The 144,179-nt window shown below is 39.3% G+C and overlaps 2 protein-coding genes across 2 annotated transcripts; one reads left to right on the top strand and one right to left on the bottom strand.

The window, feature by feature from the left end:
• Positions 1-27,044: 27,044 nt before the first annotated feature.
• On the top strand, positions 27,045-94,185 carry LOC140243152 (probable methyltransferase-like protein 24). The gene is made up of 5 exons (XM_072322881.1): positions 27,045-27,563; positions 89,815-89,922; positions 92,032-92,177; positions 93,018-93,264; positions 93,871-94,185. The coding sequence occupies exons 1-5, from the start codon at positions 27,045-27,047 to the stop codon at positions 94,183-94,185; spliced, it is 1,335 nt and encodes a 444-aa protein (XP_072178982.1).
• A 14,386-nt stretch (positions 94,186-108,571) lies between these two features.
• LOC140242354 (PR domain zinc finger protein 13-like) lies at positions 108,572-141,484 on the bottom strand. The gene is made up of 3 exons (XM_072322089.1): positions 141,236-141,484; positions 126,925-127,165; positions 108,572-110,058 (listed from the first exon to the last, which is right to left on the bottom strand). Exons 1-3 carry the CDS (start codon positions 141,482-141,484, stop codon positions 108,572-108,574), a joined length of 1,977 nt encoding a protein of 658 aa, XP_072178190.1.
• Between the last annotated feature and the right edge of the window lie 2,695 nt (positions 141,485-144,179).

The raw sequence follows: 144,179 nt of genomic DNA, 5'->3' as shown, positions 1-144,179 counted from the left end.
TACCGTGACGACATTATTCCACCTCTAATTCGAATGTGTAACTGCGATCGATATTTAATGCTTTTGTAAACATGAAAGTTCCATAACTTTCTTATTATATACGTTATTCTAATCAGATTTCCATTCATCTGTTTCGTTTTTGTTTGTTTTGATCGTCCGGTCTGTACCTGTAAACATAACTACCACAGATAATGCCGAGGTGTCGCATTCTCGCTTTAAGGGAAAATTACTCCCTCTACGACAAGATCAACATGATGCTGTACAGCGCTGGCAGGTCGACGCCTTATGAAAGTGCACAGTGGCTGAATTCAGACTTTAGTTTATTACACTCTCGATGTATTCGCAACACCGCAGGAAACTAATATTCTAGTAGCAGTAATCAGTCACAATTTCCCGGAACTCATTGAATAATCAGGCAAATATGAAGCGCTAAAATGATGTCTAATCAGCCGGATTTGGAATCCTTGGGGCTCGCAAACGCGATGCAATCTTATAACTAGACCTATATATAATGATTGCGGTTACAGTTTAACGGACAAAACAAACAAACAAACAAAACAAAACAAAACAAAACGAAATACAACAAAGCAAATCAAACAACCAAAAACAAACACAGACCTAAAATATTCGCTGCTGATAAGCTGTTGTCGAGTTACGTGTACCAATAATGACTGTAATTGTTATAAGTTGCAGTAACTGCACACTAGAAAGAGATGGCACAATATACTTTGGAGCCAGGCCAGACCAGATTGTTTCACATTATACTGAGAGCTTTTGACGAGTTTGTTCTGAATAATCTCACCACGAGGACGAATAACTATGGCATTGTTTTTTGAAAACAAATTATGCCATTCCGACTGCTACCCGAGTGTAATATCAGGGGGACGGGAAATTCAGGCTAATTGTGAACCTGCCAAGAAAAAAAAAAGAGAAAAAAAGGTAAGGGTACTCATTACTATTCCATCACATCCTCTGATCCGCGGCTGTTTGTTTTTCCGAGTCGGCATGGTTTTCGGTCGATGAAGACCGCCCGCTTTGTCCGTTGGGTTGGCACCCTATTTTCTCTCTCGCCGATATCACAAAGAGGAATATGGTATCAGCATGTATAGGCCTATTACCGCCTGCAGGCAATAATTGGAGAGATGATTAATTTCGCAGTTTTAATCGTGGAAATGCGTTCTCCTTGACCTTTGAACTTGAGAGGCTCCTTTGTCAATGTATACATCAACGATACTTTGCCTTCGTTTATAGATACCGGACATAAAGATGGAGAAATATTTAACGTGGACCCAAGTGAAAAGCATGATTACTCAAATCAGTGGAAGAAAGTAAGTCCATTAGCTGCTGATGAAAAGACGATCGACTCAGAAAGTTAGTATGTGTGTTTGTGTGTGTGTGTGACTGAGGGGAAAATAATATGAAGAGAGGGATATAGAGAATAGGATAGAAGGTGGCGCTTGGTATATCAGTTACATTCAAGACATGAAAGCAGATTAACTGATAATAAAAACATCATTTCAAACAGACAGACTTCAGAAACTAAACTGACGAATAGAAGCGGGAATGACATAATGACAGGAAAGACAAACCTAGTTTAGGCAACAGATATTTGAGAAATGAGAAGTCAAGAAAACATAACCCATTAATGATGTATCAAAATCAGAGAAGACTTAATCATGAGAGCAAACATAAACGCACTTGCGCTGGGCGAACGCAACCACAGAAATTCACACCAGCAAACAAAACAAAGACTTAGGCAAAAGAAATACTACGAGCGTCAGAAGGCAGACTTGCAGGGAACATTAAATCATTTTCTTTCATTTTTTCTCATCTTAATTCAATTAAAACTTTATAGACCTCACTTCACAAAGCCATGGAAATTATTTGTCGACCTGGTAATAATGCAAACCACCTGACTCCACTGCCTTGCGGTCTCTTCGAATTAATTCATTCCAGACAGCCCCGTCTTTTAGTAAAGGCTTAAAGGGATGGTACAGTATTGGTGGAGATGAGAATTGGGCTTTTAACTTTTTGCGAGAAACCAAGAAAACACCTATGAAATAGTACAAAGCATACCATTTTAAGAAGAATTCAAAGTTATTTGATGAAAATTGGGTTTAGAATGACTGAAACATCCAAAAACAAGGTAAAACAAAGCGATCGTAATAAAATGTGGGTTCCTCACTTTATTAGAATCGCTCTGTTTTGGATATCTCAGCCATTTCAAAACCAGTTTTCATCAAATAAACGTTGAATTCTTCATGGAATTACTTGCTCTTTCATATTTCATAAGAAGTTTCTCATTATCTCACACACACACACACACACACACAAAAAAAAATGTTAGAAACCTGAAATTTGATCCCAACCAAAACTATACCATCCCTTTAACCAGTCTGTGTACCCGGAGTGAGCAGATGTGTGTTGTGTCTGACAGCATGGAACCAAGACCAAGAGTCGCTACACTTAAAACTCCGGAAGAGTGTATGAGTACACTTTCTATTTCCTGCAGACTTGTCCTTTGAAATGTATTATCCCTTCCTTTTCTTACAAATAAAGGTGTCTTTGAAACAATGCACATGGCTCTTTTCAAGAGAATAATGTTCTTGTCATATTTTAGACAACTTATATACTGCCATTTTCTAGAATCAATATACAAATTACTGTACCTAACTGATGTCATCGTCGAGCTTTAGCATTCCTATTGATGAATACCTGATTATATGAGGAAAGTCGACAATCTTACAGGCATCCCTACAGCACTTTTCTCAATTCTCCAAATTAATGTATCATGTCTTACTCAAATATACCAAAATTTAGACATTTGATCTTGTCCGATCATTGCAAGAAAAATCCAGACTTTGAATTCTAATTCGGAGATGAAATTCGCACCACAGATTATACTCCTCTTCGTACCAAATGTCATCATAATAAAACACGAACGCTGCACACACACACACACACACACACATTCACACATACAGAGAGTTTATGCGGTTACTATCTTTAATATTTATTGTAAACTAATTCTATTTGATATTGTATTTTTCGAAATATTGAAATTAAGCGTAGACCCTATGGATGGAGCCAGATGAATTTTACCAAAACGAAATGTAGAATGTTTCGATTCCCGTCTCTGTCTTTTATCATCACAAACTCATATTCCTTTTAATGAAATTAATGTTGATGTTGAATACCTTTAACGAGGAAGTAACACGTCAACTCGTCTTGAGCGGTCACATCTTGTCCTGACAATGAACGTGTGATGGCGCTCTTCAAACGGCTTGCCAAGTACTGTAACGTACGACCAAAAATGAACTTCGCGATATCACACCGCAAGACGTACTCAGTTGAATGCATCGCTCGCAGTACATAAGCACTCACTGTAGTTACCCCAGCCAGCTATTCACTGGCCTGCCCAGGGACGGAGTGGGAGGCGAACTTACAAGGGCTCCCGGTGAGGTTGAAGTGCGAGTGAACGCAAGAATTTGGCCGTTCGAGTGAGTGCAGCGGCCATTTCCGACCACCTGGATTCAAACATGGCTGATCAAACACTGGGTGCTTTTGTGATGGCACTTTCCCCCTGGAAGTATTAATGTGGAATATATTCAATATCAGTGCAGGTAGGTGACACGCCGTGAGCAGACGATTTGGTGTTGATTTTTTTTTTCTTGTACGTCGTCTCATACTGGCGCTTTTTAATATCAGTGCGTAATCACTGAAAGGTCTATCGCATTAGATCTGATTGGCTTGAATGATTCTCCATGACACTGAACGGGCATACATGAGATTGAAATGATGATGATCGCACAATATAATGCCTTTTGAGCTGATAAGATGCGTCATGAAATATATATTAGCCTTTTACTCTGCTCTGCACGCCTGAACGATGATGTTCTTCGTTCGGAGCAGTTCAGAAAATACGCGTTGAATTTGTTCCTCATATATTTATAATAATAGTAATGAACGTATCCGGGAAACTGAAACCTCTCCATCCATAAAATAAATGATCTCTCTCCCTTTATTCAAAAATACTGATATGTAATATATTTTTAGATATTCAAACATCTATGGATTTATCCTCTTCTCTCCCTTAGACATTTCCCCTCTCTTTCTATGAATGCTCATCTATTATGTTTACATACACCCATATAAAATAGTTAAGAAATCACTGTAAATCATCTCTAAAGTGAGCAAAAATATGATATGGTGTTTGCTCATAGATCGAAACAAAAAAAAAATTAAGGTTTTCTTGCAAATGGATGAAGTAGTATGGATAAATCTGAGTTGATGTTCATGTAAAGATAAAGAACAACAGGATTTTTCGAATTGGAATCACAATCAGTTGTACCAGTTGTGCTTGTTGAAATGTGGACTCCAATGCACAAAAAAAAAAAAAATCTTTGGGATGGATCCATCTTCGTAAGAGACAGTTGGGACGATTGTATCCCGGAAACATTTTCTTTTCTTTGTTTCTTTTTTTCAACATGGATGTAAGTTTCGTTCAAACAAACAAACAAAAAAAAAACAACCCAAAAACGTTGATGATGATGTTGTCGTTGTTGTTGTTGCATTTAATGAGGTTGACTTTTCAGACTCGGTTCCTTAAATGTTGACAGATCAAAGTCAACACAGTCCTCAAACACTCCGTGGTCCTTGGAATGATAAATATAGGCTGTCTGATGACGATAATTATTTCTCACCCCGAATAAGACTTTTTGTCTGTCTCCTGATAGATCCTTAACGAGTATACTTCTCTAACAAAATGAGACTTCCTGTCTTGCCCTGATTGTAGCCATGAAGATTTTGTGACATTTGCTGTGAAATGCCTTTTTTGCTTTCAAACCCGAAACTTGATTCTATGGATTCTGGAATTCCCGCGCAATTTCACTTCACTGCGGGGGAAAAATAATGATGAATTCTGTGGTTCGTTTCCTAACAGTATAACAATCGTCTGCTCGATTTCTATGCCAGTTAGGATTTGGGAAGCCGAGGGAGAGAGAGAGCTTTGACAATTTCTGAAACAGTTTACAAACCGGAAAGATAAGCCTGCGATTTCCTCAGTGTTTGTATAAATAAAGAAATAAGAATGTCCATAGACGGTAACGTGTAGTAATAGGCTGCTCAATAATCGTTGATTTCACACGAAATATCCCCATGCAGCTCCCGTCTGAATTGTAAACAGATAAATGTCGTGCCCGTAGGCGCTCTATTCATGCCGCATTGTTGACACTTGGCGAAGCTGCTTGCAGTGTCATGCCGTGAGCTGATTTTTAGTCGGCCAAAATGAATTCCATATTTTGTCGCAATGTTTGCTGAAGTCTTTATTGACTGAGCCATTTACAATGCGATGTGTTTGAGACGCGTGAAGGACAATAATGAATAAAGCCGATTTTTCCTTTTTTGTCTGTGCGACAGCCTGAATCTTTCTTTCTTTTTTTCCTATAACCTCCTCGTTTTGTTCCGCTTAACCTACTCAGACAAAAATGAACAAGCGAATCAACTTTTGCTCCCGTATTCGACCTCATGTCGATTGTGAAACTATTTCAGTGACGACGATTAGAACACACGGTGTATTTGTTATACGTTGTCGTATAGCAGCAGCACATTACCTTTTCACTCAAGCTTCGCATTCTTGTCAACCTAGCTCGGCCTGCATGCTAATTGAACGAATGCATGGTTTAGTTGCGTAGATTTGTGTACCTTTATTCGTGGTTCTATTTGACGCTCGTGTATGCATGGGTACCCCGTGTAGCCCATTAACCCGCAGGCACAATATCTGACTGGCATAAATGACTTTTGAAAAGAAAGAAAAATAGAAGCAACATGAGTTGCGTGAATCAAGTCTTTCCGTATTAAAATCCGACTTTTGACCGTTCTATGTACCCCGTCGAGTCAACGATCTCATGCACGTGAAATATAGGAAAAATCAAATGCCGGAGGCCCTACTAATCGCCAGTGAATTTTGATTCAATCTCCTACTATTAAAAATGGAAGTACTGATATGTAGGCCTACATCATTATGTCAGAGCTCGACAATAACTTCTTTTTCCCTTCGAAGGCCCGTTCGGGTCATTAAAATCTTTAAATCTGATATTTCGGTAGCTCAAAAATAGACAGAAACACAATATCCATGATATCAGCCCATTTTGAATCGTAAGCGCCCGATCGATCCGGCCTATAAAAAATCGCCGTTTGGAAATTTGGTGGCCCGACTTCCATTTTTAGTGGCCCCGGCCCACGGGACCACCACTAATGTCGAGCCCTGCAACATAAGTACAACAATACTGTATGTAGGCCCTATTTGTACGTGTGAAATAGTGGTAAAGTCAAACATCATAGCTTTCAATAGGACACGCTGTGATGACTTAATGCTCGATTTAGCAATGGAGTCATGTTTTACGGAAGGGCAGGAGTGTGTACTGGAAGTCCAAGTTTGCGGTCAATTAGAGATGAAAAAGGTAGAATTCTTTTTTTTTTTAATCGTACCCTAGGGGGAAAACGACGTTAAAGAGGGACTGCACTCCATTTTTCAAGTGGAATGAAACCAAACGAATATGCAAAAAGGTTAGAATTTCACTCAAGTCGTCATTACAACAGAAGTGAGTTATTCAATGAATGAGTGGCGGAAAAGGAGTTTATACGTTTTTCACAAAAAGGGTGAACAAGAATGCAATCTGAATGAAGTGATCAACCCATCATCATAGACGTATTCCATAGCACTGGCTAATACACAGTCATAATCATTTTTCTGCATTCACTCGTTTGAAACGATTTTAGCAAAGCGAAGAAATGAAAAGAAAAAAAAAACAACCAAGATTCTTCGTGAGATCTCGACTTGGCTTGTTGATTAGCGCTTATGAACTGTAGTAATTAATGTTCGAGTGTTCATTCGTTTGCTTTGTTTTTCTAAAGCAGGAAAGAAAATGGGCGACTATATTGTGGTATTTGTTGCTTTGCTCCTGGAATGTCAAGTGAATGGGAATATGAACATTTTGAAGAGAGAGCATAATCCACCGTCTGACATCAGTGACATGACTGATGTTAGTTTTGTATTTACCAATTTAAACTAATGGAGGATTAAACTTGAGACCGAAGACAGAAAATGTGCAAGCAAAATTGAGGATGGCAACGAAGTCACGAGAATGGAAACATTGGTCGCCAGTTGTAGTCCCTGGAAGAAGATGCTGTGTGCTGACTCCGCGGTGTCACGCTGTTGTACATCAATCGAATTAGAGCGTAGAGCGGCGAAACCAGATGAGATTTCGTTTTGACCCCTGTCTCTACACGAACGTTGTGTCTCGGATGGTCCCTCTGCGCACCTGTCGACCTTTAATCATGGAATAGTGCAGACAGAAGAAGAAGAAGATGATGAGTGTGGTGACGAAGACGAAAATTAAAGGAAAACAATGAAAACGAGAGATCTACAACGAAGGAGAAGATGTGAAGATAGATTGGGGTTTAGTGCGATGATTGGTGCACCGAAACTTTCTCTTTTTGTTTGCAATGTGATTTATAGCCTCAGTCTTTTTCATAAATGTGTTCCCTACGTAGTCATTACGTCTCCCTAAAGATACGTTTTCATTACGTTGCACTACGTGCTCATCACGTTGCCCTACGTGTTCATCACGTTGCCCTATACGTGTTCACCCTATACATGTTCATAACGTTGCCCTTCGTGTTCATCACGTTGCCCTATACGTGTTCATCGCGTTGCCCTATACGTGTTCATCACGTTGCCCTATACGTGTTCATCACCTTGCACTTCGTGTTCATCACGTTGCCCTTCGTGTTCATGACGTTGCCCTATACGTGTTCACCCTATACATGTTCATCACGTTGCCCTTCGTGTTCATCACGTTGCCCTACGTGTTCATTACGTTGCCCTACGTGTTCATCACGTTGCCCTATACGTGCTCATCACGTTGCCCTATACGTGTTCATCACGTTGCCCTATACGAGTTCATCACGTTGCCCTATACATGTTCATCACGTTGCCCTTCGTGTTCATCACGTTACCCTCCGTGTTCATCACGGTTGCCTTTGCATAATTTTCTTCAGCAGTTAAACAGACTTTACTTTGTGTGGCTCAGCCAGTGATAATAATTACTGATATAAGACTTAGATCTTCACAACAGGACAGTTCAAATGGAATTTTCTTGAAGTAGGGCCTATAAGTGCTGTAAAATGACTCCTGTTCATGTCAAATTTTCCTCGCCGTATGATGTTGGAATCACAATTTCCGCGTGGCATGAAATGGTTAAAAGGGCAGTCATTTCTTTTTATCATACAGATCTAATCTTTTACTGAAATTTAATCTTGATCGTGAAAACAAAGTATCTCGATATTTGAGCTTTTATTTAGAGGAAATGAGACAAAATTGATGAAATGAAATATCACGCATCACCAGACCTATACCAAGGCACCAGACATTGCGGAAAATGACCTCTCCCCCTTGCAGGGCAGCTAATGGCACTGAAGATTCTATACTCTGCATGATCTAGGTTATCATGCTCTTCACAATTGCATACCATGATTACCATTGGATGTCATTATCATAATGTCATTATTATAATTATTATCATCATTATTATCATTATATTATTATTACTGCTGCTATTGTTATTAATACAACTTTGTCTTCTAATGACTATCATAATCTCTATCTTTTTGAAAATTATAGCGCGGGATTTTGCAAAGATATGTCCTCGTTACCGTAAAAGGATTTCATGAGATCGACAAGGCAACTGTTCGTAGTGTTAGGGCAGTGAAATATGTGATCCAGTCCCTCGCACAGCTTTGCGATGGTCAGTCGGGGCTTTTGATTAAAACGAGTTTGATGTATTGGGGTCTCCGGTCTGACGGTCGGCGGACAGACAGGTGTACTTAATTAGTTTTAAAGTCCGTTCTCTCATTTTGCCGAAAACATTCCTTCGTTCGCTGCAAATTTACTCCCTTCATTTCAAAGATCATCCTTACAGAAAGCATACAGTTTAATCCACCATCAGTCTTCATCACCACTATACACTTTCTGACACACCCTGTTCGTTCCTGTCTCAGAAGGTTTAGAGTACAGGGCCTATATACATTAGTCAGTTCTATATGCATCTTTTTTTAAACTGTGCATCTATTCTACCTCGAGCAAATTATGTATGATATTTGTTCTCTGTGTTTGACAGTCATATAGGAATATAGGACTCTCTTAACTTTGTCTTTAAAGAGCAAAAGCCACTTTTGTGCAATTCCATGTTGAAATGCATATCCCATTACCAAGCGGTACGTACCTCGAGGTTTTTAAGATGACAATTCAGTGTTTGTGTTTGCAAGCTCCAATCTCTGATTTGCCTTTAAAGTCTTTTCTCGGCATTGATGGATGTTTATTAGATACACGGTGACGTGTGTTAAATAAACGAATGATTGTACATTAACTTAGATGAGATATTTCCTTGTAGTAAGTATTGCTAGCGTCCACTCTATTCACAGAAATAGCCATGGGTGTCATCAGTTGAGATAGGTAGAGGAAGTTGATAACACATGGTCTGATAGATGGAAGTTTTATGTTAAAAAATAACAAGGGCCGATATTAGCTTTTTCTTCACTTGCTCATCGGCAAGTAAAAACATTTATTTTCAGATTTTCACTTGCCCGAAAGAAAAAATATCCCACTTAATTAACCCCCTCAATGTTTTAATGAACTTGCTGAGCTTCTGATTTTCATATTGAAGTTAATTATACACATGCCGATTTAATAGGCAAGTAACTTTTAGCATGTTTGTAATAGCTGAGCATATGACTTCACTTGCCCCGCGTGCGGACAGATCGGGCAAGACTTAGTGCTGATGTCAAAATCCAGTGATATGATGCTACATGTATAGGGCCTACACATGAATGAAGACACTGACGCATACTCTATAACTGCATGCACATGCTAAGAGTTGTGTAGATGAAAGAGGTATGAATGGCTTGCGAATTCACAGATATGTTGACGCATTCAGCTCTGCAATGAGAAGAAAAAAAAAGCAAAACAAAACAGTAATGATTCAAATCATAAAATGCCACAAAACATGCAGACATTTGCCCCACGTGTTCAAAGATACAGCTTTCTTGCGCAGGAATATCTGCTGGGCCGCTTTGAGACTGTCCGATACCCCGAACTACAGCTGATGTTCCTATGTACACTCAAAACGTCAATACCAGTTATCTCCGTGCGTGTTTCATATGAGGATAATGATGATAATAGCATCACAAGGTGTACTTTGTCGAGTGATAACTTTTCCAGCGTGATTGTGCGCGAGCTTAAAAAAATATTAGCCCTGGTTTACTAATCATTGTCGGGAAGGGATGGGGATGGGGTGGGGAGGGTTCTAGATGACAGAGGCGACAAATTACGATCCTTTGCTCCTGATAATATACCAAATATTGAATTTAGTCTCAAAATACTTGTACAACAATATTGGAGAATGTGATCAGTCATTTCAAAGTGTTGAGTGCATTCGAGGCAATTAAAATCAAGTTAAGAGGGGAAAATAATTTTGATGTAAGCTTTGACAATTAGCTGTCGCTTAATTTTAGGTTTTACTTCAGTAGAGAAAGATTTGGAAAGGTATGCACAAGTTATCAGGGTTACGGTATTCTGATAGTGACTACATAGATAGCGTATAACTTTTTTCTCTCTCTTTTGAATGAAACTATTATTTTCATTATTTCTGACTTTATAAAAAACACAAGAATAAACTTAAGGTTATTCCCCGTTCATGGCTGATAAAACGCTCACAATGAACGGCTAGAAGATTCCCCTTTAGGGCCCGATGTACGTGCTATATTAGTCATGTTTTCGCGGGTGGCCGCAAGGGGTAGTGAATACTCTACCACTCCGTGTCACTTGCAAATGTAGCACGCCAGAAACTCGTTTTCATACGCCCTGTAGAAGTTCAATTCAACACCAATCGTCAATGTCTATAATGGCCTTGAGAAAGAGTTGAGTGAACTCACACCTATATAGAATGAAATTAGTTTCAGCAAACTTTCAACTACATGTAAATTAGTGAAAATATATACATATTTTGGGATTTCATATTTTTCATGTTTTCACCAAGTTGTCACCGTCAGTGACCTGACCACACTATGCAACATATTATATACAGCTGTATAGCTCACACAAGATGATTTCATCAATACACAACTCTCCTGTTGATTGTGCACAAAAGATCATAAAAAACTGTTTCAGTCGAGAATTTGCCAACTACAAAGTCTTTTCCTCTTAAAGTTCACCTTTGTTATGGGTTAATTCAAGACATAAAACATTTTAATGCAAATAATTGATATACCATATTTTCTTGTGGATTTTATGCCAACCCCCTTCCGGAAAATTGAAGATTGTCATGTGTAAATGTAGGCCATTTTAACATCATCGCTTTGTCTATGATTGATTTTTCAGTACATAGTTATAAGTAATGTCATCGTTTCATGAAAACATGTAAACTTTAAGAGTTTCATATTTTTCTTAATTTAGAATTAGACCCAATTTTGAAAACAAAAACCAACACACTATCATTGTCGGCCTATAAGCCACCTTGAACACGATGTGGAATTGCCCCTTAGAGGATTACATAGTTTTGGTTGAGATGGGGGATCCAGATTTTAACTTTTTGGGAGATAATTGGACTCCACTTTTGAAATATTAAAGAACATACTATTCTAAGCGGAATTCAAAATTTAATTGATGAAAATCGGTTTTTAAAAATGGCTGAGCTATCTAAATACCAAGAGGGCCTAATAAAAGGTGAGACCCACCTCTTATTAAGACCACTTTGTTTTATTTTGTTTCTGGATATCTCAGCCATTTCAAAACCAGTTTTCATCAAATAAACTTTGAATTCCTCATAGAATTGTAAGCTATTTAATGTTTCATACCAAGTGGCTTCTAATTACCTCTCACAAAAAGTTCAAATTTTAATTTCCAGTCTCAATCAAAACTATACCATCCCTTTAATAAGCCTATAAGGGGAGAAAACCGTGTCTTGATCATTACCTGCAGTATGTTCTTAACATGCATGTTTTGAGTTTGTGTCATGTTATTATGTGAAGCGTGGGAATGAAATAATGAAAAAATGAAATATGAATGTGAGTAAGCAAGGTCGCGGTCTCATGACTACGGTGAATACGGAGAATCAGCATTTCAGACGATGGGGTGCAAGGGGCATTTATGGTGTTGCGTTTGCCTCGCTTTGACGTCGCAGGTGGGGGATGAAAATCACTCAATTTGTATTATACTAAATCCATATGAGGGAGGGGGTGTATGGGGAATGGGTAGAGCAAGTCTCCGCAGACAGTTTTTTTTTTCTTTTTGATTCTCAACGGGTCGAAACGTTTCATTATTATTTGGTCTTTGCACATTAGAAGTTAAAGGAGATGGTATCAAACACATCAGAAAGATTCAGGCAAAAGTGGCCGGTATATTAAGAAAAAACGCTGCGCAGATATAGAGCGCGCCAAAGAACTCGACTGGATTCGCCAAGTTTAATATTGTATGATTTTATGTATGCACAAAGATATATAAAACAAAGCAAAACAATATAAGGCACAAGTACTTCTTCAAATATGCTTCCTTTGATCACAGAATATATTCAAACCATGGATTATTCTATCACTCTTTTCATTTGTCTCATCTTGTAGAGTCTATCCCTGGAATTCAGGGGAATCCCCAAATTTTCCAGGAGAAGGAGGCTATCATCTGACGATGTACAATTCACAACAGCACGAGTAGAAATCGACTTTTTATGTCATGTAGCCATTTTGCTTATAAGTACATCCTATAGATCTATACTGCAACGTCTCTCCTATAGTGACACAAAAACATACCGTAGACGTCTCTTGCAATAATGGGGGTGGGGTATTATTGACGGCAGGACGGAAAGTTGAGGCGCCAGTCCCGTTTTCAGCTCTATACGCTCCTTACAGACTTTTTTTGTTTTGTTTTTCGCTGCTTCCTGTCTTCGTTCGTGGGTGCAATGCCCATGAATGATGGAAGCTGAAATTATGTCTTAGCACTTGTGCGTTGGACAGCGGCTCTCAGAACGAGCAGGTGTTTTTTATGCAACAATTATTGGGGAACAACATCACATTATGTTGTCGTGAGTGATATCGAGGCTTAAATACTGCACTCTGCGTTATCATGGCATAGTAAGGGAGGGGGGGGGGGGAGAAGGGGGAGGGGAACAGAGGGGGGATTGGTGGGATTATAACATAATATTATGTTAAACAGCGAGGTTGCTGTTAATTTGTATGAATGATACGCTTTTCTTCGCAAGTGTTAGTAAACACTTCCTATTTAATGATTGAATGTTATAATCATAGGTAATCAAAATACCGACAAGGCAGTCAGCTGATCCTGGTTAAAATGCACAAAACTGACTGTAAACGAAGAGCAGTTCAAGATCAGACATCCAGTCATGCTCCTTGTATGTCTACGTCTGTGTTTCAAACTTTTTTTTCTTCCTTACGAGGGATTTTTGTGCTCTGAATGTTGGAGAATGAAAATAGATTAATCAAATGTCGTTAAACGCGGTATAGATGACGTGCACTGCTTGCAACATGTAACCTTCCTTTGAAGAGTTATAGTGTAGCATTTTCTTTTGTAAGCCAGAGAAGTGGCCTAGTCTAGATTCGGATTTTAGAATCCCCCATATGCTTTTTAAAAAAATAACATGGAATCACCGCCTCTTTATTGGGGGACAACATTGCGTCCTTGACAATACCGTTAGCGGTATCAGTAGGCACCTGTATTCTGTCCTCGTATGGGCAGTGAATGGAAAACTATTCCGACGTATACAAATCAACCTTCTTACAGCATTCATAGGATGTTATGTTTGCAATATGTGGCATCCGATATTTTCATGTATGTCATGCTGTCCTATATACATACTCAAATATTCCGGTGTTAACACCACTACCCATATAAACGGAAAGGGATGTTTGAGAAAACTGTCCCTTTACTATGATTCTTGTGTTAAACAAACCAAAGCTGCAAATCCTTTCCGTATTATACTTGGCAGCATGTGACTCCAACTGTTGTTAAGGACAACCCACTGATATTCAGTCAGGCCTGAATTCCTATTTTGACACTTCTGAGACTGGCCGAACAAAAAGGATACTGGAATGATTCATCTTCCTTTCGTGAAAAAGTGTACAATCTCGTTTCTCAAAATATTATTACGCGTCCATTCAAGGCGTCAAAATATTGAATGACGAAAATATTCGCGGGCTCACGTCAGTTTCATCATAATTGATATGGCGGTAACTCCTCCCGTCTCTTCTCTTAAAGAGTGAGGGGGTAGTAACCCCGACATTGACGACCTAAATTGTCCTTTCATGGCCCCTCGACCGTGACAAAAAAACAAACCAAACTTATTTCGTTTTCCTCTCTTTGAGGCGTTCGTTTATAAATTCTCGTATAAATCTCTCGGCGCATCGCATAGAAAATGTATACATCTGAAAATGATTAATGTCGAACGTGGAATCTCTCATGTCTTCCCATGGTAGTCGGAGCGTTAATAACTTTTGACAGATTATTATCACTATAGTCTAAAGTTTCTTTTTCGTTCCTTTTCATCCGTGAGTGCCATTATCTCTTCGGACATGATATATGGCCGACAAATACGTGACCAAGCAAAAAATGAAGCGTGATGCGCAAACCACAGCTATGAAGTCACTTAAAGGCACTATTTACCATTTGCAGATGGAAGAAACAGCTTCAGTGCTTCAAAATAGTTCTAAAATGTGAGTTTAAGGGATAGAAACGACCAATGTAAACATATCAGTCAGTATAGTCAATGTTAGGTATTGTTAAATATACAAAATGTGAACGATGGTTTTATTGAAATCGTTTGTAGAATAAACCATCTATAGAGTTATATGATTTTTTGAGAAAATTAGTGACATCCCCTTATATTTGTGTCTTTGCTGCAAATATATTTGTGATACAGCTGAACTATGCATCAAATGTGATAACTTGAACACTTTTTAAATTTCTGCTCCCAATGGTAAACAGTGGCTGTAGGTTTCCATACAGGTTCGAAATGTATAAAACTGTTAATCTTTGTCTTTTTAGGGGGTATACATCGGTGGGTTGGGCGGAAGTACTACTGGAAAGAGGAAGGAATTGAATTGTAAATAATTATTCGGTGGATTTCCATCGCTGCTGGATGGCTAATGATGGGGGGAAGACAGTGATGAGGCATTAATATAGGGGCGAACAGATTTGCATATTGACTGAATTAGCCTCGGCTTAACGGCAAAAACAAACAACCATCACTAAAACTTGGCATCCCCGACCCGACATCACGTTTCGCCAGTTCGCCGATCAAGGTAAAATCGGAAGAGCTTTCGTTGGCTGGGCAAGACGGTCTGACATCCATGTGCGGTGTATTCTGATGAAAAGTAACAATATCGATTCATGGGGGATACTATACACTCACACCTGTCTATAGCGGCCACCCAAGGGACGAAAAAAGTGGTCGTTATAGACAGGTGGCCGCTATATAGACAGATTCTTTAACATGCTTTTTCTACCGGAGGGAATTGTTTTTAGTGGCCATATACGGCAGGTGGTCGCTATAGACAAGTGGTCGCTAAGACAAGTTTGACTGTATGTATTATGGATATATCCAGCGATTAGAATGATTTTACTGTTCCCAGAACATTTACAAGGGATGATTGACAATTACACCTGCAAATCTTAATAAACCGTCGTTCACTATAACAATGATCGGTTACTGTTGCGTGAGTGCATTTTCATTAATTTAACAACGTACTATTTCAATAGCAGTCTTGCACTATTCCGAAATACAATGTACATGTATAATATGCACTCCAAACGAATATCACTCAGCCCCATGCGATTCGATCCTCTTTACCCCAGCCTTCGGTCTCTGCGAAATAAAACAACACTTCGGGTAATATTGCATTCGACATGCAAATAACGGATCACAGTGTATTGGAAATCATTCACCATTTATCATACGGTAGCACATTTTATACAGTTCCCTGTTTACCACTACACTGTCCCTATACTGCTGTAGTGTTTCTATTACTGTTGTCAACAAAAATTAAACTCATAAGGAGGCTATAAGCAGTACAACAAATGGAAGCAACGATTCTATACCTGTAATAACGATGATAATAAAGAAATTTTATATTGCTTAGCTATACTATAAATACTCCACTGCGCATTACAATACACTGTATATACATATATATGTATATATATATATATATATATATATATATATATATACATATATATGTATATATATATATATATATATATATATATATATATATATATATATATATATATATATATACATATATATATATATATACAGTCATCATGACATGAATAATAGCAACCTAAGTAGCATATATAATTTAGAAGATGAGTTTTTGGCCTGGTCCTAAACCCATTAACTATCGGTGCTTGCTCGACAAACAGAGGAAGATTATTCCATAATTTCGGAGCAGCATACATTAACGCCCTGTCTTCAAGGGTAGTTTTCATTGTAGTACCTCCACTATGAATGCTACCATGTATTTGTTTATGCGTTAACTACTTAGTATACTACTACAGATGATGTGAACATGGCGACAATGATGATGATGATAATAACAACAATAATGGTAATACACGTAATGATGATTGTAATGATCAGAAATGATAATGGTGACAATATAAACGATAATCGCAAGTCATATAATGTATGTATAATCACATAAAAATATCGCACAAGAAACTGTTTGCACACAAGCATGACAAGTGCGTGCAGTGTGTGTGTGTGTAACTGATTGTGCTTTACTTTTTTTTTCTGGAGACCTATACCCTCACAAACATGTGTGCTTCCACATAGGTTGCCCCGCAAATATTCTTAAACATCTTAGATTGATTTAAATTCATTTTGTATCATGTATAATATTATTATTGTTCATATTGAATTTACAAATATGCGTTACTTGTCATTGATCTCTATGGATGTATGTTACAAATACAACACTGTAGTTACCCCATAATCTGTGCGGATATGTAATAAATGAAAATGATATATAAATAAGAGTCATGCATCGCCCAAGGCGCTTGTATTCAGTTCCTCTTTGCGCCTCACATGTTACAATATATTCTATAACAATTAGGATCATTACACTCGGTCTGCATGCGTAGACTCAATCCACATTATTAGATCACATGAGAGCCATGGAAACTGCACTCAGCGGTAATATCGAGAGAATTAATCCAACGTAGAGACAAATAGCATCTGACAATTACGAAGCGATTACGACTAATCATTCCTCATTTACCAGTGGCAACGAACGTTGCTGATTGTTTGCTCAATATTTTGTAAGCTGCATGATTGTAGAATGTGATCGTTGATAGACATTGTAAAGCACAACTGTCTATGATTAGTTTCATCCAAGGTTCCGACTAACTTGTCGTCAGTTATGATTTATGTGGCGGTAAATGTTTAAATTGTTGATGTTTTGGGGGAAAACGGTTCAAATCGTAACCATTATTGCAACCATGAAACACGTTATCTTTACAATATCTAATGATCTTAACTACGATATGTTTTAGTATTTTCTATCAACCCGATATTGCCGATAAAACGCGTTCGATCATCACATACTAGCAGAACTAAGCATGACTGGCTTACGGAATTTTGCAATCAACGTTCACTCTTTTCCCCAAGAATGTGTCCTGCACCGCTGAGTCCAGCTCTAGCTTCAATATCAAACGTGCAGCTTTTAATAATGTGCATGATTTAGTTTTCTCGACATAGTGCTTTGTACGCGTTCTATACAGAGAGATTTGGGTGCTTATTGAAACAGTTGTTCTTTTTTTCTTCTTGAGCCGTCAGCGGCGCAAGCTTTTGATTTGCAACAAGAACCCGTACCAATAATTTGTAGGTCAGTTTCAGCACGTCGGTGAACGGTGTTTGGCGGGTTCTGCAAAGAAGGAGGATGGGGTGGATGTTCGCTGTGACTCCATGACTGGGTAGCGTCAAAATTATTGCCCTGTCGTATCAACGAACATGATGTACCAGGTTTGATAGATGGTATAGATTTGTTTTGAGATTTTAAATTTTTGTGGGATAATTAGAAACCACTAATTAAATAGCATACAGTTTTAAGAGGAATTAAACCTTTATTCTATGAAAATTGGTTTTGAAATGGCTAAGATATTCAAGAGCAAAGAGCGTCCTTATAAGAGGTGGGTCCCACGTTTTATTAGGACCACTTTGTTCAGCCTCTTTTTTTTTGTATCTCAGCCATTTCAAAAACGATTTATCAAAGTAATAAACTTGGAATTCCTCTTAGAATTATATGCTCTTTCTAATTATCTCTCAAAAAGTAATTATCTGAATCTCCCAGCCCAACCACAACTACACCATCCCTTTAAATTCTGTGGACATTGCCAAAGCCACCCTTCAAAATCCCTCCATCAATTTTACAACTTGTTTATAACCACCTATCACAGGCTAGAAGTAAATCAATATAAATCAACATTCGCCCACTCTCGGAATCTCATCCAGCTTTCATGCAAAGTGTTTAATAGTTTAAATATCACGAAATGTTTATTGCCATCCTCTGATTTATTTCATATCTTTTGTTTGGATGCACCGGATACGACAAAGAGTATTAAGGATGCTCAAATTGATCCTGGATTCCATCAACCTAACAACGTCACAACTAATTCTTTATTTCATTAACAGCTCGTGGAATGTAACAAAAAAAAAAGAAAAATCAGACCGCCAGGACGAATTGGCTGCAAAATATTGCCGCAAATCTGGCACACAACATTGAGCTGAGCGTCAAGTTTGACATGAGCCATGTCGTTTCGCGAAAATCCCGGATTTATCAAAAGCTTGCCGATTTGCAGGACGCAAACCGCAAAGTCCAGAGGCAATTGAATTTATTACAATCACAACGCCACGTTTAATGTTATGACATTATGAAGAGAGACAGAGAGAGAGAGAGAGAGAGAGGGGGGGGGGGGGAGGGGAGGAGGAACTCCGCAATTCTCATAGTTATATTGGATTGTAATTTGCAGAACGAGGATAGTTTCGTCCCTCCAGGCTCTAGCGCCTCTTTCTGCCGATCATGAAAGTTGCGAGTTTAGTCAGTGTTGCCACCACTTCGCCGACAAAGTGGAAAAAAAATATGAAAACATGTCTTAAATTTTCGCCTCTTCTTCTTACAAGTTTCAGGTATGCAACAATAAAGAGTACAGTATATTCTACATTTCTTTCTTATCGAAAATAGATCCGGTTTTCATGACGAATGTCACGATACTTTCTGAAACTGGACGTGAAGCGGAACATTTCGTTCTTCGATTCCTAGCATTACATGCATTTTACAAAATGACAGCAGCCTGTGGTTCTCGTCATTATTTGCTGTTATTACGTTATGTATAAGTCCTCAATTTCATCCTAATATTGCCGACATACCTGAAAGTGGAGACGACGATTTTTTTGGGGGGGGGGTGGGGGCAAGACAGCTCGCCCATGAAAGGCAGTTGTTGAAACGGAGATCGCAGTACCAAAAAGAAAAGAAAAGAAAAGAAAAGAAAAGAAAAGAAAAGGAAACAACAAAGAAACAGACGAAAACTCAAATAAAACATATTCGAGCGATTTCTAAAAATGATGTGTGTCTGTGTCTGTGTATGTGTGTGTATTAAATGTCAGTAAAAAAAAAAAAAAATACGAGATGACAAAGTCCGTGTAGATTATTCAAAGAGTAACTCGTATAGTAGAGGGGTTGGCTCGACAAACAATAATGACAAAGCTTTCCAAATACACTGTACTAGTTTTGAAAGTGAATACATTAGCTCAGATATACCAAGGATAACTCCTTGGATATACCAAGTACTGCTGTGGAGGCATTCAGCTCCTGAATGTAGTAAACTTTTGAGTTCGCAGTGATGGATCTTGAATAGTGTTCACTGCAGAATGAACGATGTTGACTGAAGTACTGCTCACTGGAGATGCAGAGTTCATGATTCCGGGTGGTGGAGCAGAGGAACACCTCGACCCCCTCTGCCCGCAGCGAAAATCGGGAGGTGTCATGGAAACATCAGGCACCTCTCGACGATTTTTTTTTTTTTTTAATGACTGAGCTATAATCATCTCCGGAGTTGCCGTGAGCGGAACGACAACGTGCTGTATCTCTGTCTGTCGTCGATTTCTATGGCAACAAAAAGAGCGCAACATCGCGAGTCTTAAAATATTGAAGAGATGGATTCGCGCCTTTTTCTGACAATCGATTAATCCCCCCTGCAAAAAGATACACGGTGCGTGACGCATTCGCAGACTGTGTGAACGAAGCGAACACTGCCTTGAGGGGGAATACCCTAAATTATTCAGGCAGCTATAAGTTTTAAGGGAAAAGAAAGGAAGAGATGCATAGAGAATGAGAGAGAGAGAGAGAAAAAAAAAGAGAATGACCTATAGTGTGAATGCAGGTGAAATGTGGGAACGGGCTTTGTAGGAGAATGCCATTCACGTTTGCAACAGAATGAAGAGAGAAATTGTCGAGCGTAAGAAATAAGGTTTGCTGATCACTGATGATAATGGTAAGGATGATAATTGTTATGATAATAACAATAATGATAATGAAATGCAAATAGTAATAATAACAATTATAATGATGGACCCTACTTCTGATAATGATAATTACAATAATAGAAGTAATTTCAAAAATGATAAATGATATTATCATTATTATCTTTATCATCATCGTCGTCATCATCATCATCATCATCATCATCATCATTATCATTATTATAGACTTTTCCATGCGCAATTATATTCGTTTTAATATTTTGCTCTTCAGGTAATTTGAGTTGGAATACCGCGAACGGAAATTTACTCATAACATGAGAGCGCTTACAAGATGATCGATTATACTAACATAATATTGCAGATATGTCTCACGTTATGTTCGCTTTTTTTAAATTCCACGTCTTTTACTTCTTCTTCTTCTTCTTGTACGCACGAACCTTCCATTCTGATCAACATTTTCTTTTGGTTAAATTCGTCGAATTATAGATTGTGACTTCCCATCCGCATTGGCGGGAAGAAATAATCACTTCGCAGCCTTGCGACGAGGCTAAGGTGTCCTCATCACAACGACCAACGCTGTCAATTTCAATGTCTCATTCATAACATACTGGGCTGTTCGACCTCGTAGCCGCCCATGCCAATCCATCGTCAGCCTTCCTCGACATACATACTGTACACCCTATCAATCTAACATAGATGGACCTCGCGCGACTTTTCCCCGCGAAACTTAATAGCCGTTTTCCCTCTTGAGCCTGTCGACTTGGATTGTCGTCTGCGATTGTTCTCCTGGCCTTTACCTGTTGGACCATTATGACAATTAATGTGTTGGGCATCGTAGATGTTCGACACAACTCCCACTGGCGAGGCATCAAGTTTCCATCCTGCTGAGTGCAGTCATATTATCACGTATTGCAGTCACGCCGAACACTTTGCTCCATGTTTTAAAGGGAGCCTCCACTCCGTATCTAGTGAGGTTGATGATGTTCAGTAGAGTGACGTCAAACAAACGGAACGGTGGAAATTATCCATTAGTGTTTTACTTGAGTTTGATAAAAATATTGATACTAGATTCATAGTAGACGAAACAATTATATCATTCTCACAAAATCTCTTCTATTGTTTTGTTCATAGAGTTACCATTAAATACAATTTTTCTTGTAAAACTCAGCTACGCTTGCGTCATTTCCATGGCAAAGATAAGATTTGCTAAAACGTTATCACTCTTTCACTTTCATTTTCTTAACTTAATTCTGATCTATTTCTCAAACTTTTTTAACATGGGCTGGATTTTCACTCTAGATTCCTCATACAGTATAAACCACTTTTGTCCTCACAGCGCAAGACGTATTAATGTACAATTATTTTTTTTTTTAACGTGTCAGAGTGATATGACTAGAAAACGTCATATTGCTGTTTAAAGGGGATGGCTAGTAACTGATCAGTGGGAATCAGTGGGAATGCTGGGGATGATTGTTCCAATCCTTGTGGGATTCATTGTTATGTGAAAATTATTTGCTTCAGAATGGTCTCATATTCAAGTAATGTGCAGTGCAATATTTCCAGGTTAGCACGCCTGTACAGTGATGGGGCGATCGTTAAACATTAAACTGCAGATTACTTGAATATGAGACCATTCTGAAGCAAATAATTTTCACACAACAATAGATATATAAAGTACTCTTAAATGAATCCTACAAGGATTGGAACAATCATCCCCAGCATTCCCACTGATTCCCACCTATCAGTTACTAGCCATCCCCTTTAAACGAGGAGGTTTGATTAACGCATTCATATCATTACGAGGAATATCGTTATAATTTTTAGCCCAGATTATCTACTGAAGAGACTAAAGAAATAATATTATGTCATAAAACATGCACTGCGTCTTGCGAGCAATAAATGGTTACCAATCATCATCATCATCTAGGATGACAATCGTGAAAGTCCTCAACCGAAGTTCATCTTTAAATGTGTTTACTGTGGAGCTGGGAAAGGACCAAAGGGATCTAGTGATAGAAAGGTTGTTTTTCTCGGTTCCCTTTTTCTCAATGGATATATCCATATTTATATTTAATTTGAGGGCTGCATTTGGCATTTGTGAGAAAACTCCGTTGCATCCCATGTACCTATCTCTCCCTGTGTCGTACTTTTGAAAATATCAGTTTGGCTCTGTTTCCTAAAGCGGTGTGCCATCGAGCCCTGCGATAAATTGCGGTTGCCGTGGCAACATCTCCCCGGAATCAACCATTCAATTACGCTATAGTCGATGTAGTGATCACTGCGACTCTTGCAGCGTACTGCAATCATAATCGATTATATGTCAGTTTATGAAACGGAGCCAGAAATGATATATCATCTTCCCAAGTTCATGGGGGCACAGTGTGACCGATAAGGGGTTCATTGATATCACACATGAGCAGAAAAAGAAAAGAAAAGAAAAGAAAAGATGAATAGGCATCGGAATGTGAGACACGGGTCAAACTGTGGTCAGTTTTACAGCATTGTATTACACGTCGGTGTTCATTATGACAAGGTTAATCCTGATTCACTGAACCAGCATTGACACGAGCGTAAAATATGTATGTATATAATAATATTATATAAAATGCGATGACCAGGACGGCCAAATACATGTTTTATCACTCTTTGAATAGTGGAAATAATAACGTCAGCTGTTGATGATTAAACCACATAGGGTTGAGTAGTTGCCCATTTCTCCCTGATGTATAAGCCAGTGTATTATATACGTGTACACTCCTGTCGCTAAATTTTGATTCGGTCTTTTCAACAGTGCGTGTAGTTTTGTCATTACTTGTTTCATGACCAATTTTAAGAGCTCTCTATCAAACAATTGAAGGAGTTTGAACAAAAAATATGACACTCATCATAATAATGTTACATGCACAAACTCATACATACATAAAGACAAATATAGTAATCATGATAATTGAATGAATAAAATGTAATCAGATGTACAGATATTAGGATAAGATTATGTTAATTTATTTTTAATTTCGCGAGTCTATGTGACGTCTTTGAGTAAATAAAGATGCATGCATTGTGGACATTGTCGCGATGGACCCAGCTACAATCTTTGAATGCGCTTCCAACTTGCATTTAATATGCAGTCATTCTTTTTTTTTTTCATGTCAATCTCTCCTCGCTTAAAAAAAAAAAAATCCACATCCAGCAGGCTAGCAGAATTTCACAAGACCTCTACCAAGGTTGTGATACTTGAAACGCAACCATCTTGTATGATCCCCATTCATTTCTTTTTGTATATTATACTAATCCCTGTCATGCCTGTATGGCTTTCTATTCAAACCCACTTTCATTACGTAGAAAACTATGTCCATCTTTTCCTTGTGGCAGAGATACAGAAAAAACACAACCCATAAACCGTCGCCAATGAAAATGCCATTGATAGAGATTGTCAAACACGTCGGTCAATATTGAGATGCTATGGTAATCATCCTCCAATCCATAATACACTTACATGTAATATATCTTCATTCTGTGACTTTCTCTTGTCTCATCTTATCTCTCCCATCTCTACATCTCCCTCTATTTCACCACTGGTTTTTTTTCTCCCTCTCTTTATCTCATTCCTCTTATCCGTCGTCGTCTTTTTTTTTCCCGCACGTGCCCAAAATTGTCAGATAGCATAAAACTGTCAGTCTGCATTGATACATACGCAGGCCTCGATCGATTTCTGTCAGCTATTCCTTTTCCAATTCAAACACTGACTGGGCCGATGTGTCCCAAGAAAATGCTCCAATATCGAAACGATGTCGAGAGAAAAGTTCCTGCGACCTTCGTGTTTGAACAAATTCTTCACAAAGTGAACCCTCCTTGGGAGTCCAGGGTTCTGTTATTGTCCTTTGGCATTTTGTTTTAGAAGCTGGTGATGTTCGTTCTGTGTCAGTTTTTGTTTTCTCTCGTTGTCTTTATTTCTTTTTTTGTTGTTTATCCATAACCTTGTTATTAACATTATGATAATCCCCTCCTAATAAGAATATACTCGTTGTCATTCTTGTAAAAAGCGTCTTTTACCTACTTTGCTTATGGTGTGAATTATGAACTCACATTTTCTATAGACAAATTAAATTTCGGTGGGAAAGGGACCGCGACTATTGGGTTATTGGATAATTCGCTTGCAACATGTAAGTGTTCACTTGTGCCCAATTTCATCAATCAGATCAAGGAATAGAAAAATATAAAATATTTTTCCAGTTATAACCAATGAACTTTCGGTTCATTATCTTGATAAGAAGCTACATGTATGACCAATTGCCGTTTTATAGTACAGACAGAAAAAAAAGTCTTCGATGATTACACTGAGTATATGTGGACGTCATTACCCGCAAAAACAGCTAAAAAGATTGCAAATGTTGTAAGAAAATGATAAAAACTGCACACTGAAATGCCTTCGATGATTTCACACAGAGAAAAGAAAAACCCCCAAAACAGGGGGTTTAATGTTGCTCATTACAACGCCACGTTCACTGAAGCTGGTTGAGATTACCGCCGGAAAACACATCCGACCTTGAGACTCGACTCGAGAAATCGACCCGCGCATTTCTCCTTTGTTGGGCATCAGTTCCCAAAGATTGAGCTTTGGCGGCTCAGCACCGACGTTCGTGACCTTGCATCAAGCCCCCAGGTGCTAACCATGTGTGTGTAGAGTCAAGAAAACACCACTAGTCGTACTAGAGTCACCATGAATGTATAGGGCGTAGTACTTACAGTCGTAGCTTGTATACGCGATGCTTTTGACGCGGGTTTGTGTGGATCGGAGCTGGATTTCAGTTTCAGTTGGTTTTATTTCTCCACTTGTACAAAGTAACGAAATCATTACTTTACAACAGAAAATCAACGAGTGTACTTAATAGAAATAGATATAAGTGAATGTATTCATACTATATACGAACATACATGTCAACGTATCTCAAGGTGTACAGGATGGAGGAGACCGTTGTTGATAAGCAGATAAGTAATTTGCTTGACTGGGATTACGGCCTTTGAACGAAATTATATCCTATAATCCTATTATTATTATTATTGTTGTTATTATTATTATTATTATTATTATTATTATTATCATAATTCTCTCTTGAGAAACCCTGGTCCAGCAATGGTAACATGATTTAATGTTTGCATTTTAACCCATTATAGCAAGATTTACAGGCCTGCATCAGCTCCAAGCTATAACTGAACCACAAACAGAAACAATTTCACTTCATTTTGTACCGGACAAGCAATGCAGCTAAGTGCGGACGAACCATCGTTAGTACCGCGGTCATTAGTACATAAAGTTAGGTCATTAGGTGAGATAAGAGACTGGCCACGTGATTGCTCTCCGCCAATCATTTGATTGGGATCCAAATCACCATTCATAATGTCAAATAATGAGTCGATGACAATGTATTAAGGACTCGATGACCTCTTTTACGATTTTCGCAAACAAAGGGGATATGGTTACGTGCTCAATATCATTTGGACGATTAGAAGAAAAAAAAAGCCGCTCGTTGTCAAGTAGTCATATCATCATTGATCATTGGGCGTGAAGTCCTCACTTTGTTTCCATTCTGTTTTCTTTCTCTGTGTCGTCAGATGTTTAAGGTGTTCGCTGGAAGGTCATCGGCCCCTTTCTGATGCATCTCGTCCCAGGGAGAAGGAGCTAGCCGTGCCCGCGCAATCCGACGAGACTATCAAGGGGGCGGGGGAGCCTTTACGGAGCAGCCGCAAGAATTACCGTGGGGCACAACTACTTCCCGACGAGGAGGACGAAATCAGGGCAAAAACGTGCCGGGGCGCCTCGGGGGGTGACCGGTGATGATGAAGGATGGAAGGCGGCTCCAGTTTCACCTCCACGTTCATCTCAGGTTGGCACTCGTTGCATGCAATTATCAGATCGCAGATGCCTTAAATAATGTAGCTAAGACTTCATCCCGTATGTAGCAGCACTCGAGATTTCGTATCGCACATCAGTTCGTCATGCCGTTTTGCAGACACCTTGCCCGAACGTCGAGAGGATCTCTGAGTGGGAGGATTACTGAAGGATAGGTGTGGTTCATATTGCGCGTCATTGCGCGCTCACTCTTCTGTACCACCGACTAACTGACACACTTTCTTTTATTTTTTGTCTCTGGGAGACTGCTGTATATCTTCTTTGCCTCAGTGCAAATTTTGTGATTTGTATTCCTCAGCGCCCAATGAAATTGATTACGACAGACGAACTCTTGCTTCCCTCGACATCACGTAATCAGCGGGTCTCTAATTACCATGACGAAGAAGCACGCCTGGATTCGCTGGAGATTAGCCGTTAGCTGCATCGCAAGAATTGCGCATTTGAGCCTCGGAGTTTTGTGGTAGCGTTACCCTCTACATCTTCGCGCTCCTCCCTAGCAACGAAGCTAGGCTTCCTGCGCCGTGATGATGAGGTCGTTCACACTTTTGTTCCGACCGTTCGGTCGCTCGCTGGGACACAGGATTGCCGTGCAGCTGATAGCGATCGGTTGCCTGTTCATGCTGATTTGCCTCCATCTCCAGTACGAATTCGCCAACAAGTCATCGTCGGCGGCGAGATCGCATCGGCAACCACCGAAGCGGAGAATGTACGATAACCACTTACCCATCGACGACGACAATATACTTTGGTACGGCGAAGGATCTAAGGATCGCCGGCAGAGCTCGGAGAGACTCCGTCGCACCGCCAACGACGAGGATGACGACAACGAACTGCTATATATTGACATTAATGATGAGCAGAGAAACGCAGAGAGACAGGATCGCGTGTTGAACCACGCCCTGGACTCCAATTTGATTGGGGGTGTCAACAGTGGGGGGTCGACGGGGAACCTTGCGGGAGTGGGGCAATACCAGATGGGGAGGAAGGCGTTGCTATCGAAACGGATATCTTCAGTTGGAGACGAATACCCAGCGGTGGCTGAGGTGAGTCATCTGTTCGATATTCTTGATCATCTCCACCTGTGACCGGTGACTATTACGGGAGCAGAAAGAATTTAACTTAGATAATATTCCCTCATTTCCTTCTCCTGCCTGTTATGACTAGTGTGATTTATGATTATGATTATCATCATCATCATCGATCACATAGTGATCACTATGCTTCTTTGAAAGTCAATTTTTGATAGCACAATATATATTAGAAAGTTTCATCTGTCCCAAGTGGAACAAGAGACAGGACGCTCGTATATTGTGATCCAGTGCTTTCCATGATTCATATTTGTTTGTTTGTGTGTGTGTGTGTGTTTGCGTGTTTTGTCAAAAGCATTGTCATGCGCAATGGCACTTGCTAGGTGGCATTTTGAAACTATGCGAGAGAGGACTTTTTGTGACTGTGTTCGAGTTGGTGCAGCACGAGAACTTTTATGTCATATATGATTGAAACCAATCGTGCTATTTGTGTTACTGACGTAGATAGCTTCATAGTTAACATTAACACATAAATCCACGGTGACGTAATTACGTACACGTGTTGGACGAGATGTCAGCAAAGCGCTTCCTTCAGTCTCGACGGGGACAGTAGCATTTGACATGTGAAACTTTGTAAGACAAACAGTAAGTACGGCATTCTTTTTTGACTGAAAACACAAAAACACAAACTTGACAGAATCTGTTGTTGCAAGCGAAGGGAAGTCCAAGTTTCTGGTCAAACTTCCGTGGTTATTTCTAGCGACGACCATTCCCAGTTAGTTCTTTTTTTTTCTCCTGCGCTCGTTTCCTTCTTCGCAATCTGACCATTTCCATCCTGGGACAGAATTCCCTCTATTAACTTTGTTGATTAACCCGTTGCCTGCGGAGATCCGGATTTGGCATCATTAGAATCGATAGGAATGATACAAACCTCGATGACGACGGGTTAAGTCATCGTGACATTTAAAAAAACACATAGAACAGGCAAATGCAATTTCGTTATGGCTATAGTAAAGTCGTCACCTTTTGGTGAAGGTAGTGGGTTTCATTTACATGACATGCAATGTTCACTGTCAAAGTGCAAATGTACTAATTTAATGGAGTATCACAAACTTTTTAAATTCACCCGTAAAATAGTCAATTGGCCATACATATCGTTTCGACCGTTATATAGCTTGACGATAATTTTGATGTGACTTGACGATAGTCAGCGTTAATATATGTGATTTAACGTAAATTCATAAACAGCGCGCAAGAATCTATGTGCTAACATAGTAGAGGGCTTATCCTTTCTAACATAAGACCGTTATAGGCCTAATCTATTTTCTGTGAAATAGCAACGAATATGGAATCACTACACATTATCTTCTGCTTGAGCAGGTTACACCCTCGCACAACGTCTTGTGTACCTGCGAAGCACGTACCAACATAGTGGTGGGTTAGTAAGGATTTTGCGTTTTCCCCGTTTGGTGCAAAAATTGTGCTGTTTTTCAGCTGATAAGGTGGACTTTTATTTTCGTTCACTATACATTCTCACAACTGGTGATCGTTCAGATCGAAGATGTCCCATTGCATACACTCACGAGAAAACGATTTGCTGAGCAAACAAATCCTTTTCCAATTCCCGCTATTTATAACATCGTTCCTGTTATGGTTTGCAGGATGGCACTCCTTTTAGTTCATGTTTGTCTGTGAGCTTGAACTATCAGCCCGAGGATTTATTTTTCTTGTTCATACTTCTGACAATCAGGATGTGGCGTCCATACGCCCCCGGAGGAAAGGCGAGATTTCCTTTATTTTCATGCCTTTGTTTTTTCCTTCAATAAGGTCCTGTCCCGTCTTGAACTCGCACCCCGCGTTTCCATGGACACGCTATAATAATTATTTCCATTGACTACAAAGTACCATGTTATTGTGATCTGCAAACCATCGAAAACATCCAGAATCTCTTTCACTTTGCGTCTGGTTAACCGAAGTGATGGAGCGTGGACAATCGACGAAGATTTGGTTCATTCATCTGTTCCTCCTCGCTAACACATTTCGCCTCCTTGATGTGTTTCTTTTGTAAGGATATCCATGAACCTGCGACTATAACAGCCACTGTGATAATAGCTATAAAAAAATCATCAACTTCACAACGAATGGTTTAGGTAAAGCTCACTGGACATCGGCAGGGCATCAGTATATACACAGGTCATCGCTTCAGACCTACAGTAAATCGTCTTTGAAGAATACCAGAAAGAATGGTTTTGCAAAACGAGATTTACTGAAGCATGGTCAGCTTTAAAAAAATGTGTAAATGAATATAGAATCCAGAACTTTCGTCGTTATTAATTCGTGAAATTAGTTTTCCAAACATAAAGGCCTATTTGTAAGATACTTTTGCCTTAGAAAGATATCAAAAACATCTGGAAAAGTGGCTGCCTTCCTACCATTCTTTAGAACGTTATTTTTATCAATTGCATGTGCACCTTGGTCAGAGGACATTCGGATACCCCCAAAAGTGCCCTTTTGTGTCGTAGTTTATGTTTGTTTGGAAAGTTTCATTTCTCAGTAAACAATGAGAATATGTTTAATGTGAAGAAGTTTTGCCTAGTATCGAATAATCAAAGGATTAAGAAATATTCGTGTTTGCCGACGAGCGATTCTTTTTTTTTTTAGTGGATTAAAGGACACGTTTTCATGATGTGTCTTTTTCAGTGGACGTGCTTCTAAGGACATACTGGCAAACTTTTTTTTTTTTTTTTCACGCAACGCCCAGTACGGGATGTGGCTGGCTTGAAATGTTTCGTATACTGGGTACATTGACCCATGTGGTAAAGATGAGTCACTATGCGAGATTTCGGTCTCAGTGTCACGGCTTTCCATCCGTTCATGAGTTCCTGCTCAGACCAGCAAGGTCACATAATCTCATTCTGCAATTCTCTTTCTACGTATACCGCTCTCTCCAAATCTAATGTACTCATTATGTTTTCCGTGTGTGTGTGTGTGTGTGTGTGTGTGTGTGTGTTTCTGTCAAGTGCGGAAGTCTTTGCCATTGTCTCTTGGAGAGTATTGATCTTGGTCGAACCTGGGCACACACACACGTGACTCCACGGCGAACTCACCGATGGTCTTTCTCGGTCAAATCGCGCAGGGGACATACTGAACGGATGTAGAGAGCAAACACTGTTACTCAATCGTACGTAAAGGCACGTCGTGATGCTGTGTGAAATGTCTATATTTAAATTCCGAGCACTCGATGGGTATGCTCAGTTATATTATCCCCCCCCCCCTTCTCTGCTGAGGGCAAATAGACCCGAAGCTGAATGGAGAGAACAAATTGTTTGCTCCCGTTCAAGGTTGGGCATCTATGTCCCATTTATTCGTTGATTATTGCAAGGTAAATGACAGCCGTCCATGCCGTTGGTCTCTCCATGGATCTACTGTAGCTCTATGGTCTCTCCCATCACTGCGCATAGTTATCTCTGTGCGTGTGCGGGAAAGAGTTTTATACCATCATCACTTTTCTTTTGCCTTCTTCTTAGCTTCCTAATTACTTGCCAACCATACATGGTTATAGTGGAACTTGTTTGCGTGGTGGATAACATGTCAGAACAATAGCTTCATTTTAAACACTGGCAGAATTGATCACCTACTTTTCTTAAACGAGCATATCATTCTACAATAAATGGTGCCAATGTAAATTGTAAATGGTTGTCATACCACGTCTGCACATTTGGATCATCCTTCGACCGCAAAAAATCTGCAGACACATAACGGCGTAATAGCAACGAGCTTTAGATTTGCGACGCGAACGCTAAGACGACGCACCATCCCGGGTTGGACAATGGATACAGCTGTCTCATGCAATCCATGTGCAGAACACCATTATTGGCCTCATGTTATTAGCGTCGTCTCAGCGTTCGCGTCGCATATCTAAAGCTCGCTAATAACAACAAATGACAAACATAATAAAGATAAAATTTTGTATAGACAGTAGCGTGTTCTTTCAGCTCGAGAGCTAAGCGTGAGTCCGCTACTATATTATTACTAAGAAGGAGGAGGAGGAAAAACACGAGATAATGAAAGAGAAGATAAGAGAACGCAGAAAAGAGAAAGAAAGAGAAAGTAATAGAGCGAATAGAATGATGGAGCGTAGGAAAAACAAGTTAAGAAAAAGAAGAGATGATGAAGAAGAAAGGGAAAAGAAGAAGACGGAGGAGAAGAAGGAGAAGGAGAAGGAGGAGGAGGAAGACGTAGAGTGGGTTTTGTGAATTGAGCCTGGCAGTCAATCTAATGAACTTCTGTAATCCATCTCGGAGATTGTAATCAAGCATCGCAGATACGAGCACTCCTGATCTTAGGGAGCCACACGCTCTACAAATTTCACGGCGTGCGCGGAAACAGATCAGAACAAAGACCAAAACTTTGTGCTGCATTCATTCTATCTACGACAATGATTTCTGTACAATTTCTTTGTTTTTAGAGCGTTTTTTTTTCCTTCCCCGCTTCCGGGGAGCGAAACTCTGGGAGTGTCACTGCACTGTGATGGGCGTGTGCTGCGAAGTCCAGCCGTGACTAAACTGGCTCGCCGGGATGCCTTCACTGTTTACTCACCCGTGGAGGGGCAGCCATGGCTACCGATGGTACTTAGTCGATGAGATTGCTCAAAGTCTCGACTGACATTCGGGGCAAAATCATCTTACTTTGGTTTCAGTAGATGAGGGAAAGGGCACTGAAAACAAAAAGAAGAGAGAATTCTCGGCACGAAGGCTCACGCAAATATAAGGGTTAATGTACTTTTGTATCTGTGGTAACATTTTGGCGGAGAATATTCTCTTACATACTATGAAGACGAGTTTCCAAACAAAAGAGTCAAAATGATGAATGCATGTGCACTTTCGTCAAACATTGGTTCTTCCAGAACTATGACATCACTACTACTGCGAGTTTACATCTTGAAAAAGATAAACAAAGAGATAAAAATGCAAGTATAAAGGGAAAAAGATTTGACGAATTTCAATTATGACTGGTTTACGAGGTGTTACACAGAATGACCCACAGCAAATATCATTTTTGATCAAAATAGTGTATACATTTCATGACTTTTTAAATTTCAAAATCTTGATCACATTATGAAAAAAATAATATGGTATTATACACATTCATGGTGTTTTGTATTTGAGGGGAATCTTACAAGAGTTTGTGTCATACAATTGGCCAACAGAGCAAGGAATGCTCAATTGAAAAAAAAAAGTCATATTGGACTGTTTGAGCTTGATAAATGAAAATGATAATTTTGATCAGTAATGTTGATCAGTTTCTGTCTTCTCAGAACATTTCATAATACAGGATGTTGGACATTCCTCTGCCGTAACTCCGTGACATTTAAACCCCAAAGTACGACTTGGTTAGATAATCAGTTTATCTATAGGGCCTTGTCATAATGAACTTCGCACGACATTTTTCGAGTGCTAAATAGCCGCTGATTAAGCACCTAACGGTCAACTGTTATTACTCTTGATACAACGTTCGTGCGATAAATTTGTCCCGCTTTACCGCTTTACTTTTTTTTTTTAACGACAGCTATACGACACAGACGTGTGAAGTGCAAATAAGGGATGACAGGCGATAGGGCTTGTTTGGTTCAAATAAATTGGCAAGTATATACTGTATACACCACTGCCTAAGCTTGTTAAATGACCGTAAAAACTTGTAGGCAGGGTTTATTACAAGCGTTTAGAAGCTTGTTATCGCTATATTAATCATTACTGAAATTAGACGTTGAGGGCCCGGAGTTATTAAACACTGTCATGATAGCGCGCGGGATCATTGTGCAGCTTATAATATATACTGCACATAGACAGTTATGGCGTTGTTGTTATTCTATACGCGTAATACCTGTAATATACTACTTGATCTTGGGGCTCGCCCGGGCTAGTCTTGAAACTCACGAGGCAGCTTTAGATAGGATGCTTTCATCACCAAACCCTAACCTATACTCTGCGAAAGATCCGAGAATTAAGGGTCAAACTTAAGAGTTTAGGGATCAAATATGCGAGGTCATGTTAGACGCCATGCTCCTCTACGACCCATTTTCGTGTGCACATGACATAGGGTGCTTTTTTTTGGAAAATGTTTCACAAAGCAAAGAAAGATCGACTTCAGTATGCTTTGTCGCTCTTATGTATGGTGTCACAACTATCCCAGTCACCTTATGACTTGCCTACCTTTGACTAACTTTGGTCTTAATTACTATAACTTCACGGTAAGGAAGGAAGTGAAACTTCAGATCGCACGCGTTATGAATACATAATATGGGACTAGTGTGAGAGTACATACTGAATATCGTTCACGAAACAAGACTAGGTAGCCTCGGTATTGAAATATCACAGAAAAAGTAATACTTCAGGGCAAAAAAGAAGTGTGTGTGTGTGTGTGTGTAAATGTGAGTGTACACGTCTTTTCTGTGGGATTTTCTTTTCTTTCTTTCTTTTTTTTTTTTTTGCTTCATCCACATTAGTATGAGAGGGCGTGCTTTCACAATTCACGTGCTTCTTGCATTTTAATTGAAACGTCACCTCGGTCACGTGACCACACAACACCCTCGGTGAAAGGTCAAGTGGTACTCTGACCGCTGCCGCCGGAAGACGTAGATCGACTCACTGACGCAGCACGTCTCGGTCCTCAAGTTTTACAGGTGGATGGAGGAAACCGGAAAGTCGTGAAGAGGATGAATTTCGAAGAAAAGAAAAAAAAAAGAAGACAGAGACGAAGATGCAAAAAACGAAGAAGAAGAAGAAGAAGAAGAAGAAGAAGAAGAAGACGAAAGGAACGAGTGTTAATTGAAAAAGATCCCAAGAAAGAAAGAAAAAAGTTATTTGATATATTCATTGCTGTGATTTAATCCTTGTCACTGATTATGGTAATATTTTAGTAGTAAAAAAGATTAATCCTATACAAGGTGTATGCACAAATCAGAAGTATAAGTGGCTTTGATAGTTATAAAATCTATACATAAGACAGAAAGAGTGAGAGCAGCGAAGTTTATATAGGATTAGTAGGCTACATTCAGTGGTAGCAGAAGTACTACTACTACTACTACTACTACTACTACTACTACTACTAGTAGTAGTAGTAGTAGTAGTAGTAGTAGTAGTAGTAGTAGTAGTAGTAGTAGTATACTGGATAAGTTGCAGCAATCTGGATACCAAAAAAAAGTAACAGTAAAAGTATCAAACGTAGTAACCTGTGAGGGCCCTGCGTGGGACGGGAGATGCGAGGTAGCATTTTAAGACATAGAAATAGTGTGAGTCAGTAAAGATTAGGGTTGGGACTTGTGGTGGTTGTCGTATAGTAGTATTGGAAGAAGAAGTGACATTAATCATATCGTAGAAATGGTAACAGTACAGTAGAAGTACCTAAAGTAGTAATGTAATAACCCTGTGGAATAGCGGACGTTGCACGAATGCCAGGCTTGATGTAATGTATCGTTCAAGTGACTTTATTATCATTATTAATACGTCTATGACGAGAGAGCAATTGTAATATAATCGAAATTTAAGTCATCAGTCATTCTTGTTTATTGAAGTGCAAATATTAAAGCTGCAATTTTCCGTGTGCCATAAAAACCGCCGATAATTGCCATTTCACTCACGAACTCGCTCGCTCTCCCATAAGAACTGAATGAAGAGGAACCCGATACGTTAAAATTTTGAGCACGAGTTGACCACAATAGACACGAAAAAGAGAAAAAACTAAGGGAGTTCTAAGCAAGAACCGATGATTCTGCTTCAAGCGATCCGCGTCTTACGAGCGGCATCAATTCCGTTGTTGCGCACGACGTCATCCTTGTAAAATTTGATACCATAAGACGGCATGACCTTTCGTCGAGATAGCTACCGCACTTAATGAGCCGGAATATCATTGGTGACAACGATATGAAGGAATTGGAACCCGCATCAATCATTTCCTTGATTAGAAAATCCATTATCGTAAACACAGAGAGACTTATACGATCCCTCGCTGAAAGCTTTTTACTGAATCCGTATTCTTTGCGCCTTTAATGATCAATCTATATGGATTATGAAGAGTTTTGCATGGTTGTAAACAATGTATATGATGATGCTATAATGGTTTCTATTTCATAGCACTGGTGCGATTGTTGAGGCGTTTCCATCGACTCAATGTCTTACCTTCTAATGCTGTAACAAACCTCAGGCAGTTACATAATAACTGCCTGAAGCGAAGAATCGAACATTCACGCACCGCCCCAACCAGCACTTTTTGTTCCGTCGTCATGTCATCTTACGTAGATCTGAAATCATTCGCGTGTACTATAAACAATGAATTCCTTCATGCGTCGAGACAGACAAATTCGTCTTTTGCTTCGTTCAGCAAGGGAAGCAAATAAATGCCTTTCTTCCCTTCTTTCCTTCCTTCCTTCTTTCTTTCTTTCTTGATTTCTTTCCGTCTTTCCTCCTTTTATTTACATTAGCAGACGCAGCTGTGGTGAAAGGACACATGTCCGTGTCATAGAGTAGGTGTAGCAAAAAGTGAACGCGGGGCAAGTTACTAACATTTATGATGAATTCAAGACGCGGCAAAATGGAAAATGCGAGAGATAGAGGATCCCGTGATCCCGGTACAGACGTGGCCCGTGTTATGGTTAATTTCCCGCCTTTTTTTCAAGATGAAATTCATATTTTGATATCAAATCAGGGAGGCACATGAACTTTTTGATGTGTCGTCTTGTTTAGGAGTAATGTAGGATTAATTAAGTGTGACTGCCATTTGATTGATTACAAGAAAACTATGTCTTGATCGAGTTTGGTGGCGTCTCTTTTCGAAGGGAGGATAGGCTGTTCAAAGGCTTAGGCATCTAATCTCATTCTTCTCGTCAGCGGTGTACATCGCAGGATGTAGTAACCCACTGTGTTTGACTGTCGAGAATGCTCGTAAATTTGTTCTCCGAAAAGAGGCTTGTTTACCGGGGTTAATGTCTCTCTCAAGACGTATTATAGCAACGTCGAGTGCTTTGGCATTGCGCCGACAAACCAACGCTCTACTGGAACATTAAACTTGCGCATGCGAGAATCTGCTCCGTGACAGCAGTCGGAAAAAACAAACACCGCCTTTATAACACACAGCGAGCAGTTGCGAAATTAACGACGTGAGACAACCCGCGCTATTAATCTCCGTAGCGCAATAATGTCATTCCGTGAAGGTAACAGTGCTCAGTAATGTATACAGCGCATCGCTGCACGTCTCGCGAAAAGCAAAACATGAAGAATGTCGTCTCTGTACGTGGTGGTGGTGGTGGTGGTGTGGGGGGGGGGGGGGGTGGCAGCATACCTCGTCAGCCTACGCTTATTTTCATTCATGCTCGTGATGTAGGCATGTGCTATGTTGCGAGAAATTGTTGCGAGGAAGAACGGGTGTAGAATAAGGGAGGAGGGAGAGCGAGGGACAGTGAGGGGAGTAGGGATGGGAAAAAACATGGCAAGCGAAAGAAAGAGTTGGACTGGAAGAGAGAGAGAGTGGAAAGCGATCGAGGAGAGAACTGCATAGATAGATTGTATAGCGGGAGGAGAAACACCTGTAAGGACCTGAATGATATCCTATATACATAACGAGAGGAAAAAGAAATGAGATAAGGTACAAAAAGAACCACAAACTCTTGAACTCAACGCAGCTTAAACAATCGTCGTTGTAGCATGTAACTGTGCAAAATGATAAGTAGCTAAATGGGACCAGGGAGGTGAGACGGTTTCGTCCCATCCTTGATGGGACGGGTCTATGGGACTAGCTTTTCCCTCCCATGACTAACTGTATGTAATGCTGCTACAGATCGAACCCTGTTATTATTTTCTATCAATGGATGATTATTCCGAAAATTTGAATATTCTTACCACGATAAATTGCATGGCATAATGTACCATGCGCTGCACAAAAAACAAAATAAAATCAAAAACAAACAAACAAACAAACAAAAACACGACTGTATTTTAATTGGTTTTGCTTAAGTTCCTGAAAACGTTCGAGAAGGGCGTTTATCTGAGAAAACTATGTAAAACCTAAGCATAGGATTCGCTGCTCTCCGGGCGTTGGTCAATCCATTACTACATTGTATTTCGAAGCGGGCCAATCAATGAACAGCGAACTTCGTTGCTCGTCTCTGACGCACTCGTAATTGTGAATGCGTACGTAGAGCGTGAATGCGCACTGGGAAAAGTTCATTATACCAGCGAGGACGGTGACATTTCTCCACTCGATTTGCATTGAGCACCGCGCTTCCGAGAGCCTCATTGTCCAGTATTTTACCTACACATATATTATTCCTGCCACGAGGACACCTTCAGCATTAGCGGTTCCCGAGAAACACCTGTAACGGGTGTGACTTTCACGCGTCACACACTCTCGCGCGCATGCACACACACTTACTAAGTACATCGCGTATACACGCTCATGAATTGCCATTTCGCTCTTCCCCCTAAAAAAGTTCATTAGATATTCTAGGAGCAGGTGATCCGTCTGCACGTCGCAGTGATATTTGCTCAGGCTGCAATGTGTTTTAGGTGAAATGAAGTGAAGTGTTGAATGGAACCAGTAGTGGCGTTCTGTGTCCTTTAATATTCCTACATGGCGTGAAGAACACTACCAGCAGCCATTCGCTCTTGTGTATGTGTCTAGGCCATACTGGGCCTCACGTTTTCGTCGGCAGGTCCATGCCTAGAATATTTGATGATCCAGAGCCCACATCCATCACACTATACACAAAATCGTTCAAAAACACTTGTCATTTTAGCAGGTGATCACTATCACAGAATTGTTTCTTTCTGCATAACTCTAAACACTAAAACGTGGTCTTGCGCGTGAAGTCGTCCATACACTGTCATCTGCACTGAAAAAAGATAGTAATATTCAGACAATTATCTATGTCCTTCTCCTTCGTTTCGACTACATTATCGACCTTACTTTCAAGTTGCAGTCCTTGGAAGTGGAATCCACAAGGGAATGTATATGCATTATGCATTCCTGGGAAGCAGGTATGTATAAGTGCATGATGCAAACTGCTTGCGTCACCTTTAGGGGTCGATTCACCCTTGCCCCCCGTTTTCCGGTTCTGCCAACTCCCTCCTTCATCACCCCCATCTCCCTTTCTTTCTCTCTCTCCTCCTGCTCCTCCTCCTCCTGCTTCCCCTCCCTCTTCCTCATTATCATTCTCCATTCAACCTCATGGTTTTGAATCACGTCACGTGACCATTAGTATGACTCATCTTCCTCTTAACTTACCCCCCCCCCCCCTTATGATGACACCAAGCCTCTTACTATGCCGTTTGAAAAAGATAGAATGAGAGAGATGGGAGGATGGGGGGGGGGGGGGGAGAGAAGGAGAAACCTCGTAACCCACTTTCACATTAACCGAAGTAGGACAGAGCAATTTCTTGCTGTCAAAACGCGTAGATCTCCTTTCCCCTTTTTCCACATTTCCGTTTCTTTCTGAGCACATTGCTGGTAAGACTTCGAGCATCCCCATCGACCACAAGGGCAAAAACAGATGAACAGGTGATCTTAGGAGACAGCATTGATAAAGGGATAAATGCCCGCTCCCCGAATAAAGAAATGTCTTTTTCTTGCTTTAACTTAAAAGAAAAAAAAAACATATATGTCAGAAACCCTAGAATAAAAAAACAAAGCAAACTTGCTCCGGGTGATATTGGCAATCGAAGTTAGTATATATAGTTCCACATTTATCATGAACAGCTTGGAAGACTGAATGCTTGAGCAGAGATTGATGCACAGGACACTGCGTGCTTGCTGCGGTTTTCTTCATTGTGGTCTCTAATTGTGTGTAGGGTGCTAAATATGATGGCAATTTCCCTTTTGTAGAGACATAAAGCTGAAATGGATTAGTGGATCAGATTTTCGACTTTTAAAAAAGAGGAACAGAGTTCGAATCCAGCCCACTGCTTACGTCTTTGACAGTGTATGTGTTTGTTTGTTTGTTTGTTCATTTTCCATCTGAGAAGATGGCTGGATAGCCCATATTCAGCTACGTTAAGCTGGTCTTCCATGGGGTCCAGTTGGATGTGAGGTGGGACCACTTCACCGGGTTAAACACCCTGCTCTTTGCAATGAATGAATGAAGCGGGATCTTTTACGTGCTTGAGTTGTTGCTCTCTCATACACGGGACCTCCATTTTATGTCCTATCCGAGGGACAGAGTGTTTTGCCTCTTGCTAGAGGGGACGGTGTGTTTACACACAACATTGCTCAGTCCAGACTCGGGTTCGAACCCGGGCCGCGTGATCGTGAGGCAGACGCGCTACCGACTGAGCCAACTCATCGCCCTTAAACCCATCATACCCATCATGCACAATGTTTGTCACTTTCGACCCTTGCAGATGTAAAAATGGGCCATTGGCGGCAATATTGGGGTTAATGATAATATGTAATGACAAAGACCTCTGGTAGAGCAGTGCCAGTGCTGAAGGGGTTAGCCAGGGTAAAGAAGACCATATCACATAAGATGTCATACTTTTAGAACCCGTCTTGTCAATTCATTTATTCATCTATTTTTTCATCTCTAACAAAACACGTAAATACGATTTTCTTTTTTTCTTTTTTTTTCATACAGAAGATAAGTGTTGAATTATATTGACATAACAAAGTATAATAATGAACCATAAGTATGCCAGTAATAAGGAATAAGTTTGTTGTCATTTTGCTTATAGACCCATCATGCCCATTATCTACAGTCTGTGTGATTTCTGCTGAAAGTGGTCACGTATAAAGCCTCTGTATATATAAATCAAGATATTGATGAAGCATAAAAATAACAACATACAGGTGTATTTGCGATATTTCTGTATCCTCCTATCTTTTTTTTCTAGATCATTCTTTCTTACATTTTCTTTCTTTCTTTCTTTCCGGTGTATTTGTTACGCTTCTGATTCATCTTAAACAATTAATATTACGAATGGCAAAAATGTTTCATGCTCTAAGTAAGCTAACGAAGGGGCCCCACTTTAATCAATACATGTAAGCAAGCATGATCGACAACGTCTTCAAAATGTGAATTGAAAAACCGTTCTGTTGGGATGTATACGGTGGAGGAATTGGAGTACAAGACATGGCAGCAGAATCGATAAAAAGCAATTATATTTTCAGTTTAACGTTTATACTTTGTCTGTCAAAAGGTCGCCTAGGCAGTGATCAAATTTTGATTTGCGCTTTGCCCGCTCGCTCACCGGCGACCATGACCAAGACTGCATGTACATGTCTCCGCGAGATTAAATTCGCTCGAAGCAGAACTGAGATAAAGCATGAAAAGGGATTATACGATCCCCAGTGAAATCGTTTTGACGTCTGTGCGATTACTCTTACAGTTCCGAACGAGCCGAAATAATGAAAGTACAGTCAATGAAATTTGCTTGCCCGAAAGGGGGGGGGGGGGCAGAGGGAAAAGGTTTATGTTTGTTGTGTTTCACAACAATACATTTAAAACCAACGATGAATTAGTCATCAACGTTCGAACTTGTCGATAATTCCAAGTCTGCCGCAATTGCATTACGTTCACACTCAGAATTACAGCTAAATGATTTTATGCCACCTTATTTTTCATTATGTCTTACGGCTTTTTTTGTTTAAATTGTGATATTTCTCTCTTCAATACTTATCGTCATGCGAGCTATTTTCCTTTTCTTTTTTAAACGTTGATTATTATTTCATGTTACTTATACACCCGTAGTCTACCAACATGTTTTCAGTGAATTAGCGCGTCGGAATATTAACGCAGTTGGTTCAAAAGTGATTTTTTCCAGAAATACAGTGTATGTAGTATTTGTAGTGCATGGTAGCAGCAGCAGTTGAAATACCGTCATCGATAGGTCCGTTCTTTTTTGACACTCGAATTTCTTTAAAGGTACTAGCCCACATTTGTAAACCCACGAAAATCAAAACTGCATAAAACAGGTCCAATATGACTTCAAGTGCAAGTTATAACAGTAACATACCTCACCTGTTGTTCTTTGTCTATACCATTCGATAAAAGAGAGAACATCATCGTTTTAAAATCAATTTTCAAACCGGGTCAACCCGACCCAAAATCGAATTACGAGCGCGGGCTAGCTACGTACTAACTGCGACCAGCCCCAACGTGCAGCGTTGGGGCTGTGCCGTTTTCGCATTCAGATCGAGGAGTTGTACAAAACGGGTGCCGTTTCGGCGCTATATTTCCTTAATTTTTCAACAAATTTTTCAAACAAACTACTAGGAATACTTACATGGGTCGATTAAACCTAAATGATTAATTTCGGCGACTGTTTGATGCATTTCATTGCTTATGATGCAGAAAATGTTGTCTTATAACGCGAATATCTTCAGCTCACCGATGCTCACTGAAACTCAAAATCACTTGCACAGGCGCACAGCATGCATGCAGTGCAGTGCATTGAGAGCATGCGTAATGCGTACTAATGGATATAGCAGCAAGTCTCTCCACTGTTGCAGTAGGGCAGGCCGCTTATTACTCCTAAAAAAAAATGTAGAAAATTTTGCAGTTTCTAGATAAATGGGTGAAAAAAACCAAGTCGAAAAGGTAATGTATTAATTGCCACTGTGTTTATGATAGAAATTTAGCCGTGCTTTATTTGTGAAGTCGCCGTGAATGTGGCAGTGATTTTTGCTCCCGCTCAGCTGCGAGGTAGCCGCCAGGACCGCGCCTTGCGGCGCGGTCTCCGGGGCTATCTACTAGTACGTACATGTTACTTACACATGTATCGCATGCAAGTAGTACGTACGTGGACCGGAGCTAGCGAGCGTTATACGCATGCATACGGTGCATTTTCATTTATTTTTATGAAAGTAATGGACTAATTGGAACGAAATTTTTTACAGGTGTTACTGCAATCATACCCAAACTCCATGCTAACTATGAGACCAATTGCTGCAGGTTTACAAATGTGGGCTAGTACCATTAATGACACGATAACACAGAAAATTCCGTCATTACTTTTTGTAAACATTTTCATTCTGATAGTTGAAAATGTTACCAACAATGACCAAGCAACGGCTTCTTTGTAGAAATGTCCAACTTTGTTCAAAACACCACACCCTAAGAAAAAAAAAGTTCTTTTGAGCACCTTTAAATGGTTCTCAGCACTGTCAAAATAGCGACATTTTTTGGTGCTCGTGAGAACCTTCTTAAATGATACCTGTCAGCACTATTTGCAGAAGGTGCCCATTAGAACCTTTTCCAATGGAATGGTGCTCATGAGCACCATTTTGACCAAAAGGTGCTCACACCCATTTTAAAGGGTGCTCATGACCACCTTTAGCAATAAAATGGTGCTGATCGGCACCATTCATAAGGTGCTCATGAGCAGAATTTCATTGGAAAAGGTTTTAATGGGTACCTGTGTTAAAAGGTGCTGACCATTTAAACTTGTTCTCACGAGCTCCAAAAAGGTGTCGCTATGGTGACAGTGCTGAGAACCATTATTGGTGCTTAAAAGAACCCTTTTTCTTTCCTTAGAATGTAGTGTGTAAGTTGATATCCGTGTATTTTTGGTGTGTTACACACGCAGTGCTGGTAAGATGCTTACTATTTACATTGAAAATGTGCATCACAAACTCTTTTCATCTCATCAGTCAAATATAGGTACAAAAGCATATCATAAAAATATTCAGACAAGATGACTGTCAGAGGCTGAGAAGGAGTTATTCTGGCTTGTGAGTCCTTTATCAATTACTAGGATTGCAAAGGAAGCTTCGGTATGCTGTCACTTGACAGCGAATCGATGTTGGTGTTTGTTGTTATCAGATTTAATAATTTAGAAATGGTTTGATCAGACTTATCAGCACTCCATCCACAAAACTGCTTGAAGAATTTATGGACCAATAATAGGCATCTTGCGAATAGATAGATAATTAAATCAAAACATAGTAAGTTAACGGGTGAACGAATGAATGAATGGACAAATGGATGGATGAATGAATAAATGAATGAATGAATAAAGAAATAGATAAATGAATAAATAAATAAATAAATAATCAAATAAATAAATAAATAAACTGGAAAATAATAATGAAAAAACACACATATAAAAATAAATAGATTCCTAAATCAATCAATCTATCAAAGTCCTTCTTGATTGGGTGGACATCCATTTATTCCATTGTCAGGGATTGATTGTGCCCCTCTCTTCAATTTCATAGTTTTACCTGAATAATAATGCCCAACACAGGAATATACATGGGCCATATACTTTCCCTTTACTAAACTCGCGTGAACTGAAAGAACTGCGCCCAAAGTGACCAAACAAACCGTGACCACCCCTCCCCCCCCCCCTTCGGGCAGGACGTTGAGGTTGGATTTAATTTACTCATAGAGGTCAAAAGATTTACGCATTTAACGGCCCATTGTTGACGATAATTTCAGCATTATTCAGATAATCACTGTTCATTTACTGTTGTACATTCGATACCCTTTGGGGAACAAAAACCGTACATTACCTATTGATGTAGACATGGTAGACAGAAGAAAGAGTAGCGAATGAAAATGATTCATTCATATAATAAAGAAGGAGAATTGTAGCGAAATAAAATCCGTGTTGAAGCCAAAGGGGATGAACTTGTTTAACTTCTTGATTTTGTGTTCCAAAGAGAGGAGTGGATCTGGGCTCAGCGGGACAATACTGGTCAATGCGGGGAGCCTAGCCCGCGGGACCTGTGGTCGCGTCGAGTTAATTGGGGTCTCGGCTTTGAAACCACGTGTCTCCACCTCTTTTTCTTTTCCGTCTATCCATCCTTCTCCATTTCTTCTTTCTTTCTTTCTGTCGATTTTGCTGCATGTCTGTCTGTTTATTTCTACGTGATGTGAGGTTAAAAGGGATGGCTAGTAACTGATCAGTGGGAATCAGTGGGAATGCTGGGGATGACACTGATGAGGCTATATTGTTTCCAGGTTAGCATGCCTGTACAGTGACGGGGCGATCGTTAACGGCCCCGTTAACGATCGCCCCCAGGCATGCTAACCTGGAAACATTGAACTGCACATTACTTGAATATGAGACCATTCTGAAGCAAATAATTTTCACACAATATAGGTATATAATGTACTCTTAAATGAATCCCACAAGGATTGGAACAATCATCCCCAGCATTCCCACTGATCAGTTACTAGCCATCCCCTTTAAATGAATTGTCATAGAATTTTAGATCTCTACGATTTTTTTTTTTTTTGACATAATGTTCGTGAGTATGGATATCCAATTATATCAGAAATGGGACCATGGATAATTATGTGGCTTCCGTGGTTTATGAAAATCAGTGTTACAAGTCGAAACGATAAAGAAACTGTAATATTTTTTATTTACGAGCTTTGCAATAAACTGCGAAGAATAGCTCTTGGTGGAAAAGGAAACGCATTATATTCAACGGGCAGAACAGCGCCTGACGTCGTAAGATCTCTGCTTTTTTGTTCAAACCAAATTTAGTCGCTTTACCACAGTACCAACCTCATTTGAAAAGGTCCTACGCCGTGTGCTCTGAGCTTGCGTTTTTCAATGCAGTCACCCTTCTCCCCCTTTCTCTGCCATAATACACACACACACACACACACACACACACGCACACACACACCCAAACACACTTACATTCACATTTCTGTGTAAAAGGAACGATCTGTGACTATGAAAGAATGAATGAGAAGATGAAACAACCGCGTAAACTTACGAAGAATGCTGGAAACTGATATCATTGGAGTCGAATAATTATAAAGTGAATATGATTATAAGAATGAGGAGAGTCAGAAAAGTGTAATATAGAAAGAAAGAAAGAACGAACGAAGGAAAGAATTAGAGGAAGGAGAGATAGACCAGAGAGGGTGAGAGGTTGGCAGTTGGCTGGGGAACGACGGATAGAGAAGAAGTAGAAAAAGAGTGGAAGATTTCGTCATCTTGTAAGGGTTCCCCCTATGGCCTCGCCCGTTGCGTGCGGTATTGCTAGGCCCGCTAGTATGCCTCGGAAACTCGGTCTAAAAATCAATCAGGGAATGTTGGGTGGCAGTGTCAAGTACGCGCCGAGTTCGGTCGTCTGCGCTGTGGTGGCGAATTCGGTGAATGTCGATGGACCTGTGGCTTTTTTTCGAGGCCGTGCAATGAAGTTGATCTATAACGTGGCTTACGCTTCGTCGCATACGGCGTCGCCGGCTTTGGCTTCGAGACATCGTGTGAAATGAATTGGCCTTAAAAATCCATTTCAGGGCTTCCACCAGCTTTTCACCTTCTTTACTGCCCCAAGGCCGTCGTACAGCCACGCACGATAATGGACGCATAGTCATATAAGTTATTTGCAGGTGATCGTAAATCTTGCATGAATATTTTCCCAGCGTAAAATGACGTGGCGTTCAATATCTTACCATGGAGCTATAGCTCCATGATCTTGTCAGTTCCGTTTATCTATTCGCACGTTGAAATATTTGTTTGAACTGTTGAATAAAAGCTAATTTAATAACTTATCATGCGTAATTACGTAACAGTAATCGGAAAATGTAGTTTGCAATTATTTTGTCCTGAAGGGCTTGTGATGTACAATACCGGGTGAGTACTCTGATTTTAAATGCTCTTACATTCAAAGCGATTGCAAAGAACTAATTTCAAAACAGAACTGCTTGACCACGCCTCAGTTCTGTGTTTCACAGAGTCCTCCCACTTAAACCATCCCACTCCCTTGATTATCCACTATTAAAGGGGGTGGCTAGTAACTGATCAGTGGGAATCAGTGGGAATGCTGGGGGATGATTGTTCCAATTCTTGTGGGATTCATTAAAGAGTACATCATATATCTATTGTTGTGTGAAAATTATTTGCGTCAGAACGGTCTTATATTCAAGTAATGTGCAGTTTAATGTCCCGTCACTGTACAAGCACGCTAACCTGGAAACATTAAACTGCACATTACTTGAATATGATACCATTCTGAGCCAAAAAACATTCACACAACAATAGATATATGATGTACTCTTAAAAGGATTGGAACATGCTGATGGGAAATAGTCTTCACTCAAGACTGACCTATAAGGCCGTAAATACCATGCACACGAATTGTAGAAAACATCTCAACAGCCTGAACGGCAAACTATACAGATAATTGTGTCAGAGCTATAGGACAACGCGTATTATAACTTATGTCCTATCACACCGGCTCCCATAGATATGGACATCAGAGGTGAGGTGATATAAACAGACGACATGCACTTTCCCGCCGTTTTGGTGTTTTTCACTCCCTCGAGTTTAACTGTCTTGTTTAGTCTGAACAGGGAGGGATATCTTCTGCCCGTGAACTTTTGTTTGCTCTCGTGTAAATCATTACACTTACCGGATTGTCGTAACCTGCTATACCTGGCGCTCCCCATCGCAAGGTCAAGTCAGGCGCCATAAATCTACCGAAGATGGCTCGCATACGTATACCTTGCTTCGCACTCGATTTCTATTCAATAAGATTCGTCGTCCGTCAAGGGCAGCATTAGGCCTCTTAAGCTCTGTTAAAACAGAGCCTTTCAAACTAGAGTTACCGCGACACCGTCCGGGTAGCGTCCGGGTAATCCTTTTTTTTTTCTTTTTACCCTGCCTGTTAAAACGGTCCCCGCAAATTGTTGGTCGGACGTTGTCGCGGTAACTTTTGCTTTTTGCTTTTGTGATATCTTGCTGTTTCATTGTTCGAGGAGAGGAATTTTGTTCTCCGGACGTTGCCGCGATGTTGCCCCAGTAAGGTCTGTTGAAACATGGCTTAACGGGTATGCTCAAGATTACAACATGATTCATACAATTTCCTAATGTCGTCAGAGTGCGACACACACGGACAGTTCATCAGGTCATGTTAATAAAAATGTCATTGCACGATCCTGAGAATCCCAGAGATCACACTGATCACTCACTGATCGACCCAGGCATGTAGGGCGTTTCGAGCTGTAGCGGTGGAAAATGAACACCAGTCTTGAATCTAGACTATGCGGTATGAAACAGAGTACAGATTTCATTTAAGATCACTACAGCGGTGTCTTGATAGGCCTATATAAAAGATTTCTCGTTATCTCAAAACACCGATCAGCTGTCCCAACATTGAAACATATTCTTGTACAAATGTCACTTTTTAGAGACAATGAAACCTCGAAAAATATCAGGATTCCTGAATCCACCTCGAATTAGGTGTCTATTTGTTAATCTAGTATAAAAAAAGAGAGAAAAACCCTTATAAAGTATTTATACTTAAATAGACAAAGCAGTGTCATGGTTGTCATGCATAGAATGAAACATGCATTGAAGTCTGCGCACGATATTACTCTGCCATTATATGACACGGACTATAACTGTTTTTCCGCCTTTCAAAAAAAGTGCGGTTTCCACTGAGAAACTCATCAGGCCTACTGTGTCATGAATATAAGGAAAAATAGAATCGACCACATAATGCCTTTCCAACGTTGCGGTGGTAGCTCCCGGTTTCTTTTTTATTCATTTATGTAGCCAGGTGCTCGTGTTGTGATGGGACATCAATAATGCAGTGATGATAACGTGTTGTACAAAAGCTACGTAACTATGAATGTAAACGTGTTGTATGTATACAAGTGAAATGCAATGTGATATTAAACATTCGAGTACCTCATCATAATATATATATGTAAAAATGTTACATGAGATATGAGGAAAACATCCAACATGTCCAATTCTTTCCGTTGAAGTTTGCCAGCTTCATCATATTTTTTAATCTCTTCGGTTCTTCTGGACTTTAAAGGGTGTGTACAGTTCTGGTCGAGGTGAGGATTTTATCTTTTAACGTTTTGCGAGATATTCAGAAACCACTCTATGAGATGTCAAAGAGCATGCAGTTCTAAGGGGTATCAAAGTTTTATTCGATGAAAATCGGTTTTGAAATGGCCGAGATATCCAAAAACAAGGTGAAACAAAGATATCCTAATAAAGTTGTGGCATGTCGCCTTTTATCATTAGCACTTTTTTTGATATCTCAGCCAATTGAAAACCAATTTTCATCAAATAAATGTTGAATCCTTCTTAAAATTACATGCTCTTTCATATTTCATAAGAGGCTTTTCATTATCTCACTTAGGAATGTTCAAAACATGAATCCCCACCTCAACCAGTACTGCACAGTCCCTTTAATAACGGAACTATAAGTGTAAGTTAGCCAAGCAAGGCATCGGCATGGATATTCATTATTATGATATACACGACAGTATACCAATAGGGAAGTATTTTGGTACATAATATGTTTAGAGAGCAGATTCTCTGGAGTCCTGATAAAAGGGCGGGAGTTTGCGCACTCTGCAGTAATGTACATGTTGTCTAACTAACAAGATTTAGCCTCTTCCTAAACAGGACACGATAGGGACGCTGCACATGGCACATGCACTTTCTCCAACTTATTAGTCCTTATGAAAACGAATTACTTAGTTTGTGGATGTTGAACGGGGCCAACGACAGAGACACTAAGTAGTAGCCCGACGCATTCATTTTCATTAGGCTCACATCGTATCCGCAACGCGTACGCAACGAGCTCCCATAGTGACGTAGGCAGCAGCCGACAGATGATAATACTTTTTCCTGGCGTTGTTACCTAATTGCTGTCACCTATAGCAAGCCCAGTTAGGAATTATCTTGACAATGCTGCATATTTATATACCACATTATGCAGTCGGATTTAGCTGCAGCTACATTGTGTAAGCATTAAATCTCGCAGCAAGCATGCATGAGGAAAGACCTGATTAACACAAACGTGTGAAGAGAAATGTTTTTCCAGATGCGTTAGGTCTTTGACCTTCGCGATTCCCTTTCTTCCCTTCTCTCCCTCCAAAAAAAAAAGTCCCATCTCTTCCGCTTGCACCCATACACCGCGTTCACATTGTCCCCCGCGCCGCGGGGACAGCCTCAAGAGATCTTATCTTTTTTACGACTGACCGTTCACATTGGTATCTCATCTGTCCCCGAGCTGTGGGGGCAATTAGGGCTTGGGGCGAGCTCTGCCAGGCACAGCGCATGCGCACATTTGATGACCACAGCTGGACGCTATCAATTTCGCCCCAAGGTCACTCTCCCCTCCAAATCTTGTCCCCGTACCCGACTTCATTCGCGGGGACGAGGGGACAAGTCCCAGCGAGCGTTCACATTATAGTTTTGGAGGAGAAAGTCCCACAGCTCGGGACTTTCCCCCGCGGCGCGGGGGACAATGTGAACGCAGGGTTACTCTCGCACCCTCTCTTTCTTTATATCTTTCTATTACCAGACTTTGTTTTCGTGATTGCTCTTAAGAGATGGTTATGTGCTGAATGCCAACTCGTCCATCTAGTGATTTAATTCATTAGTCCAATCTTCGTCAGAACGAAGGAGCGTTTCGGTGTATTATGATTGTGATATCGGCAAGGTATATCAAGCTCGTTTGTAATCACAAATCAGATTTGTTCAAACGGTGGAGATGAACATTAGCGTGATGTGATGAGCTTTCCTTCATCATTTTGCGTATCAATTTCATCCATCAAATATTCAGAAATATATCCACACGACGAGAATAACTCTTTTACATATAGATAACCCATAATCCTTCCTCAGCAAGAACCTAGAAATTCAACATCGACGAAAGGTGGCGACAGCATATCTCTGCTTGCGATTCCATTACAAGATCGCTCATTTCTGTCGACATTATTCGCCTTCACCGGTTGTTCATTACCAAGACATTATTAGTTAAGTAAGCCTTATGTTGCTCAAATTATGGTGGAACATGCATCAACTGTAAGCAGGTATGTATCACATGGAACTTGCATTAGGACGCCGCGACCGAGGCCAGGCCTTAATTCTGCGTCTCGAACTTGCAATCAAAGGGTATCGATAGCTTTTGGTTGTCTTGCGTCGTGTGCCTACTTTTACCCCTTTCACGCTAGTCACTCGGGTTACCACCCGGGAGATTCAACCGGGAATCAGAAGGAGAACATCCGCGAGAAATTTCTGTCATACAATACTCCCGGTTGATTTCTTTCGTCCGCTCTTCTGCAGAGCAAGTACACATTCTGCCGCATGCGCGAAACGACCTGCAAGACAATGTTGGTACGCTGCCCTTCAGCCGAGAGTTTACCCGGGATGGTCATCCGGGAGTTCCCTGGAAATCGCGAGTGAACTTTGCTGAGCATGAAAGGAGTATTAGACAAGTTGTTTGTTTGTTTGTTTGTTGTTTTGTTTGTCTCATTTTTTTTTTCATCCGAGAAGACGGCTGGATGGTCCATATTCACCTCCACTAGCTGGTCTTCCATGGGGTCCAGTTGGCTGTAAAGCCGGACCACTTCACCGGGTAATGCACCCTGCTCTTTGCTATGAATGAATGAAGCAGAATCTTTGACGTGCATGAGTCGTGGCTCTCTCACACACGGGACCTCCATCCATGTCCTACATATCCGAGGAACAAGAGTGTTTTGCCTCTTATACCAGAAGGTATGATAATTGATTACACACCATACTGTCCAGTTAGACTCGGGAATCGAACCCGGGTCCTTTTTTTATCCGGACTCCGGAGACAGACTGACTGAGCCAAATCACCGCGAATTGTTCAATCCGGTGAACACTGAGTTTTGGGGAGAAACCACAGAGAGAACCGGTATTGCATGACTCATCTGAGTCGCATCTTTAGTTCTGGCTGTCTGACAGGCGGGTAATCACCATCTTGGAGTTAAATGGTTGACGCTAATACCTCTCTCGTCAAGACATCGAGGACTTCGGTGTTTTGGGTTGTTTTTTTTTCCGGATGACAGATTACCCCTTCAGGCGCTAACATTGCTCCTTCTTTTCCTAACAACTGTCGATTACCGGCTTCGCTGTCAGAGCTGGTGAAGCGACAAGAATGAGTCATGACAGTGAAGATCAAACTCTTCTCTTCATAGCTTATGAATTCGTCCAGTTGCCCAAAGTAAACAATAAATTAACTTATGTTTCATGGAGCGACAAGACATTATATGCATTATTACATTTTGTTCCACCACGTAATTTTTACCACGGATGTTACCCCGTTTTCTAATAAGAATATGATAAAGAACTAAAGGGAAGTGAATTATTAGCAAGTAGATAAATTTAATAGTATGCTAACGATCTTATCTTTCGGGGTTTTTTTTTTCCTCACTCGTCACTTTAAGCCATAAGAACAATGCATTTGAAATTTTCTATATGTAAACGAGGGATTTCGTACTTGAGTAGGATACCACTGTACTTTTGACGTGTTGTTAGGAGTCATCCGCGTTGTATGTGACTAGCTTTTTAAGTTTCCCTGACATCATTCTTAAAGCTGGGTGACTGGACGAGTGTGAGTTCATCGTCATCCAATAACACAGCTGTGCAAAATTACGAGATTGACGGACTAGAAAGGGAAAACAAAAAGCAAGTAAAACAGAGCAGAAGTAGTCCAAAGTTAAAAGACTGGGGTGGCACGACATGGCCTGAGTAAACATCGCACCCAGACGGACTCTGAAAGCGAATTCGTGTAATTTATTGGATTGCTCGATCGCGATCAGCATCGCGCCTCGATTGTTCAATTTTCATTTATTTAGGACGCATTTTTGTCGAATTGGACGTGGAGGGAGTTCCTGTAGGAGGGAGAGGATAGATTGGATGGGTGAGGATTGAAGGTCTCATCCCTTTGAATAAAATGGACCAGCCCGAGTCCCATCACTTTTTTGTCGTACCATGGGACCAATCATGGTCTTACCAAAGGTCATTTGGGGAATATATATTTGTGTGTCTGTGTGTGTGTGTGTGAAAAATAAGCATTGATATACAAACCGGTTATTTTAAGAATTAATTTGATGTGGTTGCTGAGGACAAATCCCTCTACGTGAGTACCCTTCACTTATTTTGATGGCCGGACACGTTTTCTTTAACATCTAGGGGGATTACATTAAATTGTTTGGGGTAGATTTCAGAAAACACGTTAAATTTGTAGGTGATAGTCTTTCTTGTAGGACCTCTGATCGGAATTTGAAAATTAACCCCACTGCAAATTCTAGGATGTAACAAGTTGAGACATTAGATCCTTCTGTGTTTTCATTTAATTTTAGTTTTTCCTTGTTTACATGTGTGTAAAATGGAGAATTATTTACAACAACAACAACAACAACAACAACAACAACAACAACAACAACAACAACAACAACAAAAACTCTCGCCATATACTGTGCGGGAGGGAGAGGGATACGTCAAGATGCCGATGCTGTTTGGGAGAACTTTATCATTCAAAAACATTGGAATCATTAATGGATAGTTCTTGAGTATATCATATGATGAGAAATCAAATAGATTAATATTTCACTAGCTACAAAAATGGAGCTGTTATGATGGTAAACAGTGTCAATATGTTACTGTCTGTGACGGATGATATACTTTGTATGATATACTTTGTGTATAATGATTTCAAGATTTGAATTTGGTTTTTGCCCAATGTCACAATAGTGTACTCCTTAGTATCAGGTAATATTGCGGCAGTTAAATGCCGCTCAAATTTCAAGTGTGAACAGTGGTCGTACACCCCGGTAACCTATCGCTATCGGCGAGCTGAGAGCAGTTCGATGTGTGAAGCACTCTCTATTATCATTATGAGGGACAACACGGAGGATGAACGCGGTCTGTATTATCCAAAGCGACAGTGTTTTCGAAGTTGGGTAGCTGCCGTGATCTTAATTGCATGCGATTGAGAGGACAAATCGAAACGTCGGCCAGTCTTGCTTTCAGACTGGTGTGTGTGTGTGTGTGTTTGTGTGTGTGTGCGTGTGTGTGTGTGCATATGTATATGTTTGTGTGAGAGAAAAAGAGATATATATTGTAAATAGACTGATGCAGATGATATATGTGGAGAGAGAGAGAGATAAATTTAGACAGATGATATAGAGAGATAGAAATTTAGATAGATAATATAGAGAGATAGATAAAGACAGCTAGGTAGTTTGTAGATTAAAAATATATCGGTATTCATGCAGATATATTATTTGTATATCCATCAACAGGTTTACAGATTGAGATGATTGTGAGAGAAAGAGAGAGAGATGAAGAGAAACATATACAACTGATCATTATTATAGATAGACTAATGCATATCTTATACTGTGGAGAGAGATATAGAAATTTAGATAGATGAAGAGATTGATAGAGACAGCTAGGTAGTTTGTAGATCAAAAATATTGATAGTCATGCAGATATCCATCAACATGTTCATAGATAGAGATGAGAGTGAAAGAAATAGAGATAAAGAAAAACATATACGACTGACCCGAAATGGCAAGGACGCTTTAAAGCGTCTGGGTATTCACCAAGGTACATTGCTTATAAGCCAAGCTGCTTCGCCCGAGTGTATACTCATTAAGTTGTAAAGTCTCATTACTTTGTTAGTGAGAAATTCATGTTCAGTAGCGCGGTCTCCAAGAAGAGGTAATTGTATTTAGTTGTGAAATGCATGATTCATTAATAATTCTCTTCAGCAGGAGTGGCTGAAAGTTCTATGATGTGGTGTAATCTGACAAACGAGCAGTATCAGGCATAACAGTTTCTATCATTTTAACCATGGAGCCACCATCCACCATGGTTTAACTTATCACGGTTTTCTTTTGAAAAGTGTCACTGGTGACAATGAGTGAGGAGTGTCCTCCATCGTTACCATGGTTACCACGAGGCATCGGAGCGGAGCCAACACCTACTGGTCCCGTTGTGGCGACTTTGTCGGTGAAAACGTGACTGTTCTAATGCCAATACGATAAAGCGAAATTGACTTTGCGCCTTTGATGTAGCGCGTGAAATTGTTGATGGCACTGAATGGAAATTTAATGTAGTCTTTTTAATCTCCTCCCTTTCTCTCTCTCTCTCTCGCCTCTCTCCCGTTCTCTCCCATCTTTCCTTCTCTATTTTTCCCACTCAAAGGCATCATCTAGGACAAATGACGCAGAAGCTTAATGAAAACAAAAACAATTTGCCAGGATGCATGAAAATAAGGCAGATGAGTGAAAGGGCTGTCATGCGTGAACATTGCGTACAAATATGATTATACATATTCATATATCATGTGAATTTAAGGAAGACGAAACAATTTTCTTGTATTTGAGGGAGAACTGGAAGCTGGTATTTCAAGTACGCGTGAAATCTACGAGGAAGTTGAAAAGCGCGTTCGTTTCCTAGCAGTGTTACAATTGTTAGGTTAGGTTAGTGAAGTAACGCACGATTCAAGCAAGGGTAGGTCATTATTGATTTCTTTATTTCCCTTACTTGCTAATCATATATGATTCATAAAACATACGTTGCACCGCTGAAGAGGGTATAAATTGCCGACATTTGAAGGTTTGTCTGTTTGTATATCTACGTATATTACAAAAAAAGGTAAACAAATAATGAACGGATTTCGATGAAATTTTCAGAAAAAATTCATTGTGACAAAAGACAAAGAAGTGATAAGTTTTTGGTGGGGTGTGGATCGTGATCCTGTCCTAGATTTTTTAAAGTATGCAAGCAAGATTTTATGTTAGTGACCCAATCGTCTTGACGGAATTTTGCGCTTTTTCAAGTGTTATTAATCTCTTTCCTTTCTCTCTTTCATTCGTTATTCATCATTTTTTTTTAATTCATCTATTTCATCGTCCATTAACTCACCTATCCCTTCGTGTATTTGATATGGAGAATTTTTGTCGAAGAGTACTCCTACCTTTTCTCTTTTTCGGCTTGCTACACATTTAACCATGTAGCGATCATATAATTGACGTGGCTTATAGCAAGAGCCGCGGTTTTTCCCACATCGCCTTACACCTGGCTACCAAACTCAGGCTCCTCGTTCAAGTATCTGAGCGTGGTGCTCGAGTTCTTCATGTCTTTTAACAGTGCCTAAGCATCCTCGTCTGAGTCATAAAGCCATCGCAAATGGCTCTTACCGATGACAACTCCCGCGGCTAAATTGTCCTGCGGTGTCGACTTACCCGGTGCCCAGCAGGCCGAGTCCCCGCCGCTGATGAGGCCGATGTGAGGAGAGGAAAGACGGATGCTAATGTGATGTTGCCCCCTTTCCCCTCCCCTTCCTCCTCCGCCCCCTGTATTCCTTCCTAAAAGACAGGGATGTCTATAAGGTGTTACACGCCCTTAATGTTCACGTCTTACATTTTCTCTTGCTCTTTATGTTAGAAGGATGCTAAGGTCCCTTCCCCCATCCCAGTTACGGGAGATGAGCAATTTCAGCTCTTAAATATGATACAGCTTGTGTCCCAAAAGATACAGACGGGCTGTTGTATGTCTTGTCTGCTATTACCTAGCAGAGTATACATACGTGACTGAATTTAGCATGATGATATTCACGTATTTGATATGGTGCAAGAGGACGGTACAGTACTGACATTGTGTTGTGAGAGGTAAGGGGATTTCGTGTGTGTATGTTTGTGTGTGCGTGTTTTTTTTTCTTTATTCCATAACGCAACCCTAACAAAGATGGTTCAATGAGCGTGGTGAAAGAATTTCTTCTGACAGTGTTACTATGTTTCATCTGTGGTATATTAAGCACCAGGTGTGGGAGAAACGTTCGTTCTCGTTCGATAGCGTATAGAGCTTGAGGGCGTCCTAGTTATTACGAGCAGAGAGGGGGTAAATCTTCACACCACAGCATCCCTCTGAGAGACCAAGACCTTTAACACACGTGTATCCATGCATCTCCCTCTACCTCCTTTCTCCCTTCCTCCCTCTCCCGTTCTTCTCTCACATTAGAAATTTCTCTTTCTCTTCATGCTTTGAATGCGATGAATTAATAGAAAGAAGTAGGGCCTACATAACGTATTCATATCAACCTAATCGAATAGCCGCAATCACAATGGTTTTCTTTGTAGTGACTCACGATCCTAAGGACCCCGGTTCGATACCCTGATGGTCCCACTGAGCAATATTGTGTGTAATCATACCGTCCCCTCTAGTTAAAGGCAAAACATTCTGTCCCTCGGATAGGACATAGAATGGAGGTTCCGTATATGAGAGAGTCACAACTCATGCACGTGTAAAAGATCCTACTTCATTTATTCATCGTAGAGAGTTAACCTGGTGAAGTGGTGCCGCCTCACATCTGTACCTCATGGAAGACCAGCTTTGCAGCTGAATATGGGCTATCCAGCCATCTTCTTAGATGGAAAATAAAACAGAACAAAACAAAACAGAAGAGAACAGAACATAACAGAACTTCTTTCTGTTTAAAACAGGAAAATATCACTGTAAAGCTTCTCTGTATGCTTTTGTCATTTGTAATATCTTCTTTACGATGCGTCCATATACAGTATTCATCCATTATGTGTTCTTGGTGAATATGCTTTTCAATAAAGCGTATGTTATCATTATTATGTACGACGCTTTTGCGCCAAAGAAGTATGCTCGACCTCTTCAAGATTAAAACGAAAACGTCTGGAAGACAAGCGATTTCATATCGTACCCCTTTGTAGAAAGGGGGGGGGGGCAGGGGGCGGTGGAAGAGGAGGAAGGATCTATGGTCTGATTAATCAGAAATCTAGCTGTCATCGCGGGTAAGCCTTCGCTTTATCCATTCACGACATGCTATGGAGAGACGCGGGGCTCTCGGTGGCTAGAGGTGAGATACGATGGTGTCGGACATCCTGGGTCCGCGCCCGACACGACCCGATGAATCATTCGTGGTCCATCGCTGTTTTAATTATATTTATCCTGTATCAATAAACATGATATCTGGATCGTTTACTGGCCCAGATATCATCGGGACACCCCCTCGTCGTGTGATGGGTGGTGGGCGATTGCAAGGTGGCGTTAGAAAAATTAGCATTGCAATCATCCCGCATGCACATCGCGATTCTCACCTCTCCGCGTAATGTGAGCCCGATGTCGTTTAGCGTTGAGGATGCATTTTACCAACCCTTTGATAGCGACGTAAGTACTTGGCCGGCATCGGGAGAAAATGGAATTGCAGAAGCTCATCAATCTGCGTCGTTCTACCACATCTCTGTTAAAGTGCTCTTCTCAAACACATGCGAATGCACCACAAATTATTTGGTTCTCTTTCTCTCTCCGTCTCTCTATCTCGCTTTCTCCGGTTAAACCAAGGAGGTACTAGGCTCGCCTAGTACCTCCTTGGTTAAACATGAAACATCACTGACTTCTAAAGCAGCACTTATTCGGCAAGACGACTCGATTTGCTTTTTGCCGTTGACTCATTCCACAGGAGAAACTGTTATTATACCCCTTGTGGCTTCATCCTGAGAGTTATTGCATCCGATTCGACGCTAAAAACATTGCAAAGAGGAGCGTTGAGATGGACTTGGGCCCCCGACACATTTTAAGTGCATTCCCGCAGAGCAAGAGAGTCGGGAACGGAAGCGGTGTGCTAGTGTCGTGACAAATGTGGCGAGGAACATGAAACTGTCAGCACCATCAAATTTGGGGAGAAAGTTTATGGAGGAGGAGGGGGGGGGGGGGAGGAGGAGGGGAAAGTCTTTAGAGTTAAAAGAGCGGTTTCTGTCAACGAAGATGTATTGCAATTCATCTGGTAGCTCCACGGACTATTACATAGAGAATGCGACACTTATGTAAAGAAGCAAAAACGAAAAAGGCCTACAGGGAAACGACAAAATCCTTCCTAGAAAATAAAGCCAGAGAAGGGGGAGGGGTTTGGGGGCTCGAAATTGGGAAGGGGAGGGTGGTCCATCAGAAAGAAATAAAGGCAAGCATACACACACACATACACACACAAACACACACACACACACACACATATATATATATATATATATATATATATATATATATGTATATATATATATATATATATATATATATATATATATAGTATATATATATAGATATATATATATATAAAGCCAGCCTTAGGAGCCAGTCCGCCTGAAGATCGTCCAGCGAAGGACGTGAAACCGTCGGTAGCGGTCTCCGTGCACCCAAGGTAAATGACTATATATATATATATATATATATATATATATATATATATATATATATATTAAGCTATAGGAAGAGAGACAGTTGATTAGTTAACATGGTGATGAGTTGATGTAGCGTATACGTTTACGCGTAATGCTTAAACGAATGAACGCCATACGTGGCGTTAACAGCCAAGGTCGGTCCATTAGCGAAAGAGAAGGCCGTCGCTCTGCGCAGAGCGACACCAAGGATTTACCCTTGGCAGGCGAGCCTCCTCCTAGAGCCGAGACCACTCTCCGGAAACAATGCATTATCATTAACGACACTGAACCAGATACATAGTCTAGTAGATACTGTTATTTCTTTGGTTACACGTCAGTCCATAAACAAAAGCAACGACAGTCATTAAGTCTCTTGTGGTTATCTTTCAATTCATACGTTCGGATGCAAACTGCAGTCATTCCTTGCTCTTCTGCGGTGACTGTTGTTAAGTTTTGATGATCCTGGGATGCGTGGAAAAGGCGAAGGCCAGTTATCTTGACTATAGCGAGAATGAAATTAGCCTCACCAGTACATTTACCTTTTGATCGATCTCTTGGCAAAGCTCGGTGCGTATTTGAGAGTCATTCTAATGTGCGCAAAAAAAAAAAAAAAAAAAGTTTTCCTCCGAATGTTTGCATGGGGATCGCCAAAAGTATCAGATTACTTGATTTGATTTGATTTGATTAGATTTGATTTGATTTGATTTGATATGATTTTGGGTTTAATTTTTATACTTCTATGATTATCATCCGTATATAATTAAATCTCAAAGAACACATTATGTTTTTGCGACATCGGAAGAGGTCGAAGGAATGATTAGGAAAACATGGATTTATTCTTCTTAGTACGTAGGGAAGGAAGAATTTATCGCAACTGCATTATCGATTTTCAAGCATTACTAATAGAACTGTTGATATGTTACTTCATCTGCACCTGATTATACTGATAGCACTGTGGGTCGTTGACTTTCGATGCCAGGTCATACACGAGTTAATGAATAAACATAGCCCAATCTCGTGACGTGAAAGATTGAAACTAATGGTAACCGCCTCCACAAGCTCGGAGTACGTACATGACAGCACAGGACATGAAATACTATCATGTAAGAAAATCAGTAGTTGAAATGTAAAAGAGAATTTTTCATTTACTTTCCCCGCGTAGAACTTTACTCCATGTATAGACCACGCCTGGCTGTATACTCTATTTTTCTACACGTAACCCGCTGGTGAACTTTATTTTCCACTCTGTAACCATGGAAACGGAGTTGCAGGATATGATATTTCGGATGTCAAGTACAGGTAGGTGGGACCATTAAAAACGTTTTTCGTCTGCCACACTTAAACTTTGGAGATAATTCCCTAGATACCTATGGTAGGCCTGGCGTACTTTATGTATATTTTCTATCACAACAGGTCCGTGATTGCGGAAAAACACGGGGGCGAATTTGCCGGCGGGGGTTTACTCGGAGCATGTCCCGGAGGGGTCGTTACAAAGGGGCTTTAGGAGAGATGGAATGGGGAGGAAAGATGCGGATGTATTTGGTTTGGAGAAGTGGTCATCTGGAGATGGTCGAAATGTATTTTGCGAGAATTGTCTCAAAATTATGGGAATACATTGTTATTTTGTACAGAAAGAATAGTTTAGATCACTGTATTCAACGTTATCTGGATGGAAAGGAAATAAACGCCACTGGAAAAAATGTGTGTGTGTGTGTGTGTGTGTGTGTGCGCGCGCGTGTGTGTGTGTGTGTTTGTGCGTGTGAATGTGAATGTGTGAATACATCATAGTCAGTGTTAATATTTTCTTACCTCAGCCTGAGTCGTCTCCGAGAGAAAGTCAGTCTACCTATACCTTCTCATGAAATACAGAGTGATCAATGTAGGCCTATACCCTGTAAAATTTGACTAAGTTCTCCTGCCATATCTACTCTTTTATTTTTTCCCTGTACGACTGCCGTACATTTAGATCAATACTTTGTAGTGAAATTCCTCGTTTTGTTCAAATTGCGCTTAACTCATTATTAGTTCATTCAAGCGTATGGCATGCACAACGTGCCTGGCTGGTACCGTTTGCTGATCGTTACTACAGTCAGCTGGAGCGAACTACGAGGGTTCGACAGTTTTTGCCCGTTTTCTTAAGTAAACTCAAGCAAATGCATCATCTTAATAAAATTTCTGCTCTTCTGTCGGTTTCAGTTTACTTTTGAAACAACCTCGCTCAACGTTTAAAGGGACTTAGGTTTGATTATGGTTGGTAAAAGTAGGGAAAATGATTGAAAATTACAAAATAATAATGGGATCGTGCTTTGCGCAAAAGAGATAGAGCCTGGAGGGCAGTGAGAAAGGAAAAGATGATGAGATGAGAGAGTTTGGGCTGAGGGGAAAGACGTGATCCACGGTTGACAAAATATAGGCCTCTATCAGGGAGGTGGAAAAAGATCCACCTCCCTGCCTCTATCAAGGAGGTATGGTTCTCTCATACCTCCTTGCCTCTATCGAAGAATAACAATTGGTCGAATGCCCCCCCCCCCCCCCATTTGTGAAAGCTCGGAGGGGCAGTTAAAGTCAAATACCATCATGCGGCACGGGGAATAATGACGAGAATGCTCTAGAATACATCCGAGCTACTTATCTGTCAACGCAGCAAGTGTAAGAAAAAAAAAATAGGGAAGAAAAAATAATGGACAGTTGCAGGAGCAGGCCGTCGAAAGTTCAACGCGTATCAAGGGACACAACTTACGGGGAATGTGTTGGCGGGGAATTGCTATCGATTCGAAATGAGATGCATTTGGTCGTTCGTTAGTACTACGGTTTCCCCCGACTGGTCAGTTCTTGAAGACTCAGATTTACATCGCTTGCCGATCATCTGGGACTCTTTTCTTTAATTCAAGAGTCAGAGCTTGACGGATGGAATAATGTATGACGTCAGGCAATATTGCTCTTGACAACTAATTTGAATCCCGGAGTTCTTTTGGGTGTGCTAACGACTGCAGGCCTACATTCTGTTGCAAGTTACGGCGCGTCGAAGGCTACACAAGTACAAGTCTCAGCAAAATGTTGTCTTCGTGGCTAGTGTCTCTTACCAGTCGTTTTACGATAACGTGGCCTATGTCTCTGACTTGTTATAAACTTTTCGTGTGATAAATAGGCCTACTAGTTACTGTATAAACTGGATGTAACAACATGCTAATTTGTGAAGATGCGCATGAACTAATCACATGAAATATTACATATAAAACCAAATTAGTAACTGGTGAATATCGATTAGCGGGCAGATAACTTAATTTACATGATAAGTGGAACCACTTGTTATCTGAACCAATAATTTCAGTCATCTATTGGTTCATGTAAATCATAATGAAGGTAAGAGACTATAGGCCTATATCACGAAATCGTCATGATATTCGGCTACAATATTGTCTATTCAGTTAGTTTGTTTTTGATGATACTTGTATTCACTCAAAACAAATCGAAAAACAGAAACACAAGAAAAGCAAACAAGTTTACTTTGTAAATTTTGTCATTAATCTTTAAGAGCCGCATCAAATTAACTCCGTTTTAAAACTTGCCGAGGGAAAATGATGGCTGCTTAATCAAACTTTGCCAACCGAGCTGGCAAACTGAACAGCAAGCTGACCATGGTCCGATCCTATAGTAAGTAGACAGTTACACGGACCGATAGATCGGTTCTCCAGCCTCTCTAGCCCCCCGCAACTTTAGGCGAGGAAATCGTCACGTCCATGCCATACCCGCTCCAGATTTCCTGTCCCAATTTTGTTTTTCAATAGATCGTGGCTATAACATACCACCGAAAATCCCTTATATTGCAAAAGTAAAGAAGGAAAGTCAATGCCGGGTCAAAATGTGGACCATTGTATTTGCAGTTTCGGTCATGCTCATGAATGTTTTTGAGCATTGTTTCTTGCATGGTGTCTTGATTCAGATCTTTTTTGTTTTGTTTTGTTTTGTTTTGTTTTGTTTTGTTTTGTCTTCTTCCGCAGACCGGTCGTCGCATCAACCAATGGAGATGGATAGATTATTATTATTTTTTTTTAATAGATAGACAAACAAAATGATACGATACCAGGTCATATAATCATGACCTAGATCTTAGAAATGTGTGTGTATGGGGATGAGCCCTGTATTGGCTTTATCTTTTGTTTGAGACAAAAATGATAGGAGAGAAGACATACATGGAGAGAAATATATAATGAGAGAAGAGATAGGAAATATGAAGGTAGGAGATAAAAAAAAAGGAGGGTGAGAGAGAAACGGAGAGAGAGAGAGAGAGAGAGAGAGAGAGTAATAGTTGGTAAAGAAGGAGGCCATTTTAGGATCCGCCGCATTGTTTTCGTCCACATAAAGGTCAATTTTTATTACACACGCGTAAGCATGCCGGCAAAGTATGCGAAAGCTGCCGATGATGATAATAGCAGTAAGGTATGATGATGACGTTGAAGTATAAAAAAAAAAAAAAAAATCCAGCAAACATAACAAGTAAGACAAAAATACCGCTCGGTCGTGGATATGGTGATGAATTATATATATACGTCGTAAAGTAGGTTTTCATGAAATGAGAAATATGCCTCATCAAGAACATTAATGAGATAAAAACGAGCGGCCGTGAAGCGGGGATGGGAGTTGGCCTTCGCTTTAGCCTTGTTGCCACTCACCAATTCTAAAACAAGAGTATACAGAATTTATCTCCCCGTTACCTTCTTAATAAACACTTTCCACTTTCGTGTGTCGGTTTTACAGTCCATATTTCGTGGGGCCAACATCTTTTTTTTTTTTTTTTTTTTTTTTTTTTTTTTGCTCCTGTGGCCACCTACTGCGAGCCAGCAGCGGCGGTCTCTGGATGGTGAGCCTCCGAAGGGGGAAAGCATGTTGGGTCACCGCCGAAAAGAGTGTAGTGCCAAGTTTAAACGTCCAGCCGTGACACACGCCAATTAAAGGGAAGATAAACCCCAAGAGCAATGTGGATTGAGTGAAAGCAGCAACATTAGTAGAACACATCAGTGAAAGTTTGAAGAAAATCGGACAATCGATGCAAAAGTTATGAATTTTTAAAGTTTTGGTGTTGGAACCGCTGGACGAGGAGACTACTAGAGGTTATGACGTATGAGTGGACAACAATACCAAGAAAATATAAAGAAAATTCTACAAACATCCATTTTTCATGAAAATTACAAATTCCATCAACTTGATATTGACATATGTTAGGGGTAGCAATTATTCCCCCTGCTTTCTGAAAGAGGTTGGTCCATTGCTCTTTCATAATTCTAGAAAAGTGAATTTTTGTTGAATTTCCTTTATATTTTCTTTGTATTGCTGTCCACTCATACGTCATATCCTGTAGTAGTCTCCTCATCCAGCGATTTCACCACCAAAACTTTAAAAATTCATAACTTTTGCATCGATTGTCCGATTTTCCTCAAACTTTCACTGATGTGTTCTACTAATGTTGCTGCTTTCACTCAATCCACATTGCTTTTTGGGTTTACCTTCCCTTTAAAGACTGTCGTACAAGGCCTGGCGGGATTTTTCATCCCTCGAAGTAACCCGTCTCTCTGGTGACCGTCGGCAACTGTCCGGAGTGGTTTTAGGGTGTGGAGTATCCACCTGTGTGTTCTCCGTAGACCGTCGTCCGTGTCGTCTGTGTAGGACTTATGCCATGAACATAGGTGATGACCACAATTTTGTGATTGTCGTGTGTCCACATGATCATGAAAATTCAGGTCATAAGAATAGATCACACAACCACTGTGATTCAAAAATAGATTTTTTTATCTGTTGTCAAGATTGATATTCAGACCGCGTAGAGAGCAAGTTTACCAGCTTATGGGATTTAAGTGCTTGGATCCGTGCGAAGAATAAATAATAGCGAAGATATGTTTATTTTCGTTAGTCTAAGCCGGACAAACACCAAAACACACTCACACCCACACACCCGAAAACACTCATGCATATCTCTTCTTATAGCAGAGTCGAGGCAACGTCAGCATGCATATCAAGTGAAGTACGATGATAACAAATCTAAAAGCGGCAACTGAACATTCAAAGAGCCGAAACCCTATCAAAATGTCAGGTTGCTAATAGCAAACAAAGATCTACATCATTCCCAATTTTCACTTCACGTCTGCACGCTGCATGAGGTCAGTTAAAGCTTAGTTGGTACAAGTATATTCAAAACATCTGCCAGTTGATGGGGGTATATTGCGTCATAGTCTTTTTTATTTCCTCTCTTTATCCAATGATCATCTTTGTCCTCGATGTATTTGCTGTCACAAGCAATGTCTCCCATATGCATAGACCTTATGTACACTGACAATAATAACAGGTTATCAGGCGGTGTCTGGAAAGCTAGACTAAGTACCCACTTTCCCTTATCACCGCCCCCCTTTCTCCTCCCCGCCCCCCCCCCCCCATCCCCTTTGGCCCTATCCGAGATTGGTAAACAGAACACCTGTCGTATGACCTTATGAGGACACGCCCGTCGTTGTTGACCGGATGAGGTCAGTCTGTCCAGACATGTTTATGTTTGGGCTGTATCGATTACGTAACCGATACGTCGGGACCCTTGTCGGGTTGCACGGGGCCAAGAGAGCGCTTATCGCGAGAAGTTCGACCAGGGAGGTGGAAGAGAGACCTCCCTGGTTGGACGGACGAAAAGTCCTCGGCAGCAATGAGCTGTGGGTGTGTGTGCGCGTGCAGGCCTGTGTGTTGGCATGGCCTGTCGTGCCAGGGGTCTGATGTTGTGAATTATTCACATTTTATCTATCTTTTTTAAAATCTTAGTGACAGTTGATACCTGATACCATTCGCTGCAGACAGCAAAGTATTGCTGAGTCTTCTTTTTTGCACCCTATTTCACTTCTCAAACCTGCTGAAACAGTAACTTGCGCTAGAGGCTTACACCATGTCCTTGATAGTTTATGCTATTAAATCTTGACTTATATGCGAAAAAAAAAATCCAAGACACGTGAAAGAATCACACGGGTTCTTTCAGGCTTGAATATTGTCACTTGTCCTAATTATTTGTGTTTCGAGCACGGGAGAGATAACAATATGAAAATAAAAACTTCTTCGATTAGTTTTGTATCGTAAGTCGCAGGCAAACCACCTTTCTTATTCACCATTACACTCTGGCAAACATAGATTACTCCCACAAAGTAGATTTTATCACGAACAGGAAAGAGGGACACACGAAATCTGTGCGACAAACCTCCTTTATCATTACTATTGTATACAGATATTAAACAAATCGTTAATGTTTCTATGGTAACAGACTGATACACTTTTCTTGGATTATAATAAACGTATGATACGTCACCGCTTTGATAGCAATAATATTGTGATGTCAATCAGAAATGACAGACGCAATCATAAATCTATTTTTATGCATTTTGATCGGGAAAACATTTTGCATTGGGCTTTAGCTTCCACTATGATCTTGCAATATAATACAAGACTCTTTTTATTGACCTCAATGACATTTATCTGGGGCATAATTGGTAAAATAAATGCATAACTTGAGAAGGAATACAAATTTCAGTGGGACACACTAAAGTGAAAAGGAAGAGAGAAGGAGTTTAAAAAAAAAGTAACGAGCAGCGAAAGTAGAGTGGAGGAAGGGATGATATTGTGCGGAGAAAAGTGAAAAGGCTGACAGGAATACGATGAATAAAACTTTTTCTTTTTCTTTTAGCTCGAGGTTTTGTAAAATGATTCTGAACTCACGCGAAGTGATATCTCGATTATGGCGATTAGGCACTCGGTTTAATACAGAGGAGAGTTCCCTCCAGAGCAGACCGAGATTATTGCTATAAACTATATATGTAAGCCGAGAACACGAGCCATTTGAATGGGTGGTAATAGCCGTCTACTTGGTGTGGAGTGACAGCAATCCTATACCCCACGCCGGGGCTGTATACGAGCTCAAAATATCTCATCTTAGAGTAGTGAGCTTGAAGGTATCATTACAAAAGCAGTCGGCTGTGATTGACACAGTATAGTGCAAGCTGATCCCCCATGTTCTCCGCGTGGTGATAGCGAGAATTGATGCTGGCTATTGCTCGCATCGCGAAAATAGAATGAAATATTTAATGCCAGCTGATGCCCGCTAAGTCATTTTGTTCACATAAAAGCCAAGTGTTATTAAAGTGCTCTATCAACCCGCTCTGTGTATGCGAGGCCTTTGCTGGGACAGCCGCGGTTGTTGATTCTGGCTGCAATGCATGAACAGCGCCGCTCCCGGCAACATCGATCGAAATCGACTTAGTCATCAATACTTCAGGGGGGAAAAAATCAATACTCATGCACTTTTGATATTATGACAGTACTTCTGCATATGTGTACTTTCTGTGTATATGTAAAAACGAAAATGAAATGCCCCACTGAATAACAATTTCAAGTGACAAGCTATAATCTTTTTTTTTTTCCAAACCAAGAATAATCAGGAATGTGCCCCCAGGCTCCCGTGAAAGCCTTACACATCAATTGGCATGACAGCTAGGCACGAAGACAATTAGGGAAAAATTGTGTTCGTCTTTTACGATTTAAAATGAGCTTGCACTTTTTCAGTTTCGAGAGAGAGAATACAAAAGAGGTATCTAACTTCTTGGGAAGTGAGAAGACAGATCTGCTTGATTTTAAGGCGGGGGGGGGGGATGATTGAACATTTGTGGGCAGAAGCATGATTTGATCCTATGGCAGACTGCACCACGATTCCTTGGGCTTCCTTCCCGCCCCAGGGCACGTGAAGGTCATGACCCCTACAGACATGTGACCTCAGCCCAGGTCACCACTGACCCAACGAATCTGAAAAGATCTGAATCGGAAGGAGATGACGTGTGGTGTTGGTGTAGTCTAGCTTCTGGACTCCTTTTACTCGTGCCAGTGATTCAGTGTACGCGACAAGACGTAAGAGGGCGTGACACCCGATGATTGCGATATGCCGAGAACTGCGCGATGCGCAAGGGTGCGCGCAGTCTCATGATTAAATCGTAGCCGGAAATTTTGCGCCCTCTCGTGGTTTGACGCAATTGGCAAAATGTCGCACCACGGGAAAAGGGATGGAGCCCAGACTAGATGTGGTGGAGAGAAGGGGCTGGGGACGGAGCGGGGAGGGGGATGCTGAAGAGGTTGTAGCCTAGGTTTCATCAGGCGTGATCGTGAGATATTGAGTATGTATTATCTTTCCTACCTCTTCCTACACAATCTTCATGGTATTGATATCCCATCAGCTTCTGGTTACTAAGCAACGGTGCGTGATGATTTATAGCAATTCAAAAGCTGGAATTACTTTCTGCATTGTCCTACATTTACCTCCTGCGATGTATACCTCGAAATATGTTTGTATATACCGAAAGAATTTTTCACAGACAGGTTCTTTCTTGGAATGACTATCAACATAACCGACCCAATTGAGGTACATTCATCTTTGCAAAAATCAAGTTTACTTGAGAACAACGTCATGTAGTAGTGCCAATGCGCTCTTCGAAAATTTGCAAGTGAAACAAATGAAAGCGGAAATATTCTTCTTCTTTTTTTTTCTCAATATGGAGATGTAATGACAATTCTTTTCGCAAATCTCTACCTATCCAAAGTAACATTTTCAGTGCACAGATTCTAATGACGAAACAGCTCCTAGTCTTAAACACTGGCCGAATCCAATTTGTTTGACATTGGGCTCTTTCAAAGATGACAGGGCGCCCTTTACGACAAATGGGTATCAAAATACCTAAGTTACTGGTAATACAAAGAACGACTGCGCAGGAGAGATTATTTACAGTGATTGTTAAGTGTTTCCAGCCGCCAATCCGCAAGCACATAGCTACGGAAAAGAGTGCGATTGAAACAGGTGCAGCCAAGACAACATTTGGAAACATCGTAAAGTGCAGTGTTGGTCGGTTTATCAATAGTGCCATCTTGAACGGTAATACTTTCTGCAATCTCACTTGGGAGATACAATGTAGCCTCAACATTCAAAGTTATGTCCGAGGAGGGAAAAATGAGCTAATCACTGCATTCGGAGTCTGACCTTGGTGCATTAGTTGTTGCTATGTTGGGCAAACCTTGGACAAGTTTTGTTTATGAAGGCAGGCACTAAGTCTAACAACGTCCCATCTTAATGCATGAATGGAAAATAATCCAGTTTATGGTAGATTACATGGTTGCCTTGATGATTATAGTGGTCCATACCACCTGCTTTTTTTCTGAGTTTCATATGTCTATGGAGAGAATTGATTGTCTCACTTACGTGGAAGATGACGTCATATAGTCCCTATTCATGGCAAAACTCGTCAAACTATATGAATAGTATGAATAATTCGAATAAAGACAGCTTCTTGCCAACAGAGCGAGCCCGGTAGGAGCTATACAAATCACAGGCGTAAACAAACATATTATTTTGGGTACTAGTATTATATACCCTATCTAAAGATAAGCCTGGGCAAAGATTACAGTGATCCTTCTTCTTTGGCCCATTAAGCTTCTTGTCATAACAGTAAATTCGTACTTCAGCTTTAATTTGATTTCCCTTTTTTTATTGATGTACGGTAATAAGACCTTCAATGTGATTCAAGAACATTGATGCATTATTTCATATTCTATAAATGTATGTATGCATCGTACATTCGTGACGTCATCCACTTACGTCAGCAAACTACATTCTCGCCATAGCGCTAGAGTGGTTTCCCAGGTGGCGACCCACGGGGACAGATTAGGCGTTTTAGGTTACATTGGATTCGGTCGAGAACAAACAATTTGAACGTAGAGATACATTACTATGATCCCCCTTACCCACCCCACCCCCCCCCCCCAAAAAAAAAAAGAAAAGAAAGGAAGAAGAAGAAGAAGAAGAGGAAGAAGAAGAAGAAGAAGAAGAAATACCAGCAACCATCTTGATCGTGAAAAGTGTACTAAAATGAACCTCACTATACGTGAAAATAAAAGTGAAGACGTCTGTAAAACGGTTCTTTAACTGAATATTATGTAGCTCGATATTCTCAAATACAAAATTGCTCTAGGGCGCATTCCAGAGACTTGAACCACATGCCGAAAATTTCCCTCACCTAAAGAATGGTAACATTAACAACCTAAGGATTCTCAGCCTATTTCCATAAGTACTTGTCATGTTTGTCGGTAGTTCGAAAAAATGTTTTCAGTGAAAATGATATAAAAATGTTTGCAGCATTCTTTGCTAGAAGGGTTGAATATCAGACTGACGTTTGATTTGATACAGATACAGTGACTGAAATGTTAAGAATATTTTCCTGCATTGATAACAAACAGGTGTGGGCCGCACGCAATGTTGCAAAGGCTACATTCAAAACCCTAAGCATTCTAAATATTACATTGTCGGAGTATTTCAGCCAGGGCAACCAAGGGGGGGGGGGGGTGGAAGGGCTACAGCCCCCTGCAGACATGTAAGCACAAACGCTAACACTTCCGGCAAAAACACGAAAAAAAAAACACCAACAAAAACTCATGAATTGGTTACGAACACATGGATGCTTCGGGGATCAGGGCTAGGTCGAAATTCCTACCATTTAAAGACCCGATAGCATGAGGAACAAATGACTTTCCCAACTTAATCAATCTTTATTCGCTGCTCACTTATTGTACATTCCAAACCACGAATATTGCCCATCAACCACCATGTCAGCGAATATGTGCATCGAAGCTCACGGTCATCGGTGGCGGTCGACTCCAGTCGGATTTCTTCGTGTGTGTGTGTACTCACATAGAGATCAGTGATAAAGCTGTACACAGTTTGTCACGAGGATTCTCGAACATATCCGAACCGGGCCGCGCCAGCCATCTTCTCCATAGTATATCCCCTCGCTATTGCGTCCCTAAAAGCGTGCAATATGAAACCCGAGATCTTTCGGTTCGGAAAGCGAGAAGAGACGGATGTTAATCGAGCGAGAAGAATTTTCTTCTCAAGGAATCCCTTGTGGTGGTTCCCTGCAGTCAGTCTTCATTGAGCTGCAGTTAGTCAGGAATCGAAAACAACACTTGTCATCGCCTATGACCTCTTTTACGTTTCTTACAACTACAGAGAAAGTGTTTGTGTTTGTTTGTTTGTTTGTTTTTGTGTGCGTGTTTGTGTGAGTGAGATAGAGAGAGGAATAGACAGAAGAGGAAGAGATTTATTGTTGTAATTGTTATTTTCATATTCTTTTTTAACTTGAAAGCACTTTCGAGGAGAACCTCCTGATCATAAGTACCCCAAAGATTCTTTTGTCGAAATTGTACTTATATTCTTGTCAGCATTGTGCTGAAGTAATCAGTGGAACCACGGAGCTACTGCTCCACGATGGAACGATAAATTCTATATTTTGCTGTTCCTTTTATATGGTTGTCCAATAACTCTCTCTCTCACCTGCCCCGTGGCGGTTGCCGTTTGGGCGCTACAGATGACCTAGCAACCAGGCCTTTCCATCCTTCCCTGTCCTTCGCATGTGTGACCGCTTCGCTCAGCTTCACTCCTGTCCATTCTGTGATGTCTTCCCATCTCTTCTTCTGTCTTCCTCTCTTCCTTCCTCCTCTGACTGTTCCCTGGAGCACTGTCTTGACAAGCTCATCTCTTCTTGTTACGTGGCCGAACCATTTTAGTTTGCGTCTCTTGATGGTGGTGAGAAGATCTTCATACGGACCAATGGCTTGCCTTGTTCTGTTTTTGACTTCCTCATCGGTTATGTGATCTTTGTAAGAGATGCCAAGCAGTCTTCTGCAGCATCTCATTTCTGAGGCCTGAATCCTCTTCTGCTGTAAGAGTCCATGTTTCACAAGCATACAGAAAAACTGAGTGTACAAGGGAACGCAAGAGTCTTATCTTTGAGCTGAGCTTGATTGTCTTGTCCTTCCAAATGGTGTTCAATTTGGCTAGTGTTGCAGCGGTCATTGAAATTCTGGCTAATACTTCAGGTTTGGACCCCTCATCTGAAACTATTGTTTCAAGGTATTTGAAATTCTTCACGGTTTCAAGCTTTTCTCCGTTGGCAGTGATGTCAGTTTGGATTCCATTGATATTATTTGTCATCAGTTTTGTTTTGTTTGCGTTGATTTCCATGCCGTAAGCTGTGGAGGATCTGTCTAGTTGCCTGACCAGGTTCTCCAGTTCTTGTTCCGAGCCTGCGAGTCCACTATGTCATCAGCATCGGCAATGTCCAATATTCCAAAACACCTAAACAACGTCCCTATCATCCCCACGCAATACTACTAAGTGCCATGATTCTATGTTTCAATCTGTGTCACTCGAGAGAGATTTATAATAACATAGTTCACCTCTCTCACGGCGGTAGTTCTCTAAGATTTCCAATGTATCTCCATGGCAACATACTGTATAGGAAGTCTTCACTCCATTCGTCAATCATTGTTAATGAAACCCGTCCACGTTGGCCAATGCCGCCTTAAATCACCCAAGTGTAGGCAGTTTACCGGGTTAATGAATATTAGAGTGGCGCGCGCACCCTTGGGTGGCTATCAAGACAGTCTTATGCGGAGACATTTGTAATTAACAGAATTGGCAGATGCCATATTGTCTGACTGTGTGGCTCAATCATTTAAACCAAATGCATGTAGGCCTATATATGATTGTGATCAACATCAGTGTTTAGCGAAAACATGCCAAACTATTATTTCCTGTCCGATTTCTATAAAAATTTTACCATACTGATCATATGATTTTACTCCACCTTGTAAAAACTCAACTTTGTACACACGATGTGTGAGATTGAACTTTGAAGAGATGCTATAAGTTTAGTCGCGTTTGCAGAGTGTAAATCAGATTTATCGCCGGTTTGGGAGAAACCAATTTTGGGGCACGTGTCGCTCAGATGAGAGATCTATTCAGTAGACACGACGGAGACTATCACACTTGTGAAATGTTCTGTATTTTATTACATTTCATCATTGACCAACAGGAGGGCGGGGGGGGGGGGGGGACGTGATGAGCTTTTTTTCTTGCGCATTTGATTGATGATACTACAGTTGATTTCCGGGGCTTGATATTAAAAGATATAAATCATTTGTTTTTGTATGCTTTGCCGTTGTTGTTAGCGTTATAATATTAAGACTAGACTTGTTTTATTGATATTTTCATCCCTCAGAGTACGTGAAGTCACGAATTTTCATGAAACCTTCTTATTTCCCATCCACCCTTTTCTCTCTCTAGTCCCCCTTCTCTATCTTTCTCTCTCTTCGCCCACCCTGGTTAATTATTTACCATCAATTCTGGCTATTTTAAAACATGAACTTCTCACATGCTATAAACAGTCCCTCTAAGGGGAGCCGCTTCATCAGTGCCACATTGAGTTAATTTGTTTTTTTTTGTACAATATGTTGACGTAAATACCTCATTCTTTCACGCAAAGTCAAGTTCTAAACATAGTCGAGTTTCGATTCCGTCTTCCCGAAGGAGAGAAAAAAAGAGGGGGAAAAGGGAGATATAAATGAATATATCGATAGATATACAGAAAGATAGATGGACAGACAGATAGATGAATACGATTGTAGATGGATAGACAAGTAGATAGAGAGGGAGGGAAATTGAAAATAACCGAAGTCATTTTACGATTTGAGCGCTTGGTTTCGACACCCAACACGTTACCAATTTGAGATTTGCGTCGAGCGATCGAGACCACTTTTTGGCGGCAACATCTCGACATGAACCCGAAATGATGTGCCTTTGACAGAACATAATTCGGTCAGCATGTTCGACCTCCTTATACCTCCTCTCGAGGGGATACCAGATGACATTGATATTCGTCATTATATTAAAGTGTAAATCCGGAGTATAGAGGTTACTACCGAGGTCGGAAGGGGAGTAGTTGCATCAGTCTTTTGTCCTCAAACGGTCGCGGAGAGTGTTAATGGGAGTCGAGAGGGCTGATCCAGTTTTCCTTGGCTGTGACAAAGTCCTAGCAGCAGACGATGGCATAGGACCATCTAAAAGTTTTTTTTTTTTTTTTTTTTTTTTTTTTTTTTAAACGAGACACAACGACGTGGTAAAAGGTGACGCAGTTCAATAAAAATTGTGCATAATAGAGAATAAGAATGGGCTGGGGGATATGCGAGCACAGCACAAGCCTGTGTCATATAGTCACTTACGTTTTTTAATTGCTGTGTTAAGTTTAATATTGAGGTGCAAATAGATACATGCTATGCGAGTTATTGCCATTTTTCATGCGACTTCAGTTTCATCTATAATGACATTTTGTGTAAAAACTTTCCTGCATTTGTTTTTACCCCATGATTACGAATCAGTGTTGCTTCAATTTCACTGTACTCAAGAGTCAAAACTTCTTCTCGCCATAAAAATAAAAGAATGAAAAAGTAAAAAAAAAAAACAAAGCAAAACAAAACAACTTAACAAGTCCTTTGCGCCAGCATAGAATGTCACTCAATGCCGTCTGTTTTTGTTTTTGTGTTTTTGTTTTTCATGCAGGATGGTATAACGAACCGGAAAATTTTCTGTAACTCCTAGGTCATGTCTATCTGGTAATATAATCTGCCTTCTCCGATTCTTCTGCTTCGTCGTTTAGTGACGCACTATATGAAAACGGGACGCGACATATTGCTTAGAAATAGAGAAGCGATCGGCGTGCTTTTCTCTGTTTCCACTGTTAGTGAAAGAGACATTTGGCGGTCTCTATAGAAGAGTTCGTCACATTCTGTGCTAAGTTTTGAAATGAGTCAAGCACACATGCACTGAGGTTTGAAATTGGGTTGCTTTGTTTCGTAACGTTTCAGACGTTCAATGACGACTAATTTAAATTACTGTAAGTAAAGTGAGGTCATAGAGTGTCATTCTATCGTGCATGTATGTGATTCTGCATCCAGAGGGGAAAATGGTGAAAAGTCTATCTGTTAAGTTTTATTTCTAGCTACTATCGCCATTCTGAAAGAAGCAACTGTAAGCTTTAAAATATGTTACTCATCAAAAGTGGATGTTTCCAACCCAGTGAACTAGATGACTGAAATACGAACGTGTAGGAATGCTAATTCTTAAGAAAGGGGGCTTTGAAGTTAAGGGTCCATTCGAGTGCCCCTTAGCCCTTCTTTACTGTGTGTTGAATAAAATGATTTAGCTGGTGTAAAGTTAACTGATAACTACAGTAAAGGGATTATCGTATTACCCTAAAACTTGGTCCACTCATTAACAACGTTCTATTCCCGACCATTATCAAACTATCAATATGATACTGTTGACATATTTCTAAAGTTTCTGTATACGGTTTCTTGCACATTTTCGCACACCTTTTTGGCTGAAAATTAGAACAAATGTGAACCATCGATTGAGCCAAAAGTTTCGTGCACACGTAGAGAAGAAGCCACCACCATAAGTACAGCATGGCCTGCATTTTCCAAACGCTATACACGTTATTGGGGCATTGTCTTTGCATCAACTCGCTCGTATCTTCCCAGAGATGCCCTTATCATATCAGACACTGTCTGGCGGGCAAGCTGGTAACTCAATTTCGTCCCAGAGTGGATGCCGGTAACCCTTAGTGTCAAGAAGTCGCGAACTTGGCAGCGTTTCCCTTTCTCCTTTGCCAAGGCTAACACCAGGAAGACTTAGCTGGAGACAACTTCAAGATCCCCGGCTCCCGGCGGCAAAAAATTATGGAAAACAAGGCAAAAGGCAAAATTCAATCTCTACTTAAAAAAAAACCAAAAACACCACCACCAACAACAACAACAACGAAAACTGTCTTTCTCATACCTCATAGCCACGTATTTGCGTTTTTGTTTTGTTTTCATGTTTTTGCAGTTGAGGATTGTTTGAGTTCAGTGACATTTACCAGGGTTCGCTGCCATTAGTCATTTTGATTTAGCTGTTCATGTGTATCAAAGCGTACCAAGTGTTAAAGGGATGGTATAATGCTGGTTGAGATTAGGAATCAGCTTTTTAACTTTTTGCGAGATACTTAGAAACTACTTCATGAAGTGTAGAAGAGCATATAAAGAGGAATACAAAGTTTATCTAATGAAGATGGGTTTTGAAATGTTTGAGACATTAAAAAACAAAGTAAAACAGCGATCCTAATAAAAGGTGGGTCCCACCTTTGATTAGAATCACTTTGTTTTGGATATCTCAGCCATTTCAAAACCGATTTTCTTCAAGTAAACTTTTAATTCCTCTTAGAATTGTATGCTCTTTAATATTTCATATATCAAGTGGTTTCTAATTATGTTGAAAATCTTAAAACCTGAATCCTCATCTCAACCAAAACTGTACCATCCCGTAAAGGATAAAAGATTCTCCACGGTCAACCCAGAAAGGTTATGGTTTGCCCTGAGTGAAATACGATTTCAGCGAATGGTTTTCTCTTCCCATTTATACATTTCAGTTGCTTATGCGTACATAATCACATCTTAGAAATATTGCTGTAACATAGAAGAGAGAGACAAGATGCGCTGTTTTGGCATATCCATGATATATAGTGGTCTCGATGTTGTTTCAGAGTATATGATAGATAATGTTTAATTCTCGATTTTCACGATCACCGATGTTCAGTTCAAACCATCTTGACATTGACTTATACATATTACATGCTGAGAGAAGGCTTAAGTAGAAGTAAAACCTTCAGAACTCAAAAGATAGGGAGAACGAAAAGGAGGAGCGTTAGTATACTGAGTATATAGACGGAAAGGAAATGAGACAATGAGTGAGGAAGAAACAAGGGCAGAAATTGAACCCAAGAGAATGAAAGAAGAATGAGGGAAGAGAAGAAAAAGAAAGAAAATACAGTTTTAGGCAGTAACGTAGATGGGAAACGGATGAAAAGACTGATTAAATAGGTACAGACAGATTATTAGCAGATAAGAAATAATGACCATGGAAATAAAGAAAAAAAAATTGATAATAGATAGGTAGATAGGTAGGTAGGTCCTAGATAGATAGTTAGATGGATAGATAGGCATAGGTAGATACACAGAGTTAGATAGATAGATAGATAGATAGATAGATAGATAGATAGATAGATAGCTAGATAGATATACAGATAGATAGACAGATAAATAGATATACAGATTATAGATAGAGAGATAGACAGACAGATATATAGATAGATAGACAGATATATAGATAGATAGACAGATAGATAGATAGATAGATAGATAGATAGACAGATAGACGACAGATAGATAGATAGATAGATGGATGGACAGATAGATAGATAGACAGATAGATAGATAGATAGATAGATAGATAGATAGATAGATAGATAGAGGTATGGCGAGGAGAAGCTGACTAGTAGGGTTAATGTCGTTAAATGAGCCAAGCATTCCTTGGGGACTTCCGGCCGCGATACCCTTGAAGTCGCGACCACTTACCCAGCATGACTTCTACGAACCCTTCTGACAGCAACAGCATAGAAAAAAAGAACACCGAAGTTATAGTTCAACCTCGGTGGAAGACCGACTCCAAATGTAAAAGAACCGTTTCGTCTGTAGTCACAAGGTTAATAAAGATATATATTTCTCTCTCTCTCCGTCTTTCTCTCTCTATCTTTTATATACTTGGTGATATGATTGCTGTTGACATGTTGCAATCTTTCAACTTTCTCGGGTCGCATGAGGCCCTGTATGTTTTCCAGCTGTAGAAGAGTTTAAAATGTATTTGCAGGTGATATTGGATTGTCAGCTGATACGCTTACCGTAGAACTGCAGGATGTACTCCACTGCCTTATACCAGAACCACACATACGACATAGCAGCTGATGTTCCCTGGAAGGCAGCATTTACGGTCATGATTATCGCTATCTGTACCTATAGTTTGTGCTGGTAATCAGACCAGATTGCTCAGCCCTTTCTTGGGATCTGTAAAGGAACAAAATGTACCATTTACTAGGTACGTTCGCACATCCCTTACAAAACTTGGGAAACAGTAATTCAACTCCCGCCAATCAAAATCACACTAACGGAAAATGATAATGGGGAAACTTTCAATGAATTATTTAAAAAAAAATGGGATGGACATCATTTTCCCGTTGAAAAATGACTGTAATAGGCCTAGTATATTTGTTACAAAGTAACATGAATCTTTATTTCATGTGTAAAAATCTCAAATTTTATTGGCTGTATCTGTATAACTATGAGTAAATTGAAATGTATAAAATGAATAGGACATAACTCTTTGCTACCGTGAATGACCACAGCACTTGAGCTTGAGTAAAAATATCTATAAACGTTTTTTGCAGTCGGCGATTTACGACACCAGAGGATATGAATCATGCTTCTACGGTTCACTAAAGTCCTGACCCTTTATGGTGTGGTTTTGTTTTGCTGGTGCTATCACTTTTTGAAGTCCAACGATTCAGAAAACATGCTGTTATTCCATTATACTGAGAGGTACCTGACATGCGTCAGATGAAAATGCGGAAATGAAATGGCAAAAAGCAGTATTTACATTTCTGCATTGATAATCGTGATGAGTAAGCTAGAGTGTTGATACTCCATTGATTGCTTTACTGAGTTTTAATCCAGCATTACTATGCATATTTGGTATAAAGTGTGTGTTTAGATATTGGAGTACCACGAACAGTTTGTATAGTTCCGCTGAAATTGTAACCTCTGACGTGTGTGCTGTTGTCACTTCTCAACTTATCATGAGCATAAAGAGTTTTTCTCCGCCGAAGCTGCAGTGTATATAAATCAAATAACATACAGTTCATATTGAAGGGAAAACATGAATAGATGAACATAAGTAAAGAAGTAAAACGAACGCGTTCTCCAGGCAGATTCAAGTTTCACCGTTTGGAAATAATAGGTGGGATTTGAAACTTAAAGAAATGGACTATTTCTGATGTTTTCACATCATTCATTCAAAAGAATGTGATAAGATGACCCTATACATGGGGAAAAAGACCCACCCCTCCCCTAGTTAGCTCCAAATTATATACAGTATGCGTTTATTTTGGACAAAAAAAGAGAAAAATCAACAGAAAAAAATCCCACAAGGTTCTTAGCTTTCGAGTTTGCTATATACATGCATCGTCGAAGTTGTCACCGGTGGTGGTGGTAGCGTTGCCAAGATGGTTTCTCATTCACGTCCATCGCTGGAATCATGCATTGCGGAGTAACCTTAGACATTTTGTTAGACCAGGGAGGTGGAAAGGAAACCCCTCCTGCTTTATAGACTTTGTTGAAAACACATTGTACTTTATTCCAAGGAGTTGGCTGTTTGTGCTCTTTCTCAGTTTCAGTGGTCCCTTTGTACTGATTCATCAGACACAGGAGAAGGGTGTTTGTGAAGTTGTTGAACAGCGAAATTGAACGTAGCTCTCCAATTTCATCTCAACTCATGATAAAAAGTAACTATTCGTTGGTGTACACTAGTATATAGAAAAAAAGGATACAGTATATTCAGGTCAGTTATTCATTTGATATCAAACACTCGTATATACCTCTTTAGAAATCGCATTTGAAACGGACTTGACTCACCTTGGTACTGGAATAATCGTATCTGAGAGGCATAGTTCCTCCAAAGTATACACAACTTGTATCAGGATTCAACGAATGCATCAATATAGTGAAAAGCTTGGTGAAGGTTTAAAAAAAAGAAGAAAAGTCGTGATCGGCTCATCCATGCGACAGTGGTTCGAACGTTATGAAATTGTAAAAAAAAAAAGTTTTGGTTGGTTCCATCTGCCGCACTCTAGAGATTTAAACTTCATACAGCACTATTTGCTGTAAATGAAGACATTTCAGAGGGTTTGAAACTCGTCATTTTTCTCCTGTCATTTAAAGAGGTGTTATTAGCAGCAGCTACGGGGGGGGGGGGGGGTATTTTATGAAATCATGATGTCATTCCGACCTATCTGACAAAATGGTAGTCGCTAAATTCACAGTCAGTCAAAGTTGAACTTCGGATATCTCATATGCCATTTATAATTTTGATTTTTTTTTTTTCGCTGTTCTTCCTCAATTCGTGGCACTGGTCAGGAATCCATGGGAAGTCATCTTGATTTACAGCCCTGTTTACTCCAGGAGGAACAGCGATTCTATATCATCCAGCCGCCCTAAATAGTTCTGTTTCTCCTCTATGCGAGAATGTGCAGCTTTCTCTTTCGGGTGGTTGCAAACACACTGCAGTGGCTGTTCTCTATATTTATTGCCAGCCCATCTCAGTGGAAGAGAGTTTTCGGTACAATGACATTCATTTAGGATAAAGAAAAAGATGATGATGATGAAAACGAAGATGGTTGAAGAAGAGGAGGAGCAAGAAAAGGGGAAGAAAAGGAGAATAGAAAGAGGAGGAGGAGGAGGAGCGGAAGAAGAAGAAAATGATTAAGATGAGGAGGAAGAAAGAGGAGAATAACATGAAGGAGGAAGAGGAAGTGTGAGAAGAAGAAGCGAACGAAGAAGAAGAAGAAGATGATGATGATGATGATGATGATGATGATGATGATGATGAAGATGAAGAAGAAGAAGAAGAGGATGAAGATAAAAGGATAGCTATATGACAAATGTAATTCCTTTATATTAAAAAAAGAGGAAATTAAAGGGGTTAGATTGTCTAAAAAATGGACAAACTCTTCTGAATCCAAATGACGATTACGAGATGGAAATTCTTTTCTTCATCCCATGCATTCATGAGTCTCATAGCTTTATTCCTGGACCCTTAACTCTCTTTTTGTTGTCGGCAACTTTTATCTGTGAACAATGTCAAGGGCATATTGAATAAGCAGTTATCAGAGGGTTAACTGGACCAGATGATGTGATTGTTAATTACGAGCGTTTGTATACCACATGACAGACCTGCGTCGGATCTGCACAGCGGTCAAGCTCAATTATCAGAGACCATAATTTTGCCGACAGACAAACCTGGAGTTCGCAGGCCATTATGGCGTCATGGGAATATAGTGTTTGGTTTCTTTTCTTCTCTGAGATTCAATTGGATTATGATTTTTGTTTGTTCTCATTGTTAGAACTGTTGTTAGCAACCCAAATATATTTGTGTTTGCATGAGGGAAGACGTTATCAAACATGACCTGTGTGCAGGTATGCCATACAAGAAACTCTGGTTTTGATCAAGTTTTGCCATATGAATCTATGTCATATCAATTAAATGTCGAAAAATGGGCAGAAACACTGTATTTTGGGCTTCCCTGATTCTCAGCAAGTTTTTTTTTTCTCTTTTTAGTTTGGATTTCCCTGATCCCTTCAATCGAGAATATTTTGAATTATTATGCATACTTCTTTCTTCAGCTATTCTCAAATGTTGCGAAAGATATAATATCATAAAACACCTTGTATTGTGCAGTCTGAAGTTGAATCCTCCTGTTGTCGTTTGCTCTTCAAGGAAACGTCGAGAGTCGTATAAGAGTGAAACAAGATGACGTAGATCGTCTTAGTAACGTCTTTTTATGGTTTTTTAGACCTGTTCTAAGGCACCTACGCGATATGTGAGTCGTTAGTCGCAAACAGTAAAGCGGGATGGCAACATAAAGGCATCTCATAATTGTCGCAATACCATCTAAGACCTTTTGAAAACATCCGCGCGATAATATAATGCGAGACTTGCGATTACTGACTGTGCGAGAAGACGGCCCCATAGTTGTTCCTCCTTAATCTGTTTCCATGGTTACGCTTTACATCGCCACCTCATCTCCACTGTTTATAACTCTTCTCGCACGTCAAACAAAGCTCACCTCCCCTCGACACCCTTCGTTCACCCATCTCCATCACAAATCCAAATATTTACCCATCCCTTCTGATGACTTCAGGGAAGAGAGTAGGGAAAAAATCCAAAAGGAACAAACTCTTCATCATCTCTCTATTACTTTCATTCAAAGAGGAAAAAAGAGAAGAAAAATAACCAATCAATCTTAAGACAGGTGGCTTAGTTTAACGCACCACGGGGGAAGTTTAGAGCTAATGGGTTTGGGATTAATCACAACTTTGTGCTCTTCTGTTGTACTGTGAGAGATGACACGCTGTCTCGATGGGTATATAAGGAAACTAAAGCGAAACTATTTGCACATCATCTAATACCAAAACGAATCCCATTTAAAGTCGAAAATGTGTATTTAGTCTCAACCGATAATATTTACAAGGCCGTGTTTTATCAGTGTCATCAACGTGTCTGTCAGGAGCTGAACTCCGTGGTGATCACCGTCATGTAAACAATATTCAATCTCGCCCCATCCACTTCACTCTTCTATATTTTGGTGGCTTTATTACAAGCTCTTGCCTTTTTCGTTATCTATAAGAGCGTCTTCATGTCTAATCTTCATAATCAGCAATTTATCATACACTTTCTGTTTATATCCTTCTCATCCGCCCACACAGCCAGACACATAGCTGCTGTCTGCTGATCTTCCCGCCAACGTGGCTCTTTCTCCATCCGTATCCCATTTTATGAGTAAATGTTATGCACATCGTTTTGTTTTTCTGATCATCTGCGACTTCCCTTGGCCACGCCCACTGGTCCAGCACAATTTTATTGTTTATTGTTTATTTTCCTCTTGAGATATTTTGAGCTCGCTTTTGCCCGTGTCTGTCATTGATGATGACTGGTAATAATTAACAAAGCTTATATAGCGCATAACACACGAGAGTGTGTATGATCCCAATGAGATTAAGAAAAGGAAGCCTGTAATAGGATATACAATTGCAATTATTATCACTACATGTTGTGGCGTGTCTTTTTATGCCGTACCATTTCTGTTGTTGCATATTGTCCTGTTCTTTCCCATTTCCTTGACCTGCAATGATCCATAGGTTTCCATTAATTTTCATAGCTATTCTATAGCTTAATCTCCAATTTCTGTCGCATATTATTTGTGTTTTCCCAATTGCATTCATGCCATGATGCGTCATGTTTGACTTATAATCTCACAGATACGTGAGTTTAATCCCCAATTTCTTTTTTCATATAGATAATAACCACTTCTGTCGTATATTTTCTGTTGCTTCCAATTTCCTTTCCACTATGGTGAGTCATGTTTTACCATAATCTGATGGATGTTGGTTTAATCCCCAGAATTATATTCTTCCTGTCCTCTCCATCATGTCCGTTTCTTGTAAAGTTTTGTTTGTTCGTATGTTTCCCCAGACCTACCTATCTATCTATCTATCTATCTATCTATCTATCTATCTATCTACCAATCTATCTATCTATCTATCTATCTATCTATCTACCATCTATCTATCTATCTATCTATCTATCTACCATCTATCTATCTATCTATCTATCTATCTATCTATCTATCTATCTATCTATCTATCTATTTATGGTTTGTGCATAACTTTATATGGCTCCCTCCTTCTTCTTGTAATTCTTGCGTATGAGGCAGCGGCAGCTAAGTAACGTCTCGCAGTTGTTCTAGCCAAATTACAATCTCAGGGCTAAGGTGTGTTAGTTTCATGTTGTCAGGTGGTTGGAGATCAGGGCACTCACTCAAGATGTGTTGAGCAGTCTGTTCTGGTGCACCACACTGGCAGGCCGCTGACGAGCGTAGCCCCCACAGATGCATGGCTGAGCTCCCTCCTCTCCTTATTTATAGGCTACATATTGTTTATCATCATGATTATTGGAATAATTGGAATAAAAAAGAGAAAAATATAGTTCACAACAGTACAGAATTAGTAATACACCACTCTCAATTGCACGACATTGCGAAAGAATATTGCATACTATAATCACCGTTGACTAAGAGAAAGAGATATGTGTGTTTTGTTTTTCTTTTGTCTTTCTATCGTTATACGTGTATATGACATTTAGTAAATGACGTAGAGCGAATGTCATGGTTTTTCTGTATTGAAACAATACTGCATAAACAATTCTTGTAGCCATGAGTTAGAATTAATGCAATAAAGGAAGATGCATATTTTATCTAATCAACTTCTCAATCTGTATGACCCCAGTGTCATTATCTTAGCAATGATATCCTTGCTGTTTGGTCTTGGAAGTTACGCGATGGTTTGGGAACGCCAGTCACGTTTTTGCATTTCGAGTATAGACCCCGGATGTTAAATGGATCGTCTCAAGCGGTGGCGCTATCACGTTCGCATGATCGAAGCATAAGCGATCCTTTCTCGTTTAATATACATCGACGAGTGACTGTCGGCGTTTAGTCATCCCGATTTCAAGCAAGCCTGACTTCCTGATCCTTCTGCAATCGATTGGATCGCGGATGGGGGAGATTAGATTGGCCTTGGTGTCGACTCAGGTGGGCCGAGCAATTTGTCGGTGGCGTTTCGAATTTGCATGGGACAATGGGCAAGGGTGATCAGGGCGGGACTTGGAATTACTTTGAGTAATCGTCCATACTCTGAAGGCTCGTCACAACAACAACAAAAACAAACATTAAAGAAATTAATGAATTGGCTGGTGTCATTCTGATGTAAGTTACATTTAGAAATTACTTTGTGCTTAAATGAATACCCACGTGTTTGAGACATTTGTAAAATGGATACCACTGTTAATGGATAGGTAGCATTGTGTTCGTAAACATCACATGCATGCTGAAGATATCATCCTAAGATGGTAGTCCAGGCGACTGCATTATCGCCATTGGAGAGGTCTCATTTGTATGCTCTGGACGTGTCCCGAAAACATCCGTTGGTCTGGGCATGGAGTTACAAGGGTTTGTAGCTCCGTGGTCAGGGAAAGATGGGAAAATAACACAAATATTCCCCCTAACAAAACAGAGTGGTAGTTAGGAAACCCACGTCTATGTATTCATTATCATCATCACTCAGTGTTTGATCATAAATTGTATCATTTCTCTAGAACAAAGCTAGGTGGGCGCAGTTAATCACAACACTGCTTTTGAAAGTTACGTTTGCCAAAATCTGTTCAAACAAATCGAGATGTCAAAGGTCAAAAGTGGAGAAAGAAAGGCACAAAACTCGACAATGTTGATTACAGGAGCACTATTGTTAATAGTTATGCATGTGCAGAACATTCTCACCAGCTCTGCGCATGCTCCTCAGATCATATCGACCATCGCTCGGCTATTCCTGCCAAAAACGCTGTTGAGGTTTTATCCAAACAAGGCTGACGACTGCCGAATCGTCATTCACTGAAGTAAAAGTAATTTACGGTCACGTGATGAGCCCCCTCTGTCAGTAAACCAGCACGTGCGCGATCAAATCTGGTTTTAAGGTTGTGGGGGAGGGGAAAGGAGGAAGAAAGAAAGATAAATAAACACAAATGTCGTGTCTGCGCAAATTGCGAAGATTGAAGCTCGGAAAATCCGGACAGCTCTGACAAATATTGTTTTTTACGATATTAATACGAAAAAAAAAAAAAACAGACGGAGTGCACTATTCATCGATGCCATTGATTTTTACCTTTCTCACTTCATTTGTGATATTACGGCGGTTTGACTCTGATAGAACAAAAATGGAAAAACTTTTAATTTAGTCTGAAAGGAGTATCGGTACTGTTAGATTATTGATGATGGTGCCATTGCAAGTGAAAGTTCAAGGTAATTCTAAAAACTTACTCGTGGTTCCATTATTGCGCCCTTCTGGTGATGACGATGATGATGACAAGGTCTTCTTTCAGGGTAGCCTCTTCAGTGTTGCCACTGCTCTACCAGAGGACCTTGCCATTATTATTACCCTGGAATTGCCCGATGCCCATTTATACACCTGAGTCGAGAGGGACATTGTTGGTAAAAACTCTTGTCCAAAGATGTAAGCACTGGGCGGAAATCGAATGTTGTATAGGCTAATTCGTCAAAGTTGCTGATGTCATTCTCCCCCTACTCTGAATTACACACATAGTTTCACCATTAATTACATCACGGTGAAGTGCCATGTGACAAACTTATCTATCCACATTCGTCCCGCAGCCCACGAGGACTTACACGAATACAGTGAGGAAGACGGAGAACCCATCAATTCAATTTTGTCGCAATTCCGACCAAAATCTCTCGATAATGGTCCCGTAACTAGGAGTCGTTAGGCCAAATTGGATAAGGTGTCTGCGAAAGAACTGACTGCTAAACTGCCACGCGCTGCACTCACAATCGAATTTCCATCATTTTGGATCGTTGTATAGCTGTAAAGTCGTAATTCGTGTGAAGTGTGACCAATGTCGGGACAATGTGATATCCTGCAAGAATACCGTTTTTTTTTTTTTCATTTGCCAGGATGGATGTACATGCCTTCGCCAATAATTACGATATGGATTATTTGCCATGCTCTAATTATGAGACGGTCTAGCTTATCAAATAGTCATGTTTGTTTTGAAGTATTGCAAGTTGTTTCATTAGTAAAGCTATATTTCAGTAGTCATTTTTTTTTTCAAGGTATGATGGATTCAAATTGAACGTAATCAGCCAAAAGTGCGATTCTTAGATGTAGAGATGCTGATGTGTAATTAACAAGGTTTGAGCTGGTGTCTGTTTGCGACTCATCTTATCCATATTAAACATTCAAACCATGATATAGTTTACTATACACGTATTAAGAAAGAGGAGCTGGGTAATAAAACTTGGAAGCAGTAGGTTATGCATGTCGATATTCAGTCGAATCAATGTATTTTTTTTTAATAAGATAAAAGACAAACTAAGGACTAACAACATTAATTACATCATATTATACTCTTTGATGTTATCTATCATGTTTTTTTTGTTTTTCTTTGTAATGAGTAATGTAAGCACGTCTAGAATTCTTGGAAAGGCGAAAAAATGCGGATTGTATGCTTATGATATATGCATGTATGGTCGCACCCTTTTGGAATTAAACAGGGAGGTGCGACCCACCTCCCTGAATTAAAGTATGTGGGGTTTTGTCCACCACGGTTGGGCGTGTCCCGTTTGGAAGATTTCCTGACTGTGCGCCGTAATGCGTTTTGCGAGTGACAGTTACACTTCCTGGCTTTACAGAAATATATCCCACACGAATCACGTTCATTTCCCCCGCAGCATTTTCACCATCATTCTTATAACTCGCATCAACAAGAACAACATAGACCATGGTGAAAGTAGAATCTATCAGCATAATGTGCCACATCCACACAACCAACTCCTTTATCTAGCAGGCAATCTATACTCGGCCGCCCTCAAGTTGATAATTGCAAAACTGCGAAGCTTAAAAACATGAAATTAACGTTTACATTTGTGACTTACCATGTTTGCATTGACTAGATCTGCGAGCAGATTAGTTTCTCATCCCATGGACATGAAAGGGAAACGAGCATAAAGACGAGAACATTGAAATGAAAGTAAATGTAAAGTAAAGATAGATATCGCCAATATACCAAAGAGCTCCATCCAATAATTATAGAACCCGCACTTTATAGTTGACATCCAACGCAAGAGATTCCATAATGTAATAAAAGAGTTAGTATCTGCTCACTTGATTGATACCACAACAGAAAGCGTGTGTTAAAAATACATCCTTCACCACTCATCAATACAACCACTACCAGAGTCAATAGTACTACCACCACTACAACGACTACCATTGCTATACCACCACCACCACCACCACAACCACCACAGCTGCCACCATCGCTCCACCATCACCACCACATTTACCATCAGCAACAGCATCACCTCATCCATCACAAACACCCTCACCACTATTGTACCACCACTTCCTCCATTACCATCACCACCACCACCACCACTACTACCACCGTACCACAACCACCACTATCTCAACAACCATCACAATGCCATGAAGGTCCGTCACTGAAAAATGCCTTCCATGTTTACTGCAATGCACGTTCCCAGAGGTAATGACTGTGTTTTAACGAACTTTCTTCACGGCATAATAGCGAATTTCGGGCATGGAGTTAATAAACCCCTTTTCTGGGCAAATCAGTCGTTCAGGACAAGTTGTCATCAATGTGACGGTGCATCTACAAAGCGTACTTAATAGAATTCAACGCGGGAAAAAGCTCACAAGCTTAATAGGCAGTATTCCCTTGCCAGTGTTGATGTATTCCCGCGTTCTTTCTCACACTTCCGTGCATGCACTTTGCACTTTCATTTTTTCGCCATTTCTCTTGTGACCATTATCTGATTAGGCCATAGAATAACGCTCTCAAAGATGTCGTGGGATTTAATTTTCAATAATCGGAGTGCTGATATAAGCCGCGCTCCAGCAACCATCGACTTCCATTCTAATCACGTCACAACGAAGATAATGCAATTTACACCGCGTAAATGTCACGCGACGAGCCCGCTAACGCATCAACGCGCCCGTCTGCGCCGCGCTCCCCGTATCGAGTTCGGACATGGTTCGGCTGTTTATTAAGTGATTACGGTAGCATCAGCTATCGTTGCGTCGGGAGGGTATCTCTTGATCTTGCAGACGAGGCGAAACATTTAAATTCAATTTAGCGGGCAAGGACAAATCAATCCGGTATACTCTCGTCCATGTTCCTTCATTCCAGGCCGACCATGACGGGTATAAAATGCAATAGGGCCAGTTATCCCCCTTGAAAAGAAGGGAGCGTCGACAAAATCAATCCTACATTACTGCAATGCCTGACACATCATTTCGGCTTTCAAGAGCAATTAGAGGCGTGAAGTGCTGGTGGCACATACGGAAGTACGGGATATAACGAGAACAAATATTTTACGACTACTGGCCTACCAATTTAAAACATAAACTGCGCAGCATTAAAAACAAACACATAACATATATTAATCTATAGAAACCTGTAACGGAGCGCGGAATTGTGTTTTCAAGTAATGGCAACGGAAAATGACAATATTATTTTCTCGAATGTCACTGCCTTTACCACTTCTCTTTATAGTACCACTACTACTATACTACTATACTACTGCTGCTACTACTACTACTATTACTACTATATTGCTACTACTACTACTACTACTACTACTACTACCACTACCACTATTACTACTACTATTACTACTATATTGCTACTACTACTACTACTACTACTACTACTACTACTACTACTACTACTACTACTACTACTACTACTACTACTACTACTACTACACTACTACTACTACTACTACTACTACTACTACTGTACATATACCTACTACTACTAATTGCGGTTGCTGCTACGTATGCAAAGGAGCGCTGGTTGTCCATGCTATAGTTTGGTAAATTGCTTGAAGCATAGTTATATACAGCTATTTTTTTTTTCAACTATGCAAAGCCATTTTGACGCTAACGCAGTTTCTTACTCCATCACCATTCTCATACTTTATGAAAGAACAAATCCTACATCTAACCTTTACCCTAACCCTATTCCTATAAGGACTCGGGAGTACGCACGTGGTTTGGGAGTGCGAAAATGCATTAGCTCTAGCAATTTTACTGAGATTTATCGTTGGTTGTCATGGAAAGAAAATTGACTGATCATTCCCGTGACACGGACTATATGAAGAATGTAGGGCCTACTGAGTAACAAACATCAACAGCAAAAACAGAAGTAAGATAAGAGAAAACCGACTACCAACCATTGAGACTAAAAACACACAAAGGTCAAAGGTGAAGGGTATGTTGTCAGCAGTTTGTTGACGTTGGTGGCTTCCTCCCCTCTTGGCCTCTCCAGTGATCGAACACCTCACCTTCAACAGTCAGTTTGGGTAATTACCCATCTATTTTTACTAATTGCACCGGCAAACGAAGAGAGCTCGATTATAATAGGCGCTTGGTCAACATACGGTTTAGACTGAGTACCCATTAGCCAAAGCTCATCAACCGTTGAATTAAAGCAGTCGTCAAGTTTTTACTCCCGAATAACGCATAGAAGAAGAGTGTTAGCTGCATGTGCTGTAGTCATGATTTTCATCAAAATGCATAGGGCGGATACATTTCCAACTTTCCTTTGTGTCTCTAATTACGAAAATGTGCATTTTTCATATTCAACCAGTTTCAACCGGCTGTTATGAAAGATCAGCACAAAAAGCAGGAACTATGGTGTGTCACGAAATCCCCTTTCACCGTTAACACATCACCATGCGAGAACGAAGTTGTGCAGACAACACGAAGGAATGCTAAAATGTTGCTAATGATTGTTGTTGGTTGTTTTGCTGATGAAATTATCTCTAACATTGTAATATTTATTATCATTAAGACGATGATGTCATTACCATCGTAATGAGAAGTCAATGCCGATATTGTATTTTTTAATTTTCATCATGCGCACAATTTGAAAAAGAAAAAAAAACTGTGAAGTATTCTCCTTTTTGGGTGTGTGTGTGTGTGTGGGGGGGGGGGGGTATCTAAAGACGCCATACTTTGAGAACAACATTATGTGAATACAAATTAGCCACATCTAACCGGAGCTCATTAACCATTCTATCTCCATGCACACAGAGCGACGAACGTTCCTTCGCTGGGCTTCCGCTTCAACCGTGGGCGAGTCGTGATCATTCCATAGCCTCAGAGACCAGGCGTTTCTTTCAGTACATTACCACAAAACAGGTGAGTAGGATTAAAGATAAAACGCTATAATATAGCACACATACACACTAAAAATCAACGAAGGCATAAGGTTGTTAACGCATCTAATCAAATTGTCAAATTAAAAACCCTCAGATTTTGTACATGTACTTCAAATCGATGAAACCCAAAGAACATTTTTGAAAGCTGGAAAAGAGGGAAAGCAAATACAAATATATATTGCTACGGTTGTTTTCAAACGTCATTCAATCGTCTGGCATGGCGTTCCTTTGATAAAATATTAATCTCGAGATCATTACTCTATGAGGTGGCGTGACTTGGTGATTTCAAGCTCGGTGCTAGTGCTAGTGCTAGTGCTATCTCAGCACTAGCACTAGCACCGAACTTGAAATCACGTCGGTGTTGGGAGTTGACCTCAAAATTATGACGTATTTCCGGTAGTTGGTGCTGGGCTCGGTGTTGAATGTCGTCTGCTGAACCGAGCGCCGCCGTTTGTGTTAGCGATTTACGTGCTTTTTCCCCATTGACTAACACTAGCCCCTAGGGATTATCATTTTCTCCATTTCAAGTTCGGTGCTGGTGTTAGCGTTGCCGTGCGAGACCCTTTATTCACTTCCATAATAGATGCACGTTGTGACGTGCAAAGTCTATGCTAATGCAGTGGTTGCCCACGTAACGTACACGAACACTCCAGACGTGACTATATAAATCTGAGCCTGGGAGCAAAATTAAGATAGTTGTATTTTCGAGAATGGATGAAATTTGTGGCATTTCAATCCGTCTTCCTTACTATATGTCTTAAACTAAGCAGTTTTGGCTACATCTTTTAATATTTGACTGTAATCACGCGCCATCACTTTTTTCGTCGCACAATTCCCGCGGAGCTCGCGGTGCTGTGATTCCAACACCTAGTGCTGGTGATCGATAATTTTGATCGGTATCGCCTCGTTAATCTGACCGTCGGTGTTGGAGCTCGATTTAACGCTGTTATTTGGGGGCTAGCACTAGCACTAACACTAGCACCGAACTTGAAATCACCCATTGAGTATAGCTATGTGAGATGTTACTAATTGCACATATTCAGCAAAATGCGCATTAGATCGCAGCTCTCTTAGAAAATTCGGGAGATGCTAAGGAGGGGAGTGGCACTTAAATACATACAGACAGAGAAATCTATCAAATTTTCTTCTTTCACGGTATGTTTTGTTGACATAACTGGCATGACTAAACCGTAAACGGCTTGCAAAAAGTTGCGTTCGCTGTCACAGTGAGGTGGAGCTTGCGTTTCGAGAATGGCTGTGTTGCATTTTCCTATAGAGGGCGCAATACAAGTTTAGCGAAGGACGTTGATTCGCTGACAGCGCTGCAATCACGTCGCTCAAAAAAGCGATGTCGGCCCTTCGTCTGTTCTGGTAAGTATTCATCATAGAAGCATTGACACGGGTAGAAAAAAAATCAAAGGAAGTGAATGAAATATTCCTGCTCCATTTTATTGATGAAGTAAATAGTTTGGATTCCTCCACCTCACATGTGCTCCCTCACCTTTTCCTGTTTTCATCTTTCTGTATAATGTGTTACTCGGTGAAGTAGTCCCCCCCCCCCCCCCCCGATCACATTCAAAATGGACCCCATGAAAAAAAAAAAAACAAAAAACAAAAACCAGCTGAATATTGGCTATTCAGCCATCTTCTTAGAAGGAAATGAGACTGTTTGTAATGGCAACAAAATAAGAGTGTTTCATACGCATGTGATATTGATATATTTTTTATATATTTTAAACACACCTCGGGCAATTTAATTGGAGGAGAATTAGTCATGATATATTGCTTGAATTAGACTTTCACATTAAAAATGAGGGGTCTAGGTCAGTGTGCGCGACTGAGAAGCCTGCTCAGTGTAACGAGCCGGGCTGACCACAGCAACAAAAATAGAGTCCAGCTAGTAAAGCTTGGACATGGTAATGTAGTTAATGCACAATATCATGAAGACAACATAAACTTTTGTCACGTGGATGCCCGAACTAATTCATCGTACTATAAACATGGATGCCGCGTCATTAGGAAGCAATGTCATTGATTTAACTATGTCTCTTACCTTTTTTGTTTGTCCATGTTTGTTTCATTTCGCCAGGTGCAATGCCGCGAGGAGCAAGCCGTTGGCAGGAACAATCCGGCTGGAACCGGAAACGACTGGCCCTGGATGGTTTGCTTCGACGAGGGGTCGTCTTTCGACAGCAGGGGTGCTTTGAGACCCGGATGTATCGTCTATTCATTTGGGTAAGAAATCCCCATTAACTCTCTTACTCTCACTGCTAACCTGTCTATGTACAATGTAAGTTTTAATTTACGATGAATGGGCTTGAAAGAGTTTGTTAATAGTTGATCGTAAAGCATTAGAACAGGCATCGCGTAAAGCGTGATTCGTCATGATCAGCATCTATGGCCCGAAGATGGCAAGCCGTCTACGTTTCGCGAGCTTCTAAAATTTAGCTGGCACAATTGAAAATCTGAAACAAGTTTTGTATCTCGTCACCTTTTTGTCATTGGTTGATTTATGAAACATTTCTAGTAAAAGTCTTATTGAGCCATTCAGAACAAAACAGCTATAATTGTTCTTGTATGGCTAGTAATCATTTGTACTTAATATTACTTAATCAAATCTGCAGCAGCTGGGTTATTTTGTTAAACCATTGTGTATTTTTAGTGCCGATTGGCACAGAAAAGCCTATATTGTGCACACTGTCCAAAGTCTTCAATACAGAAATTGTTTAATGTTCGTGTTTTTTTTTTTTTTTTGCAATTTTAATTTGTGTTTTCTATATTTTCAAGTTATTGCTTCTGTTTTTGTTAAAATGTTTGGGTTTTAGAGTAAGATATTCCTTTTTTAAACATGCGTTTTGATGTCTTGTTTTGTTTGTTGATCCATACGTCAAATATGGGCCTATAGAGGTCATTGAAATTTTAATCAAGGATTCGAGTTTATGAAATATACGCAATAACTACTCGCGTTGAAATTTGAATAGATATTAGAATAGCAAAATTAATTGTTACGTGTATACTGGCGATGGGTTGCGAAAATGCGCTAATGGAAATGTATGGTGATATTCACGGTCATAGGGCACGCTCGTCTGACATCAAATTCGAGATGGAAATGGCCGAACGAGGGTGCGAGGTTCACATCTTCGATCCCAGCGGCCGCGTGAGGGCGCAAGTCTCTTCTGCAGCCAAGCCCACCGCCTTGCATAACGTCATGTTTCACAAGACAACCCTGGACTGGCGGGACTCTAACCTAGACAGCCATGGGTCGTCGCCTTGGAAACCAAGAAAACTGTCCGCCATCATGGCAAAGCTCGGACACGATACGGTGAGTATCTAACGGACACATCTAATATACATCTCACTGGAAAAAAAACAAAAACAAACAAAAACAACGACAAAAGTGAAGGAAAACGGTGATCACAAATGTGATGATCTGTAATGCTGAACACGACAGAGATTTTGCAAGTTTTATTGTATTATCATGATGTTTGCGTGAATACAATTTAGCTAGGTATAGCAACAACAAACAAACATGAATATAATGCTTCCGTATCTTAAGCTTACAGAAGTCAGCAAAATAAATCTAGCATCAAAATGATAAAATTCATGTATCTGCTTTGTATTTGCAAAGCGTAGCCACGGTCAAATACAGACAAACCGCGCATCATAAATGAAGAATCAGACTTACCTACAAAGTACTAGAAAAGAAGGGACATGGGGACTATTGCTTATAAAACCCCGCGATACATGATAGTGCATAAAATATATATATGCCGAGCGACATATCATTCAGTGTTAGCGTCGTGGCTCGACTTCATTACCACGCACTCTGATAACCAGATTAACAGTTTATAATTGCTGTTCTCTCTCTGTTTTTCTCGTGTCATGAGTAAAAAAAGATGTCTTTATCTATCTTTCTTTTCTTGTCCAGATCGACATCGTCCGCGCCGACCTCCAGAGCGCCGAGTGGAAGGTGCTGGAGAGCATCCTCCTCGACGGCACCGTCTCCCGCATCCACCAGCTCCTCTTCAACGTCCACCTCAACTGGAGCGGCTTCGAGGTGCAGGGCTCCAACGACGACGTCATCCGCTTCTGGTACAGCGTCCTCAAGCAGCTGCAGGTGGCCAACTTCCGGCTCTTCCACACCTGGGAGGACCGGTCGGAACCCGCCATCTTCCTCGGTCAGACGCTGCCTGACATCAGCAGTACCTACACTCTGGGCTGGGTGAACAAGGCCTGGAGGTGATAGGAAGCCTATAACAACGTTTCTGTTTGTTTGTTTGTTTATTAATTTTGTCTTTAATAGTGCAGTCGGACAGTCATGCTTCGAGCAGGGACGTGTCTATCTCTCACACCTCCCTTAATTCTTGGAGGACAGTAGGCCTATAGCACGCTGGCCGAGAGGCTTGGAAAACGCCACGACTATCTCTCAGGACGGACAGGGAACATCCTTGCCCTCTCATTCACACATGGCTATCACTCGAGACCTTGCAGCGTAAGCCAACAGTTTTTTTTTTTTTTTTTTCCAAAGAGGTTTTAAGGTCTCTGGATTTCCTTTGCAACGGGCATGCTGACATCACAAGCGAGTGATTGTCGTTGTTGTATCATCAAACAATTATATCCAGACTTGTAAATTCTCTCTCGCCCTGCTACAACTACTAAATGCTCTCAGTCACGAGTCCGACCACGATTTAGTATTTTCTGTCTTTTGTTCTCTGTTTTGTTTGATTATGTTTTTCCAAAATGAGCACAATCCAATATGGAAGCACAAGTATTTAACGAATGTACAAAGTGTACTTGCATATTTATAATGATCTAGATGCTCTTCGCGAGGAAAGTAAGTAAGTGAGTCGAAAAGGCCACATAACTGAGAAAAGAATAATATGACGTCATGACAACTTTATCCTGAATCTGTTGTATGGCCTGCCCACCCGAAATTCATGATAACATATACGTATTCCGAGGTTACTGTGAAAATAATCTGCATGATAATTTGGTCATAGCACCTACTTGAAAACCGAATGTGTTACTGCTAGGCGGCAGATTCGATAAATTGATATAGACAAGAAAATAATGATAATTATGATGATCGAACAAATTCATTACAATTTGCCACATCAGTCCAGAATAGTTGGTGTGCATTATGTTGCGAATTGCCCTTTTCGCTTGCAGACGCGAAAATATATATTTTTAATTTTTTTAGGATGTAACATAATATCAAGATCAATGTAATCTCATGGACATTTCAAATGTCAGAAGAAATCGACATACACTCTTAAGTTGCATTATATGACTCACCTTTTCTGATAATTTTGCAATAATCCATTCTTTGTCGACCAGTGATGTTTTGCACACGATGTATTCCGTAGTAAGACGTAATAATAATACACGTTTTATGATAGACTGAGGTACTTGTACTTGTGAAAACGTGTTTAACTACCGAGAGAGGGCGGTATGATCACACGCGCCGTCTGACTGTAATCCGAACTTTATCTTAACTACTCGTGCACTCATTCCTTCAGTTGGACTTTTAATAGGAAAGAGTTTTACGACACGCTGAGATGGCAGTACAGAAATTGCAAAAAGCATGGGAACTGGCATAATCATGGAATGAAACAATGCACAGGTAATAATTTCTTATTCACTTCGTGGTGATAGGAATTCATTATGTCGAAGCTTGTCGCTGTTTGAAAGGCTAAAGTGAAGTATGGACTATCTAAATCTTGAACTAACGCACTTTACGCCCCGTTGAGTGTCAAGAACAATGTAAGGTGCATAATAATGTCTATGTTATGTCTAGTGTGAAAACGATTGTTTGAATAGTATTTCAAACTTTCAACGTAGTAATGGACATAAGCCAGTACTATCATGTCATAAGCCAGCATTCTCGAGCACTGAGGTGGAGATACATACTTGGAATTAAATGTCTGTGGGAAACGCAAAAAAAAAAAAAGAAAGAAAGAAAGAAAGAAAAGCGATGGCGCGTAGTATGAATAAACTGCTAAGATGTCATCAGGTAAGCCGAAAGGATTTGAAGATTATTGAAAATATACTGAATTATGCATAGCAAGACGAAATAAGGTTTAACGTTGAACACGCACGTTGTTGCACCAATCACCATTATCAAATCGTTTGCGCTGCTGCCCTCAACGGCCAATCGGTGTGCAGACTGTCGAAGTAATTACGCCATTTGGTAGAGTTTTATCGTGGTGTCGAATGCTGATAGAGACAATATTGTATATTCACTCCCGTGTTACAAACGTATTTACACCATGGATTCTTTCTAACATCCTTCTGAGCTTGTATGGACACAAAGACCTTTGTTTGGATAATAGCTCAATAATAAGTACACATCACAACCGAAGTTGTTATCGTTACTAAACTTGTCAAAAATATTTGATTTCATCTCCATCAGCACGATCCCCATTATTTTTCTTTTTATCATGATCACCAGTATGAATCAGAGAGAGGGGTTTTTTTTTGTTTTTTTGTTTTTTTTGTTTTTTTTGTTTTTTTTTTTTAAAAGATAGATATTGTATATCAACTCCTTTGTCTGACAACGGAGGGATTCTTTTATTTTGTTTTGTTGGTTGTTGAATTCATTGCATCTTGTTTTGCAGAACTTGTTGAATAATAAATCTTGATAGTCAAAGATTGTAATACCTCCATCTTTAGTTCACATGGAGAAATTAACATCAGTGGTAAGCTGACATGGGCACTGAGGGACCGGGAGAAACATATTCAACAGTGTTCAATACATGCTCATGTTCATGTACATGCCCTTTGAGAGAGTAATTGCGTTTATTTTTTTAATGTGTATGTGTGCAGACAAGATGACATTTTTCACATCAAGCAACGCGTTTGACACTCTTTTCAGATTCTTAGGTCGAATATTTGCTAATGAGCATACTTTCTATACTTGGTAATTATAATTACCAAGGTACCTATGGAACAGTCTAACACACCCGAGACGATAGCCGAGGGTGTTTAGACTGGTTGGAAGTAACCGATTGTGTGTAATACCCGAACAAAATGATGCGTATGATTTGCTTTGTAAAATTATGAAACAGATCTTGTCATTTGATATCTTCATCGCGAGCAGATAAAACTATGAAAATATTCTGGCTAGGTCACCACTGTGACGTGAACGTGCTAGTGACCGGTCAATATACTGTATTATTGACCAGTCATAAGCAAAATTACATGTTGGGCAAAACAAATGCCTAGTCACGTGTACGCTCTAACCAATCATTTGATGATAAGGATCTGCTTCATTATTTTTAAAACATAATCAAGTCTGGCGTTGTGTCTTGAGAGTACAATTTAAATTTGCAATGATAAAATAATTTTCTATGTGGTACTATGAACTTATCAATGATAGTTATGATGGTATGTGCAATATGATCGCTAGAATTATGTAAAGTAATGTTTACGAAGTATTTTTTCGTACTTGTCAATAGAATTTCGATTTTATATCGCCTGTCACTGAAGTCGGTTGTAATAGTTTATGAAACTGTGTACCCATGATGTCGCGAGAAAGCTGACAATGTACAGATTTGCTGTTTGAAAAGCAGGCAATATATTTATCTTTCTGCCCTCTCTCTGTCACTCACGCCTCAAATAGGAAATGACATGGAAGGCAGGCTTTTGTTTCTTTTTTTTTTAATTGACTGTCCGTCCATGGATAATTCGTTCTTATGAAGAAAAAAAAATTAACCTACTTTAGCTATATCAAAATGACTAAAAGTATATACGTGTGTGTCTAAGATAATACAAATATAAAATGGTCGAATGTTCGTAATTTTGTGTCAAAATTCGTAAAGTTATGAGGTCAAGGTTTGATTATGAAAATTCGACGTTTTTATGCTAAATTCAATAAGTATTCGGCATGTGTATATGTCGTCCACGTAACATTTTTAAGGGCATATCGATGGAACTGTGTGTAAGGATCAGTGTAAGATTGTCTGCCTAAATAACCAGCAAACATTATAAAGCAGAAGTATCTATATACTTGGCATACACACGTATAAAGTGCAGTTGATAATATACTTATGGCCTAATTCAGTAATCCTAACTTATTTTCATCCCTTTTTGCATCTTTATCTCTGGCGTGCTCCGGTGACAAAAAGGGGAAAAAAGAACCGAACAAATCAGCCAAGAAATGTTGTATTTCTTTTGATCTTATAAGCCCAAAAGACTTCAAAAATTCGCCATAATGGGAGCTTTATTACTGTATGAAATGCTCGCTTATGATTTCCTTTTAAAGCCGTGTTGTTAAGAAGCTATTCATAACTTTTCATATGGACATAATAATCTAGAAATAGCCCCTATTGACCGAGTAGGGTGTATCTGCATACACAGGTGTATGGACAGGTTAAAGATAAAGTTGTTTGTACAGATACACCAATATTTCTGTCAAATTATTAAGGGAATGGAAATGAATACCCAAGGTATCTCCAAAATTCAATCTTCTCAATGTTCAAGTTATTTTAAACATTCACTCATGTATGATTCTATGCATGAGAGATCGGGAACTTTTTTTTAATGGCTAAAAAGCGCCCCTAGTACTAGAAAGTTTCTGAAATGATTTTTGATAAAAATGTATGAGTATTCAGTTGTATGTATTTTTCAGACTTTGTCCCTTGTTTCCTTTTGAAGGAAAAAAAATGCGCCATCACTAACATTAAAGTCACCAAGTAGAAATCAGAATACTTTTGTAACTGTAATTGCGTTCTGATGATTTTCATTCTGTTAAAAATTCTTTTTGTAGAATGTGTTGATATATTGGTTAAAAGAAAGTAAGAATTGCCATCACAATGCTGGCGGGTAAAAAAGCCTTGTATTATCGTAAACCGCGATACGCGGTTATTTTTAAATTCATGAGAATGCTGTTGTGATATGAAATCATTGACTTGTACAATACAATTTTAAATTAACGAGTGAATAAAGGGTGGCGTTGTACCGTTCAATGGTATATCTGCATCAAAGTCATCACTGTCTCTTTTGGTATTCGTGTATCTACTAGACAGGTAAACATGTAGTCTAGTTCTAGACCCTTTTTATCGTTTTTGTTTTTCCCGACTATACGCGTTAAGCCGAGTGATGGCGCAATCCCGAGAACTGCTGCCCCGAGAAAAAGGGGTAGAATCTAGCCGTTCTCGGGATCGCACCATCACTCGGCTTATTTAACGCGTACAGGGTATAGTCGCGGGAAAAGAACCGATAAAAAAGGGTCCAGAACTAAACTAGTAAACATGTAGCTTTGTCTGTGTAAATACATTTATTATACGGAAATGTGTTCGTTGTGCATGCGTGTTTGTGTGCGTGTGCGTACGTGAGTGTGTGTGTGTGTGTCTGTCACAAACAGTACTGGTTCAATCACAGTATATTTTAAGTCTTGCAGAACATTGTCCTAATGTTTTGGCTCAATAATACCCCACAAGAATAACAATAGATCACAGAAATTGAGAAAAGAGTTTGCTCATGTTGCAACGTAGCTAAATACTGTATAGTGGTGACACAACAATTATGCTCCGCCAACAGTTGCTTCGAAAATTGTCACAAATGCTCCGCGACATCTGCTCCTCCGGCAATATTGCTCCTCCGACACTTGTTCCGCCGACATATTCTTCACATTTTCTTTATATATTCTTAGATGGGAGTGTTATTATCAAACAGATCAAAATGTTGTCGTCTTCTCATCCAGCGATGGTGGCATGCATCGATACTCTAAAATTGACAGCTTTTCAACGCATGTCCGATTTTCCTCAAACTTCACTGCTGTATTCTACTGATCAGCTTCTATTGCTGCATTCCCTCTACCCACTTTGAGTGTCCTTTAACACTGTTGGTATACGCATTCCCCATTTACATCTCAGTCCGATTCATGAAAATCCATATTGCACTCAAAGTTTTGAAAGAGCATCCCTTACACGGTCAGTTGGCTTTTCAAGATTTTTTTTACCATGATGTATACAGAAAGGTATGTAGTATTCGCAGCACACCATAACAAAAATTATGATGAATATACCAGTTAGTGATGGGCTTTGATTGAATCAATGACTGTGCACTTGTGGATACAATATATTGTAAAATAAAATATCACATCATAATATTACACGATAACTGAACGAAACTTCTCCTATTCTCAATATAGTTGATAAAATATTGTTTGTTTGTTTTCCAATCAGTGACGGCCAATTAAGAATTATCATTAGAATGATATCCGTTTTTCACCTGATACGTTGTGCTCAGAGCAGACATAGGGCCTATATTGTTATGGTAGCACATGCTTGTCAAATTTCAACCGCTTTTTGTTTTCTCTTGTTTTATTTGAAATGCAGCCAGTAAAAGTGGTATTTGACAATAGCAATAGAAAGAGATTAATAATACATTCAATGCAAAATAATGAAATGGATACTTTTCCAAGACAAGTGTTGATATTGACGGATCATTCTGGTCATCTGCTCTAAGTTCATTCTTTGTCTGAACAGATTGATGAATCCCATAGATTTTTACGTAAACTTATGCATTATGTCGCTCTGAAAAACGAATGAATTACGTGCCCCCAACCGACTCAGAAAAAAAGAAAGGTCATTCGGACCAATGTGCCCATGAGCTAACTCCGAAGTGGCTTATTCGATAAACGAACGTGCTATGCTGCGCATCTTGATTAAAGCCCAAATAGGTTGTAGTAATGATCATCAGTATTTGCGCATACAATGTGCGCGTCTGTATGTGTGTGTATGTATGTGTACGTGTGTTGTGTGGGCGTATTCACATGTAACGACGAAGAAATGATTGAAAGTGATGCCCTCATTGTTAAGAGTATAGAATCGCTGGAAATGTATGCGTGAGAAAATTCCATATTTTCTCCGCGTGTTGCTTCCTTGCGGGTGATTCCTTGTAACGCCTGACGAAGTACCCGTTATGCAAATATTATTATGATTCATGCCAAGATAACAAACAAAATTAATACTGCGCGTGATTTTTCAGCGTTCAAAACGCGCGATCAATCATCACACTCTCATAAAGGGTTCATGTATGCAGAACGCGAAGTCTACCACACATAGGACAAATCGGTTGCGATTATTGCGATAGGGCCATGATTCAATAACAATAGGTATGTAGAATCAAGATGTGTGGAACAATAAATATCATATTCTCAGACTTCTTCGAGTTGTAGAAGTGAAAAGGGCAAGATTGATGACTGGGAGTGGCGGCTGGAGGTGGGGGAGGGTGGTACAGGGCGTGACGCGTAGGGCCTACCGGGCGCCGAAAAACACGGGGAGGGCGTAATTCCGGGAACGTATCGCTCGGGATCTCCGCCGCTGATTGAATTCGGGCATGCAATCAATGGCTCTCACGGTACTAGCTGGTCATCACGACACATGTTACTCTGAATGTGTTGCGTCTGAAATACGAGCGTATATTACGCGCATTTTTGATAAAACACACACTGAAATGACCCCCAAAAAAAGTTTTTTAAATTTGCAGTTAAGAATCTGCAGCCACCAAATAATAGGGAAACTGTGATCATTGATAAAGTTGGATATCTGAGGGATACTCGTATTGTATGATAGTTGTGGATACCTCTATAAAATAAAGAAAAACACCCCAAACTACACTGTATTCGGTTTGTACCCCCCCCCCCTTCGCACAGTGCCTGTGTTTGCATGTGTGCATACTTGTTTGTGTATGTATGTATCTGTGTGTGTTTGTGTGTCTTCCATAAAAAAGAGGGTATTGAGCAAACTGGATCCCTGGGAATAAACACAAAGAAATAATAGTGATAATTAATATTTCTGATGCAATAAAGAAAAGAACAGCAACGACAAGTAGGCATACATTTTGTTCAGTGATGAAATAAACAGGCATTTCAAACCATAATCTGTTTTCAAAGGGGCGAAGTCTTTTCTGAGAATGTCCATTTCAACGCCCACCAGTTTGTGTTGGTTGTCGGCTAGAATGAAAAAAAAAAGAAGAAAAAGAATGAATTATACGTTTACATAATGACTCATTTTAAAGGAAAAAAAAACATAGAAAGATACATTTGAATAAACTGATGAACAAATCTTATAGTTACTTCTAGCGGTGTACCGTGGGATGGACAAGAAAAGTTAGATTGAAAGTTATGAAAATCGATGAGATCGAGCAAATAATCATGCACAGTGCATCGACTGAATTCGGCCAGTATATCGGTTCCCCCGGAACACGGAACGGATCGCCTGTGACATCGGCACTATAGCGTGGACGGTAATTCTCGTATAATTGCAGATCTATGTACAACCACACGGTACTGGAGTGTGTAATTAGTATTGTCAATACAATCTCTGTGTCATTAATTTGAGATAAAATAGGCTTATTGCCATGCAATGGCTTACTAGTAGGTAGAAATTCAGCGGCTTTCGTCGATATAAAAGACAGATTAAACTTTTTGGGGTTCTTTTTCAGAATATGAGACAAGACAAAAAAAAAAAAAAAAAATCACGGCGTAAATCAAACACCGCACTACACATTACACTTTCTCCCCCAACAGTCATTGCTTCGGCGCTCGGACAACGCGCGAAAATGATGCGATTGATTTCAAGTGAATGATTGCCACACCTGCTGCGCGCAGTGAATCAACCAACAGACCGTAATATCGACAGCCGACTAAAATTGATGACAGACAAATGCCTTATTAATTACAAAAAATGAGCCCTACACCCCCATTCAACGAGGCAAAAAATACGCCCACGTTGACAAATTGAGGGATATTCTTTGAAAATGCCTGGGATACCCCTTCCTCCTCCTCCCCACCCCCTCCTCCCCTAGAAAGTCCAAAAAACAAAAGAGGCGTATGTGAACCTACCCAGCTGATACACATCAGCATCCGGGCAACCAACTCTGCTCATCCAGTCCGCGCGTGGGTGGGTTTTTCAGACTGGTGCTCCACCAATATTTGATGTGGTTGTCTATAGAATAAGAAAATTTCACAGACAAATACGTTGATATTTTATTGGGCAATCTCTATTATTTTTTCATATCCTTCTCCCCCTTTTTTGTTGCCAAAGAAAATTGAGGAAATTTTCCCTTTTTCCTCGCGTATGAACAGAACTGCCGTCGTTACTTCTGCCGCTGTATGTATGCGGCCAGTGCGTATCTCCCTTCACGCGCGCGCGTGCCGGCACGGCGCATTATTGTCGGGGACAAGCCGCGCGTAAATCATAGGACACTGATCACTGCTGATTCGGTCTATACTGGTCCATCAGGTTGTTCCAGCGCTTGCTGACTGTGCAAACCAGCCAACCTTGGACTCGTATGTGTGTATGCTCGCCTCTGCGTTTCATTGTCAGAGAAAGTTGCTGCCCTTCGCTCAGCAATGTGAACAGTTCTTTTTCTTTCTTTTTTTTTCTCTCTCTCGTTTTTTCATTAAATTCTACCTAACCAAGACCAAACTTAAAGAAAATGTTTTATGGATGTATACATTACGTCTTGTTCTTTTTTTTTTAAATACTTATTTTTCAACATTGAACATTCAATATTAATCAACATTTTCAATGAATGTATACCTTCCCCTATACCCGTATCCAACAATGCATGCATGCATGTGGGGGGGGGGGGGGGAGAGTTGGTTCTCTCCTTTACAAAATGCACGGTAGTATATACCTACCGGCGTCCAAACACCTCAGAAATGGACCGAAAATATCGTATAACGGCACATCAAATTTAACGTTAATCAGACGATACTTACCCTACATGGCTTATCTCGTTATGGTACCGAGTAAAACTCCCTAAGTGGATTTTGTTGTTGTTGTTGTTGTTGTTGTTGTTGTTGTTGCTGTTGTAACAAGTACAATACCCTATAAATGCAATATTGAATGAATATGTTTTATACACTGGCTGGAAAATAACAACAAACTAAATTAAGAAAAATTTCCTGAAGTATAGACGTCAGACCTAACTGAATCTACAACACTATTGTAGAAATGTGACCTCTAAAAGGCGATACACAGAAAACACAAACACACCCCTTGTCAGCGAAAATGTGACTCGGATACAAGTAGTCAAGTCACACGAAGAGCGACAAACTGTGGTATGTACTTGTGTATGTTACGTCTGTGTGTGCATTTCGGATTAAAGACAAAACATAGTTCTCGGAAGGGCTCAAAATTCATCTGCCATTATTTGGAATTTGCTTCCAATATATTGAAAGGGTCTACCAAGAAACTTATTTGGCTGACGCGATTTGCTGGCATAATGAGCTGTTTTGGAGCGTTTTGAGATCAAAAGTGTAGAATATTTTCAATTGTAGTACACGACTTTTTTTTTTTTTCCAGAAGAGCCCTCCTCGTTATAATCCCGCATTGAACACTGTGGGAAGGTAAAACGTAACGTGATAATCGATCGTGCCCTTGCAATCGTATTTTCCAACTAGCTGCATGCGATTCACTCTAGCGCGGAATTCGTGGAGATCGTTGTGGTCCGATTTATCGATTATCGATGATCGATTTACGTAGCAACCACGATCGGGTGAGATTGTGGACTTTCGGCTAATGATTCGCATTTTCGTCGTTACCCAACTGAAATCGTGTTATCACAGCGTTATTCCATACATTTCTTGTGCATGCGTGTACATCATTTTGGAGCGGAAATCGACAGTTCGGCCGGCATACGAGAACTATGTTTTGGCGTCAAGAATATTACTTTCCCTGACACTGATCTATGTGTTCGATGAGGAGTGAACATAATGAAATGAAACCAATTCTATCGCATCTAGCAATCTGTATATCTATCTATTCACAATGGGTCATGACGTGCTGACAGTTTATCATTCTTTTGTGCACTTCAGCACTTAAAGAGCGCAAAATACAATAGAAGGTGAGGGAAGGCGATCGAAGAAGAAACACACAAACACACACAAAAAAAGAGATGTATGTCAATATGAATTAATATATATATATATATATATATATATATATATATATATATACATATATATCTATATATATCTATATATATATATATATATATATATATATATATATATATATATACTTATTCATTTATTTGTCTATACTGTATACAATAATATCATGTATTATGTGTGTGTTTGTATATGTTATATCTGGAAATGTGTTTACATTGTTTTCTACCTTGTTATGTATATTACATAGACATGAATATGCTTTATATCATTTTTATTTACCCTTTGAACATGTTGAGATGTATGGTAATCACGCATAATTATCATAAATGAAAAACGGAAAACCACACTCTGAAGTTGAATTAACTGTCGTTCTGGAATTTTAAATCCATGCTTTTAAGAAACAGCCATTTAACCAATCGCTCAAATGCGTATTAGATTAATTGTGAATATTTCGTGTAATCATAATTTTCGTCAATAAAGCATCAGCTGTAATCCGTTCTACTCAGATACGCCATCGTCACTTGATCGTGGCAGGGTTATAACTATTTTTTTTTAATATAAAATAGAATAGAACAGTGTTTTTTTTGTTTGTTTTTTTTTAGTTCTCTCGTGTCAAACAAGACAACTTTATTGAAGGTTTGTGTGCAAGGGTTTGGGACACTTTTAGGGCCATGACATACTGTGATCTTTTTTTGTTTGTTCGTTCTTCCTATTTACTAATCACTATGATTACTAATCTATCAATTTATATATTTCTATTCATCTCAAAAGCACTCTTGCCTTTTATCGCCGTATTGTGAATTGATAAGTAATGTCTAATTTACAAAATAGTTGAATTTGTTTACATTATTCATGCTTAGTGATAATGTCATGACATCTTAGTCGAGTTTTAATAATCCCTATCAATCTACGTATCTATCTATGTACGTTTGTGAGTACACACACACACACACACACACACACACGTCTCTCTCTCTCTCTCTCTCTCTCTCTATATATATATATATATATATATATATATATCAAATGTATACATCATTACATATGTATATACACATATTTATATAAGCGTTTAATCGAGAAACGAAGCAACTCCCATTTTCGTCGCTTTGGGTATTTGCTATCAAACCTTCTAAAAACAAAGAAAATGATAAGAAAATATGAGAACATTATTACTATGCAATATGTGAGGCATCGTTGGGAAGGTTTTATTTTGTTCTATCTGATGATGGACTTACTTTAAAATGTTTTAAAATGGCGCTGAAGGAGTTTAGCGATCAAACTCTTCATGTGTATATATTTATTCATATACAGTACATATATGAATATATATATATATATATATATATATATTCATTCATTTATAAAGGAAATATTGTATGTATATGTGTGTGTTACACTGAAACACAGTAGGAAATGCAACCAAGGAGGGCTATTTAGGCAAGATCGTCCATTATTCTTGTTTAAAAAAGAATATATTTATGTGATATGACTGACGATTTTGTCCAGGTCCCCCTGAGAGGTCGGTCCTGCAAACAAACGAATTTTCCAGAGTTTTCGTTTTGTTTCCGGTAGATCCCTAATGTTTTCCTCGAAATTGATTGGTATCTCGTGTACTCTATACAATCCACTTTCACTCTCTTCAGCATCAAGCGTCAATTTCAGTTGTGTTATCACATGTTTTACTGTAATCATGGTGATACTATTGCACTTTTGCATTTTTGAATTGTTTTCTATGTCGTGTTTTGGGGTGTTTCTTTTTTCCCTGTAGCTTGATAAAACCAGAGAAACCAAAAGTGTTCATTCATATTGTTATATATCCCGTTATCTTGTTTGATTGTTTCTCAGATGGAACATAACGAGTGCGCTGAAAGCAGGCTGGAATAAGACAGGAATTTCAACAAGAAATATCACACTTACGATCTCTCCTTTATGAATATGGAAGCGCAATAAGTTATTGCTTTTATTGACAATGTTAGAAATCACTATTTACAATTCCTCGACTTCTATATTGCGTGTAGACGTCGCGTCAAAGACAAGACTTAACTTCTCCACAGTCTTACTCAAGGTGTAAGCCACATTTACACACGAGTCATTTTTTAATTGCACGTTATATTTATAAAAAAATAAATTAGCACATGTTGTAGTACATAACCGATATATAAACATTGAGCTTGTCGATAAACTCTGCTGTTTTTTTCTTGTTTTTTTTTTTTTTTTTGGAAATGCGCCAGTTAAACACATTTTCTCTGGCGGTAGAATGCATTCCTCACATATTGAAGAACAATGCATTGTTAAGGTTGTATTTGATTTCAATCATAAGATTTTCAGTCATGTTACTCGACTTTTTCTTTATCCGAAAACAAATAGACAAACAAACAACTACTACTTGATTACGTTTGCGAAACTGATAATTATAGTATTTCATCTCCCTTGATGATGTTTTTCATCGAATACCCAGTCGATGACTCTGTTACATATATAACGTTCCATTTCTGATCCATGTACCTTCGCAGTAGACACGGTAGAAAAGAATTCCTATCTACCTTATTGCTAACGACTAAGTTCAATGTCATACATATACTTCGCGTGAAAATAGCTTTCATGTCTTTGGAGTGTGGTCAAGAACGGTCGAAATCTTATTAGCTGTTCAATGTAATATCAATTAGCTGTTAAGAACTATTGAAGTGTTCACTTTCGGGATATACTTGGTGAATACCGATACTTGTTCGGCAATATATCTTCCAATGTGCAGTGCATTGATACAACGTGATGAGTATAAGTACGGGTCTAGTTAGAACAATGGTTTTCTCTTTTTTTTTTCCTTCTTATGTAGTTTAAGGTCATTAAATCTACCTGTACAGGATTTAAAGTACAATTAGTTCTACTGAAATCCAGTACAAAACTTGTGATGAGTTACACAACGAGGAAATTAATATGGTTAATATTTTTCCACGATACGGCCTTTTTTTATTCTTATTCTTATTTTTTTTTTTTTTGGCCCGCGCAAAACAGATTTTAACTGATTGGAAGGACACTATTTAGCAAAGTTTTGCAGTTTTTTCTGCATTAATTTACATGCCAAAGGAGTCTCTAATATTTTACAGTTCAACCTCTCCTAAGTCGAATCCAAAAGAACCGTGGAAAATCCTTTAACTGAACGTGAATTTCGACTTTCAACAATATAATCAGCACGAATGGCAATATCTGGGGTTGAAATATTTCTTCGACTTACATGACTTAGCGAATTATTTGACTTTTGTGAGGTCGACTTACGTGAGACTGACTTTATGAATATGAAGCTAGAGAACATTAAAAATGAACATAATCACTAAATGCTTTAAAAGTGAGAAATCTGAGTGACCGTTTTTTTTTTTTTTTTTTTTTACTTCCCATGGACAGTAGTGTTAACCATTTAATTAACAGTCTATTAGCCTGGTACTCTTTATTCATAGAATTATTGATTGTGCTACATAATTTTCAAAACTTCTGTATGCGCAGGTTTTATCCTTATTAACATAATCATAAAACAATTAAGACAGCATGCAGCGTTCAACATTTTCTAAAATTAAGTAACCACATGGTGTGACAGTGTCTTTGAGAGAGAGAGAAAGAAATAGCACAACGTACTAGCATACACGTATTTGAAATTCATCGGTTTTTTTTTCCTACAGCTCTTCACATTGTTCACGTGATCAATGGCGTGGACAGAGGTAACCAATCAGCTTGCACTTTGCACATCAATACAGTCATTAGGCCTACTGCTCTCTAAGTGCTTAGAAGCATCCGGGCTACTCAGCGGAGACATTTCGGCGTCGTCATGGAGACCCTCATCCTCTTCGTCCTCCTCCTCCTCCGTCGCCGAGCTGGGGCGACTGTTCGCGTTTTCGGCCTCTTTCCCTTCCGCTTCCTGCCTCTGCTTCTCCTCTCGCTTGGCCGCCTCGCTCGGGTGGCGGGATCTGATGTGCCGATCGAGATCCCGTCGGCGAACTAGCACCTTCCCGCAGTACTCACAGCGGTACGGCGTCTCACCTTCGGCGTGGAGGCGGATGTGCTTGTTCAGGTTGCTGGGATCTCCGAACGGACGCAGACAGACCTTACACTTGAGGGGCTTGTAGCCGGTGTGGGTCCGCAGATGGATCTTCAGCCCGTACTTTCGCGAATAGAGCTTTCCACAGTATATGCACAAATGCCCTCGTTTGTTTTTGCGACCCGAGTCCTGTAGGTAAGAGTATTGTGTTTCGCCCACTTGAAATGATGGAGACGAACCCTGAAGAGGCAAGTGTGTTCTTTCGAGTCCAGCAAATTTCGGCATCTCCAGTTCGTTTGGAGGGGGCAGGGGATGCGGTGGATGGACGAATTTGAATGGTGTCGGGATAGGGACCTTGTATGGGAAATAGGGATGGCTCACTCCATTAAAAAGTTCGCGATGATGTACGGGAGGAAGGATGCTGCCATACCTTACGATGCTCGGCAACATGGGTTGGAAGCAGCGAATTGGTATGTGCGCGTACGGATCGAGCGGCTGATACTGCGCGACGGTAGCTGGGATCGAAAGTTGGGATTTGTATGCCAGGGGGTCAAATGGGTTGGCGTTTTTGTCAAGTCCGGTCGGCGACTTCATTGCTTCTCCGCTCGTACTTTGCCCTTCGCCGTGTACCCCTGCCGATTTATTCAGCATCTTGTCGACCGAAAACAAAACGCCCGAGTCCTTTCTCGTTGATTCTGACGAACTGACTGTACTCATGACTGAATCATCTGATGATCTCGTTGTCGATGGGGAGTGGGTTTTGCGAAATGCGCGAAAGCCTGTTTTCTCTCTGGCGCCAGACGACACCGCGTTTGTCTTCGTGTGTGGCTTGAACGCCGACGTACTCCCTACGTCTCGACTGCCGGACACGAAGGCGTTGTTGCCGCTCAAGGGACGCTGATGGTCCGCCCAACTCACGCTGCCTTCGCCGTCATCTCCCGAGCTTCTCGATAATGACGTTGACTCGGTCACTGATCTCGGCGTGACTCTCCTGAAGGCGCTTCCAAGTCGAGTCGGTTCTCCTGCGTCGGGTTGCTCCCTGTCGTGTCTGTAGATGGGTCTGACCGTCACGGTGTTGCAATGCGACGACGCTCTGCAGGATTTAAGGTGTGACTTGAGGGCGTTTGGGTATCGGAATTTTCGAGCACACAACGGACAGGCGAAGAATCCGTCCTCATCTGTATGTAAATGAGAAAACACAAATGATTCGAGGCATTAAACGAATGGAAATAATGAAATCTGTTAAAGCAAGGTATTCTCATTTTCATGGCTCATCACAGTTAGAGAGTAGAAGCAACTTGCGTTAAAGTTTCGGAAACATCATTTGAAATTGGTAGAATATTAGCTTGTAGCAACCTACGATACACTGGGTGATCTCAAATTTCAGGTATTAATCATTATCATTTATATCATCACTCACAGAATCACCCTAAAACAATGTGTTTTGAGAGACATAGAAGACTTCTGATAGCAGAAATAAAGTGACATGGGGTTATAATTTTTCTTATTTCTTAATGATGAAGTCTTCAATCTTATTAGATAATAATTGGACCAAGAGGTCGCGCCTTGTTAAACCGAATGTAACACTTTGTCATATTCCCATTGAAATATGCTTCATGCAAATGCAATCATGGGTATTCCATGGGTGTGAGAACTTAAACTGATTTTGAAATATTGCAAAGGAACTACGTTTTTAAAAGAAAGTAATAGGCACTCTTTTCCAGTAGAAATGATTATGAAAAATTCAAATGCAGCAGGTATAAGAAGTGTGTAAGTGATATCGAGGTGATATTTCGTGGGCAAAATTGCCAGGGTTTAGAAATCTGTGAGCAAGAAACTCTAGCGATGTCCAACAATCACGCTGTACTCAATAGTAAGATCGGATAGAATTTATGATGATAAATGTACTTTAAACAATTTTAAACAGTCATCAAGGTGCAGTAACAGTTACAATATACACATAGGCTTGAAAATGCCTTACAGGAAGAGAACGGAAACTCAATTTTGATTAACAGATATATAAACAACATAAAAGAAGGGGAAAGGAGAACTGGAGGTAGAATGGAAAATGAAATAACAATCAGATACAAGTGATTCAACGAGAACACGCTCTTATTTGTAGCTATTATCCTCGTCAATCCAAGTATCTGCTTATGGTACTGGCCTCCTGCATTTCTATTAAACTTATATTTACTTGAATTGTCTCTTGAATAATAGGTATATGAAATGTTAAACTTTTTATTTGTGTGTTTTTATGCGTACGATGACTCGTCTTTATTAATTTTGTATTATCAAGAAAAACAGTGCTGTACATTTGAATCAATCAGTTGACTATTTCCATGTGTTTCCACTGTTCAAATTATTATCACTCAATAACTTTGTTCAGTTAACTCTTCTGCTATATTCTTGCATGACAAAAGAATGTAGAAATAATATCAAATGAATATGAATTAACCATTCCATCAAATCAAGTTGTGATGGGTTATACAATCAACACGCGATGCAAATCGAAATTCTACAAAATGCTGTGATTTGATTTTCTTTAAAGTACCTGTTTTACAGTGATGTTTATTGTCCCTTCTTTCGGGGGGAAAATTTTGTCATGGGGACTGTTCCACACCAGCTAGAATGCCGATATACATGTGCATATAATTGGCTAGATAAGCATGTATAGACAATTTTTTGGGTTACTAGCTGTCCGTGTAGATGGGGGAACTCATGATGTAAGGAACATGTCCTAAAAGCGGAAATTCAAATGATGTCTTTTTTTTTTAATTCTAAAGTTTTGCTTATTTTCTTTGAAAAAAAAAAAACATCATGTGTCATTCACAACAAATTATTTGAGTCCTAAAGTTGCCTTATCCTCCAAAATGTATGTTGTCTTGCTGTTTTGATAAATTGTTCAAATTTTCAAGATACATTGTATGACATTCCCTTCATTAAAGATGCTGGATAATTTTGAAGTGTGACTATGCTGCTTCCTTATCAAATACATTTGAAACTAAACTACAGCTTTTGCATGCTTGTCCTTTACTTAGGCCGCTTGTTTCAATAATGATATGATTTTGAACAAACAGTTTCATAGGGTCTATATTTAAGTTTGTTCTTTTGTATTATTTTTTTTTTAACTGTATCGGAAAAATGTGATAATGGATATATTAAATTTGATTTGAATTTGAATTGAATGTGGAGAAGTTAAAAGCTAATGATTAAAATCCATATCAGCAATGTTTCCTCTCTCCATCACGATACTGCTGCCTAATCCAAAAATATCTTATTCGAGTAAGTATGAACGAATTTTGAAATATATCATGCTGTTACTGAAGACTAAGATTGCTGAACCTTTTTTAGATTGTTTTTCTTTTTTTTGAACAGCTAAGGGCAGATGGCAATCTGCACAAACATTTCTTCGTATAGCTGATACCAAAGCGTTTTCTCATTTTTTGATGAAATGTTGTTTTAATGATATGTGACTATAGGTACGAATTTAGTCAGGTACCTGACTCTGTAATTTCAGGATGTTAACATGTTATTGGATATACGCCTACAAGCCAGTGAGTGAACTGAAAATTAATATGGTAGAAAAATAGAAAGGGAGAAATAAGTGAGTGTTTTGGTTTGTTTCTAAACGGTGCATTCATTAATATATATTACAAAATAAAGTGGAATTGAAATGACTGTATCCATTCATCCTGAAATGGTCATAATAAAATACTAATTTGGTGTAGACCAAAAGATACTGTACAAAAAAAGAAATTTATAAATCTCGAAATATGACTCAGAAACAAGCAAACAAACAAACAAACACAACAGACTAGACTCCCTAGAATCACAATCGGCTTGACAGTATCATTTAGTGTCATATTTCGTTCATTAAATATAAAGTGGACAGATAAGTGACGAAAAATAACAGAAATTGATAGATAGATGATAAGCATAATTATGTTCATACGCGCCATACATTCTAATAATCCAATTCATGTGTTAGTATTCGTTATAAGTCTCGGATGAAGATGTATAGAGAAACAAACACGAGAATCATACTATGATAAATTGATAAATGATGCCTAATTCATATCTCAAACAAAATTTCAGTTTTGGTAGCACAAGGAGAAATAACTGATCAGCGATTCTTAACTTCCATACGTGCTTGAATATTTGCGCTATAATGTGAAAAAACAAGAAAACAACAACAAAACTTAAGTTACATAAAATGAACTCTGGCGATATTTTGATACAACAAGCTCCTACCATGACATGGCCAGGTATATACCAGCAATCTACTTTTAAGTTGTCTTACCTGTACAATGACAATTTGGACTTTTTCAACGTTCTCTCATCAGAAATGTAACACACGCATGCCGAAAAATTCGAGAATCAATTCATAAACGACGCTAAAAAATCGCGTTTCCTAATTCGAACCTTCAGAGTTGAATCATGAAATGAGTCAGCCAAACTCCGAAAACAAACTTCCAAAAAATTATCGGACCAAATCCTCTGTTTTGGTGTCTGAGCTTGCGAAGCGTGTCTGCTCTCTAAGATGCATGGAGGGGGGAAAACAGATTCTTTGGTACCACCTGCCAGTCGGCCCCTTCAAGCAACCATCCGGGGACAGGTGCGAAGAAAAAAGTGTCCCGCTCCTACCCCCGACGTGTCTCTAAGTATCGCACCCTTCCTATTCAAGCGATCCCCCGGATAGGAAGTTGTTTACGAAAAGTTACATGCTTTCTTCAATGGAGATTGAGATGAGTGAGGTGTGGAAGAGAAAGGGGAGGAATCGATTTTCGCAAGGGTTAAAAGACACTTGTTCGATTGATCAAACACTGCCATCCACTGTTTTTGCATTCTTCCCGAAACTTTCCTTTCTCCCGGGACACGTTGGGATGTCGATGCCACCGTTGATGAATGATAAAAGATTACAAGAGAGGATGATCGAAAATAGATGAAGAGGAAAAAAAAAGAAAGAAAAAGGATGAAACAGATTTTACTCGCACCGTGTTTTGACAACCATTGCAACAATAGCAGATATTAGCGCCTCGTGTTCCGTAATATGCTTGCTTCTGCGCATCCTTGAAATGGACAATGTTTATGAGTCCTTTTCATTCAGGTCTGACAGTTGACTGAAGAACACTGGCTGAAGCTATTTTGAGCAAAATAACAGTTTGAAATATCCAGCCCCAACAATAATGCAATGCTATTTTTTTTTCATTATCGCAATGAGATCTGAAGAAAGAAATGTGACTCTACAGCTGAACTACTGGTGTATTACCTGGTTTTCGCCACAAGTGATATGATAACCTGCCGCGTTATTCCAACTTTTTTTAGCGTCATAAATGACTAAAAACTTATTCTGGATAACGCATCGAATGCACGGGAAAATGTATCTGAAGACAAACAAACAAACAAACAAACAAGTTACCACTCGTTACCTTTCGTACAAACTTGTTGCATTGATACTATTAGCAAGCACTCTTTGAGCTCTCCATTGACAGATGTGGTGACAATAATTATCACAAACAAATTAACAAACAGATAATTTCAATGCAAAGTAAAGGCAATGATGCATAGCTTCTAATGGTGACAAAGGTTATGCAAAAGTCACCGAGAGCAAAACGTAATCTTCAATTGCTGTTTTCACATCTATGAAGATTCTGTCGGAAAGCCCTCAAAAAGTCAACCAGGGTCAAATCTGAATGTTTGTAAAGGCATTTCACCAGTTTGTTTTCAGTTTTCAAATAAAACACGAATTTGGGTCTAAGTGTAATCTTCGCCCGCGCTATTTTACGTGACTATTAGCGCAGTTCGGCGTGAGCGGGCAAATCGCGTTGCGAATACACCACCTGACTGTCGGCTTTTCCGCGCTATCGACCACTATCGATCCCACGGCATGTTTTTTGCCCTCGTCGAAAAAGGAGAGAGAAAAAATCGCGATCGATTGATCGTCTGTTTTTCAATCTGAGCCCGCGGGGCAAACGCCAACAGGCGAGGACACGGAAGAATGGAGAACCAATCTCATTGGCACGAAATACCAAGCACCTACCAGCACCAGACGGGCGAAACTACTGCTGGGATTTCGGGAGAGGGTCCGACAAAATCTGACTCAAACTAATCAACAAATTGTCCCTTATGCTCCCCTCCACAAGACTAATCATTCTTTGCTCTTCGCCTTATTCTTGCTTTGCTCGACAAAGCAAGACAAGCTAATACAGTGACTTGTAAAGTGCTAAGAGAAAATCTGGTTTTTAACAATCTGTATTTCATGTTGGTATATCGTCTTTAAATAACTTTACTGCACGAATTTGGGGCGGAGTTTTGAAAAACGATAAGTTAATCGATAATGTACCTTGTCATATCATTATCACCGACTTTAAATGGTATTTAGATCTCGCGCTCTGCGCTTTGGACTTTGAAAACAAGGAAATTTACAGCAATATCAATATTTCACAGATTTTCGTTTCTAACGTAGTAAATTCCCCATCTTGGTTGTTGCTCTCATGGTTGTTGCTCTCACGTTGTTTCGCAATATATCGGTGTTTTCGGCCAAGCTGCAAACCGCCAGGGATACCAGAAAGTGATTCGCCATTGTCAAAGAGTTTTGTTACCCCGAACATTCTCCCCCAGTTTGCCCGGATGGTATTCAAGCTCCAACAACATTATTTCGATTTTTTCGCTTTTTCTTTTCACTTCGTGAACGACTTCGTGAAGGTGTAATAGGAACAGCCCGGGGCGGTACATGTCATTCCCTGTTGTATTTATCAATAATGTCGCGAGAATGTAGCAATTTTGTTTACTAGTACCAAAGAAAAAAGGGAACCCTTATCCGTTACCTTGCTCCAACAGCTTCGGGACCTTATTCACGATGATATAGAGCAAGGACACGGTTTGTTCGATTTCCTTACCTTTGTTTCTGAAATGAAAAAAAAAAAAAAAGGAGAAAACCCTAACCCAGCCCGAGGGGGCTGTACAGAGCATACTATGCCTTTTGTCCCGCTTTTTTGTTTTTCTTTAACAAACACTTATTGTGTTCAAGAGAAATCAAAGCCGAGTCAATGACGCTCAACAGGCTATCTTGTCAAGACCTTTTTAAACATTGAGGCTCGCACTAGTGAAGCTTTAAAGGAGTTTCGATCACTTGATCATTCAATATCTTAATGAAGTGAATGTAAATTTATTTTTCAACATTTTCGCTATGGCAACATTGATCTTAAAACATGATGGTAACATAAACATTAAGATGTATAAAACCACTCTCTCAAGTTCTCAGATTCGAAAAAACCCAACCAAACAAACAAAAGAAAAAAAATCTTACATGTGCATGAAAAGCAAATAACAAGGAAAAAACAAAACCAACCGAAAAAAAATAAAAAAATAAAAGGCATTATAATCATTGCATTGTTATTGTGATCTTCATTTTACATGATATAGATTTTCCTGGCCAATTCTCATTGTTTTCTCATTCAATTTCATATTAGAAACATTCATTTTCGTCAGATTTGCTCAGGCATCGAAACACCGTCATTCAAAATTGTTTTTCTTCGTTCAAACTGACTAATTTGTCAAACGACTTCTCAATTGCGCATTCTAAATTAATTGATTGCGCAAACATTTTCGGCAATGGTCGAATGGTTATTCAACTTCGTCTCAATCCGTCGACAGCTCTTTCCGAGTACTAGTATTCACATTCGCATATAGAGAAAGAAGTTCATAAAAGGAGCATTCAAATCAAACCTGTACGATGTGGATCAAAAAGTACACCGCGATTTAAACTGAATGTTAAAAACGTCTATACATAATGGATCACACATGGTTAATATTTGCATCATCATGATGGTGATGCAAATAAGTATGTATGATGAAGATTACAAAGCAATTTGATGATGATGACTGATATGAAGATGTCAAATTGAAGATTATAAACACAATATTACAATTTTAATGAGAATAAAGATGTAAATTAGATAGTAAGAAAGCCATGTGATGACATGACGAACTAAGTATTCTGTATGGAAGTTGAAATAATATGTTTAGCAAAAGAAAACAATCTGGATGTTCAAATAAATAAACGCTGCTGATGATGATGAAATTTAAGATAAAAAGCAAAAGTTACATTCAATGATTAGCCAGATATAATCACTCTTGCTTATTTTTAACAATACTTGCATTCCGAAATTGAATGCTCAGTTGTAAAAATTGCTAGCTAAAAACGTGATTGAAGCTGCTTTTAAGCATGTTAAGTGCGTATCGAGTCCATCGCACTAATTTGAATGCACAAACTTGGAAATTCATGCTGAAACCCGAAATTGAACGCTCTCATCAGAATTTGAACTTGTGACCATTGATTTGTTATTCAAAAACGAAATTGAAAGCACGTGAAATCGTTGACTTAAGTCATTGTACCGCTTCAAACACACGAATTTGAATGCTAACAAAATGAAAATGAATGAGAATGAATGAGAAACGAAATTGGCCGGAAAAACCTAAGACATTCAATGATTAGCTGGATATAATTGCTCTTGGAAAGCATACGTGAATTACGGACAAAATTGAATGCTCAACTGTGAAAATCGCTTGCTTAAAAACGAAAGTGAAAATGTTTTAAGCGCTTACTGAGCCTGTCACATTAATTTCAATGCACAAACGTGGAAATCCACATACCCGAACACGAAATTGAATGCTTACATCCGACTTTGAACTAGTGCCATTGATTTGGGGTGCCTAAAAATGATTTTCAAAGCACTAAACATGCTAAACGTGAAATCGTTTGACCAAATTCAGTCCACCGCTTCAAACATACAGAATAAAATACACATAAAATAAAAATGGGCGACAATTTTAACCCACAAATTTAGCTGGGAAACCTATCTCAAATTATTCTTTGTCAAGTTCGTAGGTTTTGCTGATAACAGGACATTAGAATGTTTCATTGCTTCTACTGTTGTAACTCTGTTGTACTCCAAAGAGGAGCTTGTATTATCAAATGAGTTTTGCAATAGCTGAGCTACATTCATTTGGAGACGACTCAGTGGAGAGTAGAAAAAAGGAAAAAAAGTAGCGAAATAATGAATAAAGGACTAAACGCTATAGATGAGAGATTAAAAAAGGAAAAAAGAAGAAGAAAAAAAAAAGATAGCTCAACGGGAGTCTAGAGAAAGTTTGCCCCGAGGCCAAAATCGAACCCGTGTTTGTCCTGCGCTCCACCGCTTTGCCGCATTATCACCACCTGTGTCATCCCCGGAGTATAGCTCACCTGTGTGTAGGCCCGGTGACGTATGAGTACGATCGATCGAGAGTATATGGGGGAGAGAGAGGGAGGGGGAGCAGCAACTTTACTAGAGCTTTGGTGAGCGGCGACCCGCAGACAGTACGGGGAGCGACGGAGAGAGTTTTCAAAGATTAATTGCGCTGTAGCACCCAGATATTAACTAATCCTGCTTTTTCTAAACAGAGGCAGTATATGTTATCGATTCGAGTAATCTATACGAGAAAAAAAAATGTATTGACTCTGACATATTAAATTCATCACGACAAGATTTACTAGGTTGATTAAAAAGCGCGGTAACAAGTACACACGCAATTAATAACGCAAGCAAGCACAATCATCCTTTCCATGTCTTCACTAAATGTCATTTCCTTCATGCGTATAATCAAACGAAAATGCATAATACTTCCGTACAACGAAATCTTGACACAATCTTAAAGTTTGTGACATAAACCACCCCCCCCCGCTCTGTCGACACAACAACGAAGTAAGTACATACATTCTGCGCGTATAGTTTTACTTGTCCCTTGGACTAACTACTAGTATATCATCACATTAGATAGTCCATTAACATTCTGATAAGCGGTAGAGTCATTCGTGTTACTCTGGGAATGGTAGGAAGTATTACCTCGCTGAAAAGAAAATTATTTAGGCAAGCTCACATCACTAATTTTAGTGATATTTTGCTCCAACTGATGCAAGTCTTAAGTGCTACAAAAGAACGGAAAACAAGCACGTTAATATCAGCATGATTACGAGGTTGAAAAATTCGAACAGCTATCTGGGTCGTTAAAGGACCTCTATGAGTAGGAAAATCAAGGCACTCTGTGTGCGCGCGTGAGTGTGTGTTAGCCATCGCATCTTTTTCTCTTCTCTTTTGTAGTAAACCTGTCTGAAACGTTGCGGGTCTATAGACATGACAGATAATTTTCATGAGGAAGCAACTCCTCTTCAAATTCACAAGGACAAACAAAAAGACAAGTCGACGTCGTCATCGTCACGTCTTTAGAATTTTAACAGCGCACCGTGGAGAACATACAACTCTACAATTTTCCCAAAATAACAAAGAAATAATCTAACCCTTCAGAATACCTCTAGCACATGATGAGCTTGGTCGTCTGGTCGTTGCCAAGGATTTCACGCATTTCTGTTTTATACTATAAGTATGTTCATGGCGGGCTTTACGTCAAAGGCGGCAAACAGTTTTTACTCCGTCTACGCACTCTCATTCTCCGGAGCAACTTCAATGTTACTCGCTTTTGTTAATGCTCTCTCCTGTTTTCTTTTTTTCCCCTCCCACTGCTGAACTCGCGAACTGACTTGGCATGGCTGCAGCTCTGGCACAACTGATTAGGTGATCGATCGATCGATCGATTGCACTCTTGGCCAGAAAGCTGGTGGTAAACACTTTGGCCAACAAAGGGAACATGTCATCCCCTTACTAATTTCGATCGCGGGATGGTGGCTTGTTTATTCCGAGACACGGCAAGACATGCATCGATGGTGGCGCGAAAGGAACGTAGGGACTAAGAAGAGAGACATGGAGAGAGATAAGGCTGAAGGGGAGATGTATTAGCATCTCGCGTCCAACGAGAGCAATATTTCATAAACGAGACTTTCGCTAAGAGACCTCGTCCAAGTTTACTGATGGCGCTGCCATGATGCCAGGATGGAAGTGATAAGCAAAGCCTATACGGGTAAAACTTATAGTGTTGATGATAAGCGAAATAAAGCTAAATGACAACTGAATACCTGAATATAAGAAAGGCCCACGTTCATTAGAGAGAATTAAAAAAATATATGGGAATCAATGAAATAATAACTTCTTGATATTTTTAGTTTTTCACTTGTTGGAATGTTATGTATACAAATTTAGATATAAAACAGTCGCTTCAATGATTATTTATATTTGCATAAATTCGTAAGGGGTCCCAAAAATGATAGTCAAATTTAGACTAGGGCCGTTCTTATATTCAAGTACTCAATTCCACAAAAACAATAACGACAATGGATAATGATAGCCTCTGCAGTAACTATATTGATAGTATATTAGTAATCATAATGTTTACGTTTTTGTCGTACAGTGGAATAAATGGGATCGATAAAGGAACGATTTAAGTAAGTATAATGAATGAATGAATAAATACGAAGTCCCATTTTGTGAAAGCATAACTTTTGAAAATTACCCGAGCTGCTAGATAATAATTGTCGGCGGAGTCTCAAAAGCATATGAGCAACAGATTGTTCATCAAATTTATTTTCTGTAGTCTATACCCCACCACAAGGCACTTTCTCCGAACGTGAATCCAGACCAAGAAAATCTCATCTGAGTCAAGTCTCAAGATGACTGACAGGCAGGTGGTATACACGACATCAGAAATAATATACAGTGTAATAAAAATGATGTATCCAGCGACAAGCCGAGTGAAGTTTTGTGGCGTCAATTATATGACGACAACTTTTACAAGAAGGAGCAATCTCAGTCATATCAAACTTCACCTCACCACATACACGCAAGTATAGCAGAATGAACAAGAGGAGATGCCGAACTGTTAACAGGGAAGAAGACGATCGAGAACAAGGAGTTGAAGAAGGGAAGTAAAATCATGGATCTTGCGCTTCAAAAAAAATGAAAATACATCCTCAATTCCTGTTTATATAATACCTCTGTTTCGGTATATACGACGCAGTTCCTGTCGTGTACATTACGACAAAAAAGCCGAGTGGTGTCTTACCTGTTGCGCCTTGACACAAGCACAAACTCTGGGATGACAGCCACCAACTTCCGCCTACCAGTCGGCTTTCAAGAGTCTCTCGTGCCCCCTGCCTCCTGGTGTCGTAATGAACTACCCCTCCACAAGACTCGTAATTAAGTATATTCTCATCTACGATAAGTCGCTCGCAATTGGGGAGAGAGAGAGAAGTGGGAAAGTTAGCCGTCTTGTGGCGTGCCAAGAAAAGAGAGAGAGAGGAATAGAAGAGTGCGGGGAAAAGAAGAATATAGAGAAGCTAGCCAATCGGATTACCGGTACAAGAAAGTCTCAGATTATGATTTCTCGCTTATAGAAGTAAAAGCAAAATAATAATCTTCCACCTTCAGTTCTGTTCACTTCGGTGCCCACAAGGCTTACAAGGGCTTGATTCCCAGCTAACTGCCGCTACACGCTAATTGTCCTGTTTTACACACCGGTGTGTCAACAAAGGACCCTAACTTCCCAAACTGGCATCAAGGGAGAGAGAGAAAAAAAAAAATCCATCATCCAACAGGGTTAAAGAGTTGATAGGAAAAAAAAAAGACGATGGAGAGTGAAAAGAAAAGGCCAGAAAAAAAGCTTAAACATGTTCCGTTGCCCCCTCACTCGTGGTAAATCTTCTTAACGCGTTAATACCATAAGCAGCTCGCAGTACGAGTTGACCAGTTCTTTTCACTTCTTGGGCATCTGTATTTGCACGTTTTGTTCAAGTGGTAATAACTGTTTGGGCTAACGTAGCGGATTTAGGGACCCCTGCCTTCTTCGCCCATAGAAATTGTCGGTGGATTATGGACAATGAAGTATCTGACCAGATACTTCGAAGGATGTGAGAAAAGAAACCAGACGCAAGGCAAAGAACAAGTTTGTCCGTTCGCTCTTTCTCTTTTGAATTCTTATCTTCTCTCGTATTCTTCTCCTGACGGTTAACGGGCGACCGTTTGCTCGCAGGGTGCTAAAAACTTGTGGTCGGTGTGAAAGTAGGAAGGCAAAAACTGCACTTTCCTCATGACCCAAGATCATTCAGGGCCCAAGTAGCAATCAATTAAAAGAGAAAGACGACTGCACTGTTATAAGAATGAAACAATCACATAATAAGTTCATTTGAATATCATTATAAAGTATGAGACATAAATTCGCATTTCAAAATTGAATATACAATTGTTATCCTTCTGGCTATCTACCACATGACACATGATATTACATATTTCAGAAATTCATATGTTCGTATTTTTCAGGCAAAACAATAAGTCAATTTTGATTGCAATTTTTGCGTGATCCTCTTATGAACAAATTAATCTGCGTAATCATTAAAACACCAAATATTTGAGTTGGACTGCAATTGAGCCTGCTTGCCTCGTTGTGTTGATATGTCTATATTCTCATTATGTATAAAAAGGATTCAAAGGATTGTATTTGAGTTCAGTCAGACGATTTAGTTTCACTTCTTATTTTGATGAAATTGAACGTCATCGACAACGGCAATGTATACACAAGAAAAGGTGTACACATTTGTTTTGCTTATGTTTAAATGTAGTAGTTTCCTGTGATATTACAATACATTCATTGATAAATGAATACAATAATCCAAGAGCTTAAGGTTTGTCACTGTCATGTTTGTAATGGTTGATAACAATACCCGAACTGTTTATGTGATTGATGTAACACCTACTAGTAACTCTTGGTGAGCGTTACTGTATTGAAGTCTTCTCTTCACACAAAAGTGTTCCAGAAATCCCTGGATCACCATAGATTTTACTCATCTAACTCCGCTTGGAATAACCTAATTAAAAACATCGTTTTGCAAAAGGCCACATTATTTTGCTCCGCTTTCTTTTGAACGGTATACAGAGAGTCAAATAATCATGTACTAGCACTTTTAACCTTTTCATCCTCATTGATTCATTACGTTTTTCACAAAACGATACGCCTGCCGTCACCAATGGCAACCGATGATAGAAATGCATTACCTATCCCAACCTAATAGCGTTTTTTCCTCTCTCTCCTTTTCAAGAATTATTACGCCGATTAGAGAAGTAATGACATTATCCACTAATACATGACAATATGAAAGGGAACGTGTTGTCATAACAGAATAAAGCAGCTTTAAGCATTGGGGAGAGAAAAAAGAAAAGAAAAAGAAGAAAAAAGACACCCACGCGATTATGTGTCTATAAAGGTGATATTGTGACATTCCTGGCGCGTATATACATGCAGGGTCCTTTGCACTGGAAAATGTGATGGTCCTTTCATCGCGAACCATGCGCACAGAGGTAATTCTACTCTCCGTAGGTAATAGGATTGGAGTGTTACCCGTGCAGGTACGCTCCCTGGCACCTTTATTCCCCTACAAGGTCTAACATGGCAGTGTATTGTCTGCCCGATGGTGGTGCGCCCTTCTTTTGACGCGCGCAGAGAATGCTGCTCTACGATCTCCTTAAAACATTCGCATAAAGCATAACATCATCGCGCGCTGATAGGCTTATACGGGGTTATCGTCAGTAGTGGAAAGTGAATCCTTTTGGTTTGCACGGCTAACTACTCGTAGTGCCACTGCATGGGTGAATGCGATTACTCGCTTTGCTTGTACAGCTGACAATAGAAGGTTATCGCATTCTGGTGTCATAATGTCAGTTATGATGATGGCATGTGCACTTACGCGTTTGCAGCAACATCTACTGCAGTTCTACAATATCTCTGAAGTGTAAAGGAGTCTCTTGTTCAGACCCTTTTCCTTAGGGAAAACAGATGGAACAATCAAACTGAACTAAGCAGAGAGGAACGTCTACTCAAACAAGTGCACACGTACATATACACACACATACACGCCAATACATTCAAATATATAGTTATGATACATACATAGATATCAAATAACGCATACGTTTATGCGTGTGTATCTAAAAAGTGTATCTAAAAATATCTATATTCATTCATGTTCGTGTTGACACGTAATGCTTTTAATTCTCTCATCACGCCAGCATTGTGTACGATCCACAATACATAATGTATTTATGACAAGTTGACAATATAATAGTTTATTTGTGTCATGAATCTTTTGTATTTTGTTTCACTCTTTTGTTGGATGGAAAGAAACGATACTTTAAATTGAATTGAATTGAAATGGAACTCACGATTTATAGTAAAACTCTTTTTTCTTTTAACAGGCCCAAGATGACTTGCTCTATATTCTCCAGTTTTACCTTCGAGAATTTTCTCTCGAGGGTAACTTCCCCGAAACGAAACACAGATAAAGTAAAAGAGTGTATGACAGATTAGAATGATAGATAGATGGAAAGATGAGTATGTAGACTAGATAAGCATAACAATGAATGAATGAATGAATGAGTGAGTGAGTGAGTGGGTGAATGAATGAATAAATAAATGAACAAATTAATAACAAATTAATAAATACAGCAGAAAAGTGTTTTTCCTAAGTAAGCAAAAACGCTATAAAACAATTTCTTAAAGCAAGGAATTCGAAAAACCAAATGTATATGCTATTTATTGCAGACAAAGACTTTTTCATTAGGATACATGAAAGAGTAAAGAGGTGAATACATTTATCAAAAAAAAAAAAACCCAACAACAACTGTATAACAGTCCGTGAGAAAACCTATACTGGGCTGGATAGTCTTGACTTCAAAGAATATGAATGAATGTATGAATGCATGAATGAATGAATGTATGAATGCATGAATGAATGAATGAATGAACGGATGAATGAATGAATGAATGAACGTATGAATGAATGAATTAATTAATTAATCAATGCATGAATGAATGAATGAATAACGTATGAATGAATGAATGTATAAATGAATGAATGAAATAACGTAAGAATGAATGAATGTATGTATGAATGCATGAATGAATGAATGAATGAAGGAAGGAAGGAAAGAATGAATTAATGTATGTATGTAAGAACGAATGAATGAATGTATGAATGAATGAATGAATGTATGAATGAATGAATGAACAAATGTATGAATGAATTAATGTATTTACGAATGAATGTATGAATGAATGAATGTATAAATGAATGAATGAATGAATTAATGTATTCATGAATGGGTTACTATGCAAGAAAAACTATAGCGAACGTTTAAAGGATATTCTCCCTTTAAAGTAACCGGTGAATATGTGTTTGCAAGATATAATAGACTGGCCGTCATCGATTGTCGTGGTATTCTATTTGACACGGATTGCTGCTGACCGTCGTCATGAACGGATAACACAAACAACAACAAAATGAAAAACAGAGATTTTTTTCTTTCATTTTAGTAACGGTAAATCGGTAGATCCTTGACAGTTTTACGCCAGCTGAAGGAATCTCGACAACCCATGAAAGGAAAAAAGAAAATACTTCCACAATCAGGGGTCCATAAAATGTGATATCCAAATCATTCCGCAATGAAATGGCAATATCAGCTTTAGCCTCATTCAATGGCCTCTCTTTTTATGGTATACAAGAATTGAGAAGAGTCGCTGTTGAGTTTCATTGTGATGTGAATCAATGACAAATTGAATTGATTATCGGTGAGGTCACTACTTGGAGTTGTGGGGGGCATTTTCCCAGAGAGCAAACTCTCCAATAACAATTGCTTAAGCCTAGGGAACACGAAAAAGAAAAAGAGAAGAAAGAGAAAAGGGGAACGTGACACAATAAAGGAGAGAGAGGGGGAAAACATAAATCAAAACAAACGAAAAAGAAGAACACTAACAAGAAACAATCACAACAAGATATAGCTATAATAGAAACTCCAAAGCTCTTGCTTGTAATCTATAACGCTTTTGTGCGTTTGGAAAGAGAAATTGAAAGAGAGAAAAAAAGTGACACTACCTCTAAACCCGGAATGAACTGGTGTCATGGATGTGATTAAATCCTAAATGCTTCCCTACATATCTAAGTATTGGAAGAGTGCGCGCCGTTTCAAATATGATATCCCTTTGTTGTAAGTCACCTGCAAACTATCAACTATAGATAGTGATATATGTGTTCTTACAATCAGATTAGAATACAGTAAAGTTGCTCCGTTTCCCAAGTTCCAAGGAAGTGAGGTGGACTTGAATAGATATTGGGAAATGGTCCTCAACTCCGCCAAAGGGGTTATATTTCTGCGGACGTTTTGTCAGTTTGTTTATTTGTTTGTCTTCTCTACCCTAAAAGTCACTGCAGGAGTTTGATGAAGGGTATATTCAGTATAGGTTCATTCTGGTGAAAAGAACAGGTGATTCGATTTTGGTGGTGATCTGGAGTATGGTGCAGACTAATCATTTTTTTTTCTTTCACAGGTTATGGCGTTAATGACCATATGTGGTCATCGTTTATGGTCATGGCAGATGTTTGTGCTCTCTGGGTGCTGCTATTTCCAACATAAATTATCAGATTTTTGCCCCTGATAAATCACGTTTTGCTGTCTCAACGCGAAGGCTTTTATTATAGTTTACGTGATTTTGCTTTAAAATACTCCATTAACCGAGACCCTAAGTATCTATATGACTAAAAGGTCACAACATTCTCTACATTCCTTAGATTGGAAAATAAATCTATAAGATTGTGGTGAGGGTCCAATCCAAAATCAGATTGAGAAAAAGATTGACTTTTAAATCTATCAGATTGAGATTTTCAGTCTAATTTTGGATTGGTCCCTCATCTCAATCTAAAGAATTTATAGAGAAGAGGTTATCTTTTACGCTCCAAATGAGTATAAATTCAGTTTTGCACGATTTACTTTCGAGAGAACATCAAACTACACGACGTCATGGAGATAGTACAGCAGGACTGATTTCAAATCATCATTCATAATGTGCTGAAAATTTATGTTCATTTTCATCCCCAAAAAACATTAATTGAAGTTGAAGGAGTCTTCAAACTTGGACAACTATCATGAAAATTCGTGAGGAAAGTAAGAAATAGACAAAATGATTGACAAAATAGGTTAATGCTAAGGACTGAATTATCCGAAGAGGCAACGAACAAGTGAAAAAACAAGAAAAAATGGGGGAAAAAAAGAGATAGAATATCAAAGTACCTTCATATGATCCCACGTGGGCGGGGACTCCGAGCTTTCTCGCCAGGGCTGGGGCGTACCAGACTCGTAGCTCCTCCCCTTTCAGGACGTGCCTGGTTGTGCGGAACGCCACCAGTCCGTCCGGCCGGCGCTCCGCCGTCAGATTCTGCTCGTGGTCGTGCCTGGCCGCCGCTATGTTCTGTATCCAGCCGATAGCGTTGGCATCGTTGGCACTCACCAGTCGCCCGTACTCCACCCTTACCTGAAGCGGATAGAAATGCGAAATTCGCTACATGACACTGTCATATTCGATCAGTCATCAATAGCCAAACCAAGCTTTACTACATTGAACATTTTGTTTATTGGAGCGTTTGTTGTCTTAAAAAGTATCTGTGCTGCATAACTTACGTCCAATAAACAGTGCATTTAAAGGACAAGTTCACCTTCATTAACATAAGGATTGAGAGAATGTAGCAATATTAGCAGAACACATCATTGAAAGTTTGAGGAAAATCGGACAATCCATTCAAAAGTTATGAATTTTTGAAGTTTTTGTGCAGTCACTGCTGGATGAGAAGACTACCGCAGTGCATGATGTCACATGCGTACAACAATATAAGGAAAATATAAAGAGAATTTCACAAAATTTCATCTTTTGAAAAAAAGTACACATTCCCTCGACTCGTTACTGACATATGTTATGGGTAATATTATTCCCATTGCCATTAGAAAGAGGCAAGTCAAGTGCTCTTTTATTATGCGAAAAAAGTGAAAATATGTTGAATTTTCTTTACATTTTCTTTATACTGTTGTACTCATATGACATCAGGAGCCTTAGTAGTCTCCTCTTCCAGCGGTACTAACACAAAAATTTTAAAAATTCATAACTTTTGCATCGATTGTCCAATTTTCCTCAAACTTTCACTGATGTGTTCTACTCATGTTGCTGCATTCTCTCAATCCTTATGTTTATGAAGGTGAACTTGTCCTTTAAGCAACTCAACTTGATCATGCCGGGGCATTTTTGTCTTGTTTTATAAGATTCTTTAGATAATTATTAGTCATTCAAGTTTCCTCCTGATGAGAGAAGAATAGAAAGTACAAAAAAGGCTCTTTTTGAAGTTTTTGATATAATGTAACAAGCCAGTAAGTGATTGAAAAGGGAGGAAAGATGGGGTGAGAACAAATGTAATGTACTAATATCCATGAAAATCAATTCGACATTTAAAAAAAAAAGGTGCAACGGTTAATACTATACATGATTAATTGACATCTAATTCATTTCCATCGTATTCTGACATGACTGATTTAATGAGCCGTTTCACTGGCTAGTCGTTTTCACCATTCTGGTCTCATAAAACGTGCCGTTAGCAACGATGGTTTATTTTTCTTTTAATTGAATATGTGAGAGTATGTACATTGATTCTTTAAAAAAAAGTCCAGAAAAAGCTGAAGTTTTGAAATGGCAAAACAGTACGTCACCACTATCCTCTTACACAAGGGGTGTGGTCAGTTAGCATGGTTAGATGCACGTTTCTGTCGGTTCATTCACTGACATTTGATAACAGCACAGTAAACAGGTAAACGTTCATGTTCGTCACAGTAGTCTGTTGCAAGTCTTCGCAAAGTTATTAATCCCCCCATATATATATATATATATATATATATATATATATATATATATATATATATATATATATATATACACACACAAATGTAATCTGTTAGTTTGGGTCGTTTCAATATGGGTATTCCAGTAAGTTACTGAAGAGGAAATAATCAATGAACCATGGATTAAGTTGTAACTCATTTTAAATCATTGTTACTTTTTTTCTAAAGGAGATAACTCAGTATCAAAATATGGACTGTTTCAACAACAACAACAACAACAACAAGAGAGACGAGGCAACTGTTAACTTGGTTGAGTTGTTGTTCTTGCGCTGTAAAAAGTAAGTGTGTAATATCGATTTCAGTGAGGATGAGGTTATTAAGACGTCTCATTAATTGCAGTAGGCCCGAACTTTCGGTGTTTCTGATTCATGTTTGTGACCTATTATTCTCACTCGATTGAGGGTGTTTAACGTTTAGTAAGAGTCCCACTGAACTGAAAAAAATAAAAAAGACCTACAAGAATGACTGTGTAATATGTGCCAATCAGACCATGACAATTGCATTTATTCATAAGTGTATACCCTACCATGCCTACAGCTATTTTAGGCCACGCTCCAAGAAGACTTGAACACATGACAATAAATTATGGAAAATAAGAATGCTGTGAAATGAAACTCTCTTGACACTTAGTTGCATCCTGTTCGCTATTTTCTTGGAATACACGACAGAAGATATTATAGTATTACTCAGAAAAAAAAATGGTTAAGATTTTGTCAAATTACATCTACTAAATGTTTCATGTGGGGAGGAAAGGATCGGGGGAAAAGGGAGAAAAAGACAGAAGAAGAGTTGTATCATCTGTTCATGTAATTATACCCAGACGTTCTCGAAGATTTCATTTACTCTTATACGCACAACCTTTCATGCAGACTGGTGATTTTTAGATTTTTCTTGTTGATACACATCTGCGATACAATTTCAAAAAGCATCGTGCACTTTAATCTAATTTCGGCCAGCCGTTGCTTGTATGGACATCGGGTTGAATTCGGCACAAAAGGCGAGAAAATGTGTTGTCATTAATGTGAAATTGCCTTGCATTCACTTTGCGCGCCGCAGCTAAGTCCGGCTACAGGGCGGAGTAATTGGTTTGGAAAATTGCTGCATTACAGCGTTAATTCTCTCTCTCTCTTATCATTTCTGTTATCCGCCTCTTATAAGGATACAGATAAAGAAGTATATGTATGATATCATATATATCATAAGTTATTATATGCATGTGTGTGTGTGTGTGTGTGTGTGTGTGTGTGTGTGTGTGTGTGTGTGTGTGTGTGATATGAAGTAGTCCTACCACGAGTCAATGATTGTTTACAATCAAATTCATATACATGTATATACGACAAAGGGAAAGAGAAGATGAATACATAATACATATGAACACAAAGATCTATTCAAATATATACAGGCTATATAATCAAACAGAGAGAGAGCGAGGGGGGGGGGAGGGTGCACAGAGGGGAAAAGCCCAGTTTCACTGATGGAGACATTTGTTTTTCGTCATCTTTATGTTTTCATTCACTTTTGCACAGTGTTAGCACAAAAATGAGATTCCTATGGGCAAGATGATGGGGCGCCCCCTATAGCGGCATCTTGAAACGGGAAACTATTTTTCAACTTCACCTTATACTTGTTTGGAACTGCCTTCTCTGCAAGTTTCAGAAACTCAACTTTTTCCAAAGATAAATCACTACAGAATTGAAAAGAATCAATGATTCTAGAAGAGCTTAAAACATCGACCTTTGTGAGTGACCTGATAGTAATGGCATGTATCCTTTAAATCAAATCATATCAAATCAAATCAAATCAAATCAAATCAAATTACAATTGGTGGTGTGTTTATGTGTCATGTCATATCAAGAACAGTGTCATAGTAATCTTAAATTAAGTTAAATGCAAATGTTATTGTATTTTCTTGTTTAAGTTTACGGGGCTTCAAATAATCCTGAGAAAATAATAGACGGAAAGAAACAGGACCACTAGGACAGAAACTGCTTGGAAGTTGACGAATCAGTAAAGTTCTTCCAATAACGATGATAATACAGCGATGATGATGATCCTTTTAAAATGATGATGACGATAGTTGGAAAATGATTTCGATGATAATGATGATAACAATGAAGGACATGCATATTGCCCAGTACGATAATACCATACTAACAAACATAGCATTACGAAATGGTATAGTCATTACACGTTAATTGTAGTCAAGACATGAATAACAATAAAACCTAAGAAGCATTTTTCAGAGGATGAGTTTTTAACCTGGGGGTGTTTCATAAAGCTGTTCGTAAAGTTACGAACAACTTACGAGCAACTGGTGATCAGTTCTTGTGATGAATTATGGAAATTCTGATAAGTATAGCACATCAGAACTGATCACCAGTCGCTCGTAAGTTGTTCGTAACTTTACAAACAGCTTTATGAAACAGGGGCCAGGTCTTAAACTATTTAACTGTATTAGCTGCTTGCCTTACAAACAGAGGGAGATTATTCCATAATTTCGAACGGGCATACAATAGAACGCCCTGTCACCAAGGGTGGTTCTTGATTTCCCTGAAGGATATTTCAACCGTGTTTGATATTAATGATTATGTTAACACGAGAAGTACTGTAAAAACTGAAGGATATTGAAGGGAAGAATAAGAAAAAAAAAACAACAACAACTGGCAAAAGAGCTAGAGAAGGATAAGAAAATCATGAAGAGCTACCAAACCATAAAATCAAAAAAAGACCAAACAAACAAATACAGAGAGAAATTCAATTTCCTTTTTCCCCCTTCATGGTCCCCGCGGGACCGCGTCATTAAAGCTGTCAAAATATTTGAGGATAAGGGAGCTTGTTGGTAAAACACGATAGCGACTGGGATTTCATTCTTAGCCAGAATAAAGGACGGCCGGATAATGGCGGGTTAAGAGTCCCATACAAGCCTTTACAATCCGATTAGCAATCGGAAAATCCTCCTCAATGTAAAACAGAAAAACTAGCGAATCTGATTTATCACTTTCAAAGACTTTTTCGGAATTAATCCGCTTTCTCGATGTGAAAAGGATGGACCCTGGGTTGTCACAAAAAGAGTGAAAGATATGGAGGGAAATAAAGAGAGAAAGAGAGATAAAGAAGAACAAAAGGAGATAAAAAGACGGGACTCAGAACGGGTTATTGTCAGTGTGTCTTTTGAAAAGATTGAATGAGGCCAGGACCCCTATACGACCTGTCCCCTCCCCCAGGTCCAGCGGCCTAGTGTTAGTTACGCGCTGGAGTGTGCTCCTCGACATGGACCCTGGTTTGATCCAGTACCGCTACTCGGCAATAAACTCCCACTCTCTCCCTTTCTTTTTTGTTCATGTGTGAGAGTGCGTTCATCTTTCAAGATCAGTACCTGCCCGCCGACTTGTAATTGGTGTGGGTTTCAGAGAGAACCTCAGGAAGTCGGGAGCAACCGTCACTTCATTCAGACATTTCCTCTTTCCGAATAGTTTGTTTGTGTCATTGCGGTATTTTGAATGTTTGTAATGAAGCTGTACGGCGTTCGTGTCGCCACAGTACAGTAAGTTTTGAAAAATCCTCAAGGAAAAGATACCCCTCTTTACCATCTTTTGACGGAAGAAAATCAAGTGAGCGTATCTCATTTTAAGCTGAGCCTTTACTTACATGTAAACCATATACAACGAATTTTTCTCACGATGTAGCACCATGAATGCTTAAAGACAGTAGTGACATTCACAAGTTATATGATACAATTACATGTTGGACATAAGCTAAACAAACAAACAAACAAACGTCAAGGTATACGCAAGAAGGTTTTATTTACGACAGACAAAATATTATATGATATCCATTTTCTTCCTGCCGATTTAGAATAGACAAAACCAAACTGAAAACCTGTATTTGCGCAGAGAGAGTAAGGAGACATGCCTCGTGATTCTTCGGAATTGGTCTGAGCGACTGGTACAGTATTCTTATGAGCCGAAACCTGCCCATTGGTATCCCATGATTATTACAGTATAGGCTCACGATGCACACGACCAGCTTTCGCGACATGTCATGGTCGGTAAATCGTGAGCGCTTGTTTGGATAAGGAAATTTAAGAAGGAAGCTGAATTTCCTGTGCAGGAGATGGTAATGAAGTTTTCTATTGGTGACGAGACTAATTAGAATCGATAGGGACGCTGCTGTTTGTGGCGGTATATAGAACACCGCCCTGAAAGGAACATCATTCTAATGTAGCAGAATATAATTATCAATAGTGTTAAAAGATACCAGTGATATTGAACAACAAAAAAGTGAGAGAAGTTTCAAGAGCAATGAAATATGGGAGATGGTTAGCATCAAATCGGACCTTGAAAAAGGAAGCTGCGAAATGCAACAGTTTCAAATATTTTCTAAAACGGTGATGTTAGTAGCAACCAAACAGGAATTAGCCGAGACGATGATTCAATGGCCTTACAAACGAATCTGTCACTGACCTATGCATGCAACTTTTCACTAAATCCCCCTTTTGGACACGAAATAGAAAAGAAAACCGTGTGTCCTTGGCTTCAAATTGATGCTGTATTGATGGCAATCCCATGTACATGTATAACAGTTTAATTAGATTATATAACTCATTTAGCGATAATGACTTTGAAGGACTGTATTTGCCAAATTATAGACCAAATATATATGTTATGAATATATCATGAATTATACATCTTATATATGCGTATCATTAGCATCTTTAAAGGGAAAAACCCCAAAGAGAAATGTGGATTGAGTGAAAGAAGCAACATTAGTAGAGCACACAAGTGAAAGTTTGAGGAAAATTGGGGTTTTTTTAAGATAGAGGAAACTACTCTTTTATTTACTCAGAAGCACCTCTTCTCGAGACGCAATGTATTCGGCAATTGTTTGGGGAGAAAATCAAACATTTCACTAGTCTGAACACGAGGTGGAAAATTTATACGAAGGGGGGGGGGGGGGGAGAAGTGGTGAATAAGAAAAAAAAGGTCACTACATTCTTGCCTTTTCTAATCCGTGGATAAGAGGACGGATTAGAGTGAGAGAGATTCAGATTATCGCTTGGTGTTACATTGCAAAGCATTAAGTGAGATTTGGGTTGGGGGTATTAAGGGCCTCCAACAATTAGACGGAGTGCGACATGTTGGACCAGCAAGCCGGCTGAATGGGACAGGGCCATCGAGCTGCAGGTGATTGCTGGGCTATTGTTAGGAGCAAGTGAATGGCACAGATTAGGCTGGAGGAGATGAGGGGGTGACGAGATAAGATTTGAAAAAAAGTGAGTGGTTTAAAAAAAAAGAATTGTAAAGAGAGATAGATATATACAGATAGGGAGAGAGAGGACGAACAAAACTAAAATATGTGGACAGAATGTAAAAGAACAGGGAAAGCTAGATAGGATGAAGACAACCGTCAGAGAAATGGAAATACACCATGCCTTTATAAACTATTATATACATATATATATATATATATATATATATATATATATATATATATATATATATATATATATATATATATATATATATATATATATATATATTTATATATATATTAGTTACATACTACCTAATTGATACACCTAAGAAATATGATGAAACATACAAGACAATATTATGTATACATTCAGGTACATCATAAGGATTAATATCGATCAACGCACAAGCTGGGCTCTCTCTGTAGAAGTCCAGATCCAGAACTCAGATCACTCGTCACATAGCCGCATTACTCTCAAAATATAACAAAATATATATGGAATATATTATAAGCATAATGCTTGCAATGCATATGGTAGTTTACATATAAGAGAGAGAGAGAGAGAGGAAAAAAAGCTCAATTGATGAAAGTTGAATAGAGATCACGCACGTTAAGATGATCCTCGCAAGTGTGCCATATCAATTACTTTCTCGCTCTGTTCCTCATCTTGCCCGAAATACATGTACTATTTTGGGTGCTATTTGAAACGGATGAGAAGGAACTGCATTTGCGCTAGATTTTCAATTGACTCTTTGACGCAGAGAGGGAGAGAAAGGAAGAGGAAGAGAGCGTAAGGTGAACAGAAGACCAACTCAATGAGGACCTCTAGCGACAGTTATCTTCGAAGATCGACAGAAACTGTCCGAAGTGGTCTCCATGATGGCGCTGTTCAGTTCTGACTCTCTGGCTTGTTGACGCTGGAAGCCCCGCCCATTTCCCACATTTTTCCCTTCATTTTTTTTTTTTTTTCTGATACCGTGTACGGATACTGCTAGTAACTTAATTCTTCTTTTTTTTTTCATAACATGCTTTCACAAATCGTTTGATACCGGTCTGCCAATCATAGAGAGATTATGAATAATGAATGAAGTAATGGTGTCGTCAGCGACCTTAACATGTATTTCTTCATAATGATTAAAGAATACATCTTTTGAAATTGTAAATAGAGGGAGAAACTGTTTATGCGAATATCCCCTCCATCTAATTATCCTTAAGTTGATGATGAGATTTAGCACTGAAAGTTTCCTTTAAAAAAAAAGGCGCTTCTCTAGTTACTAGGTTATTGACAAAAATGGTAAAACGGTAAAAAAAAAAAAAGAATAAAAAATTCATCAGTAGATTGTGAGGAGACCAGAACTTGAGTAAGCTGGTTAGGCTTACTTGTCGATTTGCTTGTCATCAATGTCAATAAAACCACATACCAGAGACTAAAATATAGTTATTTTTTCCCTCTTTTTTGTTAGACTGAACTCATGTACAAAATGTATCGCACAAGTTTTATTAATTTGTCTTTCAATATCATTAAGCTGATGATGATTCACTGATAATGAACCCATATTGTTCATTGATAATACAAATTGATAATCTAATTGAAGATATTAAGTAATTATAAGACAGTATTGAGTAAATAAGACATAAATGTATCACGTGGAATAGGTAGTATGTGTTTGTGCTAAACAAAAGAAATTATCAGTATTATGACTATAGATCTTAATGACACTACTTATATAATTATTATGCTTTTTTAGTTGATTGGTTTCCTTATTTCAGTACAAGGACTTAAGTCTGCACTTTCAGTAAGTAATACGGCAGTTGATATTTCAGAGCATTTTAACATAATGTTCATTAGCTGTAGAAAGAAATAACCGTAACAAAGAACATAAATTAGTAAGTCTATAACTAAAACTAAATTTACACAGATATATAGACTTAAGTTAATCTATCACAGCTTGCATTATAAGGGAACACCAGATGACGGTAAGTGCAGAGGGCCACACTATGCATAGTTCGAAGAAATAGCCGGCTGCTTTACAGAATGACATACAAGATATTATGAACGTAATTAACACTTATGATGATAGTTACGTTCACACGAGGATAATCTACTGTCGAGGATAAGCTCTATGGGGCGCCAAGTGTCGTGCACGGTCGATTTCGTTACGAAATCATTCATTTCGTTGACGAAATTGACCGCGCGACACTTTGCGCCCCATAGAGCTTATCCAAGAAGTTAAGGATTACGGTCTGAATGTAACTAATAATGATTCGATTCCTGCTTGCATCTACTCAGAAGATTATATTATTTATTTGTCCCTTTTTACCTGTTATGCCAATTGGTTAAGTCAAGGTAATGGCAGATACGATTATAAACTTGCCTAGAAATATTAGGGGGACTAAGGAGAATGACGGGAAAGCATGGAAGAGCAATAAAAACATAATTTACCATTTGCAGATGAAACAAAAACCCAACATTAGCGCTTTAAAATAGTTCTAAAATGTGAGTTAGGGATAGAAACGACCACTGTAAAAATTTGAATCCGTATAATCAATGTCAAGTATTGTTAAATACACAAAATGTAAACAATAGTTATAATAAGAATGCTTTCGAGCGAAACCGTATACAGTTATGGTTTATTGAGAAAAATGCTGACATCTCCTCATATTTTGGGCTTTATTGCAAAAATTTTATATGGTAGGATGTTTTATGATACAACAGACCTACACATATGCATCAAATGTGATATCTTGAACATTTTTGAAATCACTGCTCCCAAAGGTAAACTGGACCTTAAGTGGCGACTCCTGTTTAATACGAACAGGATCACTGCAATGTATATGCCACACTGATTTTTTTTTTTTTTTCAGACGTATGATATCGCTTTATTTTGTATGAGTGCGTGGTGTCTGCCTGACTGTCTCTTCGTCTGTTTGTGTGTCTGTCTTTCCGTCGGTCTCCTTTTCCCTATGTTTTTCCTTGAATGTGTTTCTGTGATATTGAAATCATTAAGATGTACAGATAAGCTATTTAAAAGTGAGATTACTTTAATGGAAAGGATGGGGGGGGGGGGGTGGGGCGGAGGAGGAACTCGTATGGCAGACCGGGGCCCAGTTGTTCTTTTCCCACGCTGTGTACACGCGCTTTCTCCCCGCCCGCCTCGGCAAACAGCCCCAAAATCGATGCACATCAATCCGATATCTGTTGTGATCTGCATGCGATAGGATTTTAAGATAATAGAATGGGCCACGAGTCGTGTAAATTGCACCAGTTGCTTCGAGGATATTCCTGCCAATATCTCAGCTCCATGACCTTCTGAGTACCATCGCATTCTGTTTAACATCTTTTGCTTGTTCTGTTCCCAGCCTCTGTTTTTCCCCCTCCACTTTTTCTCTCACTGACAGGTAACTGGTACCCGTGTTAATTTCGCCAGATTTCGGTCGATATTCGTACCTTGCATGTAACACACACACACACACACACACACACACACACACACACACACACACACACACAAATCACTCTTATTCTTTCGGAGTACACAACAATATGATGTCATTGTCTGTCTCGTTTTCCCTATTACTTCTCTTTATCATTTCAACGCTATATTGATTGGTTCTATACCAACGGTGATAAGCCGGCTTTATATTCCTATATGAACATTGATTTTGCTGTAATATCACAGGATTGCACTGTAAATGCTTTTTCCCCGCCAAATGTGTTCATTTTGTTCAAGCTATGTGGCCCAGCATCAATGAAATGAAGAAAAAAAAAACTAAAATGAGAAAGAAAATAATAGCGAAATTTTGCATTTTTTTCAAAAGCACAAAGGTACCCATTTCTTTGCCATATCGCGAGCGGCTGGTGCGTACCATTACTGAAAAGAAAGACACAAGACACAGCTCATATTAAATAGAACACCCATACGGAGAATACCCAATTCAAATTTTCACAAATTCAATCAAAAAAAAAATAGTTCTATTGATAGCAATCCTTCCTTCGACTTGCTACTGACATGTTACTATGGCAAAAGCGTTCTCCATGCCTTCTATAAGAAAGCTAGATCAAGCTAATTCTCTTTGGATGTCCTTTTTCTAGTGAAATTCTTTGAATTTTCAGCACATACGGAATTAACAAACTGTCGTGAAACTCACTACTTTTCAAACGATTGTTCGATTTTCTTCAAATTTGCATGAAGCATTTTGCTGATCTTCCTTCATTCACTTATTTCGTGTACGTTTTGCCATAAAGTATACTTTCCTTTCAACGACAAACTTAAACTGTATACAGTTATGTCGCCGCAGCAATGATTTTTTTTCCTTTAAATTCAGATCTTCACATTACTCATATCAAGACCCGTGAAGATTGCACAACATTTTTCTTATACTCTTTTCGTTGTTGCGAATATGCAACTTACTCGTACGTTAACATGATATATTGTCTTCTCTGTTCACAAATTTTCCTCGGGCTAGGGTTTCATACAAACAGCTCGTTATTGATATTTGGATAAACACCAGAACGGTTGTTGGTAACGTTAAAAACTTGCACAGGTGGTTCAATTTGTCCTTCAAAACACCCATGTTTACTTAATTCCAATGAGGGAAGGCGGAGAGGATTGGGTTTCGAGCCTATAGGCGCATAGACACCACTCTTGAACGTTTCCAAAATGCATGTTGCATTTAATCGTGTCTGAAGAGTATTACAGTGCCGTCTGCATTCCCTCGAAGTCTCCCAGTGGCATTTTTAGTGTCGTGTAAGTTGTTTTGATTGACAGAAGAGATATGATTGTTGGAAAGTTATATAACACTTTCATACTGATGATACTTTCACTCTCACTTTTTTTCACACTGTATTATTTTCTTTTATTTGAGGAATTTATTCATTATTCATTATTCATTAATTCATTCATTCATTTGTTTTTACGCCCCCGTGTCTTGAAAAGAGAATAAGACCATGCTATTTCGTCAAATAATTTCTGAGTATTTATATAAAGACACTTTTCTCTTCCTAGAAAAACTTAAAATCATGGTACCAGTCACCCAAAGCAAAGGAACAATGATATGCTGACGACACAGGGGTCTCACGTGACCTCGAATGAATCACGACCGACGTCACAAAAGACAACGTATTCAATTCAAGACGTTTACGTTTTATCAAATGTATAATGTTGGTCTGAAATGATGATCATTGTCGATATAGCTGTACCTGATTTCTTGCTTCTATTAAAACAGTGGTCTTTTGTATAAACCTGTGCATTATTTTTAATATTGAACCAGAATAGACAAACATTCAGAATCTTTCGCAAGTCACCTGTTATGACTTAAAAGAACTAAATCAAAAAGATCAACCCGCATAATCATTTCGTTGAAGTTTCTTCAGTATTCTTTTGATAGAATTCTGTATACAAGCGAGATTTAACTATAGTTATAAATACTAATCTTTTTTTTTAATCAATACTAATCTTATATATGTAATGGACCCGCATGTAATGCAGTTATTGTGTGAGGCTAGTGTGTTGACAGAAGGAGTTGAAGTGCCGATTAGATTTATACAAAGTGTGAATTTATTATGATGAATGTGAAAATTAGCTTAACCTTAAAGTAATATAGTAATAGATATACTTTTAACACATACTTCAATATTTTAAACATAAATCATGCACGTACAAAAGCAAATGTGACTTCAATTTGGCGATGTAAAGAGTACAGTTTGTATCATGTTTCTTGTAGATGGAGCAAAGTGTAGCGTAAATTTACAATAGCATAATTTATATCAATATTGTTACTATAATGTTACATTCCAGCAGTATTTTATTGATAATGGAAGTAAAATTTGAAAATAAGGTGTTTCATTTACTCTCTGAAGGTAAGCATTGTCAAAATGTTAATTTCTTAGTTTTGTTTTTCTCTCTCGCTCTTTTTTTTTTCTCTCTCTCCCTGTGTGTGTGTGTGTGTGAGGGGGGGGGGGGCAGGGTAGAGAGGGAATGAGGGGTGTTTGCAGTAATTAAATTATCAAATTAAGAAAAAATATATCTAAAAGAAATTGAAGCCTGCATGTATACAGGGATAGACTAAAGATATCGAAATAAATTAAGCTTCTTCAAGATGTATTTGAGGCGCCGGAATTCAATGCGAATATCAAAGGAACTTCAACATATTTGATGCTGAATAAACTTTAAAAAAAAACAAAAAAAAAGCAGACAGACAGACAGGTTATATGCACGAGATACTAACGGGTTCAAGAAATCTGTGTATGAGAAATCTGTGGTGTGAATGTTGTATTTGTGTGACAGGTGGAAGTAGTGGTATGTGTGCCAATGTAACGTGTCAATATGTGTAGTACGTGTGTGTGTGTGTGTGTGTGTGTGTGTATCTGGTATGTGGAGTGTGGTGTGTGTATATGATATGTGTGAGTTGAGTGGAGTGAGTGTGTTATGTGTGCGTGCACACAAGGTGTGCTTGTCCATTTTCATGTTATATGTACTGGTGTATATAGAAACTTAAATGTTGTATAACTGGATCCTGTAATGTGTAAGTATGAAATATTGAATATTTGCTTTCTATATTTCTTGAAACTAAGCAAAAATTTCGATATTATTTCATACAATGTAATGTTTGATATGTGATGATATAATATAATACAATATGATATGATACAATACAATATAATGTGATATAACATATAATATGATATGATATAATAAAAATATGTTTTCATATAGTATTTACAGAAATAAAACAGATTACAATGTAATGCCAAAGTGTAACATAATAGAATATCAATATAGTAAGATGACGGGTAAGATAAATGTGATAAAACATTAATTGTTATATTATCATAGTTAACTGATCAAAACTAATGATCAGTCTTCCCAGACTTGCTCTCCAAACAAGAAGTCTCAAATTGAAATAAATAACAATTTGCGTCAAACAGATATGAACCAACAAACCAAAAATCAAAATATTCATTCACACAGATATTACACGCACTCACTCAGAAACGAATGCACATAGTGTACAATATTGTACAATGGAATCATCTAAATGGTTGTAAGAACGTAGTTACACGCAACTGAAATATAAAAGTTAAATCTCACATAGACGCTTAAAAATCAACGCCAAATAACATCATAAATCACAACAACCTGTTATTGTTATAGTGTTCCCTATGCATGTGTTGAACATACCACGACGTATACATGGAGTTATGAAACAAACAAAAAATGACTTGTTAAATAATGTTTAACGAATATTGACAAGCAAAAAATAGTTTATTTGAATTAAAGTAATGTTTTTTTTTTTTGATGAAAGAACTTAAAAGCTGAAATAGAAAAAAAAAGATACAAAATGAAAATTTGAAAGGTCGGCCACTGATTGGACGAAAGCAAACAAACAAACAAACAAATAAAAATACCTCGATCATGATCGGATGAATAGAGTCCTCGAGTATGTTATCTCCGAACTTGAGAACGCTGTCGTCGTGGGGTCCGATGATGACATCGGGAGGAATTTCAGACGACGTCCAAACTCCGACAGCGACCGACGGCTGCCCGACAGCACCCGACTGGCGGGCATCCCACGGCTCGAGCGAGGGGCGGGACCTGCCGGCGGACCTACCCGTGGTGGGGTTGGTGGGAGCCAGTTGTTCTGGTGCGGATAACATGTCGTCCGACTTCCCAGTGTCGTGGTGGCGGCAGTGGCAAACGATAGCGCACTAGTCGGGACTTTAGCAGGTCCCGGTGCATGCAATTGGTAGCTTGGAATGACGTGAGGAGACATAGCGGGTTCCAACTTTATCGCGAGCTCTGAAAACCCGACCGGACACGACGAGGAACGGTGAGAAAATACGGGCTGGCAACAGCTGGGATATATAGTGAAGTCAACAAAGAGCAGTTTGGCGCACCATATACTAGTAGTCCTGCTTGCGATGACTGGTTTTCACTTTTTTTTTCCATTTTCATAATGCGATGAGAGCAAGAGTTTCGTTAAAAGGAGAAGCCGGGGACACACACACGGCGCCCCATCCCATTCACTTCCCCAGCGTTCAGAAGACACACACACAGCACCACACGCACTATTCACGCACACACAATCCGCGCTCGGCACACTTGTTGCGCATGTGCATCCGACAAGCGGACCAATGGTTGTGCGGCAAACTTGAGAACGCGCATGCGCTCATGCGGCGGAGATGGCTTTTCGGCGGGCTTTCGGCTGGTGTGCGTGTAGTGAGGGTCGGCTGCATGCTAACTAGTTCTGATATCAAGTCTTGCGGTTTTAATATCGTCCTCAAAGTACGGCCAAGACCATGAATATGCAGTGAATCCTACACGAGTGTATTAAGTTAATGCGCCAGCACCCTTAGTGTTTGCCATCGCCCTTTTATCAAAACCTAATCCGAATGTCGTTGGTTGCCTATATTAAATCAATTAAACAAATGAAGTGAAAGCTTGGGATTGAAGTGCCGCAGGCAAGGTGGGAAGAAGTATTGGAATAGATTTTTATTTTTCTTCGTCTTGAATTCACCAATTTAATTACAAAGCCATATGCTTCCCACTATTATTTGAAAGCATTCGTTTTATTCACCATGTAATCGTGTAGGATCACACTTGACGAAAGTAACTCTGTTGATGGTTCACTTTTAAAGTCCAGGGCTTAACGGTAAATCACCAAGTAGCGTTAATCAAGCAGGAAAGTATATCTTACAAAAAATCTGCACTGTTTTGCTCTTCCATCTAATCTAATAATGAAAGACAGAGCTTACCAAAACTCTCATAGCCAAGAGCATAATTCGCTGAAATTCGAGTGCGTAGTTCAAGATCAAGTTAAAAATCAGATATTGTACAATGATATTGGAAATACATGAGATATGATAATATGCGCTTGATATTACATTTCACAAAGAAGATTCAATCATTGATAACAAAGAGGTTTGTTTGAGTTGAATGGAAAGGGAATTGAAGTGCTCTCAAATTAACATCTATATTAACAAAACATTTTGAGGTATTTCTCTGGGAATCTATTGAAAAAATAAAGGTCTTTTAATCTCGTCAAAAATGGAACTGTGAATAAAAAAACCCAACAACACAAGAAACACTTAAGCATGCGCGCACACACACACATAACATAATCTATATATATATGTATATATATATATATATATATATATATATATATATATATATATATGTATATATATGTGTGTGTGTGTGCCTGCGGCTTTCCCGTGCATTACACACTAATTTTAACATTCTATATACGTCTGCAGATACAGATGATACCCTATTACAAAATATGAAATGGATAGTGAAAACATATTAACGCGAAGAAAATGTCAATTCTTGAAAAGTATCCCTGTGTAGCTCGAAAATCAAGCCATGCGTTCCGACATGCGACTTTCGTGAAGGTAAATCTATTTTGACATTACCAAGGCACTTTAAAGTAAACATAACATTCAAGACAAACTGACATTTCACAAAATGTATATTTTCCTTACTTAATAAAAACACGACACACTATTGACAAGAATGAAAAATGTGTGAATAGTAAGAAAGACAAAATAAAGTGGAATTACAACGTCACTATTAAACCAATGAGATATCTATGGACAAACACAATGACATTCGGTAAAACAGATACCATTGCGGCGCAGATTTCTGGCTTGATTGTGCGACAGAAAACAAGAAAACAATTCCTCACTTAATGTTAAATTTTCTGCCAATATAAATGAGATGGAAAATGTTCAATAATTTGAACTTTTTCAAGGATGTATTTGAATTATATTCAGGTTTTGAGTTCATTCATCTCTATTTTTTCATTTTTTTTTCAGAATTTATGCTAACATAATGGCAAACAGCAGTGGTATTTGAATAACATTTATAATGATTCATTGACGCTGAGGTGACGAAATAATGTGTACACTTTGATTCTCACACGATATGAAATAGACTATATACATTATACATATATATAATTGTGTGTGTTTGTGTGTGAGTATGTGTGCGTACTGCTTAATCAGGAGGCAAACTGGGTTTTCTATGTGACACTTGTTGACATATAGTAATGTTGAACTACTATAATACATGCAACATCTTTTTGTTCTTTTTGTATTCGTAGTTTCATTATTGACGAAAATAATGGATTACATAGTTTTCACCCGGATAGATTCGAAAAGAAATCCCTCAAAGTTACTTCACATGGATGTACATGGTAGATCTGCATTTTCCACCATCCACCTTTCACTAGTCTGGAGTGACTCTGTTGCTTAAGTCATTCATGAGTGAAAAAAGAAAAAAAAAAAGGGGGGGAGGGGGGCAAAAGATGGTTGTTGGCTTTCTTTCCGCCCTCACCCCACAGAGAGT

This window comes from Diadema setosum, chromosome 19 (genome assembly GCF_964275005.1).
Source record: "Diadema setosum chromosome 19, eeDiaSeto1, whole genome shotgun sequence".
NCBI lineage: Eukaryota > Metazoa > Echinodermata > Echinoidea > Diadematoida > Diadematidae > Diadema > Diadema setosum.
This window is presented reverse-complemented; position numbering and strand designations above follow the sequence as displayed.

Excerpts from the sequence above, each read along its gene's own strand:
- LOC140243152 (XM_072322881.1), top strand. The coding sequence starts at position 27,045 with ATGATGAGGTCGTTCACACTTTTGTTCCGACCGTTCGGTCGCTCGCTG. Across the intron at positions 89,923-92,031 it reads AGTACATTACCACAAAACAG|GTGCAATGCCGCGAGGAGCA; the intron begins GTGAGTAGGATT and ends TCATTTCGCCAG. Across the intron at positions 92,178-93,017 it reads TGTATCGTCTATTCATTTGG|GGCACGCTCGTCTGACATCA; the intron begins GTAAGAAATCCC and ends TCACGGTCATAG.
- LOC140242354 (XM_072322089.1), bottom strand. The coding sequence starts at position 141,484 with ATGTTATCCGCACCAGAACAACTGGCTCCCACCAACCCCACCACGGGT. Across the intron at positions 127,166-141,235 it reads TTCATCCGATCATGATCGAG|GTAAGGGTGGAGTACGGGCG; the intron begins GTATTTTTATTT and ends TATCCGCTTCAG. Across the intron at positions 110,059-126,924 it reads CCACGTGGGATCATATGAAG|ATGAGGACGGATTCTTCGCC; the intron begins GTACTTTGATAT and ends ATTTACATACAG.